The following is a 144,179-nucleotide window of genomic DNA, read 5'->3' as shown; positions in this document are numbered from 1 at the left end:
ACCAAGGCCATGAAGGGCTTTGTATTTGATAGTCAAAACCTTGACTTGACCCCAGTAACTGAAGAGAAGCCAACAGAGTGACTATAAAATAGGAGTAATATGCCTATTGTGCCTAGCTCCTGATAATAAATTCGCTTTGCTCCAGATCAGCTCTTCTATGGATAGAGGGCAATGGAGTGGCCATAGTGTTTTGATCCAATCCAGATGATCACCCATCTGCAGCATCAGCACTATGTTTGCTATATTTATTGATTTGGCATAAATATCAACATCTGGATAGTTGAAGCCTCCATGTATCTTTTTTTGCTTTAGAGTGGAAAACGCAATCCGTGGATGTTTATGTTGCCACAGGAAATTATTGAGGGTAGTCTGCCAATTTTTCAATAAGGTTGTAGATAATTCAATGGGTAAAGTTCAAAACAGGAAGTTAAATTTTGGGAGTACAAAGGACTTGATGACATGGTAACACTCATACCAAGATAGTTGTTGTTGATTCCATTTGAATAAATCTTGCTTTATATAATTGAATTTTGGAATATGATTGACCTTAATCAAGTTGTTTAAGGTAGAAGGGATCAAGATCCCTAGACAAGGGACTGAAATTTAAAGTGTTGATGAATTAATTTAGTTGTTTCAGGTGATAGATTAATAGGAAGTAATCCAGATTTGGTTTGATTAATTTCAGTCCTACTATATATCCAAATGTTGAGAGCATTTCTTAAAGTTGGGGAAGAGAGTTTACAGGATTTTGGGTGTATAGTAACATGTCATCAGCAAACGTGCTTAACTTGGATACAATTGTTATTCCTTGTATCTGATCATTATCTCAGATTGCTTCCACAAGAGGTTCTAAAGCAAGTTCAAATAGAGTTGGCAAGAGAGGACAGCCTTGTCTGGTCCCTCTTTCCAAGAGAAAGAATAGATTGACTTGATGGTTCTAAGGAAGTTATCTCCAAAGCCCGTATGTTGCAGCAAGGTGTATAGATATGGGGTTTCCAAGGAGACAAATGCTTTTTCAATATCCAGCGTTAGAAAAAGAGCTTCTGATTTGCTGCAATTATGCAATTTAAGTATGCACAAAGTTTCATATATATTGTTTGTTAGATCTCTCCCTGGGATAAAGCCTGGCTGATCTCAGTGAATATATTCTGTATTGATACGTTTGGCTATAACGGAGGTAAAAATTTTGTAATCTACGTTTAACAGGGAGATTTGTCTATATGAAGCTGGATTTAGAAAGTTCTTGCCTTGTTTGGGTATGACTATTATTGATGCCAAGGACCATAATGGGGGAAGATTTTCTGTTTTAAGAATATTATTACAAGTTTCCATTAGTGGATGAGTGAAAACACAGGCATATATCTTGTAAAACTCCAATGGATAGCCATCAGGGCCTGCTGCCTTAGTATTTTTCAAGTTTTTTGTGGCATCTGTAATTTCCTGTATATTGATAGGTTCTTCTAATAGTAAACTGTGAGATTCTTCTAGTTTTTTTATTTTCATATGCCGCAGAAGATATTCAGAGATAGGTTGAGGCTTTGGGTTCATTGTTGAATACAGCTGCTTGTAGAAGTCACTGAAAATTTGAGTTACATCTTTAGACTTTGAGTTTAGTTTAGTTAGTTTATTCAGTGTTTAACCCCTGAGTAACAGTGACCTTCAGTATCTTGGATTACTTTAACTGTTCTGGACATCTGTGTGTTTTTTGTTCTCCATGATAGAAGCCAAAATGATTTCTGAGTGTCGAACCAATGCTTTTGTTTCAGGTATATAAGATCTTTTTGTACACAATTAGTTTCCAGAGAATCTAATAGTTTACAATCAGCAAGGAGTTGACGGTATATCTTTTTGCTTCCTCTTGCTTTGTGAGGGTTTCAAGTGTCTTGATTGGATCCATTAATGCCTGTCTAGTGGCTCTCTTACTTTTATTCAAGTGTATGGGCATTGAAATTAATTGATCTCTTAATACCACTTTCAGGGCATCCCATATTATATGCGGTAAGGTATCTTTTCTCATGTTGTCATTAAGATATTGTTTGATAGCTTGTTCTATTTCTTTAGTATTCTTTTCAGTAAATAGAAGTGCTCTATCTAAAGTCCATCTCTTTTCAGTCGATGTTTTAGGACCTAATTCTAGAGTGCAACTGACCCAAACATGGTCAGATCATATATTTCCAATATCCAAAGTTAGGAATTGGTTTGTCAATGAGTCAGAGATTAGAATGAAGTCAATTCTGATGTAAATGTTATGCCTTGCTGAAAAATAGGTGTAATTTTTTTCAGAGGTATATGTCCACCAGTTGATGGTTGGTAATTATTTCAGCTAAATGAATGAATTGATTTTTCCCTTTCCCTTTTGGCTTGTTGAAATACGTATGGTCATTGACTTGATTCAATATGAAGTATGAAGTTAAAGTTGCCTCCTATGATCACTTTTCCTTCTTGGAATTTTGTCAGTGTTTGAAGAGTCTCCTCTATAAATTTGAGCTGATTGTTATTAGGAGTGTATATTGCAGAAAACATTAAAATTTGGTCTTCTATTGATCCTTTTATGAAAAGAAATCTGCCTTGTGGATCCTTTAATGTTGCTTTGTGCTGAAAACATACTTGTTTTAAGATTAGAACTGATACACCACAGGCTTTTGAAGACACTTTGGCATGGTATTGAAACTGAATCTAATTAGCTTTCAGTTTGTTGCTATTTGTTGAGTGTAAGTGAGTTTCCTGAAGAAGTGTAAATTCTGGCTTTAGCTTAGCCAAATTAATTAAGATTTGTTTTCTTTTGATTGAATCATTAAGACCTCACACAATAAGAGAAGTTAAGGTTCAAATGCATTATTACAAAACTTTAAGAATTCACCTTGACAGCAGCTTGGTTATATAACTTGATGCAGAATAACAACCACTAATATTACACACTTTGTTTTGAACTACAATAGATAAGATATACAGCAATCCAGTATCAAGCGTGAAAAATAATCAACAGTAACTTAATACACAATAATTACTTATCAATATCCAATTGTTAATTCTAAATATTTGTTTAAGTATGTGATAAGGAATTTTTTAGGACCTCTAGCTTAAAGACCTATGTATGAGCATTTATTGGAGCTACCCTCTAATACAGAAGGCAAAAGCTTTTCTTTATAAGCAGATTTTCTTTATAAGCAGATTCTGACAGTTTAAAACACTGAACAGTACAAGAGATTATCTCTCTTGTTTTGTCTTTGTACTCAAGGATTTACCTTGGATAAGCACCCTCTCAGGAAGACACCCACTTATTCCAGTGTGGCACCAGACATGTAGCATGTTTATATTACAGAGAGAGTTTACTGTTTTGTCAATCAGGCCTGTTTTGGTGCCATGTCTCCTGAAGAATTTGATTCTTAAGTATTGTTTGTATCTAGTTTTGTATAACAATTTAATCTTTTATTCTGAAAACAATTAGCTTTGAAAGTATATAAGATTCTCTGCTATGGCTGATCTTTATGCTTATGTTCTAACAAGGCATAGCATCTGAGCTTTATTATTAAGAAAACTCATATTTCTTCATTAATCACAGTTTGGTGTCTTGATTAATGGAGGATAATGGCTGTCATGGAAAATAAAATTAAAGCAGAGTACTTTTAAAAGAAATTTCCATAACAGTATGTATATTGAATAAGCAATATGTAGTAATTATTAACTTCTAAACAATTAAGTAGATATCAATTATTTTTACAATAACATTAAAAAGACTTACTAATCAATAATTAGGTAAGAGAATTAATTAGCTGAATCAAACATTTCTTCCCCTCCCTTCCACAGATTCCATTGCCTTGGGGCTTCACAGCTGGGCAAAGAGAAGGTGGAAAACTCCACTTTCTCCCTGCCCAACTGATCTGCGGGCAAAGGGGTGGGTGGAGTGGGCAGGGGAAGGCTTTCTCTCTACCCAGCTGATCCATGGGTGAGGAGGGGCAGCGGCCGAGCCCCCTAGCTTGCCTGCCACTCAGCTGGTCATGGAGAAAGCTTTCTCCCTGCCCAGCTGGTACACAGGCAAGGGGGGGCAGCGACGGAGCCCACCTGCCTGCCTACTGCTCATCTGGGCAAGGAGAAGGCTTTCTCCCTGCCCAGCTCATCTGCAGGTGGGGGGCCACGGCAGAGCCTGTCCTTCTGCCCGCCACTCAGCTGGGCAGGGAGAAGGCTTTCTCTATAAACAGGTGAGAATAACTTCCCACTCTGGTTATTGGTGTAATCACCAATCAGAAGGGCTACAAATAAAAAATAAAAAAGTTGTGAGCTACTTAAATAAACACAGAACCCTCCCCTCCCCCAGACCACATAAAGCTTTTTTATATTTAATTATAAAACTACAGTCATAACTTTCCACAGTATTTTATGGTATTATGCAATAATAATAAATTGATAAATGTTTTGTATTTAGAATCCATCTGCATTTTCCATTAGTTCTGTTGAACAGACATTTTACTTTCCTTGTGAGGAGTGAATGTTTGTGATAGTTTCTGCAGCTGCTAGAGGAGGTAAGGGCTTTTTGCCTTCTTGGCTGTGGTGGGTTAAGCTGAGAAGCTAAGGGTGGTCCTCTCTAGCTTTGGGGCTTTTTGTGTGCAGTTTTGTGTTGATTTGAGTGTAGTTTTGAGGCTAAGTGTGTTTGGGCTTGATTGTGTTTGAGGGTGAGTGTGTTTGTAAGGCTGCTGGGGGTTGCTGGAGTACAAGCCACACACCCCCTTTGTGCTCACCTCCTGTGCTTAGCAGGAAGTGACCTTTTGCATTGAAAAGGCAACTGCTGGGCAGGGGCGCGAGCCTTTGGCGCGAGCCGAAGGGCGAGAGCTAAAGGGCTCTTGGCCTGTGGCTCTTAGCCGGGGGATCATAGCCGTTTTCTTTCCTCTTAGTGTGTTGTTCCTAAAACAGAATAATGAAGTCAGAATGCCAGCAGGGGGTTGGGGGCTTTCCAGTGTATTGCACTGAGTGTCACATGTATGACTATCTGCCTTCTGGTCAGAAGTCCTGGATGTGTGCTCGCTGCAAGGAGCTCCTGGTTCTCAGGGAACGAGTACGTACCCTTGAGGCCAAGGTGGCTGACTTGGAGAAGTGGAGACAGTTAGATAGGCACGAGGACAAGATTCTCAGGGACAGGATAGATGTGTCCCACTCTAAAAATGGCAGCGTTCTTGTTGTCAAGGAGAATGAGGATCTTGTGGAATCAGGGCACCGTACTGAGGATAAGGGGAACATGCCCTCAGAAGGGACCTCTTCTTCAGTTGGTGAGCAGGTTTCCTTTCGTATCAAGGAACCATCCCTGGGTGGGGCGGGAGGGAGGCTCTTGGTAGTTGGTGATTCGATCCTTAGACAAGTAGATAGCTGGGTGGCACAACCGCGTTCTGACCGTATGGTGACTTGCCTGCCTGGTGCGAAGGTAGCGGACATTACGCGTGTTATAGATAGGCTGGTAGATAGTGCTGGGGAAGAGTCAGCGGTCGTGGTCCATGTTGGAACCAATGATGTTGGGAAATGCAGTCGTGAGGTCTTGGAACAAAAATTTAGGCTGTTAGGCAGGAGACTCAAGGCCAGGACCTCCAAGGTAGCCTTCTCAGAAGTGCTACCTGTTCCACGCGCAGGGCCAGAGAGACAAACGCAGATCAGGAGTCTCAATGCGTGGATGAGACGATGGTGTAGGGAGGAAGGGTTCAAGTTTGTTAGGCACTGGGATTCTTTTTGGGACAAGCGGGAGCTGTACAAGAGAGACGGTCTCCACTTGTCCCGAGAAGGAACCCAGCTGCTGGCACTTAAAATCAAAAAGGTGGCAGAGCAGTTTTTAAACTAAATGCTAGGGGAAAGCCGACAAGAGATAAAGTGTCTCTGGTTCAGGATGGTTCATCTCAGAGAGATGAAGGGCTAGGTATAACACTTCTACAGGGAGATAGATTAGAGTTGTCAACTGAGATGGAGACAAACAGTGCAGATGACCTAACTACGTCTCGAGGCAAAGTGTGCCGGGGAAGTTACAGGTGTTTATATACAAATGCTAGAAGTGTCCGAGGTAAAATTGGGGAGCTGGAATGTTTAGTGTTGGGCGAATCCATAGACATTGTGGGCATATCAGAAACTTGGTGGGATGAGGAAAATCAGTGGGACACGGTGATTCCTGGATATAAATTATATCGGAAGGATAGGGAGGGAAGGGTTGGTGGTGGGGTGGCTCTATATGTCAGAGAAGGTATACATTCCAGTAAGATTGAGAAGGTAACTGAATTAGATTCGCTTCTGGAAATGCTATGGGTTGAAATTACGGGCCCAAATGGAAACTTAACTGTGGGAGTTTGTTATCGCCCTCCAGATCAGAAAATAGAGGAGGATTATAAAATGATGACAGGATTAAAGACGGCTGCTAAACAAAAAAACTGTGTTGTAATGGGTGATTTTAACTACCCACACATTGACTGGGCCAATGGGTGTTCGAATCGGGGGAGAGAAAGTGAGTTTCTAGACTGTCTCAATGACTGTGCTATGGAACAGATGGTTACAGAACCTACTAGGGGAGAGGTGATCCTGGATTTGGTCCTCAGTAATGCTGAAGACCTGGTGAGAGATGTAAATGTGATTGCACCACTTGGGAACAGTGACCATAATGTTATTGAGTACAACATATGTATAAATAGGAAATTGCCAAATAAGACCAACACAGCCATGTTTAACTTCAAAAGGGGTAACTTTTCTGAGATGAGGGGGTACGTGAAGAAGAAACTGAAAGGGAAAGTAAAAAAGGTCAAAACACTTGGGGAATCTTGGAGACTATTTAAAACTACAATCCTGGAAGCTCAAATTAAATATATACCGCTGGTTAGGAAAGGCACAAATAGGTTTAGGAAAAGGCCAGCATGGTTAACAAGCAATGTAATAGAAGCTGTAAAAGGTAAAAAGGATTCTTTTAGGCAGTGGAAAACTAGTCGGAGTGAGGTTGATAAAAAGGAGCATAAGCTGTGGCAAAAAAAGTGCAAGTCTGTGATCAGACAGGCAAAAAGGGAATATGAGGAGCATATTGCAAAGAACATAAAGAAAAACAATAAACAATTCTTTAAATATATTAGAAGTAGGAAACCAGCTAGGGAGGCAGTGGGGCCCTTGGATGACCAAGGCGTAAAAGGATTACTAAAGGGTGATAGGGAAATGGCCGAGAAGCTGAATGCGTTCTTTGCTTCTGTCTTCACTGTGGAAGATAAGAAGTGCATGCCCACTCCGGAAGCACTGACTTTGGGAGGGGTTTTGAAAGACCTGAGTCACATTGAGGTGACGAGAGAGGAGGTTATGCGACTGCTAGATAATTTAAAAACTGATAAATCACCGGGCCCAGATGGCATACATCCAAGAGTTCTGAAAGAACTCAAGTGTGAACTTGTAGATCTCCGCACAAAAATATGTAATCTGTCATTAAACTCTGCATCTGTTCCTGAGGACTGGAAGGTAGCTAATGTTGTCCCCATCTTTAAAAAAGGTTCCAGGGGAGATCCGGGAAATTACAGGCCAGTCAGCCTGACGTCAATACCGGGTAAGTTGGTGGAAACTATTATCAAAAATAAAATTAGTGGGCACATTGATGACCAAAAGCTGATGAGGAAAACTCAGCATGGGTTCTGTAAGGGAAGATCTTGTCTCACCAATCTGTTAGAGTTCTTTGAGGGAGTGAACAAACAAGTGGACAAGGGAGACCCGATAGATATTGTTTATCTTGACTTCCAGAAAGCTTTTGACAAAGTTCCTCATCAAAGGCTCCTAAGTAAGCTCAGTAGCTATGGGATAAAGGGCCAAGTCCTCTTGTGGATCGAAAACTGGCTAATTAATAGGAAACAGAGAGTGAGTATAAACGGGCACTTCTCACAGTGGAGGGTGGTGAGCAGTGGGGTGCCACAGGGGTCGGTATTGGGTCCAATGCTTTTTAACTTGTTTATTAATGATTTGGAATTGGGATTAAGCAGTGAAGTGGCTAAATTTGCAGATGACACGAAATTGTTCAGGGTGGTGAAAGCCAGAGAGGATTGTGAGGCACTCCAAAGGGATCTGTCGAGGCTAGAAGAGTGGGCATCCATGTGGCAAATGAGGTTCAATGTAGCCAAGTGCAAAGTAATGCACATTGGAACCAAAAATCCAAAATATAAATACAAGTTGATGGGGTCTGAACTGGCGGAGACTGACCAAGAGAGAGATCTTGGAGTCATGATAGATAACTCACTAAAAACGTCAGCACAGTGTGCGACTGCCATAAAAAAAGCTAATGCTATGCTAGGGGTTATTAGGAAAGGGATTGAAAACAAATCAGCCGGTATCATAATGCCTCTGTATAAATCGATGGTGAGGCCTCATTTGGAGTACTGTGTACAGTTCTGGTCGCCACACCTTAAAAAAGATATCATAGCACTGGAAAAAGTACAGAGAAGGGCAACTAAAATGATTAAAGGGTTGGAACACTTTCCCTATGAGGAAAGATTGAGGCGCTTGGGGCTCTTTAGCCTGGAGAAAAGACGACTGAGGGGAGACATGATAGAGGTTTACAAGATAATGCACGGGTTAGAGAAGGTAGAGAAAGATGTGTTTTTCTCCCTTTCTCACAATACAAGAACTCGTGGGCACTCTATGAAATTATTGAGCAGTCGGGTTAGAACAGATAGAAGAAAATACTACTTTACACAAAGGGTGATAAACACATGGAATTCGTTGCCACAGGAGGTGGTGGCAGCTACAAGCATTGCCAGCTTCAAGAGGGGACTGGACAAATATTTGGAGCAGAGGTCCATCAGTGGCTATTAGCCACAGGAGATAGATGGTATTCTCTTTGTGGGGAGGTGGTGCTCTGTTGTCTTGGTGCTGGAAGGAAGGCAGTGGGAGGGCATCTGGTGTCCTGGCCTCACTGACAGTCCTTTAGATGGCACTGGATTTCTAGCCACTGTGTGTGACAGAATGTTGGACTGGATGGGCCACTGGCCTGATCCAACATGGCTTTGCTTATGTTCTTATGTTCTTATGTTCCTTTTTTTGGCATGTTTTATCAAGATCCATAGGTGCAGCCAGATTTACATCTTGTAAAACCATTAGACCTGAATCATAGTCTGTGGCACAGAGAAGTTTATCTTTGTGACTCATTTGTAATTTTGTGTAATTTACCCATTTGTATCTGATATGAGCTCCTCTCAATGCTTCTGTTGTTGTTTTAAGTTCTTTCCTTTTATTTAGTATTTTACTTGGATGATCAGTGAAAACCAAAACTGGATTACCTTTAACTGCAGATTGAATTCTGGTAGATTGAATTCTGGCAATGTCAAGTATTTTTTCCCATTGTTCTCCTGTCAGAAAAGACTGCCGCGATATCCCTGGGGCCTTTTCTGGTCAGGTGATTCTGAGGGCCAATTGTGTAAGCTCTTGTTATTACGGAGGCAATACCATCTTCTAAGTTTAAAATATTAGCTAGCCAATTTGCCAGAAAGGAAGGTAGGTCCTCTGAGGCAGTCAGATGTTCCTCAAACCCCTAAATTTCAGGTTTGACTGTTTTGATTGTTCTAAGTACAATATTTTCTCTCGCATTTACCTCTTAACCTTTTGAAGTTCCCAGACTTCCTCCTGTATTGTCTCACTCCTTTCTAAGGCACAGTCTGCTTTCTGTGTGGCATAGTTTATGCTTATTTTAAGATCAGCAAATTGATCTGTTAGTGGTTTAATAAGTAGGGACATTTTTTCAAGAATGTTTTGCTCCATGGAAGCCAACAGAGCTGCTAGAGCAGTATTGGGGGGGAAGTCAATGGCAAACTCACCCGGCTTCCCTCAGCAGCCATTTTAAGTGTATCTTTTCTGCTCTCCATTTGAAGTGCTGACTTCTGAGCTGAGGAAAAAATTCTTGACTGCTTTTAAGTTCATTTTTTTGCTCCTTGTGTCTTGTTTTCTCATATCCTGATTGTTTTGGATCAATTTTGAAAGTTATGATGATTTTATTTGTGGTTTTCGGGTCAGGGAGAGAGGGAGCTTACTTTTAAGTGTCCATCCTGTACAGCGCCAATGCCACACCCCCACAGTAGTCTAATCTTGATGCTATACTGGTGTGAGGCTCCTCCCTCATCAGTGTCCCCATCCAGCCATCTGCAATCCTGCTAGTTGCCACGGGCAGGTGTCCTCAGCCCTCAGATGGGCTGGAAGGGGTTGTATTACCTGGTTCCTCCTCCTCCCTTGAGAATGACAGCCTACCTTGGCCTTCCCAGGAACTTGTTTTACATGGTTTCTTTATCCCACTCTTGGGTTCTTCCAATCCTGTCCTGGCTTGTTTGTGTGGTGTTCTCCTTAGCCTATTGGCAGGAAGGGCTGCCTCTGCCTTTTAGCCCTCTTGGTTCCTCCCCTCCCAGTTCATCCAGAGCTGTTTGTCCACCCACTCCCTGGTCTAGCCCACGTAGGTCCCACCCCTGGCTTGCCTGCTGCCCTGAGGGTTCCTGTCTCCAGGTTCAGGCTATTGGAGGGCTCCTGTTGGCCAGGCTGTTCCTGGGCCATGCTTGTAACTCTCCTCAAGAGGAGGTAAGGCAAAACCAGGTCCCATGGCTGCTGCAAGTGGGGTTTTGCCAGCACAGGGCCTGGTGAGGCCACCTGTCACTGCTGCTGCTGCTGCTGCTGCAAGGGTGGGATAGGTGGTGTGAAGACTGGCAATGTATCTCCAGTCACAGGCAAGCTTATGGGGATAGAGGCGGCCCTCAGATTCTCTGGTCCTAAGTCACTTAGAGTTTCAGTCAGTATACCAGCATTTTTAATTGGACCCAGAAAGAATCAGCACTAAGAATATCCCTAGACTGCTGCAAACTTGGTCCCTCATTGTCACAATCCCCCATTATTTGTTAGTTTAATTGTACAGCTGAGGCCTAATTGCCTGTTCCATATTGTCTATAGGCTCAAAAATACTGTCTGCTTAAAATCAGTTCTAGGATATGCAAATGTATCCCATTCTCTATTCCCCTCCATACTGAGCGTACAAACAGACCATGGAGACTGAGAAAGGGTTAAACAAGAAGGACCTTGATGGTGTTTTGCTACATCTGTAGCTTTTTGTTCCTTTCCCCCAAAAAATTATAGGAAAGTTACACACAATTGTATATAATATGTTGTTTGGCAAGGATGCAACCTTAGGAGCACTTACCCAAAAGTAAGTTCCATTGTCCTCAGTGAGCAATTTCTGAGTCAACAAACAGAGAAGATCAGGCTGCAAAGAAACTCACAAATAAACTTTCGATATCTAATGGCCATGGGAATGTTTGAAATCCCAGTATTCATTTTAAGCTGCTGAGTATTCTCTAAGGGATCACTGAGCTGGTGGAAACAAATCAAACCAAGAAAGCTGGAGACCCAAACATATAAAACCAAATGAACAGAGGCATTAAAAGGTATTGAAAGATTCGGGGTTAGATTCATTATAGGGCGATGGCTCTTTTGTGCTCTTACAATGATGCAGTACAATCATAAACTGGGGTTAACATGCCAATTAAACTGGAATTTCTGATGCTTTACCTTGTCAGCAACATTAGTAGACAGATGTGATGGGACTCTAGAGTAGAATATGACATGTTCCACATATCTTGCATGTATCTTTAAGACTTGCTCAAAACACATTCAATTTCATTTATGAATGTTGTTGACACTATGATTAAATATATGGGAGTCTGTTTCTGCTGGACTAGACGACAATGGATGCTGTTTATCAATAGAGAGGTGGAGCAGATTTCTAGTGGCCATGTTAGCATTTAGAAACCTAAATCCCAATTGATTTTTTCAAAGGAAATTGGACACTTGAATGCCATTTTTACTTCTGGCTATTTATCTCATAGGGCAATCATGATCAATTCTTTCTTTATCTTTCGGAAAAGCCTGCAGATGAATACAGATTGAAACAGGTTACATCAGAACTAGCTCTCAGTATTAGCATCTGGGTAGACTGGAATAGACCTAGTCTGTTTGATTAAACTAATGCAAGAGCATCTTCTTGAATTTAGTGGCTGTTTGAAAGATCCACCATTTTGCAGTCCAAGCCCAATGGAAATAACCAAGTTGTGGGAAATGGGATTGAATATGTAGAGTTTCTTCCCCACCATAGAAATAAAGGAAATAGAAACTCCTTTGAATGGAGCCTCTGACAGCCCTACAAGTCTGAAATGTATCTCAGTGAGAGAGAGGTGAGAGGAATGGACTAGAAAACATTGAATATTCAGCTCAAAAAGTAACTTACAGGAGGGCACCTGTAGTAGCTAGAACATTAGGCGAGCCCTCCTGGATCAGGTCAATGGTCCATCTAGTCCAGCATCCTGCTTCCCACAGGGCTAACCAAATGTTCCCAGGTCCATAAGAAGGGCCTGGAGGTCACCACTTCCACCCGTTGTCACTCTCCCCAGGAACCAATACCCAAATGGCTACATTTCAAAATTAAATTGGATCCCAAAAAACTGGAGGGAGGGGTGCACCTGGAAGTCTCTTACCATCCCGGCCTGCATCTCACTGGGGTGGCTTGCGATACAGTCTGTTTCAGGCAGCTGAATGTCTTAACCAATCCTGGAAATCAGGCCTTGTGGAGCCGGGAATTCCAAGGCTTGAAAGTGAGAGCTGTGAATGGCCTCTCCTACATGTCCACCAGCCTCACCTCAAGGCAGGCTTATGGAAAAGTGCTGATTTTTAGGCTACGGACAATTTCATATAGGTAAAAGTTGTCCTTCAGATATTTATTTTATTTACTTTATAATCTGCCATTCTCCCCAATGCTGACTCCGAGTGGCTTACATCATTCTCCTCCCCTCCATTTCACCCTCCCAACAACCCTGTGAAGTAGATTAGGTTGAGAGGGTGTGATGTGCCCAAAGTCACCCAGCAAGTTTCCATGGCATAATGAGGATCTGAACCTGGGTCTCCCACATCCTCGTCTGAGGGCCAAGCTACAAGTGACAAATGACACTTGAATGGCAAGTGTATTTCTCCCTGTTCACTTGCCCTCCACTCAATCCACTTGACATTCAAGTGTTATTCATCACTTGTAGCTTGGCCCTGACATGACAAGCGCTATACCCCTCTGACTCTCTTGGATCAGGATATCTTGATCTGAAGCCATCTAGAGCTTTAAAGGCCAACAGCCATCCTTTATAAATTCATTTATAGCTAGGAAAGGAGTTTCCCATCATTTGGCTTCTTGGAAGAACAAATGACAAAGATTTTTCCTTAACAGAGAAAAATAAGTTATATTTTAGTATAATTATCTCAGTTACAGTTTATTTGCACAATATATATGGATATTCATTATTTGCTGATGAACGCCTTTTACAATCATTGAATGGATATGAATTATTGGACTTCTACCATTTATTTATTATATACATAATTATTGAAAACATTAAAATCTGGAGCAGTGCATAGGAGACCATCATAGAGCAGTCTCAGTTAATGCAATCTGCAAAAAGGTATTAGCCACTTTTGCACAGTGACAGTGCAGTAAAACATTAATTACCCTTTTTATTCACTCCTGTGCATAGCACATACAGTTTGTACATGTGCCCTGCTCTGCAAGGGGGAAGTAATGGATGGTGATTCAAGTGAGGCTTCAGATCAGACCCAGGTAAAGCCCCAAATAATTTGTTTCCAGTAAAAAAAAATCATACATGCACATTAGCCACAGAAAGAAGCCAGAACTAGATTTTCTTCTGCTTTATGCAATTAGGCCCAAACTGGCTATGACAGCATCCTTGTGGCTGCCATGAGGGCACTGCCCCATTTTAAAATGCTGTGAGGGTCCAATTCTGATCAGGCCCTTAGCACAGCACTCATTCCCCACATCACACTTTTTCTTTCTTTTTCTTTTTTGAAAAATTGTTATTGGTGAGTATATAAATTTTACACAAATTCCCCATATTACCTAGATTATATCAACCCCCCTTCCCCCCCTCCTTATAGACTTCCAACAGCTTTCCAACCCTTAACCCATCTTATTATTTAAATTGCTTTTAACTATATTCTTCTAAATCTTATATATATTATATCCTTTATTCTACTCCCATCACACTTTTTCAAGTGCCAAAACAGTCATGGGGGAGGGGTGTGGCTGTTCCAGCACTTGATAAGATATGCGTGCGGGGCAAGACACAAGAGTACCTCAGCTCACTGTGCTGGGGGCACAATCAGGTTTGGGCCCTCACAGTATTTTTAAATGGTGGCAGCATCTTCATGGCAGCCACAAGGATGCTGGAAGAGTCCCAAAGTCAGGGAGGGATACATCAAAAAAAGCTATCCTCCAAGTTCCCACCAGCAGACCCCTCTGGCCAGTTTCTGGTAAGGCTTGTTCCCAGAGGAAGGCTACCTGGACTAACCTTATCTGCAAAGTACTTTTATTCTAAATTTCAACATATGGCAAAGCACAAAGGGAGTGAAGATTAAGGAAAAAATATTTCATGTGCTTCGGGAGGGGGAAGACTAAGACATCAAGAGGTAAGATTTTATGGAGCAAAGGCTTGGATCCAAACTAACATTTCTGCAGATGCAAGAACTTCTGCCTGCAAAGTGTACTTTCCTGGCTCTCCCTCCCATGGCAGCCTGAAATGCCCCCAGTTCTGTTCCTGTGAGTCCATTCTCCCCAGGAACAGGATTTCAGGGAGCACTTCTGGCTGTCACAGGAGAGGGGAAGAGAGAAGGTCACATTTTGCTGGCAGAAATCCTTGTGCCAGTGGAAATGCCAGTCTGGATCCAAGCCAAAGTCCTGGCTAGTTGGCTGGCAACCCTCATCCATTTTCACAAAATGCAAATTGGCCTGTAGTGAGAAGGGTAGCTTGTGGTCTCTCTGCTTAACATGTATGTGTGGGCCAGCTGTGCCCTCTGCCTTTGGCTCCTGGCTGTGACATCCAGGAGTAGACATGCATTGGCAGCTGCAGCTGTGACTCTGCTGCCTCTTGGAGTGACATTGTAATCTATAAATCCTAATAGATAGCTTCCTTCACAGCTGCTTACAAGAACCATGTGCTTGTGATTAATGCATCTTTTTAAAACTGTACACTACTATTTCTTTTTCAGCCTTATTACAGCCAGTAAATCTCTATGGCTTTTGGGGGGTTTCCCCCATCTCAGTTCAGTCTTATTGCATCTAGTAAATCTTTTTTGGAAAAAAAAATTAAAATCTTCTGGTTGCATGATTCCATATTCACAGATGAGGAGTCATTGTTCGCCAGTTCTTTTTCTATTGGGTTAATGTTTCCAGCCTCACCGGGATCATTCATCACCTGGGCATTATTGCCCTTGAACCATGCATTTGCTTTGTTTTTTTTTCCCCTTCTAATTTGTATGAATAAATAGCTTTGACCTGTTCTCTTCAAGGTACAGGTTCACAATGGCTGTCAAGGAGGACAGAGCCCTCATGTCCCACTATAGAATGCTTGATGCAATATGTATACAGGGCTTTGCCTTAGGGATTTGTTCCAGTCATATCACAAGTTGACAAAATGTTAACATATAATGAATGTTCAGATATATGACTCAAAACTGAAACAAATATGAAATATAAATTTGAATTTGCATGCATTTAAACTTCAGATTCAGAATTTTGCCTGATTTGCGGTTGGGAGGGTATTTTTGATAGCAAAACTTTATATTGGTATCCCCTGATGTATACAGCAAGCATCTGTACAAACTATAAACTGTGATGTAAACACACAGAGATGCAGGATGGGCAGACCTAGGGAAGTTAAAGTTGGCTGCAGATCAATAAGTGGTGCATGTTATCTTTATGCACCAGCCATGTTAAGATTGGTTTCCCTTTCACACTCTACCATGATCCTTGGGAAGCCTTGGGAATACACACAAACAACATACCTGTTACATAAAGTGTGATTAGGCCTTCAGAACTGAGGCAGTTGCAATTGCAAAATCTGATGTTTGTTCAAAGTAAGATCATTCTGAATATGACAGTTGTGAAAACATTCTAGTTGAAAACTTAGATCCGCATAGGGTGGTGCTTTAAAAAGTGCTTAAGAGTATGCAGGAAAAGAACTGCTGTTGCTAGGATATGCTTCTGGTTCCCTGAAAAGATAGCATAGCAAAAAAGTACCTTTCCCAGGGACACTTCATACTCCCAATTATAGTCAAAACTGTATCTGCATTCATAAACTACAGTTGTTCAGTTTTCCATCATTCCCTGCTGTGCCTCCCTTTTAGGCTGATAGTTCTTGCTAAAATACTCACTTTTCATTTTTGTTGCCTGAACTTGGCATCCATTGAGAGATTCTAGTCACATCTGGTTGGCTGTAAATATTTGTGAATTCTTCTGTTCACCAGAGGATCCCAAACTGGGTGGGATCACCCAGTTGACTAATCCATTCCAGTAAAAACAGCAGCAGTAGCTTATGGAAACCACGGTGCCAAATAGAATGGTGAAAAGTGAATATTTTAATACTCAAGAAACTTTTTTACCTTGCCAAAATTGCTAGTTTCAAACTGAAGAGCAAAATTGGAGAATATTCAATCCAGCTTCTGGGTCAACCATCTGAGTATTCAAACATCAGTTCTTACAATTTGTATAATATCCAAACACACATTCCAAAAAATAGGTAATTTTGGATTTTCACATGAGAAGATAACTCTTTGTAGTAGTTAAAGACTGTGTGAGTAAGCCAGAAACATGGAGATAAGTGAATTGAATTTACAAAACTTCCTTATAACAAATCAGACTTTGGGGCAATTTAGTTTGACTCCAGGCTGTCAGGCAGAGAAAGTTCCTTTCCACCATCTGCAGCTGAGATCCTTTGGCAAGAGATACCAGCAATGAGTCTGGACTTTCTACAGGCAAAGCAGGTGTTCCATCTCTGAACCACGGCCTCTCCAGCCAATATAAATAATATGTCATACATTTCTGCTTAGAATATTTGAAAAGTACATTTTCTTAAGTTCTAGAAAATGTATACTTTTAGACTTGGAAAGCATAACTCTACATAAGTGTAATCATAGAATTTTATTCTAAATGCTATTTTTTAATAATTCAGCATTCAGCAAATGAGAGGGAAGCAGGTGATCTAGTACTAATGCATGAAAATAGAATCTAGTCAATAAAAGAGGTACAATGTGATGGTATTCCCAGGTATTTGATATAGATTTGGTATAGAGCTGTGAACAGCGTAACTAAGTATAGTAGTAAATAGCTGGAAGGAATGAAACAAACCACCAAATCCTGCTTGTGAAATGCTTGGGCTCAGATTTGTAAACAAGTCCCCACCATGACACTAGCACAATCCCATAATTACTTCAATACTCCTATAGAAACTTGGTAAGCATATCTGAGATGCTTTCCCTGCTGTCATAAATGGGATCTGAAATTATTCACCAATGATTTTTACCCCCAAGGATAAATAATCCTCTCTTTGAGGCAAATATAGAGCCTTGAAGAAATCAGCATGGATTTGAGCTGTGGAGGCAATAAGTTACATTATTTAAGCCAAAATTAGGTCCTATTTACAAGAATCACCTTACTGGCTAGACAAGATTGCAGGTGTCCTTGATTGGGAGAGATGATGTGGCATGGTTGATGTGTTTTATTCCCAGCCACATGGCATGTGGAAAATCTGAGTGCTTCCCTCACCATCACGGTATTGATTCAGGCTACTGGATTCATGAATGCCTTTCTGTTCACTTCAAAACATTTTTAAGGATGGTTTTTAAAAAATAGGAACTTTGAATACTTCCACTGTAATATAATACTTCCACTCAATTATAGAAGCAGAGTAGGCAGCTTCTAAAGCTGCACAATTCAAAAAGATGTTTTCTGCCAAATGTAGCAGGCAAGTTTAGTCTCTTCAGGATATTCTACCATGGACAGCTCCCCACACTTGAGAGTAAGGCCTAAATCCCCTGCAAAGTTGAATGGGAAAATGAGACAAGGGGATGCACTATTTTGGGGGTTTTTGCCTCACCTAATGTGGCAGAGCCCCCAAAGAAAAACAGCATTCATTTATTTAATGACTGAACATCTTAAGCCCTGTTATACTTAAAATATCCAAAGCATAGATTATAAAGAAGAAAAATTATTCTTAAAAACATTTGAAACATTTGGGCCACCATTAGATTTTGTGAAAACAGCAGGTTGCAAGTATAATCAATAAGTACATTTTGGGACTTCCACATGGTGACACTCTTCTACCAGTATTCAGAGCTTTCATAGTGTCCCTTATTTCACTCTTTCCTCATTCCTGAAGCATTCTTGTAGCATTCTTTACCTTATATGTGATGTTGCATTCTTTGCTGGGTGGTACTGACATGCTACCTTTCAAGTTTGCCGTGATTGGACAATTGGTGTCTTGCCTCTGAACTGGCAGGGCTTTATTGGATCACCATAGGAACTCCCCTGCTGAGGTGACTGAGAAACATTCCCAGTTAGAGATTGGCATGAACCAAAATACAAACCAAAGTTTGTGATGAACCGGGCTGGTACGTGGTGCGCAAACCAGCGGTTCATCAGAGCCCATTTCTGATGAACCGCCACGAACTTTAGGCTGGTTCATTTGGTTCGTTTTTTGGTTCGTCACTGCAGACAGCCTGGCGCCAATCAATCAGTTTCCTAGGCAATGGGATGGACTTCCTGCAGACCTTCTGCTGACCCAGAAGTGGCCTTCTGCTGGCCCGGAAGTGACAATTTGCTGCCCTGGATGTGACGTTTTCATGAACCAAAAAAACCGGTTTGTGAACCTGGGCAGGTTAGTGAAAGTTTGTGGATCATGAAATGCGACGAATCACAAACTGCACAGTTCGGTCTTTTGGTTCTTGCTCATCTCTATTCCCAGTTTGTTGGTTTCTCTGGATAGACCCTCTAGTTAGCTGTTCATCCCCAAAACAGAGAAAGAATAGGGAAACAGTGGAAGGAAAATGGATGGGCAATGAAGCTATATGGAAGCTTAGAAATAATCTGCTGCAATTGGGAGCTCCAAAGTGGAGCAAAAGCTCACGTGGAAACCTCTCTTATAAACGGGTAGTTTTGATAACAAAAGCGGGGTGAAAGCATAGAGGCTACAACACATGGTTGGATATTGCACTATTGTGCTGTACAAATAATTTGCTACTAAATTCTCCTGTGTGGATAAGACAATCCAGTCGCAAACGTTTGCAATAGCACAATAATAGTGCAATATCCAACCATGTATGGACACAGCCAGGATTTGCTCATTCAGAAATGCTGGACAATCACTCATGACTCAGCTACAGAAATTTTCACATTCCCATAGGGATATTTCTGGCCAAAGAAATAACCACAGTGGCCCACTTGTTGCAACAGGAGACAATTAGATTGGCTATATGTTCCATTCAGCAAGACAGGTCTTAGTCTAAAACCAAGCATATCTCCATAGTTTACTGTGGAGCCTTTGACAGGCCTCGTGATGGCAGAGTCTTAAGAGGAAGGGAAAACAAAAACAATAATCCCTATTCCCCAATGATCTTATATATAGTCATCTAATATTTCTGATTGCTTTATTTTTGTACAGAATTCATATAGGCATTATGTCAAAACCACGCAGCATCTTATAGATAATGAGAATAAGTCTGCATGGCAAAGAGGTAGACAGCAAGTCTAATAAAATGTCTCTTTAATGATGGCAATTTTCAGACCATATTAATTTATTACACCCTCTAGGGGACACTTTGTTGCAAAGCTATTGCATCCAGCACTGGCTTGCTTTATTGAAAGGTGATAACCAAAAAATAAAAAATCCCAGTGGTGGCAGAGGAATCTTAGAGCTTTTTTTTTTTTACAGCTTGAGTAATTTACTGTCTATTGTGACATAAGACATGTAAAGGAATATACCAGCAATAGAAGCATGCCTTTGCTGTATGTTAATTTTGCAACCATATTGACTGTGAACATAACCAGCTTGGTAGCAAAGTTTATTTATGATCAGAAGATTGTCTAAAAGGATTGTGCTGTTCTTTGTTCTAAATGTATATTGAAACAATGATCACATATTATGTACCCGCTGAATCAAACTGGAGCTTTTCCTATCAGAGATCTGAATCAGTTTCTTTGGCAATATTTGCTAACTGTGTTAATAACATTCCAAATCTGATCTTTCTCTTTCTAGCAATTGTGTTGTTTAAGCCTCATACTAAATAAGTTCATTATTAGAGCTGGAACTACAATCAGGTTTTTTTAAAAAACAAACCCAATCCATCAAAATGAGGTCATGACTGACTCTAACTCAAAGAACATATTCTCTTGATAACGGGTTCGTTTTTGTAACGGTGGTCTGTTAGCTTTGCCTGCTTAATTGACCAGCTTGAGACATACATATTACGTGTCTTCTGGCTGAGAAATGGGAAATGAACTTTGTTCTCAGAGAGGATTTAGATAAAGACCAATAGGTTCTCTTTTAGGTCATTTCCACTCATGGTTTAACTGCACCCATGAGTATGATGTGCTACGTGTAAATATTGTTAATGTGAGATATGGAAGAGAAATGAAATGTACTTCGTAGGTACTGTAGGCTTTACATTTGTATTCTTTATTTTAGACAATTTTTATTCTGTATTTTTATATGAAAGCACCCATTCTATCATATTTGCCTCCTGTTCTTTCTCCATGAGCTCAGGCAACAGATGAAGTGTAACCCTATTTATCATCATAGCAACCCTGATGTTGAGATTGTTAAACAGTGCAAGGTCTTCCAGTGAACATTATAGCAGAGTAAGAATCTAAAGGCCATACCTTCCTGGTCCAACTCCAACATGTCACCTATTTCATTACAACTCAACTTAAACCATAACTGACTGAAGAATTATTATAATTATCACATACTTTAGTATTATATCAATATATCTGATTCTCAACATAGCCTATCTGTGGATAAATAAGTCCAGAAAATGGAAGCACGAAAAGACAAGACGATCTTTCTACAAACCTCAGAGAAGCCCCAGGTTTGCAGAAAGATCTAAAACTTTGTGTATGTTTAATCCCCCTCCCCCACAACCTAATAGAAGTGGTTCCTATCCCTTTAAGAAAATGATGTCCTCTGAAATCTCAGTGGACAGTCTGAGGGTTGCTAGGCAACCACAAAAATATTGCCAGCCTTCAAACCTTGGTTTCTGCCAATAAAAGGCAGAGGGACAGGCAGCTCCTTTCCCTCCCAGTGCATCCTTGTTCCCCTCCCTCCTGACCTGAAGAGAGGACTCATTGGATCCACACCAAGCAGCTACCACTGGGTAACTTGCTACCACACAATTTGCACAAGTCACACAGGTGTAGTGGTGGCTACCAGATTACTTGATGCCACATAACTCACCTGGGTCCAGCAGCAGCCTCCACCAAATGTGCATGATTTGTCCAGCCCAAACAGTGGCCACCACACAAGTTACCTAAGCAACTTGCTATTGCATGTCTTTTGTAATCTGCCCAGACTTTTCCCAGGGTCAGGATGTCAGTTGGAGGGAAGGATGGAAAGCTGAGACTCGTTGCAGTATAGTGGTTAGAGCATCCGACTAGGAATTGGGAGACCAAGCTTCAAATCCACGTTCTGCCATGGAAGCTTGCTGGTTGACCTTGGGTCAATCACTCTCAGCTTAATCTATCTGACAGGGTTATTGTGAGATAAAGTGAAGGATAAGAAAATGTTAGCTGTTTTAAGCCCTCATTGGGGAGAACAGTGGTGTATCAATGAAGTAAATAAATAAGTAATAAAGCTGAAACCTGGAGGAGACGGATTTTTTAAAAAGTTTGTTAGTGAGTGGGAAGGAGAGAAGAAAGCTGGGAAAGGGGAAAAGATATGGGGGCTGCCACGAGGAGAGAAAGAGGAAATAGTGTGAGGAAGGGGGATACAGGGGGAAATGAAGTAACCCCCTCAAGTCCTTGCAGGTTTCCTGCTTGTACCTATCAATAGCATTTACCATCTAAATCAAGGCATGTTAAATACTAGCTTATATCTCTTTCTGCCATGCCTGCATTTTTGTTGTTTCCTAAATCTGCTTTTAATTACTAGATTCTTTGTTTGTTACTGGGTTTTTCAAAGATCTTGACAAACTACAAAGCCTAATAACTTTTCCCAGAAATCTTACTCTTGAGAAGATAGAAAGCGGGTTGGGGAGCCACCTGGTGTACATAGGAATTCTGAGCATAAAGCTACTTTAAACTCATGATTGCTGGATTATCAAGAACCTATATGACTCTAATGGTGTGGGGGGGGGGGGGAATTATGGCAGCTGCATGAATTAGGCCCCATCCTAAAAGATGTTTGGCCTAGTCTTGTTCAACAGTCTTTTAAAAAAACAGCCCATAGTAGTTCTGATTAAGCAAGCTGGGACACCAAGAGTTTTCTCTGGACTCATGTCAGGAACTAAATGGAGACAGAGGTAATACTGGAATAACTAGCATATTTCAGAAAATATTAGGAGATAAACATGAGAAAAGAACTGTGAACCATTTTCACTGTTGTGAGAGTAATAATAATAACAACAACGACAACAACAACATTTGATTTATATACCGCCCTTCAGGACAACTTAATGCCCACTCAGAGCGGTTTACAAAGTATGCTATTATTACCCCACAACAATCACCCTGTGAGGTGGGTGGGGCTGAGAGAGCTCCAAAGAACTGTGACTCGCCCAAGGTCACCCAGCTGGCTTCAAGTGGAGGAGTGGGGAATCAAACCTGGCTCTCCAGATTAGAGTCCCGTGCTCTTAACCACTACACCAAACTAGCTCTGGTACCAAACTGGCAAACTGGCACCAAACTGCAGGATACTTTACTAGTCAAGGAGGCCCTAATCTTAAGGAACTATTTTTTTTCTGGGAACAGAACTGTAAAAATTCTCAGAAGTCAGTCTGAGAGTAGATGAAGATTTAATTTAATTTAATTTATTATATTTATATTCCGCCCTCCCCGCTTTCGCAGGCTCAGGGCGGATAACAAATACAAACATGTTTAAAAACATTTAAAAACATTAAATAATACATTTAAAAACCATTTAAAAACATTAAATATAACAATTCATGCTGCATAGTGGTTCATATAAGCTTCTGTGTTTGCATAGGGGTGATGGTTTAACCCCCCCCCCTTCACGGGGGGGGGGCGGGCGGGCATTATGAAAATAAACAGGAGGGTTGGAGATGACCGTTTGCCTACCTGCTAGGAAGGGGCAAGATAGATGGCTGTTTGAATATTGTGAGTTGGGCCGTAAAAGTTTTACGACATGTACCTTATTTGATTGGAGAAAGGGTGCAAAGAAATGCATGTGGGACTCCAAATTTCACGACAGGGCAAAATGTGACAGGAAGAGTTAAAAGATCTAGAAGCATACAAGCCAAGGTCCAGGGAACTGTTAAGTGAAGTCTGTCTTGACCAGCTTGTACTTTTCAATATTCCAGGAAGCTTGCATCCCTTCTGGAGAAGGGAATGCCAAGGTAACACCAGTGATCATACAACTCAAGATAGCCTCATGTATTTTATTTCTTTTTATTAGTTCTGCAATACCCTGTAGTGCTTTGATATGTTTTTTCAGTTCCCTTGAGTTCTAGTGAATTGAGATTGTAATTTGGTAAATAAAGATTTCTTCCTTTTAAAGATCTCAGACTAAGGTCAAAAATCTCAACCGGGCACCTGACTGCTCATCCATCAGCACACACATTAGCCCCTATCTGTACCTCAAGCCACAGGCAGGGAACTAAAGGGCAGACCTTGGGTGATGGCAAGAGAGGGAGAAGGAAAGGGGGCAAGCTCTCTCTCTCACACATACACACACCGACTCCCCTTTGCCTACTGGATAAAGACAGAGGGAAGGAGGAGGGGATCATTATTACTAGAAAATGACAGAAAAATAAAACAAGACTGAACTTTGAATCTTAGGTGTTAAGCATCAATTCACAATACCACAGTACTCCAGCCAAACTGAAGTTCTTTTGTGAGACATTCAAAGGTTGACTAGGTATTTTTCAGAAGGCATGTTTCAGTTCCAGGAAAGAAGTGAACTCTTGTGTTGTTTCTTCACATACCCTGGACAAACACTACAAAAAGTGTTTCTTGGAATATAAAATGTCGACCAACCACACAGTTGCTCTGATGGAACAGCATTTCCTTTTGTGGAAGAGGGGGTGGTGAAAGTACTGTCCACAAAATCTGAGGATGGTTAGGTGCACACCACTGAATCAAGGAGCAACTACTGTTGTAGACAAACTTTTCTTGCTGTTGATTTCATTAAGCTAATGGTTAGTGTGAACATCTGAACACAGGCCATTCCACTATCTGCCTGTCAAACCAAAATTTAGAAGCACGGTTTGATGTTGGTTTATTAACCACAGTTACATCTTCACTGTGATTTCACATTGCATAGAAACATGGCCATCCTGGCTTAATCCTAGGTTTGCTTCATTGAAATGCAGTCTGGATGGAATACCAGCCAAGTTTCTGCAGTTAACAAAAAGGAGAGAATAAAGGTAATGGAAATGGAAACAGTACTTGTCAAACCAGGATGGGAATGAACAATGGCAAGGCAAATCATGGTTTCATTTCAAAAAAGGCTCCAGTCACTTGAGAGCAATCACTATTAATACAATACAGAAGAGAGGTATATAGTAGCTTTGGAAAACCATCTGAGTTTTCAAAAAATAAGTTGTTCATAGCCCTGCAAAAATTTATAACTTACTCTTGTGTTTCTAGCAACTTGTATTTACCGAGCCTGAAGAGAGATATAAGGTAGTGACAGATCTCCTGAATTTGAAGCATTATGAATTTACTATAGCTTATTTGAGAAAGCTCGGAGTCTCCACTGCATAGTTTTGAGAGTAATGAGAATCTGAGGCAACCAGAACTGTTCCTGGAGTCATCACACAGGAATACAGGGCTGAGGGGGGGGGGTCATCTCACTGTGCAGCATCTCAGGGCTATTTTATGTATACAACCTGAGTGACAAAAATTTTTCCTGAACACCATTTTAAAGATGTGTGAGAGCATGTGTGTGCATGTTCAAATGCTCCCCCATTAAAAAAATCTCTCCTGCCTACATACAAAATACAAGGAGCATACAAGGAGACTTCTATAGGTAAAGCATTCTCTCTAGCACGATAAAAATTTTATAAATGCTGGGAACTTTTTTAGACCAGGAAGTGTGTGTATTTTAGGTGCTATCAAGTCACTTCTGACTTATGGTGTCCCTGTGAATTAACAACCTCCAAAATGCCCCATCATTAACAGGCCTGCTCAGATCTTGCAAACTGAGGGCTGTGGCCTCCTTTATTGAGTTAAGTCGTCTCATTCTGCGTCTTCCTCCTTTCCTACTCCCTTCAACTTTTCCTAGCATCTTTTCCAGTGAGTCTTATCTTGTCATGATTTGACCAAAATACCATAGCCTCAATTTCATCATTTTAGCTACTTGGGAGAATTCAGGCTTGATTTGATCTAGAACTGACTTACTTGTCTTTTTTGGCAGTCCACGGTATCCATAAAACTTTCCTCCGCCATCACATTTCAAATGAATCAATTTTCTTTCTGTTAGCCTTCTCTATTACTTCAGGGAATGTTTGATCATGCATGTTTCATTATTTCAGCAAGTCTTCAGTCATGTTAATCCCCCTCCCCCCATCTCTAGTAGTTTAAAGTGGGACAATCAGAGAAAACCTTTTCACTGGATTCGGCTGAACAGATAAACTTCCCACAGCCTTAATGCAAGTCCTCAAATCGCTACATATTCCTGACTTCCCATCATGCATCCTCAGTACATTCTGTACTTCATTCTGCTTCCCACTTGCATGACTCCCTTGTAGCTAATCACCTTCTTTGTTTTGATACACCCCTTCATTTCCATTTTTCCCTTCCTCCTGCTCAGTCCTACTATCTCAAGTAACTTGTCCTCTTTCTATTTCTCCTTGCTTATTTCACTTGTGCGATTGGTCACATAGCTCACTTCCATCTCAAGGTCTTGGCCACTGTTGAACCAACCACTTCAGGCATGCAAATTCTCAGTGGTTTTGCTATTGGTGAAGTAGTTTCCTAATGACATGTTATATAGATATTTATGCAGCCTTCTCTAGGAAAAGAAATCAAAACTGTCTAGAAACTTTGGGGGTCCTTTTATAGTTAAAAAAAAACACATCTGTATCTACATCTCTGTGAGCATTAAATGTGTACATATATTGCCAAAAAGACTCTTCTAGTCTCGTCGTCATTTCTTTGCTTTCTTTCTTCCACTTGTGGCACGCTTTCTCTTCTCCTCTTCTTTCACCTCACCAGCCAAAAAAATTTCACTACCCAAAGGCTCCGTTATCCTAGTATATAAATCAAATGCAGAGAAAAATGAATGTAGCGGGCTTTATGTTAGATTTATTTTGCCCAAATAAATTACCACAAATATTGGAAGCAACCAATACTATTTGAGGGCTGTAAGAGTTGTACATGAGAACTGAGAAGGAGAACCAGCATGACGTAGTGATTAGAATGTCAGACTAGGATCTGGGAAACCAAGGTTTGAATCCCCAAATCTGCCCTGAAATTCTCCTGGGTGACCTTGGGCCAGGCATTCTCTCTCTCAGCCTAACTTGCTGGGAGGGAAAATGGAACAGATATTGAAAGCTACTTTAGGCCCCCCCATACTATTCTTATTAATATATTTTTTAAAATTTAACTTATAATATGCAAACCAGTTACTGCAGGAAAAAGTCAATATGCATGATTATCCTGACAACTCTGAACTATTACCTGTCAACAAAAATATTTTAAGGAATTTTAAAAAACTATAAAAATATTGTACAGTTATACCAGTCAACAAGAGACCAAAATTCATTTTAAAAATTCCAATTTTTTTTTAAATGGCTGCCTTATTTTCCTTCTCTTTATTTATTTATTTATTTATTTATTTATTTATTTTATCGTATTTGTATTCCGCCCTCCCTGCGAGTAGGCTCAGGGTGGATAACAGCATTAAGAACATTTAAAACATTCCATATAAAACATTTAAAAGCATCATACAAAAATATAAAAAATAGCAGCACTCTTTTTCCTGATGGTGGCAATACAGTTAATAACAAATAATGCAACAGTACAATTGAACATAGCAGCACCTTAAGAACAGTGGTGGGTCGCTCTCATAGGGAGGGGGGTAGATATTGTATCCTCCAGCCAGCGGAGGCCCAGCCTCAGCCATAAGCCTGGCAGAACAACTCTGTCTTACAGGCCCAGTGTAAAGATAGTAGATCCTGCCGGACCCTGGTCTCGGTAGACAGAGCGTTCCACCAGGTAGGAGCCAGGACTGAGAAAGCTCTAGCTCTAGTCGAGGCCAGGCAGGCCTCCTTGGAGCCAGGGACTGATAACAATTTCTTTCCTCCCGATTGGAGGGTCCTCTGGGGAATATACGGGGAGAGACAGTCCCTCAGGTACGCTGGCCCCAGTCCACACAGGGCCTTTATAGATCAATACAGCTTGTTCGTGAACAGCAGATTGTGCTGTTCGTTGCTTTTTTTTGTTCATATTGCCGTTCATGCCCATCTCTAATTCTAACATCACCCTATACAGAAGGGAAATTTTAGTGAGGCACAGTTTGAAGTTCCCTTAGCCAGCATATGTGGTAGACTCTAAGCCATCAGAGACCCTTGGAACATGGTAAGAGACTGTTTTACAGGACAAAATATCCACATCAAACCAAGTGTGTGGGGGTGAGAGACGAAGGCAGGTGAACAGCTGACTAAAGAGAGGTCAGTCTTGAGGTCATAAGATCAGATCAGAAGATCAGAGTAGTATAAAACTTGGAGACCAGACTGTCATCCTCGCCCATGGAGAGACATGGCAGAGAGATCCAGGCAAGGAAGTCATAGAGAACCTTGCAGTGGAACCTCCTAATACAATAGCTAAAGAGCCATCACACGATACAGAGGATGGGGGGAGGGTGTCCCCCTATAATTTGAGCATACATTAAGCCCTTTTCAGATTATTACCCTGGGGGCTCAGGCACTCCCAAACAGCAATAGATGAGCTTTATTTTGTTGTTCAGGCTATATAAGCACTAGGCCAATTCGATGACAATTGCATGTTATCTAACCTCCAGGCAGAGAAGGAAAGAAAGGGCACACTTAACATGGAAAGGGAAAGTTGTCAATGTTTTAATTAATTAGGTGAAAGTAATACTTGTGCACAAGGGCCACAGCAAAGATGACTTTGTACCCCTCAGCAAAGCTTATATCTGTAGGGTTGCCAACTCCAGCTTAGGAAATTCCTAGAGATTTCGGGTCTTGTTTGTGGAAGGAAAGCAGAAATGTGCTATCAAAGTCCACCCTTTGAAGCTGCCAGTTGCTCCAGGGGAAATCATTTCTGTAGTTTGGAGATCAGTTCTAATTCCAGGAGAACTCCAGGGCTCCTCTGGACATTACTAACTCTAGGAATACCCAGCAAGCATAATTTTAAACAAGAGTAAAGCAAGCCTCCCCAGAGCCCTTCAGGTCTTTTTGTCTTTCTCTTTCCCATTATGAACAGGGTGCAAACACAGTCCTGATGCCTCATGGTAGAGATTCCAGCCAACATCCTGTCACTGCTGCTCTTCCTTGAGGAAAAAGCATGAACTTTCTATGTTTATTTCACAAGCCACGTGGTATGGTCCCCTTTATAGCTCCTAGTGCCATTCATTACATGTAAACAAATGTCTAGATACTGTTACCATATTGCTCTCGGAGAAGCAGGGAAAGTACTTCATCCCCTTGCTATCAATTTTTAAAATTCTTCTGTCTCCAAGTCCCACTCTTTAAGATTACTAACCTGCTGTCTGTAACTAAGAGAGAAGATCCCTTCTTACTTCCAATAGTGGAACTGGAGGGAAGAAATGGATAAAATATGTTTTAGTGAACACATCTAGGTGATTTTATGATTTTATGTATATATTAATGAATCATTATAATTTCTATTTTGTCTAAAGCCACCATCTATTTTATCATAAACTATCTAAAATAAGTAGAAATCTCTCCTGAGCAAACACTTTGCCCACGCCACTGCTCAGGTTGCTTAGGGCCCATAACACACATCTTCATTTATTAAAATATATGAATCCCTCCTTTCCTCACTGAAAGGAAGCCCCAAGATCAGGCAAATTATATCACAGTAAACCAAAAAGCAATTTACAATGAAGTTAAAAACCCACAACAAGCAGATATCAACCTCAAAGATGGCAGACTCAACAGGGCCTCTCAGTAATTGGAAACCATCCAGTGCATGGGTTCATAGAGCGAAAGTCTGGGAAGGGAATGATTTTTGAGGACTAATAAACTGCTAGTTCTTATCTGAGTTAAACAATTTTAGAATGTATATTATCTTTGGTGTAAAAGACAAAACCATGTTACCAAATAAGTTTATTTACATTACTTATATTCTGCTTTTCTCACTGAGAATAAAGGCAGATTACATGTAATTCAGTGCAGTCAATAGGATGAGAATCTAGTAAGCAATGTAATAGTGCTAAGATTAAAGCAATCTAAAAGCATAAGTATTAGATATCTGTTAAACAATACAGAAAATGGTATGGCATAAGTAAAAGACAATGCAATAAGAGTAGGATAATACATATAGCAAATAGATAATACATACAACAGAGTTGCGCTTACCGTAACTACTGTTCATTGACGTCTTCTGTGCAGACACACATGGGACTGCGCCTGCGCAGGCCTGCCGACCGGATTTTTCTTTTCTAGCAAACGTCCACTAGGGGGCGCACGTCCGACCCAATGCGCATGCGCGGCCGTTTCCCGCCCGAGCGACATTGGGCGACGTCACCCCCTTTCCCCTCAGTTTCTCCTTTGCCGCCGAATGCCTTCACATTATCTGGAAGAACACAGCGGGGTAGGAGGGAGGGTTGTGTGTCTGCACAGAAGACGTCAATGAACAGTAGTTACGGTAAGCGCAACTCTGTTTTCACTGTCCGTCTTCTGTGCAGCCCCACATGGGAGACTCACAAGCCACTTAACCAGGAGGCGGGCATGTGTTCTCACTGAAAAAGAGACTGAAGCACTGCTTGACCAACAGCAGCCTCTTTCCTTTCCCACACATCTAGTGCGTAATGATTAGCGAACGTGTCCGAAGACGACCACGTTGCAGCCCTGCAGATGTCATGCAAGGGCACGCCCCTAAGGAAGGCCGCAGAGGCAGCTTGCGCTCTGGTGGAATGAGCTTTTACTTCCAAAGGGCAAGGTAACTGAGCATGCGAGTAGCAGGCTCTAACCGTTTGAGTGACCCAACGGGAAATTGACTGGGCTGTAGCAGCCTTTCCCTTCCTGGGCCCATAATAGCACACAAACAGTTGTTTGGCACTCCTAAACTGTGATGTACGTTGGAGGTAAAATAAAATAGCCCTTCTCACATCCAAGGAATGTAAAGCCCTTTCAGAGTTATCAGAAGGGTCAGGAAAAAAGATAGGTAGGACAATGTCTTGTGAGGTGTGAAATTGAGTGGACACTTTGGGTCTAAAACGAAGGTCAGGTCTCAGCACCACCTTATTTTGATGGACCTTCAAAAAGGGAGCATCCCACCTCAGGGCAGCAAGCTCGCTAACTCTGCGAGCAGATGTAATGGCAACCAGGAAGGCCACTTTACAGGATAACCATTTTAAATCACAGGTAGCCAGTGGTTCGAAGGGTGATTTCATAAGTCCCGTCAGCACTACCTGCAGTGACCATTGGGGAACAATTTCCTTGACTTGTGGAAACATATTATACAACCCCTTCAAAAAAGACTTCGACAAACTGTGGGAGAACACCGTCTTCCCATCTATTTTAGGGTGGAAGGCTGAAATGGCAGCCAAATAAACTTTAATAGAGGAATTAGAGAGTCCCCCATCCTTTAGGGACAGGAGGAACTCAAAAATAAAAGACAACTGGCAATCCCAAACATTAACTGCGGTGTCAGCAGCCCAGGCCTCAAAACGCTTCCATTTAGCTGCGTATGACCTGCGAGTGGTGTCCCTACGGGCATTCAGCAAAATTTCAGCTACCCTGTCAGACATCCCCTCCATGCCCGAATGTGCCAAGCAGTAAGGTTGAGTTTGGGTAGGTCGTGATACCAACCCCCTTTGTCGGACAGAAGGTCCGGGTTCAGTGCGAACCGATAATATGACCCCTGCGAAAGCTGCATGACATGTTGGAACCATGCTTGTCTGGGGCAGAAGGGGGCCACCAGAATTAAGTGCGGCCCATCCCTCTGGATTTTGCTGACGACCCGAGACAGCAGTGGGAACGGAGGGAAGGCATAAAACAGGTGCCCTGTCCAGCGTATCTGGAACGCGTCCCCCAGGGAGCGGTGACCTAGCCCTCCCCTGGAGCAGAATTGCGGGGCCTTTTTGTTGGCCTCCGTCGCAAAAAGGTCTACGTCTGGGAACCCCCAGTCCGAAAAGATGGAGCTCAGGTAATTGTCTGCTACGGTCCATTCGTAGCTGTCGAATCGCATCCGACTCAGTTTGTCTGCGATGACATTGGTGGTACCGGGAATATGGACCGCCTGAAGGAACACGCCTCTGTCCACGGCCCAGTTCCAGATCCGAACGGCCTCGTCGCAGAGGGCCTTGGATGTAGTGCCCCCTTGCTTGTTCAGGTAGAACATCGTGGTGCAATTGTCTGTGAGCACCTGAACCGCTTTCTGCTGCAGCGTGTCTGCGAATGCGATAAGGGCATAACGGACCGCTCTCAATTCTAGCAGGTTAATATGATCTCTCCTTTCCTGCTCCGACCAAATCCCATGTGCCCTCAGGGCACCACACTGGGCCCCCCATCCTACTGTGGAGGCATCAGTCGAGATTGTGATCTCGGTCTGGATGGACCCAAACGCAACACCCCCAAGGAGGTTAGTCTCATCAATCCACCATCGTAAGGCCCGGATAATCCCTCTGGGGATGGAATATCGTTTACTCTGGGACTCGTGTTCAAAATCATGAACCGACAGGAACCTGGAGAGGTTGCATGTGCAACCGGGCCATAGGGGTGACAGCTGTAGAGGAGGCCATGAGGCCCAGGAGCCTCTGGATCGCAGTCACGGATTGGAACCTGCACTTAGAAAAAAGGTTCACCATCCTGCTAATCTTTAAAGCACGCTCTCTGGGCAGAAAACCTCTGTTCACGCCACCGTCCAGTTCCATACCGATAAACAGTATCCGTCTGGACGGGGTAAGGTTAGACTTTTGTAAATTAACCAAAAGTCCTAATCTGGAGCAGGTGAGCATAACCGTATGGATCTGGGCCAGGAGTGCATTAGCAGAGGGTGCTGCTAGGAGCCAATCGTCAAGGTAGGGATAGATGGTACAACCCCGTTCCCTCAAATAAGCCACTACCACAGCCATACACTTAGAAAAAACTCGTGGGGCTGTTGAGAGACCAAAGGGAAGCACTTGGTAATGGTAGGCCTTATTGTTACAAAGAAACCTAAGGTACTTCCAATGATCAGGATGGATGGCAATATGAAAGTATGCATCCTTGAGGTCCAGGACAGCGAACCACATGTCCTCGGGCATTAACTGGAGGACTGTGTTCAGGGTAAGCATTCTGAACCGCTTGAGGAGAACGAATTTATTCAGTTCCCGAAGGTCTAAAACGGGTCTCACTCCTCCATCCTTTTTGTCCACCAGGAACATCCTGGAGTAAAAACCTAAGAGGGGGTCCTGAGGGAACACCTCCCGCACAGCCCCCTTCTCTAGTAGTGCCACAACCTCAGCCTGTAAGTTATCAGAAGAGGATTGCACTGAGAGGTCAGGAAGAGACAACACTGGGTAAACATCAAACTGAATTTTATAGCCAACTTTAACGATATTAAGAACCCAACTATCAGATGTAATTTCTGCCCATGCAGAGGCAAACTGAACCAATCTGTTTCCAAACACAACAGACTGTTCGAATTCTAGTCAGAACTGCTTTGGCTGAGTTGCTGACTCTTTGGCATCGTGGGCTTGTTGACCGTGACGAGGGCGGTAGCTAGGCCTCCGGCGCTGAAAGGAACTTGCAGGCTGCTGGAATTGCCTGTAGGACCCATAACGGGGATACGGCTGGTATCGCTGTTGCCGACCACGATAGCCCTGTGAAGGGCGATACTGGAACCAATTTTCGGTAGATGGTCTGGCTGGGAGGATGCCGTAGGAACGGGCTGTCAGCCGATCTTTGCGTTTCTGGGAGAGGTAGTCATCTGTCTTGAATGAGAACAGGGATGGACCCTCAAAGGGCATATTCTCCACCTTATTCCGCGTCTCGATGGGTAGAGCAGTCGTGCGGAGCCACGAATGCCTGCGGAGGACGATGGAAGAGGCCAATGTTCTGGCAGAGGTGTCAACGGTGTCACAGCCAGCATTTATCTGTTGACGAGAAAGGCGCAAGGCTTCATCAAGAACCACCTTTGCCAACACCCTCTGGTCTGCAGGGAGCTTTTCCATAAAGGCCGCCATGCGGTTCCAAAGGAAAATTTGATATGCTCCCATGATGGCTGAATAGTTGGAGATCTTCAGCATCAAGGCAGCAGAGGAGTACAATTTCTTGCCCAATGAATCGAGCTTCCTGCTTTCCTTGTCAATGGGCACCACATAAGACCCCTGGCGTTGACAGGTCTGCATTTCCTCCGTAATGAGGGAAGAAGGAGGTGGGTGTGCAAAGAGGTATGCACAACCGTCATCCCGTGTCTTGTACACGGCCTCCAGTTTGCGGGATGTTGGATACACAGAGGCCGGCTTCTTGCAGATGTCGTGAACGATCTCCACCAGGCCCTCGGTGAACGGGAAAGCAATAGTTGGAGGATTCCTGGACTGGACATATTGTAAAATCTTGTCCTTTGGCTTAGGATCCACAGCAGATATCTCGATGTCGAGAGAACGGGCCATTCTGACCATCTGCTCAGAATAGAGCCTGTAGTCCTCCGAGGGTGACACACGACCAGTCCCAATGATGATGTCATCTGGCGACGGGTCAGATGGTGGGCTGGGACTCGGGCCCTGAGAAGGTTCCACACGGTGATAAGGCGAGACATGCCTGGGGGAATCATAGTGGGAGAACTCACTGCGAGCATCACCCCAATACTCCCTGCCAAACGAAGGAGAACTGGCATACAGGGAGCCCTCTCTATCATAGCCACTCCGAGGAAGGCAATAAGGCCGATCCTCCCTTCCCATATAGTCATCGGCATGCCACGTCTCGGCAGCCCTAGGTGGAGCGTCGGGCAGACCACCATCATCACCAGTGGAGTGGTGCAGCGGAGAGGACAGGTGCGGTGACGGGGTCGAGGGCTTCTCCCAGAGGACCTCATCCGTCTGGACCGACGTCGACTGTTGGTGTTTAGATCTCTTTTTCGACTTCTTTTCGCCCTTGGAGGCTGAAGTCGGATCGGAGCTTCGGTTCCGGTCAACCGGGGTTGGTGACTTGGGTAACGGATCCGAAGCCTTCGGTTCCGATCGAGAGCTCGTCCTCGAACCAAGACCAGCGCGAGCCAATTCAGTGGGCTTCGGAGTCGACGCCGTCGGAGTTGGAGTCGGATCCGACGGTTTGGGAACCGACCCAGCCGGGATGTTCGGATCCGATGAAGTCCTCGGCACCTTCGGAGCCGATGTGGCGGTCGGTTCCGACCTCGACGGGGACCTGGAACGGTGCCGCCTCCGAGTCGGATCCGACTGCGGAGTGGAGCGCTTGCGACCCGACGCGGAACTCGCAGCCTCCTTCGGATCCGGGGTCATGGAATGCTTGCGACCCGACGCAGAACTCGCAGCCTCCTTCGGATCCGGGGTCGGGTGTTGGGCTTGGTGGCGATCCGGCGAGCGGGAACGCGAAGTGGAAGCGGCCCTTCGGACAGATTCCGTCTCAGGGGGGGTGTCAACCGTCCCACCAGCCGGTGGAGGTCCCCCCGGGGTACCCGGAGCCCCCGACGCCCGCATCGCCCTTCTCCACAACCGGGCGTTCAGCCTATTCGCCCTCTCAGCCCTCGCCTTCGGGGTGAACCGTTGGCAGTGCTCACATTTACCGACGATGTGCCCTTCTCCCAGGCACTCGAGGCACACGGAGTGACCGTCCGTCCTCGTCATCTTCGTGGCACAGGTGGAACAACGCTTAAAAAGCGACTTCTCAGACATCTTCACTAGAAAAAGTTTCCTCAGAAAAAAGTTTCCTCAGAAAAGCGGACAGCTAGGTCTTTACCGGTCGGCGGCAAAGAAGAAACTGAGGGGAAAGGGGGCGACGTCGCCCAATGTCGCTCGGGCGGGAAACGGCCGCGCATGCGCATTGGGTCGGACGTGCGCCCCCTAGTGGACGTTTGCTAGAAAAGAAAAATCCGGTCGGCAGGCCCGCGCAGGCGCAGTCCCATGTGGGGCTGCACAGAAGACGGACAGTGAATATACACAGTGATATAGGTCACAGTCCCATTCCTTTTATAAAAGCACTTTCTTGAATCATTCCATTTTAATATAACTATATTTCTTTTTAAAAAAATGCCCTCCTGGATAATGTCATTTTACATCACTTGCAGAGCGATAGAAACATGGGTGCCTTCCTGATTACCTCAGGCATACACTCCATAAATTGGAGAACGCATGTGTATGTGCGCAGGCAGTTGTCAATCTTGCCCAGTTTTAGGGAGGGCCCACAGAAGGCCTCGCTCGCTACCATGTCACAAGAATATTTCTTTCTTGCAGGCTCCATTTCTTTAAGTGCAGTCCTGTACAAGTGGTGATTCACCAAGATGAATGCAGCCCTCTTACCAATTAGTGATCTATAAGCCCTCTGTTGTTGTGGGGACTTCCTGTTTGGGATCCATGGAGGTCTAACGCAGCTCCACTTGCGGAGCTGACCGGACTGCCGTTTTAACCGGCCGGCGGGGTGAAAATAGCCCGCGGCCGACTGCTCTCAGGCGGGGAGCAGGCAAAGAACGCTCAAGACCCTAGGGTGAGCTAGATCTCGGACGAGGGGGGGCTCTACACAGCGAGTCTCCCCCCGATCCTTGAGGTCCCACCTTGCGACGGGTCGGCTATAATCTCTGCGGCAGTTTTGGGGCCAATTCGGCTGGCATAAGACCTACATACCCAAGCATCGATTGGGGGAAGAAGCTGAGAGGAGAACTTAAAATCGAAACAGCGATTACAACCCGAGAAAAGTGAAGAGAAGGTAAAGATCATTATCTTCTGAGACGGGACAGATTGATAAAAACAGAGAGGAAAAAAAGTAGATTTTTAAACTGCAACAGACTAGTGAAAAGGAGGGGAAGACTCGGCAGGAATCGAATTTAAAAAGAGACTAAGTTTAAAGAAGTTATTAAAGAAATGGGACTATTGTTTTGAATACCTGTGGCTTTGGAGCTGTGAGAAAAAGACACCATCGCGAGATCTGCTGTGGGAAGACGGGAGACAGGAAGTGCGTAATAACAATAGAGTGGCTGGAGAGAAGCGGCCCTTGCTGGAGGGCAGGAAGTAGGGAATCGCCATTTTTGAAAGGGGAAGGGTCGCGGCTTCAGCGGAAGAGGAAGTAGGCCATCTTGGATTACAAAATCATAGAGAAACCATAGAGAAAAGACGCCCGACATTTTGGACTCTTTAAAACTTAATTTCTATAAGAAGACCGGGACATTTAAAATAGAAAAACGTTAAATTTTACGCCACGGAGTTAAGGAAGAGAGCGGATTCGTGGGAGCGAGCTAAAGCAAGCCCCACGATGTCAAAAAAAGAGTGGCAATCGGCAATAGAAAACCTGGATAAAAACCTGGACAAAAAACTTTTAGATATGATTAAAGAACTTAAGGACACGAAATTGGAGCTGATAAAAGAGGTTAAAGAGGTTACACAGACAGTAAAATCGGAGCTGTCAGAAGTGAAAAAAGGTATGGAAACAATACGAAGTGAATTACAAGGAACGCAGCAGAGAGTTAAAACAGTAGAAGACGCGATGGAGAATTTAGCAGACACGCAACAAACAGAGATGAGATTGGTGAAGGGGAGAATGTCAGTTGCAGAAACTAAACATATGGAGAAGCAGCTACGTTTTCGTGGCTTGCCAGAAGTGGAAGGAAAGTCAGCGCAAGAACAGATGACTGAGGTGTTGGCTGAGTACCTGGGGAAGGAGGAGGAGGAAGTTGTGGCTATCCTAGATGTGGCATACCGTGTGAATTCGAGAATAGCAACCCAGAGGAAACTACCAAGAGATGTGATTGTGCAGTTTACAACACGAAATATGAAAGAGAGGATTGTGACAAAACAGTTTCAAGATCCATTGGAGATTGATGGCAAGACGATTATTATAATGAAGGAACTGCCCAGATCAGTGTTACTGGACCGGAAAAAATATAAAGTGCTAATTCAGATTTTGAAGGACATGAAAATCAGGTACAGATGGGAGTTACCGGAAGGAGTGTCCTTTGAGTTTGGAGGGGCCAAAAAACGCATTAGATCTGAGCGAGAGATGGAGCGATTTATTAAGGACAATGAAAAAGACTTACCAACAAGATCATGAGTATGGAGTGTAAAGTATTATCTTGGAATGTAAATGGACTAAACTCACCGAATAAGAGGAAAAATACTTTTCACTGGCTACTAAAACAAAAATGTGACATTGTTTGTTTGCAAGAGACCCATATCAGAAAGCAGGATGTAAAATATTTAAAATCTGGAAAATTGGGCAAAGAATATGTAGCGGCCTCCAACAAGAAAAAAAGAGGAGTGGTGTTGTACATAAAAGAGGAGCTACAGCCAAAATTTGTTATGAGAGATGTGGAAGCTAGATTTGTAGCAGTGGAATGTATTTGGAATTTAAAGAGAGTGTTGGTAGTCGGACTTTATGCACCTAACGGTGCAAAAGAAAGCTTCTTTGAGGATTTAAGGAAGCATTTAGACGATCTTGCATACGACCAGATAATTCTTGCTGGAGACTTCAATGGAGTGACAGACTTGGAACTAGACAAAAAGACTACAACGGCACAAAAGAAAAGAGGACTATTACCAAAGCTTTTTTTTGAGTTGATTCAACAAGAGACTCTTGAAGATGTATGGAGGAGAGAATATCCTAAAAGCAGACAGTTTACTTTTTATTCTGCAAGGCATTCTACATTATCAAGAATTGATATGATCTGGGCCTCAAAAGACTTAGCATTATGGACTAAGGAGGTAGAAATAATGCCTATGGTAGGCTCAGATCACAACCCAATTATGTGGAAATTTGGAAAAAAGAGAAAAAGGAAAGCATGGAGAATAAATGAGGACTTGTTACAGGAAAGAGAGAATATGGAAATACTGAGAAGAGAGACAAAGTTTTTTATACAATACAACGTGAATAAAGAAGTACCAACCAATAAAGTTTGGGATGCTTACAAGGCGGTTGTAAGGGGCATACTAATGGACTTAAATGGTAGAGCAAGAAAGAAGAAAGAGGAGAAAAGACAAGAGATTGAGGAGAAAATAAAAGCCAAAGAAACACAGCTAAAAAAGAGACCAGGGAAAAAGAAGGTATACCAGGAAATTAAAATACTTCAAGAACAGCTAACAGCAATGAGCAATAAAGAATTGGAGTGGAATCTCAAAAGACTGAATCAAAAAGCGTTTGAGGGTGCTAATAAACCTGGGAAGTACCTGGCATGGCAATTGAAGAAGAAAAGGGAAAAGAAGATAATAAATAAAATTTGCGAAGATAACAAAACGTATTTGGAGCAGGCTACCATTAGTAGAGCCTTTTATAAATTTTACGCTAAGCTGTATAATAAAAAAGAAGTAAACAAAGAATCAATAGCGTCATATTTGGAGAAAACCAAACTTCCAGAAATCTCGGAAGCTTGGAGAAATAAGTTGAATAGTGAAGTAACTGACGAGGAAATAAGTAAGGCAATACGATCTGCAAATCTAGGAAAGGCGCCAGGGCCAGATGGACTTACGGCTAAATTCTATAAGACAATGGCTAATGAACTGGCACCATTCCTAAAAGAGGTGATGAATGGGGTTTTAAGGGATCAAAGGATTCCAGAAACTTGGAGTGAAGCGAATATATCATTGATCCCAAAAGAGGGCCAAGACCTGACTAATGTGAAAAATTATAGACCTATATCGCTACTCAACAATGACTACAAAATTTTTGCGAAGATATTGGCGGAGAGATTGAAGGGGTGGCTCTCGGAAGTCATAGAGGAGGAACAAGCAGGCTTTTTGCCAGACAGACAAATAAGAGACAACTTAAGGACAGTGATCAATGCTATTGAATATTATGACAAGCGTTGTGACAAAGAGGTTGGTTTCTTCTTTGTTGACGCTGAAAAAGCGTTTGACAATTTAAACTGGGACTTTATGTTTGCCACTATGGAAAAGCTACAATTGGGAGAAAGATTCATCAGAGCAATTAAGGAAATTTATAGAGACCAGACTGCAGCAATTGTGGTGAATTATGAATTGACCAAGAAATTGACGATAAGTAAAGGAACAAGACAAGGTTGCCCGTTATCTCCATTGTTGTTCATTTTAGTATTGGAGATTCTGATGATACAAATACGTCAAGATGATGAAATTCGTGGAATAAAAATAAAGGATTATTCATACAAGGTCAGAGCATTTGCGGATGACATAATGTTAATTGTAGAGGACCCATTGGAGAACATGCCAAGAGTGATAGATAAGATCAAGGAGTTTGGAGACTTGGCAGGTTTCTTCATTAACAAAAAGAAGTCAAAGATATTATGCAAAAATATGACTAAGCAGAAACAACAATTGTTAATGGAAACAACGGATTGTGAAGTAACAAGTAAAGTGAAATATTTGGGAGTCGAATTAACTGCAAAGAACATAGATCTATTCAAAAACAATTATGAAAAACTATGGACTCAGATAGAGAGAGACTTGATTAAATGGAATAGATTGAATTTGTCATGGTTGGGTAGGATTGCAGCAGTTAAGATGAATGTGTTACCAAGAGTAATGTTTTTGCTACAGACAATACCAATCATCAGAGACTCCAAACAATTTGAAAAATGGCAGAGGAAAATATCAGATTTTGTTTGGGCAGGCAAGAAGCCTCGAGTGAAAGTGAAAGTTTTACAAGATGCAAAGGAAAGAGGCGGAATGCAACTGCCCAATCTGAGACTTTATCATGATGCAATCTGCCTAGTTTGGTTGAAAGAATGGATGACATTAAAGAACAAGAAATTATTAGCCCTAGAGGGATATAAAAAAATATTTGGATGGCACGCATATTTATGGCATGACAAAGTAAAGGTCAACTCGATGTTCCTGCATCACTTTGTTCGGAGAAGTCTATACATAATCTGGAAGAAGTACAGAATTTATCTACAAGAAGGAACCCCTTTGTGGGTGGTTCCATATGAGGTGATAGACCCGAGAGCTGTTGATAATGAACAACAATGTTTAACGTATAAAGAAATAACTAAAACTGAAGCATCCAAACTTAGAATAAAGACACAAGAGGAACTATCACCTAACTACGATTGGTTCCAGTATAGACAGATCAGAGACTTATATAATTCGGACTCTGTAAAGGGAGGTATACGAATAGAGAATTCGGAACTAGAGCAGACCCTTCTTAAAGAAGATAAGAAAAGAATATCCAAGGTATACCAAGTACTGTTGAAGTGGTATACCGAGGATGAGATAGTTAAAACACAAATGGTGAAATGGGCTATAAACTTTAATAAAGAAATAACAATGGAGGCATGGGAATACTTGTGGAAAACTACAATGAAGACAACGACATGTATTAATATCAAAGAGAACATTCATAAAATGATCTATCGTTGGTACATGACACCAAAGAAGATTGCGCTAGGGAATTTGAATACTTCTAATAAATGCTGGAAATGTAAGAAGCATGAGGGCTCCCTCTATCATATGTGGTGGTCGTGTGAGGTAGCCAGGCAGTACTGGGGGGAAATAATAAGAGAAATGAGTGAAATTTTACAATTTCAAATTAATAAGAACCCAGAACTCCTGCTACTGAACTTGGGAATGGAGGGAATTCCAGCCCAACACAGGACGTTGATATTTTATATGACAGCAGCAGCTAGACTTTTGTATGCGCAAAAATGGAAAGTACAAGAAGTGCCAACTATTGAAGATTGGACTTACAAATTGCTGTATATGGCTGAAATGGACAAGATGACAAGAAAATTGCGAGATCTGGACTCAGGGCAGTTCAACACAGATTGGGAGAAGCTGAAACAATACCTGGAGAAGAAATGGGAGGTGGGAGGAAAACTGTGGCAGTTTGAGAACTACTGAAGTATTGAAGTAGAGGGGGGAGACTTTACCGGGGGGAGAAGAGATAAATGTGAATTAATAAGCAGTCAGATTAATAGATTGACATATATATAGATATATATAGGTTAACAAACAGAACATAGAGAAAATAATTAATTATAAGGACTAAATATAAGGAGCGATTAACTAACAATATTTTCTTTTTTTTCTGACAAGTTTTGTACCAAACTGAATGTCTGAAGATATAGATGGGTCAAATTGATTGACTACGTGAGGAGAGATATATAGAACTATTATAAAAAGATAGAATGAGTAATATATATAGAGAATAAGTCAAATTGTTTGATATAAACGAATGTATGATCTATATGGTTTATGATATATAGAAATACCTGAAATTGAAAAATTGGGATAAATTGTTTATCTAAGATAGAAACAAAGGCTTACAGTTTGGGCATATAATGTTAAAAATAGTTAAGGATGTACTGCTTAGAATAATGGAGAATATATATTTGTTTTAGATAGAGGAAGCTAATAAAAGTAAGGGAAAGGGGACAAAGGGTTGGAAAGCTGTTGGAAGTCAACAAAAAGGGGGGGGGAAAGGGAGGGGGTTAGAGATGAAAAAATTGGGGAAAATTGAATGTAAATGTGGAAATAATGGATTCTAACCCAATAAAAAATTTTCAAAAAAAAAAAAATATAAGCCCTCTGTTGTGGCTGCCATCTTGGGAATGTACAAGCACTGGGCAAGTCACAATGCATGGCTGATAAGTTTCATCCAGTTTGATGAGTACCAAGAGCTGGTATGATAGAATGGTTCACATTGGACTAAGATCTGGAAATCCATATTTAAATCCCAGCTCAGCCATGAAACTCTGAGCCACACTAGACATGCAGGTTTTTAAATAACTGGGTCCGCAGTCGCAGAGCAGTTAAAAAGTAAATGGCTGTTAAAAAGTAGAAGAGAGCCCAAATGGCCTAAGAATGCCTCTGTCGGAGGGGCTCCTCCCTCCCCCTTCAAGCCATTTCTCCATGTCACAACACCCAGGAGGATTCCCCCCCCACACCGTTTTTACTGCTCCATGTGCACAGAATAGTCCATGTGGAGCAGAAAAAAATGGGGAAAAACTCCCTCCCCTGCTACTTTGACACGAGAAACAGCTTGAGGGGGAGGGAGCAACCCCTCCTCCCCCAGCAGAGGCATTCTGAGGCCATTTAAAGTCTCCTTTATTTTTAACAGCTACTCCCCAAAGCTGCTGTGTAGCTGCAGGGAACTCATTCAGGTCTGGGAAACCCAAACCTAACTCTTTAAAAACCTGCACGTCTAGCTCGGCGCTTTACTGTGTGACTTTAACAGCCAACCTTGCTGTGAAAATAAAATGTATGAGCTCCATGGAGAAAGGGTAAGATAAACATTAAGCAGATAAAAATTGGGTTAATAATCTGGGTTAGTAATTGCTGCTCCTGATACTATTGCTAGCTATAGTCAGAGTTTAGAAATAAATGCAATTCTGCTGTCTCAGCCAAAACTATTCCACTCAAAAGAGCTCTCTTCTGTCACTTACAGGACATGGAGTTGAGTAAAAGTCAAGAGGGGTCTCATGTTTGGAAAATGACTGCATTTTTGCAAACATATATCTCATGAATTTGACTGAGATAAAGCCACGGAGTCACAATCAAAACATTCATTTGATTTTTCAAAGTGGAACAAGTCATTTCGAAAGGCAAGAAAGCAGAGACAGAGTCTATATGTGCATTCCCTATTACCTGCTAAGGCAATTGCAGCAGCCATAGTTAGATCACTGGTTTGATCCAGAAGGGCTCTTCTTATTTTCATCTTCATAACAACAAAATAGCTTTTTTTTTTAATAAATTTTTTTATTGGATTAGACACATATAGAATTTATTACAATCATTCCCTTAAATTTTCCAATTCTAACCCCCTCCCTTCCCCCCCCTTTTGTTGACTTCCAACAGTTTTCCAACCCCTTGTCTATTCTCCCTCTACTCATTTCAAACTTATTGTACTTATTATAATATACTTTCAAACTCTTCTAAGCTTATCTATAGTAACATAGTGCTATCTCTATTTTCTTCCCAAATGGGTAAAAATATGACAATCTTAACTTATCTTTTTCAATATTAATAATAATAATCATTTTGGTATTCTGTACTCTATCTTACTCTTTCTAAGTACTTCAAACTTTATGCATAACTTCAAATACTTCTATAAACATTGCATACATTTATTATAAATCAATCAATTTGACTTATACTCTATATGATACTCTTTACTTTCTTTTACATGTCTTGTCCTTTTTGATTAACTAATTTCTCCATTATAAAACTATCCAACAAACAATTCATGTACACATTCAGCAAAAGTCTATCAATTAGACCTATATTATGTATGCTAATGTATATTTATTCTCCATTGTACAGTTATCTGCTGACATAAAAAAAAATAATTAAATTCTATCCTTATAATCCTTATGATAGTAACACTATTGATACCCAACTATTCACACTAATCAAATAAAATAATTGCTTAGAATTTTTTCACTTTACTCTCTCCCCCCGGTATAGTCACTCCCCTCTCCTTTTGTTATATTTCAGTAATTATCAAACTGCCACAGTCCTTCCACCTCCCATTTTTTCACCAAATATCGTTTCAGCCTCTCCCAGTCCGTGTTAAACTGTCCCGGGTCAAGGTCTCTCAATTTTCTTGTCATTTTATCCATCTCCGCCATGTACAGCAATTTGTAAGTCCAGTCCTCAATAGTTGGCACTTCTTGTACTTTCCATTTCTGCGCATACAAAAGTCTAGCTGCTGCTGTCATGTAGAATAACAATGTCCTGTGTTGTGCTGGAATATCTTCCATTCCCAAGTTCAGTAGCAGGAGTTCTGGGTTCTTATTAACTTGAAATTGTAAAATCTCACTCATTACTCTTATTATTTCCCCCCAGTACTGCCTAACTACCTCACAAGTCCACCACATGTGATACAGAGATCCCTCATGCTTTTTACATTTCCAGCATTTATTAGATGTATTCAAGTTCCCTAGTGCAATTTTCTTTGGTGTCAGATACCAACGATAAATCATTTTGTAGAGATTCTCTTTGATACTGGTGCATGTCGTAATCTTCAATGTATTTTTCCACAAATATTCCCACGCCTCCATTCTTATTTCTTTATTAAAATTTATAGCCCACTTCACCATTTGCACTTTAACTACTTCATCTTCCGTATACCATTTTAACAGTACTTTGTATATCTTAGAGATTTCCTTTTTTTCTTCTTGTAGAATTGCTTTCTCTAAATCTGAGTTCTCCATTCTTATCCCTCCCTTCACACAGTCCGAGTAATAAAGATCTCTAACTTGTCTATATTGAAACCAGTCATAATTTGGAGACAACTCTTGTTGCGTCCTTATTCTTATTTTAGAAAGTTCTATTCGCGTTATCTCCTTGTACGTTAAGCACTGTTGTTCATTATCAACCGTTCTCGGATCTATTACTTCATATGGAACCACCCAGGAGGGGATTCCTTCTTGCAGGTAGTCTTTGTACTTCTTCCAGGTTGAGAAGAGGCTTCTCCGAATGTAATGGTGCAAAAACATAGAATCTGCTTTTACTTTATCGTACCATAAGTATGCATGCCATCCAAATAATTTTTTATATCCCTCTAAGGCCAGCAGTTTGCGATTTTTCAGCTTCATCCAATCTTTCAACCATACCAAACAAATTGCATCATAATAAAGTCTCAAATTGGGCAATTGCATTCCACCTCTTTCCTTTGCATCCTGTAATACTTTCATTTTCACTCGAGGCTTCCTGCCTGCCCACACAAACTCCAATATTTTCCTCTGCCATTTGTCAAACTGCTTAGAGTCCCTAATGATTGGTATTGTCTGTAACAGAAACATCACTCTTGGCAACACATTCATCTTAACTACTGCAATTCTTCCCAACCATGACAAGTTCAATCTATTCCATTTAATCAAATCCTGCTCTATTTGAGTCCATAATTTCTCATAATTATTCTTGAATAGATCTATATTTTTTGCAGTCAGTTCAACTCCCAGATATTTCACCTTATTTGTTACTTCACAGTCTATTAGTTCCATCAATTGCTGCTGTTTTAACTTGGTCATATTTTTGCATAATATCTTTGATTTCTTTTTGTTTACATAAAAACCTGCCAAGTCTCCAAATTCTTTAATTTTTTCTATTACCTTAGGCATGTTTTCAATTGGATCTTCCACAATTAACATTATATCATCTGCAAATGCTCTGACCTTGTAGGAAAAGTCTTTTATCTTTATTCCACGGATGTCACAACAAAATAGCTTTTGAACTCACCCGCTTGATCTAAATTCTTTTTTTCTAATCCATGTAATTAAGGAAACAAACTAACTCCATAGATACACATGCAGCAGCGACTAGTTGACAATGAATAGGGCCAGGTGGTCCCTGCATCCTCAGGTAACTTACAAATAGGTCTGGGAGGAGGCAGAAGCTTGCAAATCCTTTTGCAACATCTCAAGATTTCCAAGGAAGGCTTGCCTCCTGTTTCCAAAGCCGTAGCTCTAATCATCAGTGTTCTGCTTAACTGCTCACACAAGACTTACACCAAAGCTAACCTAGGAGTGGTCATGAATAAGGACTGCCAATTTCTGTAAAGGATATCCTGAATCATTAAGAGTTGCACAGAAAGTACAAGGTACAGTAAATATGACAGAAGATCCACTAGCTGAAATTTTCCCTTTCAAAGTAACTGAATTTTATAGAAGTCTTGTCCTGGCTTTACTCTGGAATTGCTGGCTCATCCAAGATCTCAGTGGCTCTCTGGGCAACCCTTTGTACCCATGTAGAAAGCTTCCCTCATATTTTGGACAAGCACTGCATAATCTTTGCACACAACTGTATCCACACCCTTACTCTTAAAAGCAGAAAGATTGCAAGTGTGGCTCTCATTTTCATTTGAACAGGTGGTCTCGGAGTAGCAAGCTGTCTCCAGGACGAAGGAAGAAGGATTGCATCTTGATCTAAAGAGACACCATTAATTTCTTTGCTCTTATCCCTTGCACAAGTCTAAGGAAGACTTCGTTTACAATTGGGTTAGATAAAAACTTGGAATCCCAGTTATTTCAAAGTTTGCCCTGAACAGAAGAAAGTATGCTGATAGTTTGGATTATCTGACCTATTAATTTGGAAAATTCGACTTGACTAAAATACAAACCTAGCTTTCCATTTATTCTAATGGACATACTATGTATGACAATAGGAACCAGATTCCAGACTCATAATATGGAATCAGCCAATGACTAATGACCTGCTATAAGGCTTCTATTTAATGATTGTCTACATGATGCATTCTCTGCAGTGGAAAAGGAGATTTTTCCAAGGTAGAAGAAAGTTAATGGAAAAGTACATTTTTAAAAAATCAAAGGTTTGTGAGAACAAACAGGCAACAGAAACAAGCTCAAGATCTGGGGCTTATGAACCTTAGCAGCTTTTTTTTTCTGTTAAGCGCCTTTTTATGGCTCTTTAGGCTGTTATTTGCCTCAAGACAAAGCAGCACAGCTTTACAAGAAACTAATTTTGAAAGGGTGAAGTGAAGAGGGAAAACTTCATTATAGCAAACTGGGATGATGGGTTTGCGTAATGAAGTGATCAACAGAGCCCATTATGAAGCCCACCTGGGCCCAGAGCTCTTGTTAAGGCTGAACGCTCGCTTGTAATTCTCTTGTGTCAGTCACATTCCCTTACTTTCTCAGATATTTGGGAATAAAGGACAGTTAAACTGTAAAGCTGGCTGCTTCCCAAACCCAGAAGCTAGCAGTTGTAAAAGTAAGTATGACAAACTGTTAATAAGCAGTGGAAACATCCAAAGTTGGCAGCCACAACCCTAAACAGATTAATATAGTTCTATGAGCCACCAAGAAAGCTCTGATGATGAGTCAATTGGAGGAGAGTTAAAAAATGAAGGTCCTTTCTCCAGTCTGGCAGATTCAATGGGGGCCTGGAGAATGAAGGAAAGATAGCATGGTTCTGCCTCTGAACTTGGGCCCAGAGCAAGGGCCTGACCAGAAATATTGATGCTGTTCTGTCTCCAGGCTTGTCAACGTCCTGCTCAAGGGACATCAGAGACAATTGCAACTTGCCCAGTCATTACAACATCCTATATATAAAAGCTGAGCCATATTGGGGACGACTCACTTTTCATCCTGGCGCAGGCTCACTGAGGGTCCTACGGTGCACCTGTGACAGGATAAAAAGGGTTGTCGATGGCTGGCTTCTGAGGGGCCATGGAGCTGGTGGAAAGGCACAGCGTGGGCAGGGCCGGATCGAGGGGGGCAGGGGGTAGCCTGCCTCTGGCGCTGCCAAAGAGGGGGCACCGGGCACGGCTGCCAGCCACCCGGGAGGCTGAGCGCAGGGTTGGGAGACCCTCGCCAGCCCCGCCGATGGGGCGGCTGGCTGGCTTGCCACGCGTGCAGGACCTCCCAGCCCTGCGCTCAGCCACCAGTGTAGCAAGACAGCTGCCCCAGAGCACGCCCTTGCCACCGCCAGCTCCGCAGCTCACCATGTGCTGGGGTGGCCGGCTTGCCACACAGGGCAGCGGGACACACTAACTGTGCAGAAGGCCTCCTAGCCCTGCGCTTAGCTGGCCACGTGGCAAGCCGGCCACCCCAGCACCTGGTGAGCCGCAGAGCTGTTGGCAGCGAGAGTGTGCGCTGGGGCAGCTGGCTTGCCGTGCGGGGTGGCTGAGCGCAAGGCTGGGAGGTCCGGCGCGCACGGCAAGCCAGCCAGCCGCCCCAGCACACGCCCACGCCGCTGCCAGTTCCATGGCTCACCAGACGCTGGAGCGGCCAGGTTGCCGCGCATGGCTCCCACCCCGCGTGGTGACATCACAAAAGTGACATCATTACACAATGCTGGGAGCGCGCGGAGTGGCCAGGCAAGGTTTGCCCCGGGCATCCATGCGCCTGGATCCGGTACTGAGCGTGGGGGAGCCCCCCACCTCCGCTGCAGCTGCGGGACCATGCTGTGCCTCTCCACCAGATCCATGGCCCCTCAGAGACCCGCCTGTGGAGTTGATGGGGAGGCACAGTGTGGGAAAGCTCCCCCCCCATGGACTTCCTGCTGCCTCTGTGGCAGCTGAGAGGCCACGCTGCCCCTCCCACCATCTCCACAGCCCCTCAGAGGCCTGCCTGTGGAGCCAGTGGGGAGGCGCAGCACGGCCCTGCAGCTGCAGTGGAGGTTGCAGGAAGGCCATGCAGGGGTGGTGGGGTTTCCCATGGCCCTGCAGGGCCTTATTTATTTATTTATTGTATTGTATTTATATTCTGCCCTCCCCGCAAGCAGGCTCAGGGTGGATAACAACTTGGGAGCTCCACGCCGGGCCTCTGGGCCATGACTTCAGAGGGGCCATGGAGCCAGCAGGGAGGTGCAGCACAGGGGAGCAGTGCTACCCCGCCCCCCACGTGGCGTTCCAGCCACCTCTACAGTGGCTGCAGGGCCTTGGGAGGCCACACCGGCACAGCCCTCCCAAGGTCCCACTGCTAGAGCCCGTTATATTTATTTTTACAATGAGCTCTGTTGCTAGTTTTATATAAGATTGACAGAGATGATGGTTTGGAAGTCCAGCTGGGCAGATTATGGTTGCCTCCACACCTCATTGGATACTGCACTATCACAGGGTGGGGAGGCAGGTCCAGGAGGTAGGGCTTGCCTCTGCCGTCAATTTGCAGTGCATCACATCTGGTTTTACCTCCTCACAGGAAGCTTCAAGTTGGAAGGGGGGAGACTACACAGTACCCAGATCCTCCTCCTCCTTTCTCTGGGCTGCTCTGTTGACTGCCCTGCTGTCTCTCTCAGGGAGAGGAGCCACCCAGGAACATCTCCCCAGCTTTTGGCTGCCAGATCTGGATCCTGGAATCTCTTGCATTCTACTCTCCCCCACCCCCACCCCTACTTCCAGTACAGCTTCTCAGTCCCAGAGAGATCTTGTTGCCATGGCATCAAGCACAAAAGTGCTTAGCTGCATTGCCAAGCCCAGATGGCTGTAGATGTAGCTCTCTGTGTTCTTTGGTGCCCTTTCTGAGCTCCTGCCAGTCTGTCTTGCTCGCTGGGGGCATGGTCCCACCTCTCAGCTGCGCTGAAGCATTGTAGGCAAGGTCAAGAGCCATGCTGGAGTCATCTCTGGACATATCCTATAGTAGTCATTTGTTACTGGATTGTCTTGTCCACACAGGAACGTTCAGCTGTGAATGATTGCTACAGCACAACAACAGCCCTACTGTAATGAATGAATGTTTATTATTATGATCTAAGATTGGAAGAATAGCCCTACTATAATGCAACTAGCAAATGAGCACCATAAGGAAAACACCAGAATGCCCCCAATTAGTTCCCTCTGAGTTACTAAAAGCACTTTTGGAAGCCTACTGTCAGAATCATACAAGTTTGCTTAAGCTGCAGTGGTACAAAGAATGAGTCAGGCAACTGATCCCAAGCTTGGAACCCTATGCCACCCTTACAGTACATCATCACTGGCTGCACTGGGAATAGGAAGAGTCCAGTTCCTCCTAAAGGGCTGCCAATTGACTGAGATGGATGCATCACTACAACAGCACCAAAGGAGGTTGCTGCTCAAGGCTGAAGGGAAGGGGTTGGATTTTCTGGTGCCATGGGATAAATTCTACCTTCACTCTGGTGCCAACACCCATATGCCAACTCTTCAATATAGCAATTCATAGTATAAACCTCAAGCACTGCTCTTTGTTTTGAAAAGGACAGAGAGGTTATGCAAGGGGATTTCTGCAAAAATGGTATTAGCTACAGGGCTATTTTCCAAACTTTTAGCAGGCGGCTACAAAGCCCCAAATGTCCTGGGATTGAGGCATGATTTACAGGCAGTTTCCTTATTTCCTCCCATTACTTGCTTTAATTCAAAAAGCATTTTAACTATTAGCAAAGTTCCACTGTGTGTCAGTGCACTCAATTATTCACAGCAATGGACAGCGACGTTGACCGACTGCACGAGCATTAATGCAATTTAAGGCTGGGGGCCATTGGCTGCCTGATAATTTATTACAGCTGATCATGCAGACCAGGAGAAAGTCGGGGACTTACTTACAATAAATGTGCAATCCATAATCCATCACTACCTGAAACAGACCCTGGATACCCCAGTTCTTTAGCCTCTTTGGGATTTAAGGCCTTATTAGTTGAAAGTATGGTAGTTTCATTCCTACTAGTCTGCTGTCCAGGACACTTAAGAGAACTAAACTCATTACATTTCTTCCTGTTGGAGTATGCCGACATAAAACAGGGGTGGGTATTATCAGACCCATGAGGCGCATTCAGTCTCTATTACGACTGATGCAGACGTTTGCTCAAAGTCCACAACCCTTAGAGTTTGTTTCAAACAGCTTTCCAATTGCCTTCTTTTTAAAAAAAGTTTGAAAATGAGAACAAAAAAGCAGAAGGCATATCATAAAATGTACACTGTAAGAACTGCCACCATGATAGCCTAGTCCTACAGAAAGAGTGTTTTAGAGATGCATCAGAAGGTTCACATGCCACGTCCATCACTGAGACATTCTGTATGCGATTAAATATTGAAGTCTATCCCACTATGCCATATATAATAATACTGGATAATACAGAGTAATACTCCTGTTCCACTTGCCACTATGTTTGCTGCTACCAACAGTTCTCAAGCTATCCCTTCCCCTCTGGTTTTCTAACATAAGAAGGGAGAGTGCCACATGTGTAGTATTCATTGCTGTACACTTTAATACACAGCAGTGTTTTGGAGACTACATCAATGACACATGTAAACATTAAATAGTTAGATTTTGTGAGTGTTGCATGTACGGTTGCCAACTCTGGGTTGTAAAATCCCTGGAGATTTTGGGGGTGGAGCTTGAAGAGGACAGGGTTTGGGGAGCAGAGGGAATGCAGTGGGGTATAATGTCATAGAATTCCCCCTCCAAAGTTTCCATTTCCTCTAAGGGAATTGGAATTTCCCAACCTGAAGTTGGCAACCCTATAGAAAAGTACCACAGATAATAGCTTTCTGTTTCATGGATTTCCATCTTTCCTTCTGTTGACATCCTGATACCAGATATGAAAAAATGAATGTTAAGATTGTTCCCTCTGATCTGTGCCACTAAACCCACCAAAGCTGAACCCTTGGGAGAATAATGGAGAACTAATAACAGAGAAAGCAGAGAGGTTTGTGAAAGAACAGCCAAGAGAAAACAGTTGAGATGGAGAACCATAAGTATTAACAAGAAAAATAAAGACCCATTTGCTAAGAACTGGCAGCCATTTGAGAAAATGTGTGAACATGGGGTAAGCCATGGCCACCTGCACTTCCTTTGTGTTTATCAGCATAAAGATGTGGATACACTGGAGGTAAAAGAGCAAGGACACATGAGGGTGAGCAGGACTGAACTTTTAGTCACGCCAAACTTCTTTTGGCACTTCTGTTGCGTTCCTGGAGTGAGAATGACTGCAGATGTGAGATCAGTCAAAGAGAAGGATAGCATGTTCTTTAAAACAGACAGAGGATCATATCCGGACACAGAGTGTGGAATATGGTTGATGTCTTGCAAATCCCATGGAATTGTTGCTGTTTGTAACGATAAAATTACAACAGGGAGAAAGAAAGAGTCTGAGTCCAACCAGTGACTCAGGGGTATGAAAACACAGCAGCTGTGTTTCTCTCTGTGCTCACCCTTGTGAACTTCTTGGGATAGGGAGCAGGAAAACAGGCTGATTGCCTCTCTAATAGGATGTATTCGACATAGCAAAGGAATGCTAGAAAATGGCAGAAAGGAAAATCTGTCTGTTCAAAGGTCAGCAACACAAATCTGTGGCATTGGGAGTCAGGAAAAGGTGAAGGTAGCCAAGCTGCTGCTGAGGAGGACATTTCAAAAATAAAACAATGACATTTCATATCCTGTCCTGTGCTGAGATCACATGCTCATAGTGAATAATCAATATGCTTCTTGTTGCAACAAGTTGGATTGTAGGAGATAAGACAAAGACAAGAACTTTGTCATTACAAAGAATGGTGAAATGTTGACAGCAGGTTTTTATATATGTATCATCAATGTATCTAATTCCCAGCCCAACCACTTCTAAGGATACTTTCATCCAAAAACTAGAGCCATGAACAGACAAGACAGATTTTTCTACAAATATGAAAAACGCCCCAGGCTTGCAGAAAAATCTGAAAGATAAAAAAGTAATACATTGGGGCTGTTGGTGGTTAAAAAAACAAAAATAAGTGTTTGTAGCTTTAAGAAATGGATAACCTCAGTGGCAGTTACTAGGCAACCATAACAGTTTTGCCAGCTTTGCAGGCTTGGCTTCTATAAGAAAAAAGAAGGGGGAGGGAACAAGGCCCTTTCCAGGACTGTTTCAACCTTTGATAGAGAACTCAACATAGCCAGGCCTGGCAGCAACCACCAGGTAACTTGGTATCACCTGACTTGTATGACTCACCTAGGCATAGCTGCTTGCTCCTGTTCAACAGCAGCCACCCCACAAAAGTCACAGTGGTACAGTGGTGAGAGTTTCAGACTAGGCTCTCAAGTCCACATTGTGTCATGAAAACCCACTGGGTGACCTTGGACCAGTTACACATTCTCAGCCTGATTTACCTCACCGGTGGGCATTCCAATGCCCTTTTCCTCACCTAGGCTAGGTGAATCCTTTGACAAGAGGCTGAGCCCAGCCCTCCCAAGCCTGGGCATGGTGGGAGAGGCAGCGGCCAGCCTGCCTATGGTGAGCCAGGGAAGGTGGTCTCCAGGATTGGTTCAGAGCCTTGAAGACAGGTGGAACAGGGTTGATTGCCACAGAAGGCTGTACACTTAGTGGTGTAGGGTGGTAAGATCCAACCTATTGTTTCTAAAAATAGGATCAGGCAGGACACAACATACGGTTTTTGGAAAGCAGATAGGATATGGACCCCACAAAATCTTATGGCAGAAACCATAAGAGATTTTATTTCAGAGCCAGTGTGGTGTAGTGGTTAAGAGCACGGGACTCTAATCTGGAGAACCAGGTATGATTCCCCACTCCTCCACTTGAAGCCAGCTGGGCCACCTTGGGTCAGTCACAGCTTCTAGGAGCTCTTAGCCCCACCCACCTCACAGGGTGATTGTTGTTGTGGGGATAATGATAATATATTTTTTAAACTGCTCTGAGTGGGTGTTAAGTCATCCTGAAGAGCGGTATATAAACCAAATGTTATTATTGTGACCCTGAAAAATGCTACTGTAAAAGCATCAAACCCCACTTCCTCTTCTTCTGCATTCAGATTACATTGCAGAGTTTCAGAGAGAATATATGCTACAAACAGGGTCCAAAATGCTCCCTGACTTCTCTTTATCTCTAGTTTCTCTCACAATGAACATTGATGAGATCACACACAAGCCCCAGTGACACACAAAGTGCTTCCTGGCCCCTCAGTCTCACAAAGAGACATCTTGTTATTAGTTTAGTGCTGATTAATTCTTAAAGTCCATGGGCACAAAAAAAAAGTTCTTGAGTCCCTATGGAAAGCAATGGGACTTTCTTAAGACTAGTGAAACCCATTTATTTCAATGGGACTTGCCCAAATAACTTTTGCCAGATTGTGCACTCTGTGTTTAGAGAGTCTTGGATGCTTGTCAATTTCCCCATATTCGGTACAAACCACTGTATACTGTGCAATGTGGTATAATGTTCATTACTTTCTCAGGATCACAGCTGTGGTGTGCCATATACTTAAGGAATGAAATATCTCACCCTTAAAATGCTTACACAACAATGCAATCATTTTTTTAGCAATGAAGGATTCCACACCTATGGCTAAATCAATCTAATACTCTGCTGCAGTTCTTCTAAATCCAACACTGGTTACTTTATGAAGGGCAGACAGAATGAAGCAGTGCTGTTTCCAGATACTTAAGGGCTTTATCCCTCCTGAATGTGAGAGCAGAGAATACCAAAGGAATGAACTAGTCACTCGTGGCAATTGGTTTAGCAGAGAGGATGCTGTATCTACCAAATCCACATTTTGATTGGGCTTTCCTCTTCCAAACTACAAATGTCCTAACAAGAGGCTGTAAATCTTTTCAGTGTTGGGCTTCCTGTTAATGGGGCCCACGGGACACAAAATTCTATGGGACTTTAAGTATAGGATGGCAGGAGAGGCTGCCTCCTTGCTGAAGGGAAATTGAGTCTCGAACTGTATTTCTTTAGAGTAAGTTCCCAGCAAAGCCATTCTGTTGTCAATTCTTTTTCATTTGCACAGTTTCGGCCAAATGAACCTACGATGTAGAGTGGGATAATGGATAAGGAAGCTATAAAGTACCACAAGTATGCAGAGGCAGCTGGTATAGAGGTACTTTTGATGACTATACGTATTGGTGGTTGTGGGTTTTCCGGGCTGTATTGCCGTGGTCTTGGCATTGTAGTTCCTGACGTGTCGCCAGCAGCTGTGGCTGGCATCTTCAGAGGTGTAGCACCAAAAGACAGAGATCTCTCAGTGTCACAGTGTGGAAAAGGTGTTGGCAGGTCATTTATATCTACTCAGGAGGGGTGGGGTTGAGCTGAGTCATCCTGTAGGAGTTTCCCAGGGTGTGGAATGCTAATGGAGGGAGGCGTCACTGTATCCTGTGACGCCTCCAGGATACAGTGACGCCTCCCTCCATTAGCATTCCACACCCTGGGAAACTCCTACAGGATGACTCAGCCCAAACCCACTTTCCTGAGCAGATATAAATTACCTGCCAACATCTTCTCCACACTGTGACACTGAGAGATCTCTGTCTTTTGGTGCTACACCTCTGAAGATGCCAGCCACAGCTGCAGGCGAAACGTCAGGAACTACAATGCCAAGAGCACGGCTATACAGCCTGGAAAATCCACAACAACCGTCGTTCTCCGGCTGTGAAAGCCTTCGACTATATAAATATACGTATTATTTTATTTTGAAAATGTACATGCTGCTTCTCTGTAAACCTGCTTGAAACTGTTTACAATTAAAAAATTAAAACCATTAAAATACAAACTGAGCTATTAAAACAGACAATTAAAAACAAATCAGGAGATAAACAGTATAACACACATCTGATTTTCCCAAAGCCATGTCTGAAGGCCATTGCTGTGTTTTCCCTAAAGCAAATTGTCTCCAGTGTCACAAAATGGACAGCAGAATTTACCACACCTTTATGAAACAGAATTTTACAAAAGGGATGATAGAGGTTCAATACAGAGAAGACCTAAAAATGCAAGAGATTTTGCCTGGCTTTTGTTTGTTTTAAAACTTTTGAATAAAACCCCTAAAAGAAAAATGACTCATTATGCCTACTGGGAAAGCCTCTGGCCATTAAACAGTAATATTTATGATAATACTTAGCATTTGAGACATGGTTTGTCAGTAATGCAGCAGGCCAGGGATTGAAGAGTCTGCCTGCTTTGGATGGAGCTGCCCTCCCCCCTCCTGCCCCCCAAAGAGAAAGTTTACAGACAGGTGGCACTTTTAGATCCCTGCAAGCAGATGTGAAGTTCTCCTCACTTTTGATCAGCTTTGGCTGGGTTGCCAGATGCAGCCCTTCCTCAAGAGCATGACTGGGTCCTGGTTCTCCATGCTGTGATCCAGATTAGATACTGAAATGTACTCTGTGTGGGGCTCCTTCTGAAGCAAGGGCAGAAGCTTCAACTGGTACAAAGCTCTGTGGCAAGGTTGCTTGCTAGCATGACCTATAGGAAAGGTATCTTGCCAGTCTTCAAAGACCCACACTAGCTGCCATGTCCGTATGTTTCTGGTCATAATTCAATGTGCTGATTGTAACCAGTAGTCTTAAATTACCTTGGACAGGATATTTGAAAGCCTTTTTCTTTATGAATCTATCAGCAGACATCAGATACTTGTCCCTATAGGCCCCATACTCTCCAAGATGAACTGGGTTAGCTCCAGGGATGGGGCTTATTCAGTGGACTTTCCTCCCCACAGAAATCCCCTGACACCTAATTCCAGAGGAGTCACCATGTTAGTCTGTGGCAGCAAAAACAAACAGGACTTTTAGGGGAATCTTAACAAGTTTTTCTATCAACATGGTACCAAATTTTGGGGATTAGAGCATGCCTTCAGATGCAGGAGCCTAGTTTGTTAAGGTTAAGAAGCCAGGAAAATACAATTTTATTCTGCCAAGCTTTTAATTAATCTAAGGGTTTGTTCCCCCCCCAGTTTGTGGGCTGAATTGATTTTGTCTGTTTTCCTTCTGTCTTGTCCCAGTTTTTTAGATGACTGATTTGTAAAAAAAAGAAAAAGGAAAAAAAACAATAGTTAGAGGGAAAGAAATTCTAAATTTAACTCAAGGATTTCAAAATCTTTCAGATATGCTCCTTGTTGGTAGCTTTCTTCTTCCCCTGTTTTAGCCTTCCTATATCTTTAAAATGATTCTTGCATTTTTTTATTGTTACTTGTGCTAGGCCTACCTGCAGAACTCAAAGTGAAAATTTATTTTTTTAAAAAAAATTGAAACTTTTCTAGTAAAAAAAGCGCAAACAGAAAAATTCCAGGAGGTGGGGGGTTAAGTAGCAGCTTGTGCCCAGAAAAGTAGTCATCTCTCAAACCCTATTCCTCTGACTTTCTCTACTGTCCACTCAATATTCTCCCAGTTGACTTTTTCAAGATCACTTTAGCTATCCTACATTAGCCAGTATGGTGGGGCCCATAGGGTTGCCAGCCTCCAGGTAGTGGCTGGAGATCTCTCAGAATTACAACTGGTCTCCAGGCCACAGAGATCAGTTCACCTGGAGAAAATGGCTACTTTTGCGGTGGACTCTATGGAATTATGCCATGCCAAGGTCCTTTCCCTCCCCAAACTCCATTTTCTCCAGGTTTCACCCCCCAGATCTCCAGGAATTTCCCAACTTGGAGCTAGCCCATAAACAAAAGTCAGGATTATTATGGAAGTTTTTGTTTGTTATTAATAAATAAGGTATGGTTTCCTATTAAGGCTATTATTTATTTAGGCATTCATCATCAACAGGTGAAATCTTCAATTTTAAAATAACTGTTTTTATTCATATTGTATATTTTTGAGGCTAACAAATTAATAGCCTCTAAAATAAAGAACAAGAGAAACTTGCTATGAGGGTTGTAGATGTTCTATTGGCTGTGAAAAATTTTCTTGAGTTTTCCATCCTTTGAAGCCCTACTTAGAAATATGGCAACATGTACCTGGTAAATTCTAATGAGTATAAATAATGTGAATACTAAATGCATGCAGCACTTTCACTGTTCATATTATTTCACATACATTATCCCAGCAAACCTTGCAACAATCTCATAAGGTAGATTAATAGCATTTTCCTATGACTCCACAGAGCAAAGCCTGAAGTTTTCCTGCAGGCTCAGGAATCTTCCTCCAAACTAAGAGGCAAAAAAGTTGGAAGAAGGCCTCTTAAGTTGGTGAAAGTCTCCTGTATCATAGTGGTTAAGTGTATGGGGTGCAAATCAGCACTCTGCTGGTTTGAATCCCACGTAGAGAAGGGTACGAACAGGAAAAAAATGAACACGATGTTCGTTGTTCATTGCCATCCACAAACAGTGATTCACGAACATCAACGAACATGATCTGTTCACGAACAAGTTCGTGGTTGGATGTTCATTGGGGCCAGAACGCCCCCCTTGGACTTAGAGAGCCCATATTCACGGGGAGTGTTCAGAAGGCTCTCCTCCAGCCATCATCCAAGTTTGGTCAAGATTGCAATACAGAGCAGGCAGCAGGAAAGGTAATAATAATCAAGAATAGCTTGGTCCCAGAGCCTGGCAGCAGCCCTGGAACCTGAGGGAATAGAGCCCCACCCCACCACACACAGAAAAAATTCAAGCTCCAATGCACTCTCCCTCTCTCTCTCTCAAATGCCAGTAACAGCTCTCTCCCACTCCCCTGTCTGCTGAAACTGAAAGCCAGAGCTGGGAGCACAGCGCCTTTTATAACCAGAGGTCCCATAGAGAAATACAGGAGGTCTGTGATTGGCGGTCAGAACTGCCTAACAGTTTGGAGGGATGAGATTGGTGTTCCCATGGCTACAGAAGACCCCCCCCCTCCCCCCTGCTCTTTGCTCCCATGTAATAAAATGGCAGCTCCACGCTCGGAAGGGAGACCTGCCTATCAAGGTAAGTTGGACTTAGACTGGGGTTTCCAGGGCAATAGAAGGAATTCAGACAGAATTGAGACAGTTGCTGCCTACGATGCCAAGGGAATTGATTGAAGGTGCCAGACTGTCTGGCTTTACGAACGGCTGACAAACGCCATGAACAGGGCTTGGAACGAACACATGTTTGTGGGGAACAGGGCCTCACAAACAGCTTGCTCACAAACAGCAGATTGGGCTGTTTGTGGCTTTTTCTTGTTCGTGTTGCTGTTCGTGCCCATCTCTAATCCCACTACTGCAATGAGCTCAGCAGGTGGCCTTGGGTAAACCACTCCTCTCAGTCCCAGCTCCCCAGTTGTATTGCAGGGATAATAATAACACTGACTTTGTTCACTGCTCTGAGTAGGGCACTGATCTGTCTAGAAGAGTGGTATATAAGCATAGTTGTTATTATTATTGTTGTTATTAAACTTTTCTGAGTGGAGTAGTAAGATTCACACCAGTGGGCTCGTGGCAGTGCTACTATCGCTTTCTGCCAATTCCACTGGACATCCAAATATATCTACAAGGCTGCCAGCACAACTTAGTGAAATTCCTTTAGGGATTAATTAGCAGTCGAAACGTCCCAACAACAAATACGGAGGCAAATGAGTGGCTTCTGCTTAAAATTTAAGAACTGTATCTATAAAAAAATTACACTTCAGTTCTTCAGGGAAACCACCGTACTGCAGAACTATAGTGAAAAATCCACACACACATATGCTATATCCTCCCCGCGGTCCTCAATTAGAGATTACTTTCTGCCCCTCTCTTAAGTTTCTCCCTTAGAAATTTTTGTAGCCTCTCTCTAGTATCAGAAAGGGGGAAAAGTAAAGTGAAGGGGAGAAGAGATGGAAAAAGGCAATAAAGAAAAGAACAGACATAAGTATTCCTGCCTCTACAGGAATGAATCTGCAGGGACACTTGTGGAGAGAACCTCTATCACATTTTTATCTTGTCCTTCCTCCTATGTGCTCAGGGCAGCATATACACAGTTCGGCCTTCCTCTTCTATATCTTCACAACAATCCTGTGAGGTAGAATGAAAAATTGACTGCTGCAAGGTCACCCAATGAGCTTCATGACTGATTTGAACCCGGGTCTCCAAGTACTCTATCCACTACACCCTATTAGCTTCTTCTATACTGGCTACCCTGCTAAGATGGGAAGGGAGAAAATGAGATACCTGAGCCTCAGAAAGGGTGATCTAGCCCAAAGAAAGGAGAAGCCTAAATGGATGGCTGAAGAAACTGTTAAATTGTTAAAGACAGACAAGAAGGAAAAGGTGACAGAAATAGAGTCAGAATTCTAAATGCAGCTTTTCAGCAACTTGCCCGTAGAGACAAAGAAATCTATTAAAATAAGCAGTGCTAAGAAATAGAAGACAACAACAATTCAGCCCACCTGGTCAGCAGCACCGCAGCTTGGACGGGGGCCACGTTTGCAGCCCTGGAAGAAGGAAAGGCTATTGGGCATTTCCTAGGCATCCCGAGGGCTTTGCTGGATGGGCAGAGCTAAAGGCATATTTGCCTGCTCCACCCTTCCCTAGCACACAGTTGTCTTTGTTGCTCGGCCTGAGCAGAGCACACTTCAAGCTGAGCTCCTCTGAGGCTGGTTTTATTGAAGGCCCTCAGGGCTAGGCAGCAGTAACTGCCTTGGAGAAGCTGTGCTATTCCCCTGCTTGCTACCTTCAACTCCAGCTTGCTACCTTCAAACTCTAGGATGAGAGCCAGGGCCCAGCACCAGGCTCAGTGGTTTGGCAGAGATTCCTCCCCCATTTTCATTTGGGGCTTGTTGTCTATCAGTCAGGAGGGCTAAAGCAGGGTGAGGCCCAGCCCCTGTAGGCCTCTGGCCTACTAGGCATCTCTCCCCTCCTTTTTTCACTCTGTTGGTAGGGAGTTCTTCCAGTAGCAGCAGCAATAGCCTTTCCTGTATGCCACAGGGGTGAATTGCAGCCATCTGAGGGGCGGATTGCTTCATATACTATTGCCACGGGCTTAACAGGGTGGATGCTGGTGCCCCCCTCCCTGTCTGGGCTTTTCCCTCCCCCACCCCCATTTACACTTTGGGGGCTTGAGGTAGGCTCATGTAGATAAGATGGCAGGCCTTTCAGCCTTAGCAGGCCTTGTTACTTGAGGGAGGCTAGAACTGGTAGTGTGGGGTGGTGGCCATCTTTTATTAGGGCAACTACAGAGGTGTGGTTATCACCCTGATGCCTTGAGAGTAGGTGTGGACCTTCATCTCACATCCTGGTCATTCACCTTGGAGGTGATGACCTTGGCTCACTTTCCTTACAGGCTCACAGAGGCTTGCATCGTCCAGGCAAGTAGTGGCCTGATGTTCCGGGGGAGGTGCAGACCATTGCCTCACATCCCAGTCATTCACCAGGAGGGTGATGACCTTGGCTCACAGGGCATGGCCCTTTCCTTGCCTCACATCCCGGACATTCACCCGGGGGATGATGACCTTGCCTCACAGGGCATGGCCCTTTCCTTACAGGCTCGCACAGGCTTGCATCGCCCAGGCAAGTAGTGGCCCAATGCTTTGAGGGGAGGTGCGGACTTCCGCCTCACGTACTGGTCATTTGCCTGGAGGGTGTTGACCTTGAATTACAGGGCACAGCCCTTTTCTTACAGGCTCACACAGGCTTGCAGCACCCAGGCAAGTAGTGGCCTGATAGTTCTAGGGGAGGTGCAGTCCTCCACCTCCTATTTTAGTCATTCACCTGGACGGTAATGACTTTGGCTTGGCTTTTGGGAAGGGCTGAGGCATTATTAGTTGCTCCCGAGCTTACTGAATTCACCATCCTCTACAGAGGTGATGGGGTCTACCTATTGGTTGCTGGCTGTGACATATTCCTGGATGATTTACGGCAAGGGCTCAGGTTGGCCATAAGCCACCTGTGGGGTGCAAGGGCCTAAGCAGAGGCTTGGCCCTAGCGATGGCTGGTTAGGATGGGAAAATGAGTGGGATGGTGACCCCCTTGGCACATCCCCATTGGTGGGGAATTGGGGTCTGTCAAGAGTGACTGGTGGGCTCCACGGCAGCCAGTTGCGAGGGCAGACTGCCACGTGGCTCCCCTGTACAAGTAAGGCCCTTCTTATGTACAGCAAGGTGCTGCAGGCTTGGAGGGGGAACCATTTGCCTGGCCAGTCAGGTCCCAGCCATGCATTGTATGGCTCACCCTCGCGGCAGTGGGGGCTCACCCAGACAGGTCAAGGCAGAGGTCATGTGTGATCCCAGGGCTTGACCTGTACTGCTAGTTAGTTAGATCCCTTGTCATATTGACAGTTTATGTTTAAATTAATAAAGTGGCCCAATATTATACCCAAGCTTTGTGTCTGCCTTTTATTTCAACTGCGGGGGGAGGCAAAAAAGGAAGAACAAGAGTTCTATTCCATAGGATCCAGGAAATCAAAGGGAAATTCAAGCCACCGCTTGGGATGCTGAAAGATCAACATGGAAATACAGTATCTGATCAAGACAAAATAAAGGAAAGGTGGAAACAATACACTGAAGAACTATACAGAGGAGATGGAAGGATGACAGATACCTTTGAAGAAGAATAACTTGATGATGAACCAGAAATCTTAGAAGTGAAGTAAAAGCTGCACTCAAAGCAATTGGGAGAAACAAAGCACCTGGAGTAGATGAAATACCAACAGAGCTATTTCAAGCTACAGAAAATGAGTCCATCAAAATCTTAAGAAGAACGTGTCAATAAATATAGAAAACAAAACTATGCCCCACAGACTGAAAACACTCAGACTACATTTCAGTTCCAAAAAACAGAATGTCAAAGTGTGCAGCAACTATTGGACTATTGCGTTAATTTCCCATGCAAGCAAACTGATGCTCAAAATTTTACAGCAAAGACTCTTACCATATATGAAACATGAAATGCCAGTTCGTTAAGCTGGATTCAGAAAAGGAAGAGGCACTAGAGATCACATTGCAAATTTACGATGGCGAATGGAACATACTAGGGAATTTCAGAAGAAAATCAGCCTATGTTTTATAGATTACAGCAAAGCTTTTGACTGTGTGGATCATGAAAAGCTATGGAAAATGTTAAAAGAAATGAGTTTGCCACGAAATCTGATTGTTTTGATGCACAATCTCTACTCTGGACAAGAGGTACTGTCAGAACAGAATATGGGGGAACATGGGGGTTTCTAGTTGGCAAAGGTGTCAGACAAGGATGCATATTATCTCCCCACCTGTTCAACCTCTATGCAGAGCATATCATAAGAAGAAGGTGGAGTGAAAATTGGTGGAAGAAACATTAACAACTTGAGATATGCAGATGACACCTTATTACTGGCAGAAAATAGTGAAGACTTGAAATGACTACTGATGAAGATTAAAGGAGAAAGTGCCAAAGCAGGATTACAGCTGAGTATCAAAAAGACAAAAGTAATGACTACTGAGGAACTACTCAGTTTTAAAGTTGAGAATGAGGAAACTGAAATTGTTCAAGATTTTCTATTCCTTGGCTCAATCATCAACCAAAAAGGAGACTGCAATGAAGAAATCAGAAGAAGATGGAGACTTGGAAGAGCAACTATGAGGGAACTAGAAAAGATCCTTAAAGATAAAGATGACTCTTTGAGAACCAAGATCAAGATAATCCAAACTATGGTATGCCCCATTACTACATACGGATGTGAAAGTTGGACAACGACGAAAGCTGACAGGTAGAAAATCAATTCATTTGAAAAGTGGTGCTGGAGAAGAGTTTTGTGGATACCATGGATGGCCAAAAAGACAAATAAGTGGATTCTAGATCAAATCAAGCCTGAATTCTCCTTAGAAGCTACAATGACAAAACTGATGCTATTGTACTTTGGTTACACCACGAGGAGACAAGTTTCTCTGGAAAAGTCAATAATTCTAGGAAAAGTAGAAGGCAATACGAAAAAAGAAACACCTAAAATAAGATGGCTTCACTCAATAAAAGAAGCCACTTCCTCCAGTTTACAAGATCTGAGTATGTCTGTAAATGATAGGATGTTTTTGAGGTCTTTTATACATAGTGTAAGCAGTCGGCCCAGCCTCCACCATCTTTAATAGCCATTTTAACATGGCTGCCAGTGATATTAAATGGCACCAGGCCTCTGGATTTAAAATGGCAGTTTGTATTGCAACCAGAGGACATCCAACAGTTGCTGAGTTCCGCCCGGGAGACCCTGGCGTGTATGGAATGCTGCAGAGGAATGTGGAGGGATTAGAGGTGATTGGATTTGCAGTCTCTCCAGCCCCTGAGGAATCCAGTGCAACAAAGGTCTCGCAGAGTCATCCCCACTTAACACATTCCTTTCCCTCCTTCCGTGATGAGATCTCCTGTCCTTGACTGAGGAGCTAATCAAATGACATTCATAAATTTGTACAGTTGTTCCTGGGAAACCTAATTCATCAACTTAGCTCTGGTGGACTTTACTAACCAATTATCCCTTTTGGGCAGCACTAGAACAAATTTTGCATTTCCTCTCACACGTCCCAGCCACTACTAATCAAGGTAATCAAACCCTTTGTCAAACCCAGGAACTGACTGTTGGAGTCTTTGTTCTAACGGCTAGGTGAATTTTCCCACCTCAGGGTACATTTTACCTACAAAGGTAGAGCCCTGGCCCCATTCAAATTGTGCATGCTTCCTGGATGTTCCCTTAGGGTCGCTTCCCTAAGCCTCTCTCTTTGTACATGCTTACTGGATCCAAAGCACTGTTTCCTTGAGGTTTGCCCTAAGCTCTTGCACTCCTGGCCGAGAATGCTGGCGTTTGAAGCTACTGTCTTCTCCCACTGACTGGACTATTCTTTGGATAGGTAAATATATTTATTCCCTCTCTCTATTCCCAACTTCTAGCTAAGCTTCCTAGGATGGTGTGTGTATGTGTAACGATTTTACCCCATAATTCTGTGTGTGTATGTGCATGAAGTCTTGTTCTTTAATAAAAGTTGTTGTTTGACTTTAAGCACCAGCCTCGTTTGTTACAACAGAAGGGACCCCGTAAAAATTGGTGATATATCCCTGGGGTTACCAGCCTCTCGCATACCTGTTTTCCTTGCTTGGTAATTCCCCCCCCCCACACACACACACAAATTCTTTTACTTGCAAGGAGACCAATTCCAGTAACAATAGAGTCACCATAGGTCAGAGACGACTTGACAGCATATAACACATGTTGGAGTGATACTATTGACCGGTACCCACCCTCAAATTTCTACTCAGGAGATACTCTTGAGCCTGGCTGGCAGCTGCATAGGTCCAGGATGCAAAGGCAGGCATAAGCCATGCTTGTCACCTTTTCCCATGCCATGATTCTTGGTGGCAGTGCTAATACCTCAGAGGCTCACCTCAGTGTTTTGGCAGAGAACTGGCTTTGTATGCTCAGCAAAATAGCCCAGCATGTCATTCTTCAGCTTGATTGTTCAGTGCTAGGCTTTGTCTTCTTTAGTACTACAGCATGGAATGTCCCAACATCTCTTGGACTCAAAACCTGCATCCTTACATATAGCTTAATGTAGGATCCTTAGTAACTTGAGCCAAAGCAAGAAATCAACCTCATATATGGATTTGCTGGGGAGAGTGGAGGCCTGCCATCAACCATGTCATGCCTCACAGCTTAAAAGAATTATTCTGTGCAGAGTTACTCCAATCCAAAGTTACTTCAGTCAAAAGTCCGTTGATTTCAGTGGGCTTGGACTGGAATAGCTCTACATAAGATTGAACTGTAAGCTCCTACTAGCTGAAACACTAACTTGCCCTGCCTATTTTTATAGGAATGGATCTCCATATTGTATTTTCAGGAGTTGTCTCTCCAGCTTTCCACTGCAGTTAGTTTCAGGTAGCCATGTTGGTCTCCAGTAGAAGAGCAAGACTGAAGTCCAGTAGCTCCTTAATGAACAACTAAATTTCCAGAGTATAAGCTTTTGTGAGTCAAACCTCCCTTCATTAGTTAGATCAGCATTTAAGAAAAAACAGCTGGCTTATTCAAAAGAATCAGCCACCACAGCAACTCAAGATGAATATCTGTATTTCTACTTTGGAGATGTTTAAACTATGCGAGACATCTATACTGTGTTCATTTATTTTATTTGGATGTCTATCCCTTCTTATCCCCAAGATACTCATTTATATCGGTTCAGTGACACAATGCCAGTAAATTTCACCCTAGAACCTTTCAGTAAATGTCACATGTTACTCATTCATCTTAAATACAAGATTGTCTGGTTTCCAGGAAACCCAGAAATCAAAAACAAACTGCAGAGGTGCAGGAAGGGAGAACCAGTTGTGGAATTTTGGTTCTGTTGTCTGAAACTGGGCCCACTGGCAAATCTGGCAACACTAGATTTGTCCAGAGGACTCTACGTTCTAAGAAGAACAGAATACATTGCAAGATTCTGACATTACAAACCAGAAGTCCAATGGCGATACGAACAAATAATCTAGGAGATCCAAAATATTACTAAACCAGAGTCTATCAAAGTTAGCCATTACATTTCTGAAAGACAGCAACCTGAAAATAAACTTTGCACAGACAGATACACAGAAAGTATTCCAGACCAAGCAGAGGTAGAAGATTTGGGAATGAACTGAATGAATTTTTCCCAATCTGAGACCCTATTTGCATCCTGTACTCAAACGCCAGCCAGGAATGGCATCCTACGGTTTCTCAATGTGACTTACATTTTGATCAGAAACAGTTTTAAAGACACCAAGACAAATTCATATTATATTAAACTTACTAATTATATTTCTCCTACTTCTTCCAAGGGAATCTTACCTCTGCTCTGCAGAAGGATCAGTACTTGGTATGGAGAGTATAGCTTGCACTTTTTCGGTGCTCCCATGCAACACACCTGCAGAGCTATAGATAGAGAAAAGAACACACAAACATATAAAAAAAACAATTTCCAGGTAAATACTTGTTTACCTATAAGTCTAAAGCTAATCGTGCAAAAGTGCCTAAGCAAATTACTGGAGTGAATCAAGACCACTGTTTCTTTCCCTGACAGAAGATGGGCTTCAACCAGCACAGCCCACAAAACCATGTTACTTATACAACACAACACCTTCCCCATCAAAAAATAAATGGCCAGAGTCGTTGAAGAATCAGAGCCTTGGGCTGTGATCCAAAAAACAGTTAAGCCCCTGCTCTTGAATTTAAGATTCATGCCAGTAGCACTCAAACTGACTAAAGCCCTAGTATGTTGTGGTTCCTGTAGACTAAAATATCAAAAGAACTTACCAGCTCATAAACTACTTGGAAGCCTGATCCATGACCATTTACATCAAAGTGTTTGGATTATAAAGTAATTTAGCTCTGTAGATTCTGATTTGTTTATGTGGCCCTAAAACACTTAGGAGGATTACGATGGTTTTACCATCTTCCTCATTCCAAAGGCTCAAGGCAGGTAACAAGAAAGGTATACAAGAAAGGTATACAAGGCAGGTATACAAGAAAGCCCATTAGAATAAAGCCCATTAGAACCATCTGCATTCCTCTCTATCCCTGTTCACTAAAAGCCAACTCAAGTAAAAATGGCTTACACTGCCCAGAGAAGTTGCTCAGACTTGAATTGTGTTCCCTCATTCTTATCTGTGCATCTGCCAACTGAACAACAACTGTTTTGTGTGTACTTTCACATTTTCCAGGGGACTGCAGGTGTCTGAAGAAGGGAGCTCTGACTCTCAAAAGCTTATACCCTGAAAATCTTGTTGGTCTCTAATGTGCCACTATATGACTCACCCTGCGGCTGCTTGCAGCTTGAGCAGGGAGTCATTCTTTGCAGCCCTGCCGGAGGAAGGAGGCAGGCTCCCCTCCTCCCGGGCATATGGGGCTTTGGCCGGGGGGGCGGAGCCAGGAGCTGTTTTCTGGCGGCTCCGCTTTTCCCCGGCCGCAGTTGGGATGCGTTCTGGGAGGCAGCAGCAGCGTTTTTACTGCTCTACTCCTCCCCGCGTCTTCTGGTCGGGCCCAGCAGCGTGCTGCTTTGTGCAGCGGGGCTCGGCGGTAGCACTGCTTTGAGCAGCGGGGCTCGGCGACAGCGGTCTGCTTGCTGCCACGCTTTCCTGGAGCCGCGTCTTCTGGCCGCCTCCGACTTCGGCGGCTGTTTTTTAAGACGGCCGCAGCCCCGCGGCCGTTTGGGAAGGCCGCCGCTTGGCGCTGGAGCGGCCACTTTGGAGGGCCGCTCTTAAAGCAGTCGTCTGGGTTGGCGGCTGCTTTTCCACTGCGCCTTTGGTAGAGGCGCAGTTGTTAAATAAGACACACACACACGATATTGGGGGAGGTGAGGGGCAGGGGTATCTAGAGGGTTGGTGGGCCACGGTTTCCCCCCCTCTTTTGCTTCTCCCCCTTCCCCCCCCTCCAGGTAGCCCCTGGCCAGTTGGCAGCGGCCATTATTCTCCTTAGGCGGGGTGCAGAGTGGGACAGGGGGGTGTAGAGTGGGATACTCAAGGGGTTACTTTCATCTTCCCCCTATAAGTCCCAAAGCGCTTAAACTGCCAGATAGGGCCCTGCTTGGCCTCCTCTAGGTGGCCATTTTAGATTGGCTTTCGTGAGGCCACTTTTCGTATTTGCGCCATCTAGTGGAGGCTCTGTGGCTTTGCAGGGTTTATTAGATTATAAGCGCCATCTGGTGACTTGCTTGGGTCGCTGCAGGAGCTAGCCGGGACTGCTACAGCAGTGCCCTGCGGTGCAGAGTGGTAAGCTGCAGTACTGCAGTCTAAGCTTTGCATCCAGTCCTCGGATGTTATAACATAGTGGGTTAAGAGGCCCACTATGAAGGGTGGCAGCCCATCTAAAGGGAAACAGCCAGCTAAACGGCGTGCACCTAAGAGGCCAACCCCAGTGATTTCGTCTTCAGATGATGAGGGCAGCGGTCCTACCAGAAGGGAGCTCATGGAGCGCATAGCAGTGTTAGAGAGGGAACGGGGGCCCAGTTCAGTAGCAGCCCAGGCACGCCCGGGCCGGGTGGCCAAGAAGGTGCCTAGGGAGGTCTTTTATAACGAGTCCTTGTCTCGTTTGTCTGCCCTCGAGGGATCATCTCAGGACGTGCCAGGTTCTGTTGGTGGCGGTGGGCAACCTGTTATGTCTATGACTGACGTGGGAGGCGAGCCAGAGGGCACAGCGGAGGATGCTCAGGTGGCCATAGCGGGGGAGCCACCTTTTGATGACAGTAAGTCCCCCACGCACCAACAGGAAGGTTCTTGGCCATGGGGGCCTATTGGCCACCAGGAAGCCTCGGGTGTTGCCGTCCAACCGCCAGTTTATCCCTCTGTGGGGCAGGGCTGGCCTTCTTATCCTTCCATCTCAGCGGGTTGGCCTGTATCGGGCCCATCGGTATTGCCGGCCTGCACGCGGCAGCAGGGCCCCCCCCCCCGCGTTTGGGGGTGGATTGCCGCTTGCGGCTGCGGGCTGGCCATATGGGTATGGCTCCCAGTTGGGGCCTTTTCCACCGGTGTATGGCACTGGTCCAGCTTATGGCACTGTTCCATATAGTGCCTTGCCCCCGGGAGATATGGCATTGCCCTTGGGGGACCATTTGACGCAAGCTACCCGAGAGAAAATTATCCATGGCGAATATGTGGACGTCTTTACCCTTCTCTTCAGGGAACTGGAGAAGAAGGATAAGGATGATCTTGAAGACAGGGATAAGGAAAAAATCTGTAGGCAGCGGATTGATAGGTCCTGGGCTCACTGGCTGCCCGGTTTCCTGGTCTACACTGGGGTTTTGGCCAGGGCCCAACCACATAGGGCTCTCCCCCTATTCCAGTATATGAATATCATATACAGGGGGTATACAGATTTTGAGGGGGTCGTCTGGCTGCGCTATGATGAGGAGTTCCGCATGCGTGCGGCCTTGACCCCGAGCCTTCCCTGGGATCAGATCTTAATTCAGCTTTGGGTGCAGGTCATGGGTCCCGCCAAGTCCTCTGCCAGGGATAGGACCGATAGCGGTCACATGATTATTCGGCCCGCCCCAGGTTTTGGTTCCCGCACCTCTGCGGGGCAGCAGGTTCAATCACGGCTGCTCTGCTGGGACTTTGCGTCCAAAGGGGTGTGCAATAGGAAGTTTTGTAAGTTTAGGCACGAATGCCCAGTGTGCGCTGGACCCCACGCACATACAGCTTGCCCCAGATGGAAAGCGTTTTGGGGGTGGCGGCGGTCAGCAGGGGCCTGGAAAAGGGGCCCAGCCCGGTAAGGCTGAGGGTACTTGAGTGGTTGCTGCAAGTATACCCAAGGCGTAGGGACGCTGACTATTTACTTTTAGGTTTTATGTTTGGTTTTCGAATCCCTTTTCAGGGCCCTAGGACAACTTTCATGGCAGCCAACCTTAGGTCAGTGGCTGGCATGGAAGATGTAGTCCGCCATAAAATTTTGAAGGAGTGTGCTGAGGGCAGGGTATTAGGGCCTTTTGATGCCCCACCTGTCCCATCACTGAGGGTCTCTCCGTTGGGGGTGGTGCCGAAGAAGGCGCCGGGGGAGTTTCGCCTCATTCACCACTTGTCTTTCCCCAAAGGGAGATCGGTGAATGATGGCATCCCCGATGAACTCTGCTCGGTGCACTACACTTCTTTTGACCAAGCGGTCAAGGTTGTGTGCCGGTGTGGGGTGGGAGCTGAGATGGCAAAGTGTGATATTAAGTCTGCCTTTCGCCTGCTCCCTGTTCACCCAGAAGACTTTGATCTTCTGGGTTTTGCATTTGAGGGCAAGTTTTATATGGACAGGGCCCTTCCTATGGGGTGTTCCATATCTTGCTTTGCTTTTGAGTGCTTCAGTTCCTTTCTGGAATGGGAGTTGCGTCATCGCTGTGCCTGCCCAGACACCATTTATTATTTAGATGACTTTATGGTATCTGGGCCTGCTGGCACTGGGCAGTGTGCCAGGCTACTGGCACGGTTCATGGAGCTCGCGGAGGAACTAGGGGTCCCCTTAGCTCATGAGAAAACTGAGGGACCAGCTGTTGTCCTGACGTTTTTGGGCATCGAACTGGACACAGTTCAACAGACCTTGAGGTTGCCACTGGAGAAAGTGGTAGACCTTAGAGATAGGTTGGAAGACTGCTTCAGTAGAGACAAGGTATCTCTACTTGAGTTGCAGCAATTGGTTGGCCATTTAAACTTTGCCTGTAAGGCAGTGGTGCCTGGGAGGGCGTTCCTCAGGCGGCTGTGCGATGCTATGGGGAACTTGCGGTTGCCCCATCATCGCTTGCGAATTAACAGAGGGATGCGGGAGGATTTATTAGTGTGGAAGGAATTCCTTGCCACCTTTAATGGGGTGACCTTCTGGAGGGAGGATTTGCTGTTAGAAGCAGAACTCCAGGTCACCTCTGATGCCTCCAGGTCCACAGGCTTTGGAGTCTTTTTTAGGGGGCATTGGTGTGCTGACCAATGGCCCGCAGATGGGGAAGCCCGGGGATTGTCCAAGGACCTTACGTTTTTGGAGTTCTTTCCCTTGCTAGTGGCTGTGTGGCTGTGGGGATCCCAATTGGCGAACCAAGCTGTCCACTTTTGGTGTGACAATTTGGCTGTAGTGCACGTGGTCAGCACCATGGCATCTAGGTCCCCCAGGGTGATGAGGCTGGTTAGAGCCTTTACATTGAAATGTTTGCAGATGAACATTTTGTTTAGGGCCAGACACGTTCCTGGGGTTAACAACGGGGTGGCAGACGCTTTGTCTCGCCAACAGATGGAACGATTCTGGCAGCTTGCCCCCTGGGCCAACAGGCAGCCAGCGAGGATGCCCCAGGAGCTGTGGGAGCTTGGACGGAGGAAGTAAATAGAGCAATCCAGCTGTCCATTGCCCCCAGTACACGTCGGGCCTACGACCGTGCGGTAGGGCAGCTTTACCAGTTCAAGGCGTCAGCGGGCCTTCAGCAGTCGTGGCCCATCCCACCTGGGCACCTGCTGCACTTTTGCCTTGTGCTGCGGGGCCGGGGCCTTGCCGTGAAGTCCATCAGAGGACAGCTGGCAGCTTTAGCCTTTGCCAGCACAGCACATGGCTTTCCTGAATTCACAGGTGATTTCAGGATTAAGAAGATGCTGGAAGGATGGGCTAGGGAGATAAAGACACCAAGTGACCCGAGGCAGCCCATCTCCCCATCAATGCTGAAGGGGCTGGGAATCGCATGGGCGGCAGTCTGTGCATCCGTTTTTGAGCAGAAGCTTTTTCATGCTGCTGCATTGACGGCGTTTTTTGGGGCCCTGCGTGTCAGTGAGCTGGTGGTGTCATCGCGAGCTGATGCATCTGGCCGGGCCTTGAGCACCCAGGACATTAAATTTGTCGGGGCCAAAGTTAGCATTGGAATTAGAAGGACCAAAACAGACCAGCGGCAGCGGGGGACCACCTTGGTTTTAGGCCCCTGCGCTGAGAAGGAGCTATGCCCTGTTAAGGCCCTCAGGGAATATGTCATGCTTCGTGGGGATGCCCAAGGGGTCTTATTCCACCACGAAGATCAAGCCCCTTTGACTAAATATCAATTTTGGGCTGTGACTGAGAGGGCTCTTAAGAAGATGGGCTTGTCAGGGGTCAAATTCGGAACCCACTCCTTCCAGATTGGGGCGGCCTCCACAGCAGCTGCTTTGGCATACCCTCAGCAGGCGATCCAGAGAGTGGGCAGGTGGCGGTCAAGGGCGTTTCGGTCCTATATCCGGCCCCTGCATCAGTTTTAAATGGCGGACTAATTGCTCTTTCCTCAGGTGCCGTGTCGGGCCATGCGAGGAAGAGGATATTGATTTGTGGCCCCAGCATGGTGTTCTGGGCAGCTTACCAGGCCAGGAGAACGCCCCATGGATCCCAGCTTGGTTTGAGCGCTGTGGCCACAGTGGAGTGGCAGGGCCGACGGGGCCTCAGATGGCCCGGCCTGCTGCCCCTCTTGTTCCAGGACCGAAAGGGTCCTCCACCGCACATTGTAGTCATTCACCTGGGTGGGAATGACCTTGTTTGATGCAGGGCAAAGCCCTGTCGTTGCAGGTAGCTGAGGACCTGAAATTTATAAGCAGCCGATGGCCGGGCGTGCTTATAATGTGGTCAGAGACGCTACAGAGACGGGTTTGGCGGGAAGCCTTAGATCCCAGGGCGATAGAGAGGGCCCGACGTAAGGCTAACCACACCGTTAAGAGGTCTTTGGGGCAAGGCTTGGGCATTTACCTGCCACACCCCAAGATTAGGGCCGAATTTGCCCACCTCTACAGAGGAGATGGCGTACATATGTCGCCGGAGGGCAATGAATTATTCATAGACGACCTGCGGCAAGGGCTCTGGTTGGCTTTAGGCCACCTGTGGGGTGCGAGGGTCTAAGCCGAGGCTTGGCCCTTGCGTTGGCAGGAGATTTTGGGAATAGGGTGCGGGATGGTGAGCTCCCAGTGGCGTTTCCCCAAGTGTGGGGAACAGGGTCTGCCATTTATTGCGGTATGCTTGTTGACGGCTACCGTACCACTGGCAGAATCCTGCGGGGATCCCCAAACACAAGGCCTTCCCTCATGCCGTACGGCTACGGCATTAAGTGCTTGCTGGGGGGATCCATTGCCTGGCTGGCCGGGTGGCAGCCATTCATGGAATGGCCTATACCCGGGGCGATGGGGCTCGCCCAGGCAGGTCAAGGCGGAGGTCCAGGTGTTGACCCCAGGGCTTGACCTGTACCACTTAGTTGGCCCTTGCCTTGTTAAGTTATGGTCTTGTTAATAAACGGCCCTTTAATCCAAGCCTGTGTCTGCCTCTTCATTCCGGTTGGGGTTGCAAAACTCAAATTCTGTCATTTTAGCAGGGGAGCTAAGACATCACAGTACAAGCTCACTCCTTCCTCTGTCAAATCTGTGCAAAAGAAACTTCAAAATAGCTTTTTCTTATAGTCTGTATTGCAAAGTAGCAGATATTTCATTCTCCAGAATGAAAATGCAAGAGTAACTGACTGTTCTGTTGAAATCAGTGTTAAGATATTTATCAAATCCAGACCTTCTAAAATACTAGTAGGATTTGAACATGTCTGATGCATTAGCTGTAATTGGAAATATTCTATAACCGTAAACTGATAAAAAGGAAAAGAAATTAAAGATGGTGTTAGCTTCTAGCAATGAGTGTTTGTTTAATTAAAGTATAATTTATCTCAGACTTACAAGGACTTTTAATAGACTCAAAATGCAACTACACTGAGTTTTTCATAATATGCAGGGGGGGGGTTGTAAATGTAATCAATTGGCTGATTAGAAGCCAGATTAAATTTTCAGTCAGTTGACAACCCTGATCTTTAGGGTCCTGAAACACTATCATGAAGAATGCTATTCAGCCTTGTTTTTTCAAAAAACATTTCTCTCATTTCCTTGTTGATAACTTAGAACCGCTAACAATAAGCATCCCATTCCCTTCGTAAGAGCTCCCTCTGTCCTGCTCCCCTTTCTCCTCCTTCCCTTCCCCTGCACTTCCTGGTTTACCTAAATTTGAAACTCTGAGGCAGGAAGTGGCCCATCTTGCAGTCAAGGCGAGCTTGGTTGATCTGCTTCAGAAAGTCCTTCTTGTTGTAGCTGTATCCGTTGAAAACACAGCCCCCAAAGAGTGGCTTCCCTTCAGAGTACATCTGTTGACAAACAGGCAGGAAGGAGGAGTACAAAAATGTTTTGCAGTTAAAAAAAAAAGTAAGTCTGAGAGCTTGAGCCAAGCAGTTTCCTTTTCCTGTTTTGCACAGGACTCTTAAATGTTTTCACCAAAACCTGAGGGACTGTGACAGTTACACACACATTCTCTTCCCACACATCATTGAACACTACCAGTGCTGAATATCATGCCATTCCCTACAGGGAAGCAGAAAGGGCACAGGTCCTACAGCCAGCCATTAGAAGCTGTCTTACACCAAATCAGGCCACGAGGAATGGCTACTGCGACTGGCAGCAGCTCCCCAATGTTTCAAGCAAAGAAAGATCTTTTCCACCACCACAACCCCAGATCAACCTGAGATGCTAAGGAGTGAAGCTGACATGCAGGGTGTTTTCCAACACTGAGCAACAGCCCCAAATTCTGGACACTTTACACTGCTCCTGTCTGAGAGGCAATGCTCAAATATTTCCAAGCTTATCTGCAACACTACGAGGACTGGATTCTGTGAACAGCCAGAGGCATTCCTGCCTTTCCCTTCTCCTAGCTTCCCCATGAATGCCAAAAGGTGGTGCCAGGGGTTTGGTGTACGTGCTGCATGGACAAAAAGCCATGTAATGTGGGTGGTTGCAGTGAATGGGGAAAATGTGTGAATCCAGCTATCTTTGCCTCTTATGCCTGTGAGGCCTCAGGGAGATGTGAAGTCAGAAGAAGAGAGAAGATGTTGGAAGAGCCAACCAGAGGTGAAGGCAGTCAAGGCAGAAACAGGGCAAAGGGTGGGGTGAGACAAGCAGTCATACAGACCAGTGCGGGGAGGAAGCAAGTGGAGACGCAGCTAGGAAAACAAAGTGGGGCCTAGAGGGAGCAAAGTGTGGGGGTGGAGGGTGTAGGGAGGGTATGAGAACAGAGTCAATGGGGTGGGGGGAAACTGTATGGACGGCCACGGGGTTTAAGTGCGGTTTCTGTGCAAAAAACCCCCAAACAGCTCATTACAAAGCTGAAGCTCTACAACTTTCTCATCACTGACAGTCTTCTCGCTTAAGGGCTGTGATGATGTAGAGCATCAGCAGCTCCCTCTAGTGGGCTATTGATGCAAAAATTATTCGGAGCTGATTAAGCTTGGCATAGCATATGAAACCAACCCTTCTACGATTCATAGGGGATGAGAGAGATTTTTAAAAATTAGTGTCTCATTTTAAGAAAGTCTAGTGTTTTTTCAAGTATAAAAACACCTTGTCACAGGCAGAAATGAACACTTTGGTAAGTGTTTACTACCCCTTTATAAATGCTGAGCAAGGGTCCCTGCTGTATATCTTTACTAATGTGTCCTTATGAAGGACCACTCTTGCGTTCTCCATAATGGAAGCCTAAAGTTGGTGACCTTGCTCAATTTCTGCACCCCAACGCTGAAATCTGAAAAGAAGAGCAAGATTTGGGTCCAATAGCACCGAAATCATTATATTAATTATTTTTTATTTGATTTGCTGGATTTATAGCCTGCCCGCCCTGCAAGTGGACTCAGGGCAGATCACAACATCATAAAACCCCTGTTTAAAATACAGTAAATAACAGTTAAAATCATAAAACAATAGACTCAACAGATTTCATTGGACAGTGGAGCTCTTCTTTTGCAAACCGATGCAGCTACCCATCTGAAACTTATTCTGGAAGAGTATAGTGTTTTCATCAGGGTATACTTTCAGGGAACAGACATGTTTTGCATAGTTACTAACATGCTTTATTCGTCCTCCTCCTGATTTGATATAGGAGTGTTTTTAAGAGGGTTATTTCTATAATTTTCACTTTACAGTATTGGGAGGGCATTCTTAATTGCTCTGGGTGCCCTGCAGAAGAGAGAAATATGGAGTATAAATTTTTGGTGGAGAAAATTAAGTACCATTCTTAAGAGACACAACATCAGCCTAAGGATGAACACTTGCTTGGGAGAAAGCTTTGTTGAATACAATGGGTATTTCTAAGTAAGACTGGGCAACAAGAGATGTTCTAATCACGAGAGACAGACAGACAGACAGACAGAGGTGCCATCAAGTCACAGACAAACTAAGCCTGTAGGGTTTTCAAGGCAAGGAAAGAACAGAGTTGGTTTGCCATTGCCTGTCTCTGCCTAGTGACTCTGGACTTCCTCAATGGTCTCCCATTCAAGTACTAATAGGCTGACCCTGCTTAGCAGCTGAGATCTGACAAGACTGGGCTAGCCTGGACCATCCAGAGTACTTGTTGTGTAATGCATTTGCAGTGTATTTCATTGGCCTAGCCCATTAGTCTATGTGTGGATCAAACATTCATTGGGTAAAATCAATAGGAGAGGGCTTTAGATCTTACAAAATCAACCTTTATTGCTAATGGGCTTTGTTTTCCAGCTAACTTGGTTCTGTTTCTGCTACTTGAAATTCTGGCATTGGAGTTTTGTTTATAAAGCAGACAACTCCTTGCAGCTTTGACCACACTGAAGTCCTTATGTATAGTCTTTCCTGATTTATTAATCCCCTGAATGTAGGTCATCAGTAAGGCAGCCTCATATACACCTGGGCTTGCCCTGTTCTGTCTACAGAAGAGGAATGGCCCCTGTGCATTCATTAATTTACTCTCTGTGTTATAGCTAACATTGGAGCCCCATGAATACACTGATGACTGCCAAATGTTTCACTTAACAAATACCTTTCCTGTTCTTTTGAGTCCTAGGTACAGATTTAAGTGCATAACCCATCTCAAAATGGTGAGAATTTTCCAGTTAATGTTAATCACAAGGCAATCTTTTCAAAGCTACCTTCTCGAGCACATGATGGTTCTGTTTTCACCCATGGCACAGAATAGTGAGATGCCATCTAAGCATTCTGTACGTTAGTCTTCACATGAAGACATGCTTGCAAGAGTACAAGAACCTCTTTAGATGTTTGGAGCAATGAAAAAAGGTTTTCAGACAATAGCCATAGATGCCCTCAAGGAAAATGTTCACCACATGGTTCTATAACAACAACAACTATGCTTATAGACTGCTCTTCTAGACAGATTGTTGCCCACTCAGAGCAGTGAACAAAGCGCTATTATCCCTACAGTACAGCCACTCTTCTCAGCCCTGGGAAGCAGGGGTGAGAAGAGTGGCTTACCCAGGCCTTTTTTTCTGGGAAAAGAGGTGGTGGAACTTAGTGGGTTGCCCTCGGAGAAAATGGTCACATGGCTGGTGGCCCCGCCCCCTGATCTCCAGACAGAGGGGAGTTTAGATTGCCCTCTGCGCCGCCAAGCAGAGGGCAATCTAAACCATTTTCAAGAGGTTCCAGAACTCCGTTCCACCGCGTTCCTGCTGAAAAAAAGCCCTGGGCTTACCCAAAGCTGTCTCCCAAGCTCATGGCAATAGTGCTGACTCGCTTCCCAACCACTTACTGACTATGCTACAGTAACTCTCGCATGTTAATGGCTTGTTTTTAATGATTTTAATTACTTGCTTTATTTTTATATTGTTAATTTATTGTGTTTTATGATTTTATGGTATTGTTTTTACTTTTAAGCCACCCTGAGCAGGACATTTCTTAAATAAATAATAAATATGTGGTGTACATCCACTATATTCATCTTTGTGATGTGAAGATTGTTTGCACTTGTCTTATACAATGCTATGGATGCAATTCTATATATATTTACTTGGAAACATTTTCCATTTCTTTCCAAAAAAAGAGAGAGGGGATTGGCCTCTTAAGGGGCTCTTAGTTGCTGAAATGTGTGCCTTAAGAAATCCACACTTCTAGTAACCTCAGAGATACTTGAATTCAATTGAGGATACAAAGGAGTTGTCACCTCAAAGAAAGCAGCTCTAGAAATAGATTATCACGCCAGTGCTAAATGTGATATTTTGGGGGGAAAGGATTTTTTTTCTTCTTTACATTTCCATCATTTCATCACCTTAATTTTCCACACATGGAAAAATTGGGGTGTTACCCTCTTTCTGAGATTAATCAAAATCCTCAGACGACCCTCACCCTTTATCAGTCCCCCCATTCCATGACCAGCAAAGACTTTTGTCATGACCTCTGTTCCAGGACTTCTGGCAGATGCGTTTGTATACCAAGGACGTACGTTAACAATATAATGACATGTACCAGGAAGAAGGTCAACCAATAGATTCTGGCATGCTGGAGAGAATGAATAACAGTGTTGGAACCCTACAAAACTCTGAACTTGTCCACCCAATGAGACTGAAGTGTAACATCTCTGCAATGAGGGGATTTACAAGCATCTAAAATAACAGCTTTAGAACACAGAAGGGCTTTCATTAGAAACCTCTGTCTTTCTTATCTGACTAGGCGCCTCTGTCAACAAACCCAATAAAAACATTTGTCCTTATGTGCCAAAGCTCCTAAAAAAGGAGCTTTATCTTTCCAGGCATAACTAGAAGAGGTTCAGTTCCCAGCCATTCAATCAAGCAGTATATTTTCTGCAACAAGTGAGATCTGGGGCAGTGAATTACATTCTGGACAAGGCATTCTTCTGTTGTTGTCTCCATTTTCTTGTCCTTTAAAACTAAGATCATCATACTATTTTCACAACCTGGGTGGTAAAGCAGATCAAGGAGACATAGTGCTTTTTCATCTTTCTTTAGAAGGGCTATTAAAAGAGAGGTGGCAGGTGTTGCACACTGATTTAGTATGGAGAAGGAGAGCAATTCATAATCTTCAAGTGATTTAGGAATAACTGATGCAGAAAATGTTGCTCCACTGATTTATAAATAATGTAGAAATCCTGCATTAATATTTGATATCTAATCCTAATATTTGTACTTAATTTAATCCCCATGGATGTTAATTCCAGTGGTGACTGTGGGTCTATCCAGTGAATTTGGATTCCAACTGCCTTTTAGCCAGTTCACACACCCCCAATTCAAAGGTCAAGGCACAAAATGCAAGCCACAGATAATGGCCAGTGGGAGAGCAGAATAAACATATTGCTGTGTACAGTATAGACATACTCTTTTCCTCTATCTCTCAAAGGAAAAAAACAAATCAGTTGAGCTCTCCAGTACCAAGCAGCTCAATCAGAACATAGCCTTTCTTAAAAGCAAAAGATTCATGAAGCAACAGGACATCACAACAGGGTGATGGTGCAATCTTGCTCATGCTTAGCTTTTTTGTCTGCATGATCATTCCTGCATTGGGGTTATATCCTGGGAAGTGGTCAGCTGGCAAATAACTGAAGAACACAAAGTGTCATGATGAGTTAGGGTTGCCATCTCCAAGTTGAGAAATTCCTGGAGATTTGGGGGGTGAAACCTGGAGATGGTGGGGTTTGAGGAGCAAAAAGACCTCAGCATGGTATAATTCCATGGAGTCCACCCTCCAAAGTAGCCATTTTCTCCAGGTAAACTGATTTCTGTGTCCTGGAGATCAGTTGTCATTCCAGGAGCTCTCCAGCCACCACCTGGAGGCTGGCAACCCTATGATGAGTGGGAACTGCATCACTTGTTACCATTGGAGGCCATGTCTAATAGATCCTGTGAAACACAACAATTGCAATGGTCACAGATGCACTGTGAGAACTGCTCTTCCACCACCACCACCCCAAGTACAAAGTATGTTGTGAGAGTGCTTGGGAAATATGGCATCCCCCCCACTAGAGAAGCACAACCTTGAAGAAAGACATCTGGAGTCCCTCCAACATATAGGCAGCAACTATACTTTCATGATGCTAAAAGCTGGTAGCCTGGAAAAGCCTTTAGGCAAAGAAGTAATTGGAATATTTCATTATTGATCATGTCTGCTTGTTCCTTACATATGTAGCCTTCTAAATATATGTAAATTGTAAAACACATGATCCTCTACAGGACTGCATGAGGTACATCAACTACAGAGCGTGTGGCTTCTGCAGTTTCTTAAGCAATCTTTTCATTGAAGCAAATAGTGAAGACATGGGATGTAGTAAAGTCATTTACTGTCAGGGTCATGGCCCCTGCCGTAAGCCAAGTGTCATGGTCAGCCCCTGCCATGCTTCAGTCTTATTGTTGGGGTTTGTTATTCATTGACATGCTGTGTAAAATCCTGTGTGTACAAATTCCTGTTAGCTGACAATGTTTCTTCTCTGCAAGCAGGCAGAGGAACTATGTTGAACTTTTACCAAGAAAAGAACCATTGCCATAATCTTGCATTCCAGTAGTTATCTATAGCTAAATCCCTTCCCATATTCACTGTAGATAGATGAGGGGACTGGGAGGGGGGAACAGGGTTGTACTTAAATGTCTACATATGTTGGGTATTGAGAATCAGGTCTTATTCCTCAAACAAAACAAGCCCAGTTTGGCATGTTTAATCCCCAAAGTAGATGAAGGAATGGATACAATAAATCAAAAGATGGAAAAGGTGGAGATTAGACAGAGAACTTTAGAAGAAGTCATAATGAAACAAAATATAACTGGAAATAAAGAGGAAGTACTGAGGGGCATATCATTTAAGGTGACCACACCAATATTGAAAAAGGGGAAATGAAGAAATTTCCGGAAAAAAACAGACATTCCCTATAGACTGAACCCAAATTCTAAAAGGAAGATTAAATTGCCAAGAGGGGTACATATGAGATTTACAAAGAGAAGGATAAGAGAAATAACATCGAGGGAAATGAGAGAGAAATTTGCAAATACAAAAGGGAATGAGGTGAAGATATTCAAAGAGATACCTTGGAGTATGAGGCAGAAGAGAATATTACTTCCTCTCCTCATTATTGAACGACGATGCAATTACTTAAAAAGAAAAAATAGACACAATTGGAAATGAAGGTGGACCCCACACCACATGACAGATGGAAAAGGAAAGAAGTACTAGAATTAAACAAAGTAGGCTTATAGTAATAATAAAGGTAAAGGTAAGCACCAAGTCATTACTGACCCATGGGGGGATATCACATCATGACGTTTTCTTGGCAGACTTTTTGTTACGGGATGGTTTACTATTGCCTTCCCCAGTCATCTACACTTTACCCCCAGGAAACTGGGTACTCATTTTACTGATCTCGGAAGGATGGAAGGCTGAGTCTGCTACCTGAACCCAGCTTCCGCTGGGATTGAACTCAGGTTGTGAGCAGAGCTTGGACTGCAGTACTGCATCTTACCACTCTGGTTGATAGTAATGAAAGGTGATTGAATGGTAGAGATGGATGGAAATATACTGCAGAAATACGTATTAATTTGTAAAATCTGATCGATCAGAGGCTAGCTGGAACTAAAAGTAATAAATATGTGTTAACTATGTAAGGTTTGATCGACCAGGTACTGGATTAAGCTGGAATTAAAATTAACAAAATATATTGACAGAACTGGATACACTAACAGAACAAATAAAAGGGAAAAATAAAACAGACATAACTGGAAAGGAAGATGGATTCTGCTCTATAGATGGATGGAACGAAAATACAAAACAAGAACTCAAGTATGACTTAGCAGGACACAAACTGATAGAATGAGAATGAAAATGAGTATTAGAACTAAATAAAGTAGACCTACAGTAATAATAGGAGGATAGCAGTGAAAGGAGTATATAATTATGATTGTATAGAAGAGATGGACTGAAATGTATAGTATTTACATGTATCGTATGTAAAGCTTGAGTAATCTGTTATTAGTCTAAGTTGGAATAAAAACCAACAAAAATATATTTTTAAAAAAGAGAGGATCAGGTTTTATTCCTAACAAAGAGCATTTTGGGATGCTGAACTGGGGCTCATCAATAAATCTTTAACTCATGAAGTCTTGGATACTTGCAGTGAAGTTATTGAGATTCAACTGGCAGGTCCTTTCATTTACATGCCAATCCTAGGCATGTTTACTGTGGAGTAAATCCCACTGAGTTCTATAGGGCTTACCTCCAAGTATGCATGCCCATTATCTCAGCCTTACACATGTGCAAAAATGTACTTGCTTGGACATTGGGTATTTTGTGATAAGTCTTGCTATCACATCCCTGTAAGGAAATTGTCAGCCCAAAGCCAGGATTTTGGTAAAAATGGCTGAACTCAGCTCCAGAAGAACAACAATTGAACACCTGACCAAACCAAACTTCTATGCCAACAGAAAACAGAACTCAGCAAAAAAATACCAACCAAGAAAGCCCCAAAACAGGATAAAACACTCGCCCTGAAAGAACAAACAGCAAAATGAACAGTAAATATAACCAACTTCAAAAGCCAGAATCAAAGCCCCTCCTACACAAAAGCCCAACCAAAGCCCCCTCAAACACAGCAAAAAAGCAATTTTTAAAATGCAAACTAAAAAAAACTTTCCCCTTTCCCCCCACCTCTGTCCCTCCCAGACAACAGGCCAACCTCCTCCCCACAAAGAGAGAAAAAAAACAATGAGTCTATGACTTTCAAACCAGCCAGGAATCCACTCCATTCACTGGGCAGCAGGATCCAGTCGCAGGCCAGAAGAGAAAGCCAACAGCCAGCAGCAAGCAGGCAGTGCCTCTCAGTCTCCAGGCCAGAGCAAAATGGAGGATAACTGAACCAAGCCTCCTAATTTAACTCTTTGCAGCAATTTTAAAAAGGCACTCTCCTTGAGAATCCCATTGGCCAGAGAAGGAGAGCTGCTGCAAGGATTGGCCACTCACACTCCCCCCCTTCCCCTTTCTGCCTCTGACTCACTCCTCTTCCCTTCTCCCCCTCCCATCTGGTAAAAAGGTGGGAAACTGTTTCTTTGCTGTTCCTTAGTAAATTCGGTAAACTTAATAAATAAATAAACTCAGTAAACTTAAATTCGGTATTACCAAATTCATTGTAAGGAAGCCACAAAAAGGAGCAAGAAGCCTTTTGCTTTTCTTGTTTCTCCTCTCCTGTAATCACTACCTAAGATTTATTCCTTCCTGTTTGAGCTACATCAGGTGTGTTTTATTTATTTTCTTTTTCTTTTATTTAATATATAGTCTGCTCTCCCTGCAAGCAGGCTCAGAGCAGACTCATATAATAAAAACATAATAAAATGTTGGTAGTAATCATATAAAACAGCACTAAAATACTTTGCTAAAACATCTAAGGCATTCACATCGCATCCCACATCTTAAAACATCCTCAAGGTACATGGAGCAAGGTGGCTAGGGTTTACTAGATATAAGTTGGGGCGTATCTCTCCCCCCGCCCCCTCCCGTGGAGAGGGGTTGGTTGGGTGATTCGTCTGCCTCAACCACCATAAGCCTGGAAGAACATCTCCATCGTACAGGCCTGGCAAAATAACAGCTCTTGCTGAGACCGGGCCTCCACAGAGGCACCTACCACCAGGAAGGTGCCAGAACCAAAAAAGCCCTGGCCCTGGCTGAGGCAAGGTAAGCCTCCCTGGGGCCAGGGATCACCAGCAGCTGTTTGACTGAAGCAGCCCCCTGGGAATATAGAGTGAGAGATGGCCCCACAGACCATCTTTAAGCTTTGTGCTTTCACTGAACATAATTAACTAGAATGGTTAATTAGCAGCTTTAAAGATTAACCTTTTCTCCTTTATAGAAATTGCAATGACTATCTTTAGTACACAGACACTATGTGCTTGACTAAATGTTAATTATTACTGGAACATAGCAAGGAGCTTGTGAAATTTGCAAGGGCATTTGCCAGTTTCATTTAGGATTTCTTAATTTCTCATCTTGTGTTGACTTAAGGCAGCAGTTCCCATGCTTGATAACATAGCAGCAGAGACTCTATTTAAAGAGAAGAAGCAGGTATAGCTATCACTCTCAGAGCCTTCTTTATTTTTGAAGGCAATATGACAACTATATAAGCCTAGAACTATGACCATCTGCCTGCTATTTTAATACTTACAAACCTCAACAAACTGAGATTCCTACATATTAATCCAACATAACAGTTGATGGACTCAGTGCAGTCACACAAAGCCAACTTGTGGATGCATCTCCAGAGAACATAAAACAACCTCATCTTCCCTCTCCCTGCACACATACACCATGCCAGTCCATTGTGGGGAGTCAGAAACTTGTTCATGCCTCCCATTTTTCAACCGAAACCACCCTCTCTCCTTACACGGGAAATAAGAACATGAGCAGGCCTCTGGAGGGGTGGCATATACATTTTCTAAATAAAAATCAATAAGATGGAATTGATATTGGATGGACATTGTACTCCCCACTTTCGATGGAGTTTGTCTGACCCTTGCAGACATGGTTAAGAGCCTAGGGGTTATATTGGATCCAGTGCTACTACTAGAACAACAAGTTAAGGCAGCTGCAAAAAAAAATGGCTTTTACAACCTCACTCTAGTCTGGAAGAAGGCTTCTTACCTCGATGTGGCCGACCTGGCCACTTGGACCCATGCTATGGTAACATCAAGACTTGACTATTGTTTGTAATGCACTATACATAGGTCTCCCATCCAAATTAACTAGGAGACTCCAATTGGTGCGAAATGCTGTGGCATGACTGTTAGCAAAAGCGAGCAGGAGCACAAACATCACCCCCATTCTGCAGTCACTCCATTGGCTACCTATCAGCTACTGTGCCCAGGGACTGCCTTCCTCCCTATGTTCCTCCATGGCAGCTTCGCTCATCTGAACAGGGTCTCCTGCAGGTGCCACCCTGCACATGGGTGAAATCAACAGCGGCCTGTACACTGGCTTTCTCTGTGGTGTCCCCTACTCTGTGGAACAGCCTGCCTGAGGCCTGCCACTCTCCTAGCTTTCCACAAACAATGCAAAACCAAATTATTCAAAAAGGCTTTTGTATTGTAGGGAGGGGCTCTCAGATGCTTGCAAATGAGTTAAGGACCATAGATTTCACCACTATGTTGCCTTACATACTACCTGTTGTCTTAAATGTGTGCTCCTATGAGCTACTTGCGCTTCATGTGGTGTCATGACTGTGTACAGCCCTGCCATGATTGTTATGTCACTGATGCCACAGTATATTGAATGTCTAATGCTAACTTATTGTTATTGTATTCTCTCCTTAGCCATGTTCTTTCCATATTATTACTGTTATTCCTCCAGACAGGCTGGGCCCCCTGTTATCTCACAGAACTATGCCTCTCCGAGCTAGAGACAACCTTGGAGAATCCAGGCACCTGCATTTGTTATTTTGCTCAGATGCAGGGAATCTAGTATTGTGTACCCACTGTTTAGCCATAACTATAATGGGTTCTCACAGAACCAGTGGAACCCTGTGTGCCAAAACGTAACTGTTTCTGGAACACGGGAAAACTCAAGTATAACATTGACCTTTTGTTTTGAATTGTCACTTCTATCAAGCTTCGTGATGGAATTCAGACCTGAACTGTAAAATCCTGAATAAAGCCTTTTCTATTGGAACCAATGTGTGTTCACTGGAGAAGGACTGAGGGATCTACCTGCCAGGAACTGACATGTGGTCTAATGTCAGCCCTAGAATTGCTTATGTTCTGTTTTAGCATTTCTTCAACTCTGTATTGGATTCTTGCTAATGTTATGTCTTTGTAAAATTGTGTTTATGGAAATGTCTTTGATACTGAGTATACTAATCTCACACTGTGTATTCTGCCTTGAGTCTCAGTGAGAAAGGCGGACTATAAATGACATAAATAAATTTAAGTTTAAAAACGTCTCATTCTTATACAAAGCAATGTAGCTTGCCCAGCATTGCTAGATCATTTTGCAATTAAATAGGCCGACAGCTTGTTAGACCCATGTTAAACACATCCAGAGCTCATCTTTGGATGATGTGAATAAGTATACACAACTATAAAGAAGTATAGCAAAAACAAATAATAAAACAGGGTTAACATACCTGTAACTTATGTTCATCGAGTTCTTCTGTGCTGACACATGTGACTGCGCAGGCGCAGGCCAGCCGCCGGAGAATTTTCTATAGCTTCTATGGCTCTGAAGGGGCCGTTCGTCGCGCGCCTCAGCGACCGTTTCCCGCCCAAACGGTCACATGCTCCTCCAGCGACCAACGGCCCCTTCCCTCAGTTCTCCTTGCCGCCGCTTGACCAATACACTTAGCCATAACACCTTAAAAAACACCAATTCCCGTTACAGCCATCACATTGTCGTGCATTGGAATTCACAGCGGGGTAGGAGGGAGGGTTGTGTGTCAGCACAGAAGAACTTGATGAACATAAGTTACAGGTATGTTAACCCTGTTTTCATCTTCGTTCTTCTGTGCCTCCACGCATGGGAGTGTACCAAGCTTCACACAATAAGGAAGGTGGGGTGAAATCCAACACAATTTTATTAAAGAACAAGAACAACACTATAGATATACATACATACATCTATACAAACCGTGTAGTGATACATAAGTACTCAATATTTACATATATATACAGATAAATATACATATATACACTTTGTCACTCAAGGGTACCTAGCAGGTACGCCAAGAAACTTTTTCCAAGACTCCCTCAGGAAAAAAGGGAGTGTAGAACAGCCTTGGCCACCGAAACATCCTGCTCCGCATTGACATCTATGGCATAATGCCTTACAAAGGTGTCTGCAGAGGACCATGTGGCCGCTTTGCAAATGTTAGCCAGGGGCACACCCCTGAGGAGCGCTGAGGAGGATGCCTGGGACCGCGTAGAATGGGCCCTGACATGAAGTGGACAAGTCACCCCAGCTAAGGAATAGGCCTTGCTAATGGCCGTCACAATCCACCTAGACAGGGTCTGTGAAGAAGCCCTGTTACCCTTGTCCTTGGCCCCAAAGCACACAAACAGGTGAGGACTTGATCGGAAACCCTTTGTCCTATCCAGATAATAGGCTATGGCCCTCTTCAAGTCTAGGGAATGGAGGGCCCTCTCCCCCTTCGAGGAAGGGTGAGGGAAAAACACAGGCAATGCAATATCCTGCGAGAGGTGGAAAGCGGACACCACCTTAGGCAAGAAACCTAGGCAGGGACGCAGGACCACCTTGTTTGGATGAAATACCAGGAAGGGGGGGTCAGATCGCAACGCAGACAGCTCACTGACCCTCCTAGCAGAAGTCACTGCCACCAAGAATGCCACCTTGTACGATAATATGTCCAAGGGGCAGGTTGCCAGCGGTTCGAATGGAGGCAACATAAGACGCAAAAGCACCAGGGACAGCGACCATTGAGGCACCGGTGCAGACACAGGTGGGTAAAGGTTGAACATGCCCTTAAGGAACTGACGGGATTTTGGGTGAGAAAAAACTGTACCACCCTCAACTCGGGTGTGAGCTGCAGAGATAGCTGCAAGGTGGACCTTGAGAGAGGAAACCTTCAAGCCCAGGTCCCTCAGGTGGCACAAGTAATCGAATATAACCCCTAAGGGGCTGCTGGCAGGTACCACTCCTTTAGCAAGTGCCCATATTTCGAACCTGCGCCACTTGGCCGCAAAAGAGCGCCTAGTGGATGGTCTGCGAGCATTCAGGAGGACCCTCTGTACCTCCTCTGAAAAACCTATAGGGGAGGAACGATCCGCCAAGCCGTCAAGTGCAGCTTCCTGGGGTCGTGATGGACTAAGCTCCCGTTCAGGAGGAGGTCTTGCCGAGGGGGTAGACTGGCATATGTCCGTTGGGACATCCGCAGGAGCTTTGGAAACCCTGCCTTGGCCAAAAGGGGGCCACCAGGATGCAGTCCGTCCTGTCCTCCTCTATTTTGCACAGGACCCTGGGAATCAAAGGGAACGGAGGAAACATATAATGCAAGCCCTGAGTCCACGTACACTGGAAGGCATCCCCAATAGAGAGGGGGTCGCTCCCTACCCTGGAACAGAACATTTGGGCCTTGGTATTCGCCGCTGTTGCGAATACATCTATATCTGGACGACCCCACATCTGAAAGATCGGCCCAACGCACTCTACGTTCAGTTCCCACTCGTGGTCCAGCATAAGTACCCTGCTCAGGGCATCCGCCCGGGCATTGTCTGACCCTGCCACGTGTATAGCACGAAGTGTCACGCCATTCCTGATTGCCCACTGCCAAGTGAGCGTGGCTTCCCTGCAGAGCGCCATGGACACTGTGCCCCCCTGTTGATTTATGTAGTACATGGCAGTCGTGTTGTCCGTCTGTACCAACACCTGGCGATTTTTCAAGAGTGCTGTAAGGGACACAAGTGCGAAACGAATGGCTCTTAGTTCAAGCACATTAATATGGAGAGTCTTCTCCCTCTCAGACCAGACATCTTGCACACACACATCACCACAATAAGCCCCCCATCCCAACAGAGAGGCATCAGTGGTAACCGTGACGTCAGGATGCTGATAGCCAAAAGGGGTCCCTTTAAACAAATGGCCATCAGCCAGCCACCAGTCCAAGGAGGATAGGATGACCCTTGGGATAGAGAATTTGAGGGACGGAGGGTGCTGCTGAGCATCGTACCTCCGCACGAACCAATTCTGGAGAGGGCGCATATGCAGCCTAGCGAAGGGCACCACAGAGGTGGCCGCTGCCATATGACCTAATAAGCACTGGATAGTGCGCATGGACTGGAAGCGGTTCCTTTTAAACATGGACACAAGACCCCTTAGGGACCTAGCTCTCTCCGAGGGGAGCACAGCCTTACCCTCCATGGAGTCTAACAGTGCACCAATGTAGGAAACCTTGCAGTTGGGCACCAGCTTGGACTTCTCAAAGTTCACCAAGAGCCCCAGGCGTTGACAAATGCTAAGTACTAAGCCAATGTCCTGCACCAGCCTAGACTCCGATTCAGCCACGATGAGCCAGTCATCGAGGTATGGAAAGATGGTACAGCCTTCTTCCCGAAGGAATGAGACCACAGGGGCCACACATTTCGTGAACACTCGTGGGGCAGTGGATAGGCCAAAGGGAAGCACCTTATACCGGAAAACCCTTTGCCGGTAAACGAAGCTCAGGTATTTCCTGTGCTCCTCCCGTATTCCCACGTGAAAATATGCGTCCTTCAAATCAAGGACCGCAAACCAATCCCCCTGTTTCAGCAAGGCGATCACCACCGCCAATGTAACCATCTTGAATTTTGTCACCTTGAGGAAGGCATTAAGGCCCCTCAAATCTAAAATGGGACGTAAACCTCCATCCTTCTTGGGAACCAGGAAGAACCTAGAGAAGAACCCCGTCACAGAGTCTTCATAGGCCAATTCTTCCACAGCCCCCTTGGCCAAGAGCGACACGATTTCCGCATCCAGCTCGGCCATAGTGTTATTGACAGCTGTCAGGGGTGAACTGCATCTAGGCAGCTCAACGAACTCCAGCCCGTATCCCTTTTCAACAATAGTTAAGACCCATGAGTCAGATGTTATCGACTCCCACTCAGAGTGGAATGGCCTCAGTCTATCTGAGAAGTTCGGGGTTACGGCTGGGTTGACCCGTCAATACTGCCTCCCAGGGCCCTGCTGCTCCTTCTGCTGGGCCGGAGGCTGCGATGAACGGGGCTTGAAAGGCCTACGTCTCCTGGGCTGCTGCGGAGGAGGGTAGTGCCGCTGCTGATAAGCTGGAAACTGTTGGTAACTCGGCCGCTGGTGCTGGTACCTGCCCTGGTAGTGGTAAGGGCCGTACCTGGGAGTGTACCGTGGCTTGTAGGCGGGTTTGTCAGTGGGAGCCAGCCCCAAGGAACGTGCAGTCTGCCTGTCCTCCTTCTTTTTCTTTAAGGCCTCATCAGTTGACGTGGAGAACAGCGATTCCCCTTCGAAAGGCAGGCCTTCCACTCGAGATCTCACCTCCTGGGAAAGGGCAGTAGACCGCAACCAGGAGTGGCGCCGGAGGACGATGGCAGAAGTCATCCCACGAGCCGCAGTGTCGGCCGCATGGCTCCCCGCATTCATCTGTTGTTTTGACAGGCGGATAGCCTCGGTCTGCAGAAACGACACCACCACCTTCTGCTCAGGGGGAAGGTTGCCAACATAGGATGCCAACTTCTCCCAGAGGTAGAGCTGGTATCCAGCCATGATTGTCTGGTAGTTGGCAATCCTAAGCCCCAGGGATGCGATGGAATACTGCCGTCTACCAAGGGCGTCCAGCTTCCATTCCTCCTTGTCAGGTGGCGCCGAGGGTGGTCCAGAGCGGCAAGGCTGGAACTCCTCTGTGACCAGAGACGAAGGCGGAGGGTGCTTCAACAACGCCGGCCAGGTGCCCTGCTTAATTTTGTAAAGCTGCTCAATCCTCCTAGAGGTGGCTGGTTGGTCACAGGGCACCTTCCACACCTTCTCCACAATCTCCTCTATTCCCTCAAGCATGGGGAAGCCGATGGTTGCTGGATTGTCTGCATAGATTCTCTTGAGCAGCTTGTCCTTGGTCTGGGGGACGGCTGAGGAGATGTCTATCTCTAAGGCTTGAGCCATCCGAGCCATCTGATCCACGTAGATTCTCAAATCTTCATACGGAGAACTACTGCTCGGCGCCACGTTGTCGTCCGGCGAAGGCTCGGAACAGGACTCGGAACGGTAATCTCCGACGCTTCCGACGTCCTCTCCCTCGGAACTGTGTGATTCCTCTCCCCGGACCGGCAGAGGGAACCACGGCTGCCTCGATGTCGAGGGCCTCGGTTCCGAATAGGCGAAACCAGGAGCTCCTTCCCAGTGGCAGCGGAAGGCGGGAGGCAGATCCGAAGCTTGGCGATGACGAGAAGCCAAAGAGTGAACGGATCCGACACTACCCTCTTCGGACCGACGACGCTCGCGGGACGAAGCAGCGGCCGGGGAACGACGATCAGAAGGCGACCGATCCCGGTGACTCGGAGGCAGGCCCGGATCCGCCACAGGGGAAAGCTCAGCCGGTACGACCTCGAACGCGCCTGGGTCCAGCACATCCTCCGGAACCGGAGAGCCAAGATGAGGAGATGGCATGCGAGGGATGATGACCACCTCCGTCGGAACCGAGCGCGGAGAACGATGACGGTGTTTGGTCTTTTTCTTCTTAGCCGCCGGTTCCGAAGACGGCCTTGGTTCCGAAGAAGACGATCTCGGTACCGACACACCTCTTGCCGAACGCGGTTTAGCCACTGGAATCGACCCGGTCGTCGGTTCCGACCGGGGACTCGGAACCACGATCTTCGGCGCCGAGGCGGTAGCCCTCGGATCCGATGCGGTGGGAGAAGTGCCTTGGGGCAGCCGCGCCGAACCCTGCGCTGGGGAGGTCACTCTCGACGCCGCGGCACTTGTGGGGTGCGCCGACCTCAAAGAGGCCACAGAACCCGCTCTGGAGCGTTTTCCAGCAGAGAGGCTCGGGCCAGTCTTGGGTGAAGGCATCGGTGTTGCCGTCGACATGACCGCCTTCCAAAGGGAAGAATTCAGCCGGGCCTGCCGATCCTGTCGGGCCTTGTTTGTGAACCCTTGGCAGATTTTGCAGGCCGTCACATTGTGGGTCTCCCCCAGACAAAAAAGGCACATCTCGTGGCCATCGGTCTGTGCCATTTTAGTGTGGCACTTTAAGCAACGCTTGAAGAGAGCCTTAGAGGCCATCTTCAGGGGCACGCTATTAAGAGAGGTCAACCAGTCCGAGTCGTAAAATACCGTTTTTTTTAAATACCGTCCAAATCAGAATCCAAGAAGCGAAGTCCGAAGTCCAAAGTCCAAAGTCAAAAGCCAAAAGATCAATCCAGAATCAAAGCATAAAGCACAAGCACAGAGCAACGAAGTTCACGTTCTCTCCAAGCGGCGGCAAGAAGAGAACTGAGGGAAGGGGCCGTTGGTCGCTGGAGGAGCATGTGACCGTTTGGGCGGGAAACGGTCGCTGAGGCGCGCGACGAACGGCCCCTTCGGAGCCATAGAAGCTATAGAAAATTCTCCGGCGGCTGGCCTGCGCCTGCGCAGTCCCATGTGTGGAGGCACAGAAGAACGAAGATGAACAACCCCATTTCCAGTGTGCTAAGATCCCTAGGCAAGATCATGAGACAGGAGGATGGGCAGGCAAGAACTGCACCTGTGTTCCAGCGCGTACAGCTCTGCCCAGAAAAAAACAAAAAGTATCAGCCAGCCTCCATCTCTTCGGCTGAGCTTCTGAGGGTCTGTTTGCAGATCAAGGCTCTTTCCTCCAGCACCTAATACATGTCATAAAGTTTCCATCAAAGCACTGAACTGAAAGGGCCATGCAAGAAGAAAAATTATCAAACACATACCACCACCATTCCTGGAATGACACCATGCTTCTGGATGAGAAGAGGAGGCTGCTTATTCATCGGGCTGTCTAGGTCATATCTCAGGAAGCGGTATGGATCATGCTTGCACTAACAAGGAAACAAAACATTCAACGTTAAGGTCATGAGGTTTGCGCCCCAGCCAAATATACATGATAGCTTGGATGCTAGCAAGAACCAGGCTACAGCTCTGGCAGGCAGACAGATGAACTGGCGATTGACAGAGGACTTTTCCATCTCCTTCCTCTTCAGCTGAGGAAAGCTCAACTCAGGGCCCCTTTGCTTTCTCTTCAGCTGAGTTTAATGTGTTTTTATTTCTTTTCCAACCACACTTAAAACACTAGATGATAATGGAAGGTGGGGGAACAGCAACCAATGCTTTTGTTGGAAAGAAGAGAAAGGAAAAACCTAAGAAATGAGAAAAGAGGAAGGTTATGCTTCTGGTTTTATGCTTGCTGGTCCTGTAATACAGTGAATGTACAGAGCCTGTGAGAGGATAGGAAAGACAGAAATGCCTGGCTTCTCCATGGAATTAAGAGCCAAGCTACAAGTGACGCCTGACACAGGTTGGACACTTGTCAGCTTCCCTCAAGTTTTGATGGGAAATGTAGGCATCTTGGTTTTACAGCTTGGCTCTCCATTACAGCTGCAAGACCAGGATGCCTACATTTCCCATCAAAACTTGAGGGAAGGTGACAAGTGTCTAAGCTGTGTCAGGCGTCACTTGTAGCTTGGTTCCTAGCTCCCAAAGGAAGTCAAGTGGCAGGTAGGAGACATTTGACATGCATTGCTTTGCACTAAAGTTGTATGAAAAGGTGGCAGCTGCCAGAAGTGGGGGAGGTATGGGATGCTATGTGAAGCTTAAAAGGTGGGACAGGATTCCCTGTATCTGCTATAAAAACATGGTGTCACTCATAACTATCATTTTTTAAAGGATTAGGCAATTTCATGAATAATAGGCCTGTAAATGCCTGTTAACTGTGATAACTAAGTAGAATTTAGCAAGAGGGCAGGAGATTCACAACAACTTGTGGGTGAGGGGAAACGCCTCTTCCCCCTCACCACTGACTCCCGCTTCCCTCTTCCTTTTGCCAGAGGCTTCCTTCCCCCTCCCCCAGCTCTCCTTTCCCCGTCTACTGCTGTTCCATTCCCACCGGCTCCGCTCCCTCACCTCCTTATGTTCATGCACCATTTTGGGTTGCTATGACTGAATTCTGGCTCTTTCCCATTTTGTTAAGTCTGCATGTATAGTAACCAGCTTGGTCAGGAGGGATTGACACCCAAATAGGTTTTTGGTCAGACTCTTCTGCAAATGTGGAGGTTCTTCCCACATTGCAGAACCCTAAACCATAGCTGTTGCTAGCCATGTTGGAAAAGGCCAGGCCTTGGCTGTTGCACTTCTGCAACTGGAAAATACCATTTCTGCACTCCAAATAAATGATAGCTGGGGAACAGGCTTTACCCATCTTTCCATTCTTCCTCCCCCTCTCCCACTTCTTTTCATATGCTTTGAAGCTTATCTCATACTTAGTACCCATATGATTTGGAAACAATTTTTGTTTAATGAAGGACGCTGACAGCATCCTGAACTGTTCATCAGATATCAAAAATGCAACCCTATGCAACACAAACATGGGGTTGGATTGCAGATTCCATCCACAAATGCAGGTGTTTTCCTCTGGCTGAAGGAGCCTTCCCCTGGTGCAAGACGCTTGGAAGACAGTCTTGCATTGGGCGAGACTTTTTGCACCAGAGAAAAGCACTTCTACTCACACAGCCCGTCCATAGATGCATAGGCATGCGGCTCTGATCTTATTGAACATGGTTTGTGAATAGCAAATACAACGTATTAAGCTCTAGGACTTGTCCGACTTCCGGTTTGGGATTCATGGAGGTCTAACGCAGCTCCATTTGCGGAGCTGACCGGATTGCCGTTTTAACCGGCCGGAGGGGTGAAAATAACCCGCGGCCGACTGCTCTCAGGCGGGGAGCAGGCAAAGAACGCTCAAGACCCTAGGGTGAGCTAGATCTCGGACGAGGGGGGGCTCTACACAAGGAGTCTCCCCCCCGATCCTTGAGGTCCCACCCTGCGACGGGTCGGCTATAATCTCTGCGGCAATTTTGGGGCCAATTCGGCTGGCATAAGACCTACATACCCAAGCTTCGATCGGGGGAGGGAAGTCGAGAGGAGAATTTAAGATCGAAACAGCGATTACAACCCGAGAAAGTTGAAGAGAAGGTAAAGATCGCTATCTCTTGAAACGGGACAGATTGACAAAAACAGAGAGGAAAGAAAGTAGATTTTTAAACTGCAACAGACTAGTGAAAAGGAGGTGAAGACTCGGCAGGAGTTGTATTTTAAAAGAGACTAAGTTTAAAGAAGTTATTACAAAAATCGGACTATTGTTTTGAATACCTGTGGTTTTGGAGCTGTGGGAAAAAGACACCATCGCGAGACCTGCTGTGGGAAGACGGGAGACAGGAAGTGCGTAACAACAATAGAGTGGCTGGAGGGAAGCGGCCCTTGCCAAGGGACAGGAAGTGGGGAATCGCCATTTTTGAAAGTGGAAGGGTCGTGGCTTCAGCGGAAGAGGAAGTAGGCCATCTTGGATTATAATAACATAGAGAAACCATAGAGAAAAGACGCCCGACATTTTGGATATAAAAAATTAATTTTGGCAAAGATTGGGACATTTGAAAAAAAGGAAAACGTTTAATTATACGCCACGGAGCTGAGGAAGAGAGCAGATTCGTGGGAGCGAGCTAAAGCAAGCCCCACGATGTCGAAAAAAGAGTGGCAATCGGCAATAGAAAATTTGGACAAAAAACTTATAGACATGATGAAAGAACTTAAGGATACGAAATTGGAGCTTATTAAAGAGGTCAAAGAAGTTACACAGACAGTAAAGTCGGAGCTGTCAGAAGTGAAAAAAGGCGTGGAAATGATTAGCAGTGAATTACAAGGAACGAAACAGAGAGTCAAAACAGTAGAAGACGCGATGGAGAATTTAATAGAAACGCAACAAACAGAGATGAGATTGGTAAAGGGGAGGATGTCAGTTGCAGAAACTAAACACATGGAGAAGCAGCTTCGTTTTCGTGGCCTGCCAGAAGTGGAAGGGAAGTCAGCGCAAGAACAGATGACTGAGGTGTTGGCTGAATACCTGGGGAAGGAGGAGGAGGAAATTGTGGCTATCCTAGATGTGGCGTATCGTGTGAACTCGAGAATTGCAACCCAGAGGAAACTACCAAGGGATGTGATCGTGCAGTTTACAACTAGAAATATGAAAGAGAGGATTGTGACAAAACAATTTCAAGATCCATTGGAGATTGATGGCAAGACGATTATTATAATGAAGGAATTGCCCAGATCAGTGTTACTGGACAGGAAAAAATATAGAGTGTTAATTCAGACTTTGAAGGACATGAACATTAGGTACAGATGGGAGTTACCGGAAGGAGTGTCCTTTGAGTTTGGAGGGGCAAAAAAGCGTATCAGATCTGAGCGGGAGATGGAGAGATTTATTAAGGACAATGAAAAAGACTTACCAACAAAACCATGAATATGGAGTGTAAAGTATTATCTTGGAATGTAAATGGACTAAACTCACCGAATAAGAGAAAAAATATTTTTCATTGGCTACTAAAACAAAAATGTGATATTGTTTGTTTGCAGGAGACCCATATTAGAAAACAGGATGTAAAATATTTAAAATCTGGAAAATTGGGCAAAGAATTTGTAGCGGCTTCCAACAAGAAAAAAAGAGGAGTGGTGTTGTATATAAAAGAGGAGCTGCAGCCAAAATTTGTTATGAGAGATGTGGAAGCTAGATTTGTAGCAGTGGAATGTAATTGGAACTTAAAGAGAGTGTTGGTAGTCGGACTTTATGCACCTAACGGTGCAAAGGAAAGCTTCTTTGAGGACTTAAGGAAGCACTTAGACGATCTTGTATATGACCAGATAATTCTTGCTGGAGATTTCAATGGAGTGACAGATTTGGAACTAGACAAAAAGACTACAAAAGCACAAAAGAAAAGAGGACTATTGCCAAAGCTTTTTTTTGAGTTGATTCAACAAGAGACTCTCGAAGACGTATGGAGGAGAGAATATCCTAAAACCAGACAGTTTACTTTTTATTCTGCAAGGCATTTTACATTATCAAGAATTGATATGATCTGGGCCTCAAAGGACTTAGCGTTATGGACTAAGGAGGTAGAAATAATGCCGATGGTAGGCTCAGATCACAACCCAATTATGTGGAAATTTGGAAAAAGGAGAAAAAGGAAAGCCTGGAGAATAAATGAGGACTTGTTACAGGAAAGTGAGAATATGGAAACATTGAGAAGAGAGACTAAGTTTTTTATACAATACAACGTGAATAAAGAAGTACCAACCAGTAAAGTTTGGGACGCGTATAAGGCGGTTGTAAGGGGCATACTAATGGACTTAAATGGTAGAACAAGGAAAAAGAAAGAGGAGAAAAGACAAGAGATTGAGGAGAAAATAAAGGCCAAAGAAGTACAGTTAAAAAAGAGACCAGGGAAAAAGAAAATACATCAGGAAATCAAAATTCTTCAAGAACAGTTAACAGCAATGAGTAATAAAGAATTGGAGTGGAACCTTAAAAGACTGAATCAAAAAGCTTTTGAGGGTGCTAATAAACCTGGGAAATATTTGGCATGGCAATTAAAGAAGAAAAGAGAAAAGAAAATAATAAATAAAATTTGTGAAGAAAACAAAACGTATTTGGAGCAGACTACCATTAGCAGAGCCTTTTATAAATTTTACGCTAAGCTGTATAATAAAAAAGAAGTAAACAAAGAATCAATAGCATCATATTTGGAGAAAACCAAACTTCCAGAGATCTCGGAAGCTTGGAGAAATAAGTTGAACAGTGAAGTAACTGACGAGGAAATAAGTATGGCAATACAATCCGCAAATCTAGGAAAGGCGCCAGGGCCAGATGGACTTACGGCTAAATTTTATAAGACAATGGCCAACGAACTGGCACCATTCCTAAAAGAGGTGATGAACGGAGTTTTTAGGGATCAAAGAATTCCAGACACTTGGAGTGAAGCGAATATATCATTGATCCCAAAAGAGGGCCAAGATCTGACTAGCGTGAAAAATTACAGGCCTATATCATTACTTAACAATGATTATAAAATTTTTGCAAAGATATTGGCGGAGAGACTGAAGGGGTGGCTCTCGGAAGTTATAGAGGAAGAACAAGCAGGTTTTTTGCCGGACAGACAAATAAGAGACAATTTAAGGACAGTGATCAATGCTATTGAATATTATGACAAGCGTTGTGACAAGGAGGTTGGTTTCTTCTTTGTTGATGCTGAAAAGGCGTTTGACAATTTAAACTGGGACTTTATGTTTGCCACTATGGAAAAGCTACAACTGGGAGAAAGATTCATCAGAGCAATTAAAGAAATATATAGGGACCAGACTGCAGCAATTGTAGTGAATGATGAACTGACCAAGAAATTGACGATTAGTAAAGGAACAAGACAAGGTTGCCCGTTATCTCCATTGTTGTTCATATTAGTATTGGAGATTCTGATGATACAAATACGACAAGACGAGGAAATACGAGGAATAAAAATAAAGGACTATTCATACAAGGTTAGAGCATTTGCAGATGACATAATGTTAATTGTAGAAGATCCATTGGAGAACATGCCAAAAGTGATAGATAAGATTAAGGAGTTTGGTGACTTGGCAGGTTTCTTCATTAATAAAAAGAAGTCAAAGATACTATGTAAAAACATGACTAAGCAGAAACAACAATTGTTAATGGAAACAACGGACTGTGAAGTAACTAGTAAGGTGAAATATTTGGGAGTTGAGCTGACTGCAAAAAATATAGATTTGTTCAAGAATAATTATGAAAAATTATGGACTCAGATAGAGAGAGACTTGATCAAATGGAATAGACTGAATTTGTCATGGTTGGGCAGGATTGCAGCAGTTAAGATGAATGTGTTACCAAGAGTAATGTTTTTGTTACAGACAATACCAATCATCAGAGACTCTAAACAATTTGAAAAATGGCAGAGGAAAATATCAGATTTTGTTTGGGCAGGCAAGAAGCCTCGAGTGAAAGTAAAAGTTCTACAAGATGCAAAGGAGAGAGGCGGAATGCAACTGCCCAATCTGAGACTTTACCATGATGCAATCTGCCTAGTTTGGCTAAAAGAGTGGATGACATTAAAGAATAAGAAACTATTAGCCCTAGAGGGATATAAAAAAATTTTTGGATGGCACGCATACCTATGGCATGACAAAGTAAAGGTCAACTCGATGTTCCTGCATCATTTTGTAAGGAGAAGTCTATATACAATCTGGAAGAAGTACAGAACTTACCTACAAGAAGGAACCCCCTTGTGGGTGGTTCCATATGAGGTGATAGATCCGAGAGCTGTGGATAATGAACAACAATGTTTAACGTACAAAGAAATAACTAAGATTGAAGTATCTAAACTTAGAATAAAGACGCAAGAGGAACTATCACCTAACTATGATTGGTTCCAGTATAGACAGATTAGAGACTTATACAACTCGGACTTTGCAAAAGGGGGCATACGAACAGAGAACTCGGAACTAGAGCAGACCCTTCTTAAAGAAGACAAGAAAAGAATATCCAAGGTATACCAAGTACTGTTGAAATGGTATACTGAGGATGAGATAGTTAAAACACAGATGGTGAAATGGGCTATAAATTTCAATAAAGAAATAACAATGGAGGCATGGGAATACTTGTGGAAAACTACAATGAAGACAACGACATGCATTAATATTAAAGAGAACATTTTCAAAATTATCTATCGTTGGTACATGACACCAAAGAAGATTGCGCTAGGGAACTTGAATACTTCTAATAAATGCTGGAAATGTAAGAAACATGAGGGCTCCCTCTATCATATGTGGTGGTCGTGTGAGGTAGCTAGGCAGTTCTGGGGGGAAATAATAAGAGAAATGAGTGAAATTTTACAGTTTCAAATAAATAAGAACCCAGAACTCCTGCTGCTAAACTTGGGAATGGAGGGAATTCCAGCCCATCATAGGACGTTGATTTTTTATATGACTGCAGCAGCTAGACTTTTGTACGCGCAGAAATGGAAAGTACAAGAAGTGAAGATTGGATTTACAAATTGCTGTATATGGCTGAAATGGACAAGATGACAAGAAAACTGAGAGATCTGGACTCAGGGCAGTTTAACACAGACTGGGAGAAGCTGAAACAATATCTGGAGAAGAAATGGGAGGTGGGAGGAAAACTGTGGCAGTTTGAGAACTACTGAAGTATAATAAAAGTATAAAAGAGAGGGGTGACTTTACCGGGGGAGGAAGAGAAATGTGAATTTATAAGCAGTTAGATTAATTGATTGAGATATATATAGATATGTATAGGTTAACTGATAGAACATTGATAGAGAATAATTAATGATAAGGTTTAAACATGAGGATTGAGTAAATAACAATATTTTCTTTCTTTGATAAGATTTATATGCACCAAACTGAATGTACAGAAGAGTTAAATTGATTGATTATGCGAGGAGTTATATAGAATTACCATAAAAAGTTGAAATGAGTAATATATAGAGAACAAATCAAATTGTTTGATTTAAATGTGGGAAATTTTTATGGTTTATGATATATAGGTTTATATAGAAATATTCAAAACTGGAAAATGGGATAAATTGTTTATCTAAAGACGTATAGTTTGGGTGTATAATAAGTAAAGGAGTTAAAGATGTACTGCTTAATATAATGGAGAATGTATATCTGTTTTAGACAGAGGAATTTAATAGAAGTAAGGGAAAAGGGACAGAGGGTGGGAAAGCTGTTGGAAGTCAACAAAAGGGGGGGGAAGGGAGGGGGTTAGAAACGAAAAATTAGGGGAAAATTGACTGTAATGTAAAAATAAAAATGTTCTAACCCAATAAAAAAAATTTTCAAAAAAAAAAAAAGCTCTAGGACTTGTCCCATAGCGATTTCAGCCAGACAGTGATTTCAGCTCATAAGAACATCTATTGCCAAATACAACTAAGTAACTCGCTACCGGGAGAGCCACATATATGCACCCAAACGACGCTCCTTTTCAGTAACCTCCCAATAAGAACACATGCAACTAGGATCCTTCATTTGCATGCACTAGATACAATGTAACGTATTTACAAACGGCAATTGGTCCTCATCCAGGAGGATCGATTGGCTGTTGCTAATCCTGTTACCCAATAGGATTGCAGACCTGAGGAGCCCCGCTTTACTTGAAGCTAGCCCAATACATAACACAACACCTATGCTATCACATAGAGTAAGAAATATTATCAACCAGTCAAGGATATGCGGACTCTGAGGGGGGAAAATATGCCATTCATGCATGCAGCAGCTTTATACTGAGTCAGGCCATTGGTCTATCAAAGTCAGCATTGTCTACTCTGACTGGCAGTAGCTCTCCAGGTTCTTGGATATGCATGTTTCACATTATCTGTTACCTGATCCTTTTTACTGGAGACGTTGGGGATCAAAGCTAGCACCTGTCGCATGCAAAGCAGTTGCTCTACCATGGATCCCGCCCCTATTTTGCACTCCTGAATGCCAAATTAAGCTTACCTGAACACAAGGGGAGGGACGGCCATGCTGCTTCTCGATATACATCTTTTCTAAAGACCACTCGAAGAACGGAGAATAGGACTGGTTTTGGGATGATAGCACACATATCACAAGGATCTGATGAGGCTCTCTCAGTGCAGCAACAAACTTTTCAAATTCCAAGTCTGTAATTGATGGGATTTTCACAACACACTTGCAACTTACACCATCATACTCTTTGGCTATTATTTTGCGTAGCACAATTGGACAATCTGCAGGAGACATTGCCCAGGTACTGACAAGCTGCGTTTCTCCATCTGCTTCTGCTTTGTCTCTGTAAAGCATGTGCCACCATTTTGAGGGGGGGGGGAGAGAAAACAGAAACCCAAATAAATATAAGCTGTGTGGCTTTAAGTATTTGATAGGATGTACCCTACAAACTACAAGCACAATGGCTTTCTTCCCCATGACCTTCATAAAGCTGTTAATAGGATCCATGAGAGCCTCATGGGAAAAATGGAGAGTCAAGAGGCATTGTTCCCATTTCCTCATCAATGGAGCCTCTTGTGTCAGTGGAAACTAATGAAAACTTTACAAGGCAAAATATCTCCAGAAAGGGGAGTAGAAGATGGCTCCCTACCAGGGTTGTTGTAAACATGAGGTAGAGAATAACCATATGCACTATTCTGAACGCTTCGGATGAACAGTGGGATAAAAAATGAGACTGATAGTTGTGGAGGTCTTTTTCAATCTCAGACCTGTACACTGAATCACAAACGCTTCACCTTGACGCCAGTCCTGCTAGACTTTAATACCTCCCTCCATGGGCAAAAGAAAATATCCTACTTGGTTTGCCACCCTTGTTAGAAGATTCCTCCTTCTCAAGTCTCCTACTTACACCAGAACTACTTCAATATTACTTCTGCAATAATTCTCCAACCAAGGGATTAGTTTTGTTTCTCTGGACCAGCCACAGAATAGGTTGCTACAAGTTCTTTTTCTCTTCCAAAAGATAATCCCACTGACCTTGAGGGAAGAATTGGTTTTTCTTTGATAGCTTTGTAACTGACCAAACTCCGCATCACTGGCATTTTGGCCCTCAGTTTCCCTTCTGCTTCTAAAATGGCAATATTTTCTTCCCGTAACCTTCTTTCCCAGGCCTGAGGTGAAGATGTCTCCTTCATCTTAAACCTCACTTGCTTTGAACTTTCTCCAAGTGGGTAATCTATGCAACATATACCTGTCAAATAAAGAAAGCACTGTCAAGTTTTTTTGTGTTGTATGGAGTGCTATAGAAATGATTAACAACCGAGATTTTGATGTTCTTATTTCACAAGAAAGTTCCTTTGAGAATGTCCTTTAACACAGGTTTCTTGACCTTTGAGTGACAAACCAGTAAGCATTAGAGAAATCCAGAGGATCAGAGCAGCAATGGCATTAATCACAATTGAAAAGTATTCACTGACTGATCAGTCTGATTAACTGATTAATGGTGCTTCCTTTGTTAATGTAACCCATATCAATTTCTCTTTAACATGTTGTTTTATTTCTGTTAAAAAGTTTAGAATTTAGGTCCTAGGGGGAGACAGCTTAAAGAGCATGGTCAGTTAGTAAAGTTGCTTCTGTATAAGAACCCCATCCTCTCAGGCAGTCTGGCCTGCAGCAGGCAAGAGAAGGCCTAGAAACTGCTGGTTCCTTTGCAGGCCCAAGCCAGGGGAATAAGCCACCAAGAGCAGCGGCAGAAGCTGCACAAGGGAAGAAGCAACCCCCAATTCTTAGGGTTGCCAATCCCCAGGTTGTGCCTGGAGATTCCCCAGAATTACAGCTGATCTCCAGATGACACTGATCAGTTCCCTTGGAGAAAATGGAGAATATGCTGACTTTGGAGAATAGACTGTATGTCATTATACCCCACTGAGGTCCCTTACCTCCCCAAACCCTGCCCTTCTCAGGCACTACCCCTTGCCAAATTTCCAGGAATTTTCCAATCCAGAGCTGGTAACCCTATAAAAGTTAGCATTTTAGACTTGCTGTTTTCTTTGCGTTACTGGACACCAGTTGTTAAGACTTGCCTCAGACTGCCTTTTCTGAAGGGGAACTGAAGATAACAATAACAACAACCTTGTGCTTACATATACTGCTGTTCAGGACAATTTACCACCACACTCAGAGTGGTTTACAAACTCAATGTCATTATTATCCTCACAACAGACACTCTGTGAGGTAGGTGGGGCTGAGAGAGCTCTGGAAGAGCTGTGACTGACCCAAGGTCTCCCAGTTGGCTTCAAGTGGAGGAGTAGGGAATCAGACCTTGTTCTCCAGATTAGAGTCCTACTGCTCTTAACCACTACACCAAACTGGCACCTGTCCTTGCAAATGTTGCAGTGTTCATAACAGTTATGATTCAGTTATACCTGTGGTTGAATAGTTGTTGGGTTTATGATAAATGTTTGTCACCTTGAAAACTATTGTATTTTGAGTGTTTTCTTTATGAAGCTATTTCATAATTATGTGTCAAGCCACAAGGATGCTGCCATTTATTGACTTGAAACCCCCCCACCTTGAACTGGAAAAGAGGAGAGGGACAAACCCAGATATACAGGAGACCAGGAGAAGATACAGGGACCTGCAGTGACATGTCTACCATGCCTTCTTCTGCAGTGCCCTCTTGGGGGTGTCTCATAACTTTTCATCAGTCTTTTATTTCAGTGAATTGGTGTACCAGTTGCTCAGTTTCATAACCACTGTATAAGGTCTCCTTCAGAAAGGCATAGGCTTTGACTTATTCCAGGCTTTGTTTTTCTAGTTTCAAAGCCTGATTTTCTCCTCTTCCTGGACTAGGATATAGTTCATCATGTCTCTAGCATCTTGGTTTTGATATTAACGTTTCCTTCTCATCTGATCTACTTTTCCAAATGCTGTGATCAGATCATTAACATAGGCCTGTGCTAAGTCACTCTCCTGTGTAGATGTTGCACTCTTCACCCATTCTTGCTGCCCTGCTGCCATTCACATGGGAGCATTGGCTTAAGAAGCCCAAAAATAATGTCCTAAAGTGAATGCTGGATTGTTGAATGTCTGCTAGTGTTATTAACAAACACAACATACCAGTCATTCCAGTACCAGAGGCAGTATGCCTTTTTATATCAGTTGCTGGGGAACAGGATGTGTGGGCTTCCTAGAGGCATCCTGTTGGTCACTAACTGTGTGAACAGAGTGCTGGACCAAATGGGTTCTTGGTCTGATCCAGCATGGCTCTTCTTATGTTCTTATTCTGGTCCTCACTCACCACAGTTTTAAGTGTGGAACCAAGTGTGTGATTCACCCTTTTCATGCCTCCTTGTTTGCCATTCCTTTCTGTATTTCAAATGGGCAAGGCTACAACTGCCTTTAAAGTGTTCGCAGAGCTGTTTGTAGGGGCCAGATTCTGCACAGGGAAGCTGCAGGTAAAATACCTTAGCACCCCCGTCTAAAAAGGCTGCCAGGCAGTGTACTACCTTCACTCATTCCAAGAAACCAGAAGATGAAGCTCAGTCAAATACTCAGTGACTCCAGGCTCATCTGAGTAACCAATAAATTCATGGCTGGTGTCAGCACATGGCGAGGTAGGGCAGCTGCCGGATCCTGTGGCTTCTGGTGGGGCCCACTACTGCTGACACACATCTCCTCTGATGCCTGCACTCACACTCTTCCACTGCCTGTTTGAGAGTGCTTTGTCACCTCTGCTCCCAGCTGCAAATGCTGCCTAGCACTGCTGGAGAAGGGCTTGTGGGTTGTGCTCCAAGGCTCAGCATTGCTGGAGGCCATGGCAGTGGCACTCCTAGATGCCCCCACCAGCCAGCACCGTCAGGGACCAGGTGTGCAGGCAGCGTGGGCAGCTGTGACTGCAGGTGGAAGGAGAGCTTGTGAGTGGGTAAAGGAAGGATGCACAGGCAGGCAGAGGCATGTGGGTGGGAGGGCAAGACAGAGAGCCCAATAGTGGGCAGGAGCATTCATCTCTTCTCAGAACAGGTTTGGAAGCCAAGTCTGCCAGCATAACTGAAAGACCGCCTTCCCATATTTACTAGAAAGGAAGGCAGCCCTGAATGTAAGATGACCCTCACCCTGCAAATGTTACACCTAACATTTTTATTATTGGGCATCTCTGCAACATGTATGTAAAAGAAGATGATTGTGATAAACAGGAGAAGGTTCCACCCTCTCTCCTCTCTGGTCAGAGCAGACCAATCTGATTCAAAAGGTAAATGGAACTCTGAAGGGGGAGGGCATGGACAGTTTAACTGTCAGCAGGCAATTTTTAAAAAGGGACAGTTGGGGTTTGGAAGGATAAGGGATAGAGGAGGTATACTGAGCTAGGCAGGGAGTTCACAAAGGATTCTGATAGGTGCTGTTTGGGTTCTGTTCCCAGATAAAAACAGTGAAATGTGCCAGCCTGTACTGTTATGTTATGTTAAAAGCTGCTGCAAGAATAAACATTGTACCTCTTAAGTATACACACTTCCCAGCTCTAGAACTGTGTCAGTTAACAGGTTGGAATGGGAAGAAATGATAAGTCATGCTTACCATCTAAATAAACTTCTTTGTTTTCTTACTGACTGTAGATTAAAATAGGATGTTTCTTTTAACTTCCTTATTCTCCTGCCCATTACACATTGCTGAGGGCTGTTCTCCAGCTGTGGTAATTTATACTGCAATACCTTTCTTACATTAGTTTCTGAAGCTGAAATGTTAGGAAACTGACCATAACAGTGTCCTTTTCCAAAAAAGAAAATAAATAAACAATAACATCTTGTAATGCTAGCTCATAGTCTCTGCTGCCCCCTTACATGTTCATACTTCACTGAAATGAATATAAATTCAAAACTGCAGATATGAATAACACATGCACAAAAGCACGAAGAAGTCACATTCCAAGTTCTAGACATTCCACTTTTATTTTTAAAAGTTCAGTTTTGACCTTGAGTGAAAAATCTGAGTTTCAAGAGGTTACATTTTAAAGAAAACATAGTTTTGAAAACCTCTAAATTTGTAATTCAGCTACATTACTTATAATGCCATCCTAAGTTATACCCATCTAAGGATATTGAAGCCAACAAGCCTAGGGCCAAACTAGACATTATGAATGCCATGAGTCAGGTGGGGTGCCCCAACCCATTTTCTAGACAAACATGATTGTGTGGTACTAATGTTCCCAAGCACTCCAAAGTAGGGCTGCCATTTTCCTTCCAGGAATGAGGAATCCCCTGCTCCCCACTCTTGTTTCCCACCACCACTCATGCAACCAACAGGAGAAAAATAATCTTTAAAAAATCACTTGTCAGGCAATGATGTACATTCCTTCTGGGGGAATCCCAGAAGTGATATCAGTCCACTCTAGAAATTCCCAGAAGTCCTATGGTTTTACTATAGAGTTTCTGGTTATTCTTAGAAAGGTGTGTCATTCCATCACCTGATAGGCCCCATGTCCCTGCCCTCCTGGGCTCCCACCAGTTTACAGGCCATGCCTACTAAGCTATTCCATGGCTGGGAGTGTGGCAAGGAGCTTCAGCCTTACTCCCCCCCCCCCCACCATTTTCCCAGGCTGAAATGTCTGCAGGGCCCCTGTTTTCCCCCATGGGGCTCCATTCAAATGGCATGAGCAGAGGCTGAAACTCCTACCTCCTGCCATGATTCCATGCGGAATTGGGCTCTAAAGCACTTGGGAATGTTAGCTCCCCAGTCTGACTGTAAACAGGTTGGGGAATCCCAACTCAGCTTATGGCAGACATAATGTCTAGTTTGCCCCTTAGACAGGTAATGGCACTGTTCATTTCCCAGGTTTCAATTGATATCAGACCATTTTGGAATGCTTGAACTGAGCTGTTTCAAATAAAGTCAGTCAAATTTGTACAATTCTCATTCTTTTAGTTTGTACCATCACAAGGGCTGCCAGACAATCACCCTCAGTGGGAGATTGTGGGAGTGACAGTTGCCAAATTGGCTACATTTTTGCTACATTTTTTACAGGATAAACCCAGAAGTGGAATCAGTCCACTCTAAGGATCATTGAAAACTCTATGGTTTTAAAATAAGAGTTTTTGGCTATTCCAAGAGAGATATGACATCACTTCCCGAGTTTCTTAGGAAGTGATGTAACACTGACATGCTTTTTAACTTTATTTTTCTCCTGCTGGTCACAATTTTTTATTTTTCTCCTGCTAAGCAATGGCAGGCAACAGGAGCTGGGGACAGAAGATCTCCAGCCCCTAAAGGTACCTGGCAACACTAAGCCCTCACTCCTTGCATTTATATACAAGTTCGAGCCACCCTGCACAACAAAAATTAAATTCTATGTATTGTGGGCACTACAAGAGCAGCAAAACTCATGACTGTACCTGCAGTCAGCAAAACAGCATTGACAAATTGTTTCACAATCCTTTCAAATCGCCTCTTACTGTCAGCTAAGATTCTGGTCCACTGACCTTCATCCTCAGTTTCACTGGTCTTTGTAAACAACTTTGGGAAAGGAAAGGGATAAATGAAATTTGGTTTAAGGAATGCTGGTAATAGCACTTAAATTGAACTATAAAAGCTGAGACAAGACAGGAACAATAATAACATTTGTATATGACACATTTGAATCTTCAAAGTATATTGCATTCATTGGGCAGTATCCTAACTGCAGGCTTCCAGCATAAGGAGTAGGGTTACTAGCACGAGATAGATTTTCTGACAATTCCTAGAGAGGACTAATTTCATATTCATGTTTTCCTCAAAAGAGATGTCACACTGTCAAGCTGACAGCTATTGTTGTGTTTATTTTTCACCTGCTGCCATGCAGAGTGGTGGTGGAAAATGGGAGCTTGGGCAACGGATCCTACCAAGGAGCACTACGAAAGATCATTCCTCCAACTTAAGCAGCTCTTGTGGTGGAGGAAGAACTGTCGAAGTTAAAGTCTCCTTGGGCAGGAGGAAGGCTTCAAACTTGGTTTAGTGGAGTTGTAGGATACAGGCCACTGTGCTGTGCGGACCTGATCCTGGTCAGGAACACTGCAACACGGTAGGAAGAAAGGATCATGCCTTTCCCCCATGCTGTTCTAGGTCAGGAAAACGATGTGGGGACAAAAGCAGGGTCCCCTTCTCCCTGCATGCCACAGTGGCCCTGTCTAGAATTAGGCCCCACAGTGCAGTTTAAAGGAACCAACTCTTTAAAATGGTGGCATTTTTCTAGTGTAGCCCAGCTCTCAGGGTCTCCCAAAGAGTGGTCACTGTTTGAATCAGAAAACTGGACTAGATGGTCTATTGTCTGGCCCAACAGGAATACAGTAGTTATGATCTTTTAAAAAATTAAAATAAAGGATGCTTTGGAGTGACAGGATCCAAAGATAACAGGCATCTATTATGTCTGCTAGAAATGTGGTGGAGAATATGGGGCACTCATTGTGCTCGATAAGATCAAGATACTAACTTTGGGAATAAGGGACACTCCTTTTAAAGTGTACAGTCTCTTGCCTTAACACACAATGCATTTAAAAATATACCAGTGCTTATAACTTCAGTCAATATCTATATGGATTTCAAGACATTTTCATTTTCTTAATATTTATAGCAGCAACGTTCTTTCGCCACAATTAAAACATATATTGTTAAAGTATTTCTATATGGGTGTATGTGTTCTGTATTGCAAAAGTGGAAACAGCAGGGGTGTGGGGGAGGCCAGCTGGGACAACGGTGAATTCTTAATCTAAAGAATGGCCCAATTAACACCAAGTGACTGGGAAATATGTCATTCAGCCAGCCTATGAAAGCAGCCTGTGGAGTAATAAAACATTTTAATGGAAAGGCTGTCTTTCCACAAAAGTGCAAACACAATATAAATATTTAGAAAAAGACCTGGAAATAGGCTCTTAATGAAAAAAAAGGCTCCCTTTTCATTCACAGTGTAGTTCCTGGGGGTGACTCTTCAAAGGTCAATGGAACTCTAGGGAAGCAATCTGAAAAACAGGGCAAGATGGAACACTTCTTTTTTTTTTCCAGAGAGAGATAGAGGTATGGTTTGTCAGTTAGCCTTTATAGCAGAGTTTGCTTTTGCTGATAAGCATAAAACCAGACTACTGCAATGTATTAGCTAAAGGGCATGCTATTGTAATGCATGAGGCTTAAGCAATGCTCTGTTCAGCAACTGGAATACACACACACATACACACACGGCTTACAGTGAAATCCTAATCCAATGGACTTAGAAGGGCTATAACTCTACTTAGGATTGCACTATTAATCTTATTGCTTGCCCTTATTTCATTAATCTGATTGGGAGTGTTGAATATCCTCTAGACCAGGCCTTTGATAGACTGTCAAGTAGTCAGAGACAATCCAGACAAAGTGGTTAATACAATACCTTTATTGTAGAATACGATCCTATGCAACCAAGAGCCTTGGTCCAGACCACTAAGTTCAGTGCAAATGCCACCCCCACAATACCTTCTACATAACATAAAGCAATGCTAAGATTAATATTGCAGTTTGGGCCGTTGTGATGGGACATTCCACGGTGTGGTGGAACTTATCTCCATACATCTGCTTTTCCCCACAGGGAATGTGTCACTATAATATCGTTAGCTGTCTGAAAAGTAAACAATAGAGATGTCTGGGTAGGGAAATTCCTGAATGTTTGGAAGCAGAGCCTGGGGAGTGGAGTTTGGTGAGGGGAAGGACCTCAGCAAGGTATAATGCCAAAGAATCCACCCTCCAAAGCAGCTGTTTTCTCCAAGGGAACTGACACTTGTCTCTTAACTGAGTCTGCAAGGGTCAGCTGAACCCTATCAAAAGTGAAGAGTACAATGCCCTTCAATATCTCTGCCATTGCAACAGGCATCATTTCCATCTTGTCTGGGTTCAGTTTCAATTTGTTTGTTTTCAGCCAACTGACCACAACTGACAGGCAGTGATTTAAAATCTCTACTGCGAATCAGGGGATTTGGATAGCAAGGTATAAAGCTGATTGCCATCCACATATTGATGACATTCAATTTCATAACTACCCATAAAGGGTGAATAACATGAAGGATAAAATTGCACCTAGTGGAACCCTGCAAGATAACTCCTACCCTGGAGCTGGCTGGTCTCCAACAGCAACCTTTTGAGACTGTTCCGTGAGGAATGATTTAAACCCAACCAAGGCACATCTCCACTTCTACCTCTAAACTCCTCAACGGGATGGCACAACCTGTCTATGTCAAAGGCTGCAGATAGATCCAGAAGAAGCAACAAAGAAGCATGGGTTTTTTGTACATTCAGATGGAGGTCATCTACTAAATATCATGCCATCATCCCCATGTCTCTGCCATTAGTTATAACTAGAATTTCTCCCTCCAAATAGCAAAATTGCAGTTAAATTTTCTTGAAATCAGTTTTAGTAAGTCAGATTCAAGTCACTGGACAAAAGGGTATCAGTTGCATTTAACGTAATACAGGCTATTTCTACATAAGGAGAGGACCAGTGAGGTGAAAATGTTTTAAAAAGCAGTGTTGCTTTGATAGTATGTTATCAACTCCAGTGACTAAAGAAGAGATGTCATGTTGTTGGCATGACGCCAACAGGGCTCTCTTGAATTCAGGCAAAACTCTATGGCTTTACCCTCCTGTCCCGTCCCTCTCCTGCTAGTTGCCAGCAGATGGCTAGTAATCTTACTTTCGCACAGTGATGGGAAAAATCACCTACCACTGTGGAAGCAGGAAGGACGGAGGGTCTCAGAGATGCCATGTGCTGCAGGCCCAGTCCCTTTAACACTCACTACTGTCATCACCTCATCCATTTTCCCACTAGCTCTGTTCACAAGTTACAGTGAATGCCTGAATCACCTTTGTAGTGTACACTTGATTGTTCTTTGGACATGTGTTGGGTAATTCTCATGTTACATTCAACACATGTATAGCATGTGTGATCGAACCCCCACTTTAATCCCTGTATTGATCCCTGGTTTGTAAAGTGAATGCAAGTTGGCTTGTTCTTAAAAACAGAGGTATGCACTTACAAGTAGGCTCTATGAGCATTCTCAGAAACACGTGAACAGGGCTTTTGTCACTGAGAACCTTATGCAATCTGTGGCCAGGCAGTTCCCCTCTCCTCCTTTAAGCTTCAGCTGTCGAATTTTAAAAAGCCTTTAGGTTGAAAGAGAAAAGTGGAGCTTAGCTCTGCTCCACCCCTCTCTCTGAACTGGCTACAGGCCAAGCATCGACACAGATATTTGCCCACATCCCGCCTACCATATCCCATTTGAGCCAGGGCAAAAGTGAAGTTGAGGGTTTTGCTCCAGCTTAAATGGGGAAGCCCTGGGAACTATACACGTGCTTGGAACAGGAATGCTATAATATGCAAACAAAATAAATATTGCTGAAGGTATAGGAAAAGGTCTAGGCAGAAGGCAGCACAGTTATGCTACAGAAAGACAAGATATTTTTGAAAATCACATTCTACTTGCTCTGCAGTGTAGCCAAGATCAAAATTATTTCCATTCTTCTTACCCGCTTCTCAGTCTTGGATTCATGTGGACATCCAGCATTTGACAAAGAGAGAGTAATGATTTCATTGTGGGAAGAAAAACTAAGTGTCATGGAACGTAGACCAAGAACCTTTAGTTTTATCTGTTCATTTATCTAAGGAAGAAAAAAAATATTTAAGGTCTGAATCATTTCCCAACTGGCCTTTTTTTCTTTGTGTAAAGATTCTCTCATCAAGAGCAAAAATGGCACACACATAGGGTTTAATCTTGTGTGGTGTTACCCACATTTCAGATGAAGATTGTACATTGGTCAGGCTTCATGGCACTACCATAATGTAGTGCTATCCAAATATTGGCCAAGGGAGCACTTGAGATTACAGTGAAATGTGTGTGTGTATTCTATTTTTAGCCCTCCCTCCCCATGAATGGGCTCAGGGTGGTGTGCAATAAAATGCTTGGTACACAATAAAACAGATAAATACATTTAAAATCCAAAAAACCCCAAATGCATATAGAGCAACATCTCAGATGGCAGCCCCCTCCAATTTCTCCAGTCAAATATAAACAAAAGAGGGGAGTGGGGGCCACAGTTAATATTATTTCTGTGACTGCACTTGTAGGGGGGCAGATGGTTTCGTCGCTCTCCTGGTGGGAGACTGGTAGGGAGGCTCCTAATACAATCAAAGACTAGCCTCAACTGTATGCCTGGCGGAACACCTCTGTCATACAGGCCTGCTGAAAAGATATGAGGTCTCAGTGGGCCTGTGTGTCCTCCAACAGAGAGTTGCACCAGATTGGGGCCAGGACTGAAAAAGCCCTGGCCCTGGTCGAGGCCATTCGGGCCTACCTGGGGCCAGGGACCACCAGTAGGTTCTTATTTGCCGATCTTAGTGCTCTCTGGGGTACATATGGGGAGAGGTGGTCCTGCAGGTATGCTGGTCCCAGTCCGTTTAGAGCTTTAAAGGTTAAAACCCAAACCTTGAACTTGATCCGGAACTCCACAGGAAGCCAGTGCAGCTGTTGCAGAATTGGAGTGATATGTGCCCTGTATGGTATGCCCATCAAGACACGTGCAGCAGCATTCTGGACCCACTGTAATTTCCAGGTCAAGTCCAAGGGGAGCCCTGCATATAGCGAGTTACAGTAGTCTAACCAGTCACACATTCTCAGCCTAACCTACCTTACAGGATGCTTATGAGGATAAAATGAAGGAGGGGAGAATAATGTGTGCATGTGAATTTCTGCAGTTTTTCCCTTCCGTGTGAAGTAGTATTTCATCTCCGCCTTTTCCCACCATTACACTTCAGGCTTGACCATTTAGGATCAAAGTAGACATTACATTGAATGTGCAGCCGCTGATATTACTTAAATTTCCTCCCCCTAGTAGAATATAATTACCTTCTGTGACCTGACATCATATTATTCGGCATTTCCCTACCTACCCTCTTCCTGCCATCGGAAGCCAAAGATGTGGAGCAGGGATAGGGAAATCCAGTATGTCATGGCATCAGAATATGATTAATTTCTACCAAGCATTACAGAGAAGGAGCAATGTGTACAGCCACTGCTTTTCTTGCTGGCCGCATGCTTAGTGTATTATCAGATTTGGCCTCCACAAAAGGAGCTTACTAAGAATTAAGAAGGTATTGGGAAAGAAGAAAATCTTATGCATGAGGGGGTCGTACAGGCCTCAGCAAAGATATTTTGCTCCCTGAATTGTCTCAACTTTTCTTAGATGATTGGACATTTATTTTAGAGGAAAGATAGTAGGAAATTTTGTTTTTCTGGAGCATTGCAGTTTTGAATTATACGTTTTCTGTATTGAATAATTACATAAATGTTTTTGTTTTGGTTGAGCGCATGCATATAAGCACACACGTGCACACACACGCACACATGCACAAAAGCTTGGATCCAACTAAGTGTTTTTGTAAGCGAAATGATTTCTTTCCTTGAACAGTAGCTTTATCGCCTTCCCCCTCCTGCAGCAGCCTTAAATGCCCCTTGTTGCTCCTGGGGTACAGGTAATCCCACGGAGCAGCAATTCAGGAGGCAGTTTGGCTTGTGGAAACACTCCACTGGACCCAAGTCAAATTTCTTTAAAAGGCTTTGGGGTAAGGATTTTAAATTTACATATATTCCTCATGAGGATTGTTCCCTTTGTCATGCAGTGTAACCCCTCTAATGTCCAACAGGATTGCCACTTGTCTTGAGGTCAGAAATTCTGTGCAAAGGTTGCAAGGTCCCCTTACTCTTCCAGCGGGAGGGGAAGGACCTGGAGGGGAACATTTTTACTTTTGTCCCGGTGTCATATCATTCTACATTAAAAGAAGCTGTTAAAAGTGTAAGGAGCAACCCAACACTTCCTCCCTCATTAGCGACATGCATGGTCTCAGGTCCTTATGCATATATTAATTCTGCCATAAATAGAAATGAACACAACCGTGCACTGACACCTGAGACATTTGCTTATTCAAGTCAGGCTTCTAATGGATGAGGCCGGGTAGGGTTGCCAACTCTGTGTTGGGAAATTCCTGGAGATTTGGGGATAGAACCTGAGAAAGATGGGATTTGGGGAAGGGGGGGATCTCAGCAGGGTATAATATCATAGAGTCCACCCTCTAAGGCAGTCATTTTTGTCAGGGAAACTGATCTCTGAAGTTGAAATTCTGGAAGAACTCTAGGCCTCACCTGGAGCTTGGTAACCCTAGGGCAGAGAAGAGGGTATAGGCTAGGATGACCTGGTCTTCTTTCCTTTATCTCCCTCTGCAGCTGCCATGTGAAGGCAGCCATCAACCTTTTTCTGTTGTTGCAAAATGTCGGGCAATCTAGAGGAGGGGGTGTGGGGAAAGGATGCTCCTCCTCCGTCTTTCTTGCTTGCCCACGTTTGGCTTCTTTGTGCCTAGCTCTTCACACCTTGAAAACACATATCTGTCTCTATGTCCAGTCCATAAAAATTCTACTATGGCAATATGTGACAACACCTCTATAGGCTTCAGGTTTTTAAGCTGGAAGATGTGTCCCATTTTTATCCAAAACATAGCAATGGATCAAACAAGAAAACCATAATTTAGAGAACTCTGCAGAACAGGATCCAGTCAACAAAACATCGTTCAGAGAATGTGAGCAGCTGCCCTGGCCCAAGAACACTGGAGGCAGCAAGAGCTCAGTTCTGTACCTGAAATTCTAGTGACTGCAGAATTTGTTGTTTTGAATGCCAACTCCATTGGTGGGTCAAAATGCCATTCTTGTCTCTAATTGTTCCTCCTTCTTGAGTCATCAAGAGCGCTAATGAGCAGCTGAGTAAAAGGGGAAGCAGTTAAACCATGTATTACAAGACAGCAGAATTACATAAGACGTAGCCATTGTATCTAGTTCAAAAGACTGTGGCCAGAGGTGCTGGCTGGTATACAAGATGTTCGCCACCTTGGGAGCTCAAGCCTGCTGGCCAAAAGAGGTGCTGGCACTGAGTACTGGCATGTACAAGCAGGAAAAAAAGCTCTCTGACTATGGCTATTATTGCAATATTAATATCTTAAAAGAAAATATTCTCTCTCTCTCTCTCTCTTTTTTTTTTTTAAAAGACCACATCCTGCACATGAACTAACTTGCTGATTCATTGCCCTTGGACATGAGTGGGACCCAGCCAGCACCTGATCTTGCATGATGTCACAATGACACTGTATAGGCCCCTGGAGGCCATTAATGGAACTGTTCTGACATTGCACATAAGCAAGACAGTCTGATGCTAGGAAGCTGAGTGTGATGTGTTAGAACTGGAAAGGGAAGCTCAGTGAACCACTTTTCTGGAAATGCAAAAGCAAACAGAAGTCTAGTGCAGGCTTAAGCCTGTGATGGCTCCAGAACCACATCCTATCCTGCTATCTCATTTACTCGCTTTCTCTATACACTGCTTTTCATGACAGTGACCTTTTTTTCTCCCTGAGTTGTACCATGTGGTGCACCCATTAGTTACACCCAGTGGGGTTAAGCTTTTAACATCTGCCATTAACAGCTTCCCATAACACATGCTTCAGAGAGTGAAAATTGAGATAATTAATTATCTCTCGTATAAAAAGAGTGATAGATGGGAATCATAACAATAAATGGCCAGTAACGGCAGACTAAATGATCTAGACAACTTAGTATTTAAAAGTCTGCCATAAAATGATAAAACACATTTGATTTGATTGGAGTGATGACCCTTGCTTTTCTATCTGTGTCGCTGACTAGCTATGTGACCTTGGAAGAGTCTCTTAGCCTGTATTTCCAGTTTATTCATCTGTAAAATTCAGCTAACACTTCTGTCATAAGATACTTAAGAGTGCCGGGAAGGGGAAAATTCTACTAGTCCTCTTTCTACAGAGATTAATACCATGTTAATCAAGATTCAAGTCCAGTGGCACCAACAGGATTTTCAGGGTATAAGCTTTCAAAAGTCACAGCTCCCTTTGTCAGATAAGTATCTTGTTGGTCTTTAAGGTGCCATGGGACAAATCTTGCCGTTTTACTGCAAATCAACATGGCTACCCACCTGAAACTACCCTGGCAATGGAATCCTAAGCAGAGTTGCTCCCTTGTAAATCTATTAAATCAATGGGCTTAGAAGGGTGTAACTATGTTTTGGTTAAGTTATGGTTCTGAGATTACTAGCACCAAGTTCTGGGGTTACTAGCACTAAGTGAAGCTTTACTTCAGAGGTCTGGAATCTTCTATTCATAGGAGAGTCCGTCATTGTTATATTCTGATCGATCAAGCAGTGTTCATAAATGGAGCCTGGCTGAGGATAGGTTTATGCAAATATTAGTATAATATTACATAATCAAATTTAATTTGAGCTAACATCTTATTAAAGATATCTTAGTCAATTAATCAATTAATGGATCTATTAAATTGACAGAAATTGGCATATGAGGAAAAACAATAGCTCTAATGAGAAAAGGATGCTTTATTTTTAGAGCAGCATGCATCGTCTTGGAAGATGATTCCTCCCCCCCCCTTCTCTCTCAAACAGGATGTAATACCTCTGAGTTTTTATACAATCATTTAAAAATAATTAAAATATTCTGCTTGATTAATCTAGCTGATCAAGCAGTGCAGCCCTAATTTTAACTACTTTACTTCAGTTGAAAACCTTCAGTTCTAAGCTTGTCATTTGCCTGCTGACAACAGCCGATCCTTCAACCCCACCTTCAATCCCTAGCCTTTGATGATTTGAGGAGCAAGAAGCAAAATGGAAGGAGACAGTGTTGATCATAAAGCCCACAGTCATTATAAGGATTCCTAGAGCATCACCCAGAAGTGGTGTCATATCCTCTATGATGCTTTAGGGATTTCCCTAGTCTCTGTGATCTTTGCTATATGTGATGTCACACTCCTGAAATTCCACCTCCCTAGACTAGTCCCCCCAAATCTCCTGCCATTTGCTGACACAAGACTGGCAACACTACTCCATCCCTAGATTACAAGGGGTAGTTAACTGTTGCACCTCGTTCTACCCCAGCCCAAACAGGAAGGATCCATTAGTGCCACTTACCTGGTTTTAAACGAGTAATGTACACATGATTGTCCATATGACATAAATGTACCTAGAAGAGAAGAACGCCGAACATCGTGGTACAAAAGGGTGATTGTTTTTCCTATGCAGCACACAGGAAACTGGTATATTGCAATATTTCCCGATGGATAACTTTTATGTGGGTCAAGTAACATCACGTGAGAAAGGACACTCATCTAGCTAATTCTACTGATGTTCAAAACTTAGTGATAATTCAAGTTCACTCTGTCAAACCTCTGAAGTTAGTATATATAGAAGTGTTCTTGCTAGTCACAGTCTGTCAGCATAACATGAGAGTGATGATTACATGGGATAAACTGCAAGACACAAGCATTCTAGGTCCTCTCCAGAAGTCTGCATTTTCTGGCCTGGAAGACTAGCATGTAGAGACTCCAGTGTTAGGATAATGCACTGTTCATTGTATTTCTTTAAACATTTAGACACCACATGTTCACCAAGTTGGGGCTCAAGGAAATTTTACAATCTAATAAACTTCAGTCACAAGAATAAAACATTTCAGTTTCAACATCAACATCCAAAGAAGTCATCTCAGCCCATTAAACTCTACCTATAGTCAAATACCCACCTAAAAAGTTGTGTTTTAGAGGATCAGCTGTTTGAAAATCTCTTGCATCTGGAAAACTAACACAAAGGCAAGGAGCTGTTGTCCGAACCTTCTCTAAGTCATGTTAGCTTTCCATATGCAAGGAACCAGCAAAAACACATATCTTCCTTCTGCAATCATCCCACTGCTTGTTGTCGCCAGTTTCATTTTGTGTGCTGATCATTGCCACAGTGCTAGCAGTGAAGCTTCATTCAAGGCAACTGAATAAAGACTGTGTGATGGAGTGAAGGGTGGCTCTGTCTGTGAAGCAGCCACATCTAAGGGGTCATTTCCCTGACAACTTTATAAGCACCATGGCGGCAAATGAATCTATTAGCCAAAGTGATGAGCTAGAAAGAGGGGATGTAAAGGCCTCTGAAAGGCGGTCTTTGTGCTTAACACGCCGTGTTAGAAAGCAGAGACTGATAAATGGAGTCATTTGAACTGCCAAAGTAAGAGGAAATCTTGCACTAAGAGCCTTTCATTCTTAATTCCCAGTTCAGTGGGAAGATCAAACGGAGCATGTGCTTCTGTGAAACAACTCCAAATGAACCACAGCCAAGTGGTTGTCAAGGGAAATGGGGGGGGGAGGAACAGAGAAAGTGATTCTGAAGGTTCAGTTCTATGCTGTTAACAATGGGAGTGGTTTAGGCTGCAAAGCTGGAGTTCAAGGCCCTGAGCCTGCTCATGCGGGGAGGGCGGAATATAAATCGAATATAAATAAAATAAAGAAAGGACACCAAATATTACATTTTTATCCTGCTCTTCCTCTGAGGAGGTGTTCTCTCTCCCCTTCTCCATTATATCCTCACCACAGCACTGTGAGGTAGAAGCGAGCTGTGACTCACGAAAGTTCATACCCTACCACAAATTTCGACTGAGGGCCAAGCTACAAGTGACGAATGACACAGGTTGGACACCTGTCAGCTTCCCTCAAGTTTTGCTGGGAAATGTAGGCATTCTGGTCTTACAGCTTGGCTCTCTGACTGCTGTCCAATGGACTTTTCAACTGTCAGTTGTCCAACATTCCGCCAAACTGCCTACATTTCCCATCAAAACTTGAGGGAAGCTGACAAGTGTCCAACCTGTGTCATTCGTCACTTGTAGCATGGCCCTAAGACTAAGTGCTACCGGACTCTTACTCTTTTCTACTGCTACAGAAAGACTAACACAGCTACCCATCTTGATCTATCTCCACTGTGAGATAGGTTAGAGTATGAGAGAGTGACTATCCCAAGATCTCACAGTGTGTTTCATAGCAGTCTGGGGATTTGAAATAGGTCTCTTGGATCCTAATCTGATATTCTAACCCAGTGGCACCCACTCAGTGGCTCAGAAGCCACCTGTGATTCTTCTGAGCACCACTGTGACACCTGTTCTATGTATCAGGCAAGCGGACAAGGTAATGCTCTTGCAAGCAGAAAACTTAGCAGAGGAGAGGTTCTAACCATCTTGTCTCCTGCAGAACTGGAGTTCAGTTTGAAGGGAATTTTTAACATAGAGATGCATTTATTTTTTATCATTCAGCCAAATAAAGAGTTCTGGAGAACTTGATTCGGTTTCGTTTTCTCGGCCATGTCAGACGTTCCTCTCCACAGGTCCGGGAGGAAGCGCCTGAGCAGCCTGACCGGGCGGCTGATCTGTGAAGATTAGCCCCCAGGACTCCCAGTGAGGGAGACAGGGTCCGGAACGCGGTGGGAAGAGCCCCCTGAAATCGATGCGGGGGGTAAATTGCCCGTTTGTCCCTATGGAGGCCGGCAGACGTGTGCGGTACCTTGAGTGCTTCCGGGCCATGGAAAACGGCAAAGAGCAGAACTAGGTGGAAGCCTGTAAGTAAGCGAATCCCTTCTGTTATTACAAGCGCACGCGAAGGAGTGGTGGGATCTGAAGCTAAGAAGGCTCGTTCTTCCTCCTCGCTGAGTTTCAGAATTTGGTTGGTGGTCCCCCCCCCCTAAAATGGCAGTGAAAAAGCAGAGTCCCGCTTTGGGCAAGTCAATTTCGGCTGCCCTGCAGGCGAAAGGAGAGTCGCTCGAAGACTTGGTGAAAAGGTCGGTTATCGAAGCCATAAAGCCCTTTGTTGACAAGCTGAATGAAACAGATCAAAGGGTGGGCTTAATTGAGAGTGAAGTGAAAACCATCAAGGAAGCAGCGGGGGGGGAAGAGAAGTCTGCCCGGGAAAATGCGTCACTCGTGAGGGCAACGAATAAAGAGTTAAAGCTGGTGGAGAACCAGCTCATCGGGCTACAAGTGGAACGAACACAGACAATTTTGCGCCTCCAGAACGTGAAAGAGGAGGAAAATGAGGATTTATGGGGTCTGGCCTCGGAACTATTGGTGACACCCGTGAGGGCAACTAAAGAAGAGGTAAAAAGCGCCATTTTGGAAGTCCGTCGGGCTTCTTCAAAATATGCAACGAAGCGTCAGCTGCCTCGCGAGATCATAATTGAGTTTTCATCTAAAAGGATCCGAGACACTATCCTATACAACTCATATAATGCGGATCTGGATTTTCTGGGTAATAAAGTCAAGATACTGAAGGACGTCCCATTTTTAGTTCGGAAAAGAAGATTTAAGTATAAAAAGCTCGCAGCTCTTTTGAGGGAACGTGGAATAAAGTATAAATGGCTATTTCCGGAAGGTATTTGGTTCAGTTACAAAGATCAAGCTTACAAGATAATATCAGAAGATCAATTAAGGGATTTTGAGGACAAAAATCAAGAATTTCAGCAAGACACCAAGCAAGAAGAAAAGGCGAAGTCTGAAGGCGGGGGAGGGAACGAGCACTGCGGCTGCAGTTGCTCAGAGAGAATTGCGTCCGAGGCCCGGGGGGGGGGGAGGAAGACTTAATTTGGATTGTAATTTGTATTTTGCAAAGTCAGCCACTCCATCAATATCATACAAAGTTTTAATTTTTTAATAATGGCAGTATGAAGGGAAAGCATTATGTGTAGTGTAGTGTTGTTATATGTTGCTGTTTTTTTCTTTCCTTCCCCTGCCCCCCTTCTCTCCCTTTGTATTGTTAGTCAATGTAGTTAATAAAAAAAAATAAAAATCTTTAAAAAAAAAAGAGTTCTGGAGAACTTGAAAGTTTGCAAAATGTCTTCTCTCCTAAGTCTGACTTATAAACCCTTCCCAAGGGCCAGCTGAGGTGCCACAGTGGTGAGGGGAGAGACATGTTCTCAATACCTTGCTCAGACGTCCTCTAGTAATTTTAAAAGTTATATTTTACATTTAATATGGTTATATCTTATATTATTGTGTGTGTGTGTTCAGTATAGTGCCACATGGAGTATACAATATTCATGTGGCTCTTGTGATTTGTGGTATTTGCAAATGTGGCTCTCCACAAGCCACAGAGTACCATTGCTCTAACTATTGTCCCACACTGTCTGATTTCACTATTGTACTAAATTGTGCTGCTCCTAACGATGAAAGCTTCCACACTCTTTACTCCACATTCTGTCCTGAACCTCAGAGACTCCTCTGTACAGGTCTCAGAAGAAAACGGCCACATCCAGGATTCTTCCCATTTCTGATGCAATGGCTGATGCATGTAAGATATTTCAGAGAAATGGTAGGATGCAAAGAAGCAAGCAAGTAGAAGTGTTTTAATAAAACAATGTTGGTGCAAATAGGATTGCCAACCTCCAGGTAGGGCCTGGAGATCACCCAGAATCACAGCTGATCTCCACACTACAGGGATCAGTTCCCCTGGAGAAAGTGGCTGCTTTGGAGGGAGGACTCTTTGGCATTATACCCCCCTGAAGTCCCTCCCTTACCCCTGAAGTTGGCAAATCCTGCCCTCCCCAAGATACACCCTCCAAATCTCCAAGAATTTCCTAACAGGGAGTTGGCAACCCTAAGAACAAACAGGAATATCCCATTAGATCTACTGGAATCTCGCATGGGTAATGGGCCACATCCAGTCTTAAGCTATTCCTGGGGTTCTACATCGCCCAGGAGCAGCATTGTGGGGTCATTTAGGGCTGCAACAGAAGGAGGAGGCTGGGAAATAGTTTTTCCCTGGATGGAAATCCTTCCATCTGCAGAAATTGTAAGTGGGAAATTGTAAGCCTATTAGGGAGGGGCCATATCTCAGTGGTAGAGATGTGCATGATAATGCAGAAGGTCCCAGGTTCAGTCCCCGGCATCTCCAGTTAAAAGGATCTGGTGGTAGGTGGTGTGAAAACCTCTGCCTGAGAGCTGCTGCCAGACAATACTGAACTTGATGGACCCATGTTCTGATTCAGAATAAGGCAGATTCATGTATTCATGAGTGATAATGTGCATCTCGCACATTTAAAGGCAGTAGATACGACTCTCCTTTCCTCCATTTTATCCCCACAGCCACAACTGTGCAATGGGTTAAGCTGAGAGCAAGCGCATGGCCCCAGGTAAGTTAATGAGGATTTAAATCTAAGTTTACAAGGTCCAAGTTTAACTACTATGCCATAGCAGGCACATGTAAAATCTGAGCTGGAACTGCCCCAGTTGTTTGTATTCTGAAACTTCTATAAAACATGCCACAGACTTTTAACTATCACACACACACACAAACTACAGAGTATATGGCTGGATCCCACTACCAGAGGTACTTATTGATGCCATCTGAGATTTTGATTCATCCAACTCATAAATGTCTGCAGAGAGCTAAATTGCTGAATTTTGTAGCTGGATCCCACACAGAAGTATATCAAATGAGTATTAGCTAATTACATGCCCTAAACTCTGCCAACAGTAAGCAGCTTCAACGTTTTCTGCAAATTTGGCAACAATCCAACTCTTTTTGTTCTTCCAAGACAAAGGATACAAGATAAATGATGTTCCATCAGGAAAGGAATAGTGGAACTTCTTTGCCTTTGTGCGCGGCTTAGGTTCTGGGACCAAACCTTTCGAAGACATAGATGGTGTTTTGGTGAGAGTTGGATAGTGTCTCAGCATTAGGGGCCTTGTATAGCCTTTTGCTTTGTAAGCAGCCTTCTCCACCTCTCTAGAAGAAACAGACATCATAGCATCTTCTGTCAGGGATATTTATGTGGGAAGAGGGTCACAGCTTCAATTGGTATGTATATATTACTATTAATACCATTTACAGAAAGTGCTCTCAGGGTGGTCTGTATTGTTTTACGGGCTTATAACCAATCAGACACGTACATTCACAAGGGAGAACTGATACAGATTGTCTAAGAATGTGCATTGGGAAGTCCCCGGTTCAAATCTCAGCCACAAATAGGGTAGCCAACTTATAAACTTATAGATATCCCTCAAATATCAATTTGATTTGCAAAGAATTATCAGGTGACAATATTTAACCCCATGTCATAGAAAGCTTCAACTGTCCATTTCTAACCATTTAACCTTTATTAAAGGGGCAGGACTTTTTTCTCCTTTTCACCTTGCAACATAAGCCTCAAACTTACTTACAGCATTGGTCACTTTCAGTGTATTAAGACCCTCTGAAATTGGCCTGTCATTAGATATGAAGATATGTGCTCTATTCTTAAATCTTTGGGGATGCTTACATACGTCGACAAATTTCTCGGAGCTTCTCCCTGGCTTGGGGACATGGATCAAGTCTTTCATCATAAAAGCTTGTATCTTGACTGATTTTACGTTTACCTGCAAAAATATATTTGGAAACAAAGATTAAAGAAAGCAGCTTTCCCAGTAACTCTGTAAATCTTTGAAGAAGATCAGGTGCCCATTGCCTCTTGTGACATTTCCTGTCAAACCACTGGAAACACCAGGTCTGGCCTAACTGCTAGGCACACCTAGGCGATTGCCTGGGGCACCAGAGGGGAAGGGGTGCCTTCCAGCCCTGTCACCACCCCACCCACCTACTCACAACAGACCTAGAAGGTACTCCTAACGCCAGTGAGCAGGCCACTAGGAGCCTGTTCTCCCTTCTTGCAGTATGGGGCAATGGCTTCCTGCCACCCTGAGGTGTTGGATGGAGAGAAAGGCAGGATCAGTTCCTGCCGCTCTGAGACACGAGGTGGCAAGGAGGACAAGCAGCAGCTTTGAATCCTCAGGCACCAAATATCCTTGGACTAGCCTTGGGAACAAGAGAAGGGGAGGATCCACTCTGTAATTATTATTTACATCTCTCATACAAGTTGGCTACCTGTCAATACAAATATAACATAATGTAACAATTTATATATAACTCACTTAACTCAAATCAAATTCTTTTAATGACAGCCTAACCCAAATTACCCTGGGAGGAGACATTAATATAATTTCTGATACTTTCCTAACCTAAAGTCATCCACCCCTCTATAAAAAAATTCTTGTACATAGAGTAGTTTTAGCAAATATGGCTTTTAGAATATAAGAGACACATTAACCTTACCAGGGCCGATTCCAGATGACTAACCTTAAGTCGCTTCATGCCGCCCTCTTCCGGATCGCGATGGGGAAAATGCGAAATATCGCGTTTCCTCGCGCGAGTTTTGTGCGACGACGCGCAAAACTCGCGCGAGGAAACGCGATATTTCGCATTTTCCCCGTCGCGATCCGGAAGAGGGCGGCATGAAGCGACTTAAGGTTAGTCATCTGGAATCGGCCCATGTCTGGTGAGTAAGGTTGCCAACTCTGGGTTGGAATATTCCTGGAAATTTGGAGGTGGAGCCTAAGCAGGGCAGGGTTTGGGGAGGGGAGGGACTTCCGTAGGATATAATGCCCATAGAGATCATCCTCCGTAGTTTAACCTCTTTAGTCTGGAGATTAGTTGGAATTTCAGGAGATCTCCAGGCCCTACCTGGAGGATGACAAACTAACGGGTGAGGCGACATGGCCTGGTGAACTATGACTCATCCAGGGGTGAGAAATTACTAATTCTACTACCTGCAGCACCACCTACACCGGAATTGGTTTTCATATGGATTATGAAGTGTGGTCACCAATGGTCTTGGGTTAAAAGATGCGTTTATCCAGGTCTATGTGACCATGATCCTGCCTGGCTACTTTACAACTATTTGTTTCACAACTCTCCTCTTTCTCCTAGAGACTTTTTCCTAAGCTTCTACTAAAGAAATCTATCCATCTCAGACAAACTAATAGCTGAAGATACAACAATACTGTAGGCTAATAGCATGCCCTGATGTGCTCCAGGCTATCCTCTGGGATGCCACAAATGAGATATTTTGATTAGTGGTCTCTGTGAACAAAACAGCAAAATGAGGCTGCCAAGGAAAAGCTGTTGAAGGAAACCAGCCATTTGGAACAGAGGCATACAAGCTTTAACAGCACTATGAAAGACAGAAAGCATGCAGCCAAAGACTGGGGTTGGATTTGTAAAGAAAGAGGCAAAATTTATGAAGCAGCGACTTATCTAAATGAAATCTATTATGAATTTGGTAATTAAAAAATTCTGAATGATTAGCTAGGCATGTAAAGATGAACACAGAAGATGCCAATCAACCATCTGTTACTTTTTTATGAACAAGCACATCCCACCAGCCCGTTGAGAATAATATCAATACTTACCTTGACGAGAAGGACGGTCAAGCGCCATAAGAGGATTTTCAACAGCTCCTGAACCAAGAAATACCCATGGAAAACATTAAACATGCTGTTTCCCAGTTTTTAAAAACCATAAATCAAGATTAGATTAGTTTTCTACTGAATTTTATAAACATTTGTGGGACACTATAGCTTCACATCTTTAAAAAAATTGCTTAATAGTGTAATGGACAGGGGTCTGTATCTCAGTCACATGGAGTCAAGCCAGATTACTTTTCATGCCAAAACCAGGCAATGACCCCCATGCATCCAGAACATCACTGGCCCCGTCATGCTCACAGCAACCTTGGCTGGCAGGATAAGTTCCATCCTACACTAACTGCATTTAAAAGGATCAGGCTGAGTCCATCCCAAGCAGACATCTATGAGATTATGAGCAGAAGACTCTTCAGTATAGCCCAGCAGAGCCATCATGCAGTGCCCTCTATTTAGGGGTATGGCAAGGCCATTATTCTTCAACTTGCCATTTTGATTGATCCCTTGGCCAAAGCGATTTCAAATGATGGACTGATAAAAGGTCTCTCTAATAATAAGAGAGAGCATGTTGTTCTTGCTGCTATTATTGCTTGCTTTTATATTAACTGTCCTGTGCAGCTCAATAGTGTGGACAGTTAGGGTAAAGTTGTCAGAATTTTATTTATTTATTTATTTATTTATTTATTTATTTATTTATTTATTTATTTATTTATTTATTTATTTATTTATTTATAGTCCGCCTTTCTCACTGAGACTCAAGGCGGATTACATAGTGTGAGATTAGTACAATCAGTGGCAAGGACAAGGGCAGGCATTTCCATACGGTGTCAAGAACATTTCCATTAACAATGTCATGGGGTAAATGAATATAAGTTTACAAAGACGTAGTATTAGCAAGGATCCAGTATGGGGTTGAGGAATTAACTGTGAATGATCAAATTTGTTTTGTTTTAACACATCACACATCAGGGCTGTCTTCTGCAAACAACATTTTAAAAAAATAGATATCAGTATCCCTATAAAAAGTTTCTCATCTCCAGAAGCTCAGCATAAGTGCAAGGGTATAGTAGGTGTACAGAGGCCTAAAGCTACATAATCTAATGTTGATGGGTAGAAGTGCAGCAGTAACGATTTATTTTATTTCATTTATACTAGTGGTCATACAAAGTAGCTTACATCATTCTTCTCTCTTTTATCCTCACAACAGCCCTGAGAGGTAGCTGAGGCTAAGAGTACATGACTGTCCCAGGGTCAGCCAACAAGCTTCCACGGCAGAGTGGGGATTCGATCCTGAGTCTCCCATATCCTACCCCAACACCCTAACTTCTATAACAGATGTCAGTCTTTCCTAAATTTATTTTTTTCTTTCTTTCTTTTTTAATAAAGTTTTTTTTTATTTTTACTAGAAATAGGGAATACAGAATAGAAGGGATGGGGGGGGGGGAAGATTCATATTATAGAAATCAAACACATTGCACCGTTCAATCTAATATATTTCTTATTACCGTTGTATTCTGCAGACCAGCTATTTATTTGCAGATTTTTCCATGTATTTTTAGTATTGTCAAATTTATTTTATTTTTTCAAATACTTAACAATGAGGAATGCACTCAACGTATTTAAAGAACTGGCACTGCGGGGCTGAAAACTGCATCGATCAAGGGGGTGGGATCTGTTTCCGCTCTACACTCCTTGGAGGAAGGGTAGGATAAATGGTGATTAAACAGCATAGATTCAAACACTTGTTCCATTATAGAGGCCTGGGGTACGATATGGAAAGCAGTGTGGTGTCTTTCTTCTTCAATTAGGCAAATACTTTGAAACTATTGCTCTGGTGGCTTCTCATGCCTCTAAAACTCTATCACATTTAAAAGACCTCCTGACTTAGCAACGGATATAAAGGTCTTTCAAGTGTAGGGATAAGATGCAGGGCTGCAACAAAATTGTAGACCTTCAGTGAAACAGAATCACAAAATAAAATTTAACTCTTGACCCTCAAATAGCCCTTTTGAGTAGCTTTATGGATGAGCACAAAGCCTCGGTTCATAAACCTTCATCGTACTTTTATGCCTTGTAGCTTGTTTGATTATAGCCCAATACTGGAAATCCATGACCCAGTTTGCAATTCAAAAGTGGGATGACCTTTTCTGGAATTGTATTTCAGAGCTAAAGAATTAATCACAGCCTATTACACACTTTGGCACCCCCTCATCCCTTATGTTCACTCAGAACCACGCCTGGCACATAATCTACCACACAGAAAAACCCTTCGTAGAGACGTTCTACTGATTTAGATAATGGGCACAGATTAAGGTCGAGATTAAGGTTCAGATCCAGACTGAATTTTCGCACAGTGGAATGGAACTTTCCAGTAGCACCCCCCAGCTGTAGTCCACTAATCTCCACAACTTCTGATTCTATCTCAAGGATAGGAGGCTGTGAGGAATGACATGAGAGGGAAGAGGGAACTGGAAGAAAATAAAAACTGGGTCCCCCAAATCCTAGTCCAATGCTCTAACCACTGCACTGTACTAGTTTCATGGTGCATCTGTGGACAAGGAACAACTTTTAAAAAAAGGTATGTCTGATAATGTTAAACACTTAAAAATCCAGTGATTATGGTTAGTAAGAGGTATTTTTAAAAGAATCACAACAATTGTCCTTAAAATAAACGTCCATTTGCAATTTGTCCTTAAATATGTGCTTCTTTTTTTTTTTTACCTTGGTGGTAATATTTCCCTTCTTCCTTCTACCCAGCCCTGAAAAGATGCCACAACTGTAATCAGCTTTGTGGGGAGTCTTTTCTGTCCTATAATTTTCGAGGCACGGTATTTACCTGGAGGCTTGCCCTGCTTGCTCTCTTTCAGCGCCAATGAGAAACAGAGACAGGAATACGATGCTTGCTGGATCAACTGTGTGGTAGAAGTAATAGGAATAGCTGGCACTATTGGGACCATACCACGCCCACCTGCAATAAAGTAGAAATTGGGAGTTAAACATTGTTTTACAATTCAAATTACTTTTAAAATGAGGGCTACAGGGACCAGAAAGTGAATTGCCTTATAGATATCTGTAGTAAAATCTCATGAAAAGGTTAACTAACGGAACAATTATGGGATGCACATTCTAGCCTCTACAATTGTTTTCTTTTCCTTTTATTTTTCTGGTAATTGCTGTGTTATACCGTTTGGAGACTGCCTGCTTCTTGCCTGAACAAATAGAAACCCTGTTAAAATACCCAACACTGAGAGTATTCACGTTATGTGAAGGAAAACTGCTCATTCCCAGATGTAACAATATCACAGCTATAGAGGATGATAAACAAGGTGGTCTCTGGGAACTAACAGTGCAGTCCTAGGGTTGCCAGGCTATGCCTGGAGTTTCTGCCATGCCTGGCAACCGGAGGGAAGTATGGGAGCAGAGACATAGGGTGTGATGTCATGTGCGCCATGACATCACTTCAGGTGAAACCCCAAAAGTGATATAGGTCCTTTTTGCATTGGGACTTTAAAGAGTTTCAGTATCTGTTCTGCTTCCCATGTTTGCTGGAGTTTCCCACTTGCAAGGTAGTCATGGGACACATTACCGATGTTTGTCCGCAGTATCCTCGATTTTTCCCCCCTGCAGACATACCACGATGTTATCTTGAAGCCACTGCTGAGTCGCATTTGGCCCGATTAATGTCAGTGCGAACTCTATTCTGCCCTTCTGCTTCTCTTCGCCCCCTCTCCTTTTCCCCAGGAGCTGATTGGTCTGTCTACCAGCAACAACTCCCAACTTCCTCAGCTCTCTGAAATTCTTTCTTGTCATCTTTATCAGTAAAGCAAGGTAAAGGTTATAAGGCTGCTTCTCAATTGGCTTCCTTCCTCCCAGGTATGTACGCACACTCTTATTTTTTTTTCAAAGCCAGGAACAATTCCTAATGTTGCTGCTTATTCCTTGCTGGTTTTAAAAGCCAGGAAAAGGTTAAATGGCTGCTTTTCCCCTCCTCCCTCAAGGGTATGTGCACACTCTCTTGTGTAGCATCACTTGCAAAACAAAGTGGCAGGGAAGCTGCTGGGAGATGAAGCAGCAGCATTTTAACCTTTTCCTGGCATGGCATTTTAAAAAATGAGAGTGGAACAAGCAGGAAAAGTACATGTTTCCCCCCAGAATTCCGCCACCAATTGCCTCTCCAGAGGGCACGGGACAGCCCAATCAGCAAATGGGGGGAATGGGTTCCAACATTGCATCGTTACTACACCTGCTCAAAGTTTTTTGAAAAGTGTGACGTGAATTGCAAAGCCCTGAAAGCCAGAGAGGGCTTGCAACTTGGGTGTCCTCCTGGATGCGCGGCTGTCATTAGAAGATCATGTGTCGACCATGGCCAGGGGGGCTTTTTATCAGGTTCGCCTGGTTCACCAGTTGCATCCCTTTCTGGATCGGGACGCCTTGCACACGGTCACCCATGCCCTTGTTTCCTCCCGTCTGGACTACTGTAACGCTCTCTACATGGGGCTCCCCTTGAGGACCACCCGGAGGCTACAATTAGTTCAGAATGCGGCCGTGCGGGCGATTATGGGAGCGACACGGCGCGCCCATGTAACACCTCTCCTGCGCGAGCTACACTGGCTTCCGGTGGTCTTCCGGGTGTGCTTCAAGGTGCTGGTTACCATCTTTAGAGCGTTCCATGGCTTAGGGCCTAGGTATTTACGAGACTGCCTGCTGCTACCAATAGCCTCCCACAGGCCGGTACGCTCCCACAGAGAGGGCCTCCTCAGGGTGCCGTCGGTCAAACAATGTCAGCTGGTGACCCCCAGGGGGAGAGCCTTCTCTGTCAGGGCACCTGCCCTCTGGAATGAATTGCCCCCGGAGATACGTATGGTCCCTGACCTACACACCTTTCGCCGTGCCCTTAAGACGTTATTATTCCAACAAGCGGGGCTGGCCTAAATGTGTTTTAATTGAGTTGTTCCTTTCTGAGTTAAATTATCTAACATGTTTATATTTTATATTCTTACTGTTTTATATTTGTATGTTTTATTTTGGCTGTACACCGCCCTGAGTCCTTCGGGAGATGGGCGGTATAAAAGTTAAAGTTAAAGTTAAAGTTAAAGTTAAAGTTAAAGAAGGCGTTAACAGCTTTTATTAGTTTAGCACTGGAAAAATAAGCTTCTGGCAAAACTGCCATTAAAGCACAAAAGGGCCCCTTGGCTGGTTCATCATGCCTAGATGCCTTCCTTCACCTCCCAGCTACATCCATCACTGAGGCCAGAAGGAAGAACCATCGGACACATAATTCGAAGAAGCTGAAGACAAAACTTTTAAAGAGAGTTGAAAATGGCTTGAAGGAAGTTTCACTTTCCATGGTTCCAGTCCACTGGTGAGTTGTCTATGGAGTGCAAATTTTTCACCTTCTTCTCCAGCTGCAGCCCTAAATGCTCCCCCCAGTGCTGTTCTTGGGGGATCAGGGATTCCCAGCAATAGCATGAGGGGGCATCTGTGGAAATCACCCCCCCCCCTTTCCATCTTTGGAAATTCTCCACAGGCTCCAACCCACAGCTTCTGTCTAAATGTATTCTGTGGTCAAACAGTGAAAATTGTTTTTAATAACAATATGCCCACAACATTCCTCAGAGGAAGTAGGCCAATAACAGCATGGCAGAAACATTCCAAAGTTTCAACCAACATTGTTGTGGCCAGAAGAGGGAGCCAAGAGCCTACTAAATCTTCAAATCTTCTTAGTGATGCATGGGCGGTTGCTGGAACTCCAACTCAGATATAGATACAGAGCATGGCTTTAAACTGGAACTAGACAGATTCACGGAAAATGGGTCATCAATGGCTACTAGTCAAGGTGATTGAAGGGACCCTGCATATCCAGAGGCGGTGGACCTCTCAATACCAGTTCTAACATGGAAGAAGGCCTCGGTGCCCTCTTTGCTGACTCTTCAGGGCAAGTGGCAGGCCACTGTGTGCAATAGGATGCTAGATTAGATGGACCAGTAGTCTGATCCAGCAGACCACTTCTTATAGTCATGAAACCGCATCACTATTTTCCTAAATATATAGAGTTTTTAACTTTTCAGGGAATCCAATAAAGAATTTATTGATCCTGCTAAATAGCAGCAGTTTCAATACTTCCTTGTTTCCTAGCCACTGTACAAAAATTATTCATGATGTGAGTTCTACCCACAACAGATTATGGATCTTCACTGCATGGACAAGAGGATGGTAAGGTGGGGGAAGGGAGATATTAGCAGCTGACAAATTGATCGGATATAGCAAATGAGGATTTCGTCGTACTACATTCACTCACTTTGTCAATACATGGACATTCTCCAGGAATGAAAGCATTTCCAGCAGCAATACTCAGTTTAATCTGGAGAGTGGGCCTCCGTATAAAAAAGCAGGGGGATACTATTATCAAGAATTCAGACACACAGAGATACTCTTACTCCCCATACCCTTCTTCTTGGGCTCTTTGGTCATGAAATCAGCAGCCTCTTCCTGGTTTTTAGGGCTTAGCTGTTGACCACCTTCCAGAAAACGCCTTGCAATCTCTTCTGCACTAGGTCCTGGGAAGAGAGAGAGATTAGAAATGAACAATTCCAGTACTATTAAGAAGCATATTTGTATATTCAGTAGGGCAGAACATATTTGTCAATTATGAGTTATTTGTCAGCATGAATTATTTAAAATAGTGAAATTTCCTTTGGTTTCTAAGGTTACACAAATTGCATAACCATAAGGGTTAGAAACTTTGTTGTTTTTAGGAAGGAAGGTTAAGAAAGTTAATTTCTATACTGCAGGCAAGGTTTTCCACTGCTCTGAATAACATCTTTGAACACTTAAAGCTGCCTTGTACAGAGTCAGATCATTGAGCCAACAGATGCAGAATTGTGTGCTTTGTCTGGCAGCAGATTTCCAAGACCTCTTTTCTACCTTGCACATTGAATTTTTTTTTTGACTAAGGATACCAGGGGCAGTGACTGAATGTAGAACTTTTTGTATGCAAAGCATACGTTCTACTATGGAGATGTAGGCATTCCCCATCTAAATGGATTTGAGTCTAGTTGCACCTTAGAGACCAACAAGATTTTCAGAGTGTTAAGGGATTTTTCTGAGGACTCCTCTCCTAAAATCCTATGTGAGCATTATTGAAGCTAAACACCCACATAGGAGGCAAAATTTTCCTTCGTAGGCAGACTCTTTCCCTCACATTTGAGAGATTAAATTGCAGGTCAGCCCAGTCTTACAGTGAGGTGAGAAAATTCCTTTTAATTATAAACAATTTCTTTTGCTTTCACTTCACTACTAAGTTTTAACCTTGAAAGAACAGTTTCCTAGAGAAGTCTCTTACTCATAACTCCAAGCATTTAAGATGTTTACATTACAGTGAGATCTTACTGGCTTGTCAATCAGGCTGTTGGGTGCCATGTATCCTGGAAAATGTAATTCTGATGAATTGTTTGTATTAACCCTCTTGATCTTTTATTCTGTAAACAATTAGCAATAAGAGGATATAAGGTCCTGTGATGTAACTGATCTTTATGCATATATTCTAGAAAGGATATGCATCTGGGTTTCCTTGGCAAATAAAGCTCATATCTCTTTATAAATCACTGTTTGGTGTCTTAATTAATTGAGGGTGCTGGCTGAAAGGGGAATTAAATTAGAAAGCAGAGTACTTTGAAATAAATTCCCTTTCATTAAGCTTTTGAGAGTCAGAACTCCTTTTTCCATTCCTCCCTGTGTCTGAAGAAGGGAGTTTTGACTCTCAAAAACTTACACTCTGAAAATCTTAGTCTCTAAGGTGCCACTGGACTCAAATCCTGCTGTTCTAATGCAGACCAACACGGCTACCCAATTAAACTATCCCCATCTAAATCTATCTGTCTCTCATATACATACACAGTTGAAGTGAGCTTTAACTCACAAAACTGATCCCAGAAAAGTCTGTTAGTCTTTAATGTGCTATGTGATTCAAATTTTATTCTATACACACCCCAGAATCTTTGCTGAAAGGCAGAATCATACCAACCTTCAAAACTAAGAAATTGCAGAGGGCCAGGTTGATTGATTGATTACATTTATAGCCTGCCCGCCCCGCAAGCAGGCTCAGATCCTCATTCTCTCATGAAACTTTCTGTGTGATGTTGGGCCAATCATTCTCTCTTAGCCTAAGCTATTTCACAGGGTTGTTGTGAAGATTTAATGGTACCCTGAGATTCTTGGTGGAAAGGCAGGGTAACAAATGTTTTAAATGAATAAGGAAGCTAGAGTGCCTGACACACTATTTAGAACAGGCTGCTGTGGAGTGTGGGAGTGCTCCTGCGTGCCACAGTGACCCATTCCGGGCCAGTTCGGGCCCAAATTGGGCCACTGTGAAGCATGGGAGCACTCCCACAATCCACAGCAGCCTGTTCCAAATAGTGTGTCTGGAGCTCTAGCTTCCATATTGGCTCTTGGTTGATAGAGTGATTGCTGAGGTGCTAAAAAGATAGCTTCGCAGTTCACCCAGTTTTCTTCTCTAATTATCATTCTTATACTCTCATGTAAGAGAGAAGCTGCCAGCTCCTCGCACTTCAGCATGCCTTGGGCAGTCTGGCATGGAAAAGGATTCCTATGCTAAATGAACCAGTGAGAAACAACCAGCTAAGAGAACTATTCAGAGATACAAGCAAGCTTCGTAAGTTTTAGATTTCAGCTAATGACAGAGAGGTTATTTGTTTTTTGTCTGTTGCCTGAATTCAAGTGCTTTATGCTCAGCAATAGACATGGGCAAGAACCAAAAAAATGTAACAACTCTGTGGTTCATGGTTCGGTGCCGATGATGATCCTAAGCTCACAAACCGCAACAAACATTTTCTGTTGCTGAACTGGTTCGCAGTTTGTGGGGCGCAGAACGGCCCCCGTTGCACTTAGAGAGCCCATATTCCTGGGGAGTGTTTTGCAAGCTCTCCTACAGCCATCACCCAAGTTAGGACAAGATTGCAAAAGGGATCTTAGAGTTATACCCTCTCCAATCCAAGGCCCACAGGAAACTCCTACTCGATACAATTAGAGCCACCGGTTGATGTTGGCCCAGTGTACAGAAGGTGGGTGATGATGGCGGCAGCTGGGCCTGGCAGCCACGGGGAGACAGCAATGAGACACCTCCCCTTTAGGGGGCAGGGGGTCTGGCTGCTTGCTGGCAGCACCCCCCATGTGCCCGCCCGCCAGGCCAAAGAGGAACACGCTGGTATTCCCAGTGCAAGATTGCCGGCAGCTGCTGGGCCTGGTGGGCACGGGGAGGCAGCAATGAGCCACCTCCCCTCAGGGGGCGGGGGATCTGGCCGTTCACCAGCAGCACCCCCCATGTGTCCGCCCACCAAGCAAAAGAGGAGTGCACTGGTATTCCCAGCAAGGGCAGGAACGTGGTTGATGCCGGTGGCTGCCGGGCCTGGTGGGCACAGGGAGGCAGCAACGAGCCACCTCCCTTCAGGGGGTGGGGGGTCTGGCCGTTCACCAGCAGCACCCCCATGTGTCCGCCCACCAAGCAAAAGAGGAGTGCACTGGTATTCCCAGCAAGGGCAGGAACGTGGTTGATGCCGGTGGCTGCCGGGCCTGGTGGGCACAGGGAGGCAGCAACGAGCCACCTCCCCTCAGGGGGTGGGGGGTCTGGCTGCTCGCTGGCGGCACTCCCCATGTGCCTGCCCACCAGGCCAAAGAGGAGTGCGCTGGTATTCCCGGCGTGGGAAGGAGAGGATATGTCATTCGGACGGGGCCTGATCCCCCAGCCACCGTGGGTCCTCACCCGAGGGTCCCATGGAGGAAAATTTCGACAGCAGCTGACAGTACCCACCTTCCTGCCTTGCCAGAAATGTTGGAAGGGAGAGGACATGTCATCATGAGGAGGGAGAGGGGGAAGATCCCTCAGCAACCACGGGTCCTCACCCAAGAGTCCCACTGAGGAAAATTTCGACAGCAGCCGACAGTACCCACCTTCCTGCCTTGCTGGAAAGGATGGGAGGGAGAGAACATGTCATCATGAGGAGGGGGAGGAGGAAGATCCCCCTGCAACCGCCTCACCTCACAGGAGCACGCGTTTATTCCCTGTAAGGGCCAGAGGGCGGGTGATGTCCCCTCTCTATTTCAATCTCTGTTTCTACATACAGTTCTCCAACCATATACCATTCTCTAACAGTTAACATACATTCTCTAATATATGTACATACATTCTAGTGTATTTTTCATTATACTTATACATTCTGTAATGTTTGTCTCTTTCTCTGTTTTTGATTTTCAATCCTTTTCTCCATGGATGTGTGGTGTTCTGTTCGATTCTATATCTCCTTGATGCATTTGCATTCTATTTCTACTTCTAGAACGGTTGACTTCTGTGTACCCCTTTCTATCTGTTTCTCTGTTTCTCCCTCTCACTGTCTATTCGCTACTTTCTATCTCTCTCTGTTTCTTCCTATGTGTTTCCACCACTATCTATCTGAATCTATATCTTTCTATGTATATCTGTCCCTTCCTATTTCTTTCTATTTGGAGGGGGAGTGGGAAGATCCCCCAACAGCCGGGGATCCTGAGGAACAGTGCGGCAGCAGCCAACAGTAGCCACCTTCCTGCCTTGCCGGAAAGGATGGGAGGGAGAGGATCTGTCATGTGGGGGGTAAGTGGGAAGATACCCCTGCAACCGCCAGGCCAAAATGGAGCGCATTGGTATTCCCGGCGCAGGCCGGAAGGAGGGTGATGTCCCCTCTCTTTCTATTTCAATCTCTATCGTTTTCTACATTCAGTTCTCCCAATATATACCACTCTCTCACTGTTAACAGACATTCTCTAATAAATGTACATACATTCTATGGTATTGTTCATTCTACTTATACATTTTGAAACGTTTGTCTCTTTCTCTGTTTTTGATTTTCAATCCTTTTCTCCATGGATGTGTTGTGTTCTGTTTAATTCTATATCTCTTTGTTGCATTCGCATTCTGTTTCTAGTTCTACATCGGTTGACATCTGTGTGCCCCTTTCTATCTATTTTTCTGTATCTCCCTCTCACTGTCTATTTGCAACTGTCTCTCTCTCTCTGTTTCTTCCTATGTGATTCCACCACTATTTATCTGAATCTATCTCTTTCTACGTATATATCTGCCCTTTATTATTTCTTTCTATCTCTAGCTGTTTTTTTTTCTCTTTCTAAAACTATATTGTTTTCTACATTCCTTTCTCTATCTTCATCTATATGTATACTCGTGTGTCCATCTTTTTCCAATGGTTTTGTTTTTGTTTTTCAACACATCTTTCTATTTGTCTCTCTGTCTTGTTCTGTCCGACATGTGTTGGGGGAGTGGCAAGATCCCCCGGCAACCGTGGGTCCTCACCCGAGGGTTCCACTGAGGAACGGTGTGGCAGCAGCTGACAGTACCCACCTTCCTGCCTTGCCAGAAAGGATGGGAGTTGCGGGACACATTCCCACCCAACTGACAGGGGTCCACTCAGTCCCGTTGACAGGGAAGCCATCACGCTGTGCAACTGACTGTATCCCTATACAATACAATTGGCTGCGCAATCGCAACCAAGCTGCGTAACCAAGGAATGAGTAGTAACAGGATAGTCCCTCGTGAAGCAGCGGATGACATGACCCACCGTCCTGCCTTTGTGGAAAGTAGGGGATGGGCAGGACAGGAGACATTGCTTGGATGGGTCAGAGTGGATCCTGAGAGGGGGAGACAGAAACAGGACAGCAGCAGCAGCAGCAGCTGACATCGGCCACCTTCCTGCCTTTGCGGGAAGGACATGAGTCGAGGGACCCATTCCCCCCTGCTCAGAGGGCTCAGCATTTGCGATGGATAGCGGCACCATGCGGCTTAACTATATGTGAAACAGTTCCTGAGCTGCTGCGCAAGTGCCCAAAAGAGGCTGCCTCCAGCATCACCCATTTTCCTTCCTTCACAGAAAGGAGGTGTCATGATGATCTGGCTGTGCCAGGAAGGCCTATCAAGGTCTCAGAAGCCTGTTAGCAGTGGGACTGAACCTGGCTAAACCTGACCCAAACATGCCAGCCCTCATTTGAGATACCCACAGGACTCGACAGTTAAGGGTGCGTGGCGACGGCATGGAGAACCAAGGGGCGAAATGTTTTAGTAGCCGGCGGAAGCCCATGCAGTCCACGCTGGATAAGGGCAAGCCATGTAGGGCAATCGTCTCTGCCCAGACATGAAGGCCCGCCTCCTGAGCCATCAGCCTCGAGATTCTAAGTGGCACTGTCCCAGACCCCAAGGGGACAACCTCCATGAGTGCAGCCTGCCTGAGCGCTCTGGTCCCACCAGTGTCACCCTCCGGGCAAAGTGACTCTCCCACTGACCCCCGCTCAGAAGAGCTGGTTGCCCCCTTTCTCCCCTCCCCAATGGATGTTTCACTGGGTGAGGAGGGAGACAGGCTCGGGTGATGCTTCTTCAGGTGCCAAGTCAGGGCCGTCGAAGACAGGTGCTTCAGGTTTTTGCCCCTGCGCACCAGAACATCACACACACGGCACCACACCACACAGGGGTCATCAGGAAGGGCCCAGAAGTGCCTCCATATAGAGGCGTTGAAACGTGGACCGCTAACTGTCCCAGGGGAAGGAGGATGAACAGTTACAGGCTGCGCTGCAGGGCTGGACACAGACGATGGGGTGAGGGGTGGACTGCAGGCGGGGACACCACCAAGAGTTCGGGATGGGGGTGGGAGGGATACTTCATGACACACATACCATTCCTCCAGGGATCCATCGCCCACCTCCTCCTCAAAATGTTGAGAGATATTCTCCCCCCCCCCCCTGCAGAAAGACCTCTTTGGCCTCCTCCACAGCCCCCACAGGTGAATCGGGGGGAGCGGGAGGACTCTCTGCTGCCCCCAAGCCACACCCAATACTGCTTTCCACAACTGAACCAGGAGGACTGCCATTGCACTTCACTCCACAACCACCCTTGGCGCCAACACAAGAGGAAGACTCATTGAGCCACCAAACTAGAATTAAGGAGGACAGGAAAGGAGATGACTCTGTGTGCCCTCCACCGCGGTGCCCACTGAGCTTGGCCCCAGGGCCTGGCAGCAGCCCTGAAACCAGAGGCTGAGGCTAGAGCCCTAATCCAGCACACCAAGATGCCTGACCACCAGATCAGGAACTGGTAATAATACTGAGCCCTCAGCCAAGGTGCCCACTGAGCCTGGCCCTTCTTCCGGACGCTGGTTCGTTGGCTGAGGACAATCACGATCTGCCGGATCGCAATCGCCAATTTTGTGGGTTTTTGAAGTTCGTAATGCGGTTCGTGCCCATGTCTACTCAGCAACACTCTTTTAATCAATAAACTGTTTTGTTTACGCCTATGTCTGGTTTTATGAGTTGCATGTGGGTACACCCTCAGGGAGAACCCAGAGACCGAAAAGTCTCACAAAAGAACAGTCTGGAGTGGCTGTGATTGGAGCCCAGAAGGAGGAGTTGGGGTTTCTCGTTCGAATATCTCTATTCAGAACTATTGAAGAGGTTCTCCAGTATTGTTCAAATTGCTGTACCATATGTAGATGACATGAGTGACTAACTACACAGAAGGTAAAGTCTACCCTGCTTCACAGGTTATGCCTCACAGGGTCATCATCAGCTTCATCATCTTAGTGGGGTGATCTTAGCTAAACAGATAGTGTTTTGTGGGTATAATATTGTAAATAACATCTAGTCCACAAAGCCAATTTGAAGTAAGGGAAAGGCTTCCATTATCACATTGCTATTATTATGAATGTCAGGGGACAATGTGGGGAGAACAAAGCAGCACGAAGCAATGCCTTCCCTTTTCTTACAGATACACAGTGTGGTGGTTCCAAGTCCCACACCCTCATTTCTTTTGACTAAGAAGCCCTACTACTCATGCATGATTCTTTTCTTTTTCCTTTTTTTTTTTGAGCTGCACCTCAAATGTTGAACTGGAAAGGCTGCTTTTCCCCACTCCCAATTTTAGTTCAGACCTCCACAGATTTTCCCCTGAGATTATATCTCCCCTGAGATTACATCCTAAACTTCTTACCAGCCACTGCATCAATCATTATCTTCATCTTCATCTTCAGGAGTTCAGACAGCAAATGTACAGACCGTTGCTGGAATTTGAAGAGCATCTGTTGTTGACTGTCATGTGATGGGGTCACATAGGTTGGCTTTATCCCCAATACTGTGACACCAGACCTTTGAGCTCTTGAGGGAGCAGTGGAGGAAATGGAGATGTCTTCAGAGCGAGAGAATTTGACAATGGGACAATATATACCACTGAAAGATTTCCTTGGCAAAGACACTGAGAGTTCTTCCCATGTAAACTCAAAGACATTCTTGACCCCTCGTGGTACATGGAAGCCCATTTTCCGCCACGTGACAAGCATGTGTGCCATCTCAGCCAAAATGCCTGGTGCCTTGGCTTTCATGAGTTCATACTCAGGATTTTTTTTGTTCGAAGACATATCTCCAGAGGAGCTGCAGTTGAGATCAGAAGACCTAAAGAAGCAAATGTAGGAAAGATGCCCCCATGCCAGTAAGTTTTGGAGGAATGCATCATTTCATAAATGAACACTACTATCTAGCAAGACATATATGGAAGAATGATGCAGCACTATATCAGGAGGTTTGTTGTTATCCATACAAGCCAAACATAATATGCGGGAAAGGAAAGCAGAGAGACTGCCAAGTAAGAATTAAAGATATGTTAAGGTAGAAGCAGTTGGCAGAAGAAATATAGACAAGGAAAGGGGGAGTAGATCAGGACAGGTTTTGCTGAAGAACTGAAGCCTAAGAAGGATTTCAAAATAAGGGAAAAACATGGTTGAGAGGGAAGTGTTTCAGATACTCATTTTGGACCAAGCTAGCCTGAACGTACAAAATTCCTAAGATCTTTTCATAGAAATGTAAAACCTTTCCAAAGGGTGTCTTTTTCCTGGGCAAATGACACTGACATCAGTAATATGTTCAGATTATTTCTCAAGGCTGTGGGGTCAACCTCCTGCTAATGTCTCAGACAATTTCAAACCCCACTTTTGAAGAAAGGTTGTGCTAAAATAAGATTGACAAAAACCAAAGCCAAGCATGGCTCTCTCTCGCTCTCTCCCAGAGTAAGTCTATGCTTCAGTAGTACAGGCAATCCTTTCATTACATTCAGGCAAAAATATTGCTTCGTATGATTAAGTTTGCATATCCAAACATGGGGAGAGGGAGCACCTAGGAAGGGCTCAGAACGACAGTGTTGTGTTTTGCATTATATAGGTGTGTATCACTCAGAGCCTTGCTACAAGTGACATCTTACAAGCGAACAGCACTTGATCATTTTCGCAAGTCTTTCTGGGAACCGAAGTCCCTCTCCCCCACCCCTTTTCTGTTCCTTCCCCTCTCTGTTAGAATGGCTGCCTGAAGAGACAGAGAAAGCCTACAGCAACACCAGCTTTTGCAAATCGTCTTGCTGGGGGGTGGGGGATGCTCTGGAGAAAGCTGACATGTCCGTGAAGTCCTGCTCTCAATGATCTTTGGGGGCGGGCAGCTGCAACTTTGCTAATCGTCTTGCTTGGGGAGGGGGGATGCTCTGGAGAAAGCTGAGAAAGTTGCAGCTGCCCGCCCCCAAAGATCATTGAGAGCAGGCTTGTGACTGGAGGAACGATTCGCAAAAGCAGGCTTTCTCTGACTTTTCAGGCAGTGATTCTAACAGTTCTAACAGAGAGGGGAAGGACTTCACGGACATGTCAGCTTTCTCCAGAGCATCGCGTGTAAGATGTCACTTGTAGCGAGGCTCTCATACTCCTTGCTGCTGTAAGTTCCTACTATGTAACTTTTCATGGTTCAATATGGCAGGTTATACTTAACTTCAGTTCTGTTTTCAGATTTCTGGTTAGTTCCAGACTTCAATATTACAAATTCCATTGCATTGTTTATAGGATACCCTCTCCTGTTGATAATATAAACTTATTCTGTGTAATCTGCCTTGAGTCTTAGTGAGAAAGGCAGACTATAACTAATGTAAATAAATAAATAGCTGCTGACAAGTTCGAATGGGAATTGTCAAATTACTAGTACTATTTCTGACTTCAGAAAGTCAATTTATGGAACCAACCAGTGGTTTAAACAAATGCAAAAACTTTTATTGATTTTTTTAAAAAAATGTCAAGACCACCATTCCAGCAGTTCAATAAAGTTTACAGAGTGATAAACAAAATATTATCATTCTTTAAATCTTTGTGGGACAATCATATTAACAAATAGACTATAGCAAACCAGCAGAAGCAACTGTAACCAAAATAGATTGTCACTTTCCAGACATCTAAATACTGCTATTAGTAATGTAAATAGGAAGGTTTTTAATGACAGGTAGCCTTCCTCACTCCATCTATAAGACAACTCCAGAGAGTGTGAGCAGCCACAGAAAAGGTTTTGGTATTTCTGGTCCCTTCTAATGCCACCTGACCTGGATGGCCCGGGTTAGCTGATCTTGTCAGATCTCAGAATCTTAGTATCTGGATGGGAGATCACCAAGGAAGTCTAGGGTTGCTATGCAGAGGCAGGAAATGGCAAAGCACCTCTAAACATCTCTTGCCTTGAAAAAAACACAAGAAGAGTTGCCGTAGGTCAGTTGCAGCTTGAGAGCACTTTCTACTTACACACTGATGGTGCCTTTGGAATTTGATTCAGCAATCTGAAGATTCCAATATATTACTTCATTCTTTGCATCTAAGAAAAACTGACTGTATACATAATTAAGGGAGCAATCCTAAGCAGGTCGACTCAGAAGTAAGTTCCATCTTATTCAATGGAGCTTACTCCCAGGAAAGCGACCTTAGGATTGCACCGTAAAATACCCTTACCTGGATAGCCCAGGTGAGCCTGATCTTGTCAGATCTTAGAAGCTAAACAGGGTTGACCTTGGATCAATAGTTGGATGGGAGACGTCCGATAAAGACGAGGTCTCAAGGCAAACCACCTCTGTTAGTCTCTTGCCTTGGAAAGCCCACCAGGGGTTGCCATAAGCAAGCTATGACTGGAGGGTACTCTCTACCACCACATAACTTAAATATGTATCTTCTTCTTGAAATTTAATTAATAAACTTTTCTGGATTGCACAACAAGTTTGTTATCGTCCACTGAACCAGTCCTTGAGTGTTACTTTTCCTTACTACTGTGCCTGATAATTTTGAAAGTACATTTTATATCACATTAACTACTGCAGACCAGCTAGCAAGACACTGTGGGCTTGAGAAGCAAGCAGCTAATTGTATTACAATGTATAATTGAAAAGATTCTAAGAATTAAAACATGGGATTAAGTAGACATTAAAGCTTTCCAGCATTAGCTGCCATACTTATTTTTATTGCTTCTACGTTCACTAGTTGAAAAGTCCAAAAATAGTCCTAGGCATTTCAGGAGGCAACAGATAAATTACTTTTGATTTAATTATAAAAAGCAAGTGAAGCAGTTTCGTAATTACAAAGTAAACTTTCAGCTGGAACTAATAAACTGTCAGTCTAAGTTTCCTAAAAGTTCGGGTTTCTATGGGTGGCTTGAGGCGATTATCTTCTGCAGAGAGAGATGGCGAATTAATTTCCACCTCCTCTTCGGAGCCACCAACTCCGAGAATTGTTTTTACATTCATTTAGGTCTTGGTGCCTTCCAGCCATTTTTGCTATGTAACACCAAAACATCATGGTATAAGAGGCCTCCGAAGCAATCTAGTCCAATCACTAAGACTGTGGCTGGATTCAGAACCCTCTCCTTTGACATGGTTGTCCTTTAACACAAACACATAATGAGCTGCTACACACCATGCCAGTTTTAGACATTTCCATATCTGGCACCTTTCCCGTTATGAAACTGAAAATCTTTTAAAACAACTGACGCATAGTGCTGGCAGCAGCAGATGGGCAAATGGAACTTGCTCAGAATATTGCAGTTTGATTCACAGACACTGGCAATCCTGGTCATTACCCAGTGCTTCTTAACCATCTTTTATAAATTATTCCAGGTTTTTCTGTCTCTTGGCAAAGCTTCTGCTCATTGCAGGCTTAATATACATGATAAAGATTCTGCTGCTATTGTCTCTTTTGTTGTTTTCTTTTCAGAATGGTAAACCAGCATGCAGAAAGGCAGTATATAAATTATGTGAATAAAGAAAACACATCTCTGAAAAATTTTTTATAGCTGCTCATCTGCTGTCCCAATTCTGAAAGACTCAAATCCCAGATCCTTATATTTTTATCCTTCCCTTCCTCCAAAGAACTCAGGGTGGCGTACATGAGGCCCCTGGTGACTTTCATTATAACAGCAATCTCGCAAGAACAGAGATGGGCTCAACATCACCATGCAAACTTAATGGCTGAGTGAGGATTTGCAACCCAAGTCTGTCATTCTATTTGCTCTCTCGCAGTGCAGTCCTAAACAGAGAGATGCCTTGAAGTAAGTCTCACAGGCTTCATTCAGACTTGCTCTCCAGTAAGTGTGTTTCAGACTCCCAAGGAAAGTTTCTTCTCTGTGCTATTTGAACCTATGCTTTCTGCATCACTTCTTCAACAGTACAGAAGTTCTTTCACCATTTTATGGAAAGCTTATTCAGGTGAATCAAGAGCTTGAATCTCACCAAAAATATCTGCTGACAGAGAGATTTCCATTAGCGGACCATGACTTTTTCACTTTCCTCCATCCTGTTGTAGGATGTTGAATGCCCCCTGGAATGCTCCTGAGACAGGGGACTCACAGGAACAGCATAAGCAGGGCCGGTGCCAGAGTTTCTGGTGCCTGAGGCCAGGGGCAGCTTTAGGGTTGTTGTGGTTGGAAATTGCAATATCTGGTGTACTGCAGCAGCAAGAAGGGAAGATGAGCCTTCTATGCAGGGGGCAGCAAGGATCACTTAGTTAGGACAGTGAGAGCAGCATCTCTCTTGTTTCCTGGGGGTCATTTCCTTGTCTTGTCTCCTATTGGGCTAAACAGGGCAATATCCTGCTTCTTCTGTCTCCTGCTTTATTCATTCTCTCTAAAAGATGTAGTCAGATAGCAAGGACTCTATTCCTATCTCTCCTCTTCACTCTCAAGTATGTATTTGTCAAATAAACTTTTTGCCTCTTTAATCAGCACAGTGTAACTTCTCTGCTGTTTACACTCAGCTAACAGTTGTCGCACTCAGCTAACAGTTGCCGCATGTGACATCACGCAGCATGCCGCTGCAAGCCAGCTCCATTAATGCTCAGTTGCCCCACACCGCCCCAGCCGCCTGCTGTACCTGGCCCGCAGCTGCATACAGGCAGTGGCAGCAGCACGGGGCAACTGAGCGAAAGAGCTGGGAGGCTTCCCGCTCAGACTGCCCCGTGCTACTGCTGCCAGCAGCTGCGGGCCAGGCACAGCAGGCAGCTGGGGTGGCTTCCCAGCCCTTCTGCTCAGCCACCAGTGCTGCAGCCACCAGCTCT

General features: G+C 43.9%; 1 protein-coding gene across 1 annotated transcript; it reads right to left on the bottom strand.

The window, feature by feature from the left end:
* Window positions 1-26,071: 26,071 nt before the first annotated feature.
* C4H3orf20 (chromosome 4 C3orf20 homolog) lies at window positions 26,072-139,208 on the bottom strand. Its single transcript, XM_054976399.1, has 16 exons — window positions 138,785-139,208; window positions 131,196-131,306; window positions 127,577-127,717; window positions 122,772-122,868; window positions 122,060-122,239; window positions 116,625-116,777; window positions 114,267-114,387; window positions 111,111-111,242; window positions 106,982-107,102; window positions 101,634-101,847; window positions 100,629-100,941; window positions 91,985-92,092; window positions 73,809-73,951; window positions 66,163-66,246; window positions 28,745-28,795; window positions 26,072-26,268 (listed from the first exon to the last, which is right to left on the bottom strand). The coding sequence occupies exons 1-16, from the start codon at window positions 139,206-139,208 to the stop codon at window positions 26,166-26,168; spliced, it is 2,496 nt and encodes an 831-aa protein (XP_054832374.1). The 3' UTR covers window positions 26,072-26,165.
* Window positions 139,209-144,179: the final 4,971 nt, after the last annotated feature.

The sequence above is a fragment of the Eublepharis macularius genome, chromosome 4 (assembly GCF_028583425.1).
Source record: "Eublepharis macularius isolate TG4126 chromosome 4, MPM_Emac_v1.0, whole genome shotgun sequence".
Classification (NCBI taxonomy): domain Eukaryota; kingdom Metazoa; phylum Chordata; class Lepidosauria; order Squamata; family Eublepharidae; genus Eublepharis; species Eublepharis macularius.
This window is presented reverse-complemented; position numbering and strand designations above follow the sequence as displayed.

Bases quoted from the DNA above. Each gene is read 5' to 3' on its own strand.
- C4H3orf20 (XM_054976399.1), bottom strand. From the start codon at position 139,208: ATGTCTTCGAACAAAAAAAATCCTGAGTATGAACTCATGAAAGCCAAG. The intron at 116,778-122,059 runs GTATCCTTTGTC...CCCACATAAAAG, and splicing joins GATGGAACATCATTTATCTT to TTATCCATCGGGAAATATTG. The intron at 100,942-101,633 runs GTCAGTGGGATT...CATGCTTTACAG, and splicing joins AAACCAATTCTTCCCTCAAG to AGACAAAGCAGAAGCAGATG.